Here is a 144,179-nt window from a genome sequence, read left to right as displayed (position 1 = left end):
CCTTATGCGCTCCTTTTATAATGCACTAAAAATACTCCACACATGCGATCCACGTTTTTCCAGAAACATTTAAGATCTATATGATAGCAATAATCAGATGTTTCTTAAGCATGGAAATCCCATAATATTAGGAGAATGATTTCTGAAGGATTGCGTGGCGCTGAGAACTAGATATGATATTGTTAAAAATTCAGCTTTTGATCCATAGCGAGATAAAATACATTTTACAATACACATTCAAATAGAAAACAGTTATTTTAAATTGCAATAATATTACAGTTTTTCTTGCATTTTTGATCAAATAAATGTAGACTTGGCGACTCTATAGGCCGATGATGCTCCGTTGTATTGACAGATCACGAAGCGGTCTGAAACATTGACATATTGCATATTATGGTGTTCCAAAGGGTTACCAGACAAACAGTTACACAGGTCAGAGCATTGTGTGCTTTCTAAGCTCAGGATGTAATTAAGCTGATGTGTTTAAGGACACTTGAGCTCCCACAGCAGGAAGTTCTTTCCTTCCCTCTCACCCTGTTGCTGAAAGCCACCTAGTTACTAGTTGCTAGTAGCACGCCCATTAGAAAGCGTATGTAGTAGAGTGCAGCTGAAACTTTCTTTTACACAGTCACTTTAATGATAAATAGCAGGTGGTACCTGAAAACCGCGTGGCTTGTTGAGCAGAGATGTGCTGTTACATTTGCAGTATAACTTCTGACTGGTAGGGAGAAAAATTCACATTTTAGGCGCAGAATATTACCAAACTGTTCATTGCACACAGATGTTCAATTATTCAATTATTCAGTAAATCACAAAGGATTACTTTATAGGAGGAAGGAAGTAGCAAAAAAAAAAAAAAAAAAAAAAATATATATATATATATATATAATTATAAAAATAATTATAATTTATTTTTCCATACTTCTTTCCCTTTAGATACTTCCTTTGAAAAAAATTTAGCGGAGTAAAGTGGTTTCTCCAAAATTGGTAAAAAAAAATTTTATTTTAAATAATTAGAAAGAAACATCAAATATCATTGGATATCATGACATTTTGGAAGTAGAGGGTACAAATCCATATACATTTTAGTATATAGTAAAAACTATTTATTTATTTTAAGTTAGATACTGTAATAATTATAACCAGGAATTTTTGTTTCCTGTCTGAACAAACATTAATAAAGTAGCCAGTAACTTTAGAAAATTTCTATAATATCTCTGCAAGCCTTAGTAATGCTGTTCACACCATCATTGGTGTAGAATTTTCCTCAGGAATTAATAGTAGCCTAAATTTAAGCAATTACAGAAATAGCAACACCTAGTTTGAACATGAATTTTTAAATGAATTAGTAAAATGAATCAAATTATTGAAACTAATTTTTTGACCGATAATTAAAAAAAGTGTATCACTTATTTAATGCATTTCATGTTTATTTCAGGAAGCTCTATCTGAAAGCTATTTTGGAAACCTCAGTAATGAATTTTGCAGGTAGTCTGAGTTTCAGGCTATTCAGCCCAATCGGTGGAGTCTGTGCTGTTATGTGCGAGAAGCACCTTTACCTGATCCAACCACGCTCCAGGATGAACCATCTCCTGGGTTGTAATTTGGCTCTGCTCCTTGGCTTCTTGTCGCGGTGGGTAACTGCAGCTCCGAGCGCGTGGCAGATTGGTTGAGCTTCAAGCCCGCTGTAGTGTACAGAAAGCACACTGCAAGTTTCATCTCATTTTCCTTCTTCTATAATTGAGTCTGACTGACAGCAGGCTGCTGCTCTCTGTTCCCAAGGCAAACTTTTAATTAGTGCTTTGAAACACCTTATATTATTCATTGATGGAACACCTCCCAGTTGAACTCTTTCTTACCTCATTAGAATAGACAGCTGTTACAAACTGGTAGCTAGCATGCAATACAAATGGCTAAGATCTTAGAAGTGACCCATCAAAGTGTTTTACATTCATTATATTAGTATTATTTGGGATAAGCAGTTTAGATCCAATGAAACACTTTTTCCTGAGAGATGTTTGAATTCTAAATTACATTTATGTTTCAAAGTCCATTAAACTCTTTTTAAATCTCAGCAGATCAAGAAGGTTGATTCAGCGTGATATGACCGCTAAGACATTCCTGTGCACTGGGACATTAGAGAGAGAATGTGCCAGACTTTCCACACTGTTTCTGCGTTGATTTTGGAGAGCCTGTGGGATGGATCCACTGACCCAGAGAGGTTTTTTTTCCCGGAAAGGCTAGATTAATCACACTGGACTGCTGCTTTTACGGCATAGGGCGCCAGAACTTCCTGCAAAAAGTGATGTTTTTATTTTGAACCTTTTTCCATGACGATCACATTGTGGTGTTTGGCAACGGCCGAACTACAAATGATTGCTTATGAGACGTTGTTACCAAATGTTGCATTTGATTTTGTCAAGCGTCTTTCAATAAGATAGCCTCACTGATCTGAGCTTATGCTTAGTTTTGGGTGAACATGGCCAAAAATTTTTTTAGAGCCAATATGTTATGACTGGAAACTCTTATTTGGGTAAAGTTTTTAATTACAACAAGTCAAACATTAATTTCTGATTAAGCTTTAAATGGTTAAAAAATGTTGAATATTTGGAATAAAAAAAAAAAAAAACAAGGTTAAATAAGCATCCCAACAATTAAATGCCATCATCAGTTGATAAACATACAATATACAAATATAAAAAATGGTTATGATATTTCTATGTACACCGCATCTAAATTCGAACTGAAACAAAAAAGGTTAAAGCCGTCACAGTAATACCATTTCAAGAAAGTATTTGAAATTACCTGTTTGCCTGATTAGCGGGTAAATAAGGCACAAATGTGCCATTTTTCCCCTGAAAGTGTAGTGGAGCATTATTGCCTTACCCAATGCCCTCATCAACCGTACACCTTGTGAAACATCACAGAGCCTTCCTCAGCGTGGAGCTGCATTCCAATGCTACAGTCAATGGGGCTTCTATGCGCGTTCAGGGCTTATAAATCTCCGCTGGTGAGACAATGAGACCAGAGTGGCGACACCTGCAGTGGAAAAGCACAATCCGTCGTCCCACATGCCACATCACAGTGTAGATCTGAGAGTTCCTCATTTAGGATCATTTGGGATTTGGACCTGACTCCTGCTCTTGCGGGAGTGGAACCGTCGACACATCTGCAGCGGAGCTGTGTGAGATGATTTTACTTGAAGCAAAATGAAGATGCCGATGAAAAGCGCTCGCGTGTGTCCCCTCTTTCAAACTGATTTGTGTTCCGTGAAGCCTATCAGCCCTGCCAAATTCTTTGGCGTCTGGTGTGGCTGCAGCAACGTATCTTTTATCTTGTGGGCGGGCTCGATCTAGGATTCCACGATTCCACTCGTCTTCCTTTCAACTCACAGACAACGCAGAGATACTTTATTGAAGTTTACTGAGTGTTTACCGACAGTACATTAAATACACAGTGGAGCAGTCGTACGGCTTTGCAAAATTTACACAACTGTGAAAACCCAGGGCGTTAAGCAGAAGCTTACAGTAAAATGCTGCCATTGTCTAAAACTATGTTTATGCTGGATCGTAAAGATAGACGCAAAATGCCAAAGTCATGAGTTCAATTCGGAAGCACATTTTACAGATAAAATATGTATGCATGTGCAATAAAAACAAATGCATAAATTTAAATAGAAAGTGCAGTCACACAGTCTCACAAACGGTGAAGTGATTTGCCATGAAGGATTTCAGTTGAATTTCAGATTAGTTTACATTTTAACTTTATTTTGGGAGACCTATTTCAGCCTAGAACTGACTAAGACCTGAAAAAGTGACTATATATGCCTGTATATATAAAAATATAAAACATGTATTTTACATTATTAATTCTTGGTAGAGCTGATAATTGCTGTTACACTTATCAGGACAATCTTTGTTTTATCAGTAACATTTAATTTCAATATCTTCTTTTGGTCCTTTTTGCAGCCTAAATGCTGGCCATTTTAATTTCTTTACATTTGGACATCAACACTTCCAAATTGACATGTTTATCATGGTAAAACGCTTAAAATCAATCATAATATATTAATAAAGCATAGTCATAAAAATTTTGTCTGAACTAGCTGTAATGAATAGATTTTTATATACACAGCGTATCAAGCATCAGCTAAATGAATAAAATGTTAAAATACAGACACTTTTATTCAAGCTCTTGCATGCTTTGTTTTTGAAGCATCAAAAAAAAAAGTAAATAAACTGAAAAGGAAAATTCATTAAATATATTTTAACTTAGTCTAAAGCATATAAACTCAAAACTATTAAAAATACACATGATTTAATAATTAGATTTAGATATTAGATTAGTACATATCTAAAGCATATAAACTTGAAAATACAAATTTATAAATAAATATATTTTTATAATTACAGTCATAATCATACAGTATTTTCACACTCTTGCAGTTCAGTAATCAACCCTTGACCTTGGCAGAGCTAGGGTGTGCTACTAGTTAGCTGCAGGAACACCACTAGAAGTCCAGTAGAGCCATTAAACCTGGGATTACGGATCAGCTAAATTTCACATGTCCCTTGATGTGGTTTCAGTGACGTGACAGGATGTTTTCATTTGAACTGGAAAAGCATCTGAAGAGTCTCAAGACCAGGATCTTGCTGCATCTCTGTAGCGAGTTCTTGCTTGAGATTTACAGCTGCTCTCACACTCTTGGCACTGAACATGTGAAAAAATGAAAGCGCTGCCAAATTAATCACTGTAAGTTTACTCAATGGGTGTGTTACGTTTGAGGAAAACAAACGAGCAAGCTCAGAGATAAATCAAATGACTAACAAAACCGCGCGGTGATTGTGATGCAATAAGTCAGCGGTCGCGATGAGTTTCATCCTGGCACGTCTCTGCCGCGATTATATTCGAGAAGAGCATGCGCTCCTAACAGAACACGCCCAGACATCCATCTATTTTGTTTGTTTTCATAAATTGCTCAAGCCCTGAAATATTGAACCAGGACAAATGTGTCAGCCAGTGATTTAATTGGAAGTGCACATGGAGCCAATTTTTTCCAGCGTGTGCCCAAGCAAGACAAATCACGCTTGCTGTAAGGACATTATACGCGCTGCCATTTTGATTCGAGGAAAGCCTCCTGGAAGTTTAATAAGGCGAGCGCAGGGGTTCTACGAGTCAATAAGTGTGACATGAAAATGCAGGCATGAAGAGAACAGTTACGTTTCTGAAGAGGCTGGATTGCTTTGCCCTCCGGCGAGGCGATAATGTAATTCCAACGGGTTCATATGGAATAACCTGGGCCCAATCCAGCTCTAAGCGGGAGAAATGGCCAGTGAGATATTCTGGCTATTATGTATTATTATCTAATACATGTTGTTATCATTGGCATGGTGTGCTAGTGATATTTATTCATAAGAGAAATGGAGACCTCGACATTAATTATAATTATACAATTTTACAGTCCCTTTGGAGTCAAATAATTTATTTGCATTTGAGTGTTTGAGAGATGTCCTTGCAAGATTCACAATACCTTTATGAGGCCCACTTAGCAATCTAATAAGTGTAAAATGCAAGTTTTAGTGTGTGAGAAATTACATTATATAATGCGATTAATATAAAAACAATATAAAGTGTACATATATACATATATGCATGTGTCATTTGTTAACATTAGTTGATATATTAAATAACAATAACAAACAAAGACAATGACAAAGACAAATATTTATTATATCAGAACAATGAACTAATTATGTTAGTTAATAAAAAAACAGTTGTTCATTGTTTGTTCACAAGTTAGTTTACAATTTAATAATTAATATTAATAAACACAACTTCTTATTTTAATAATGCATTCGTGATATGCTGAAATATCAACTAAGATCGATAAATGCTGTAGATCTTAACTAAGGAACCTTTTTTGTAAAGTGTTACCCATTTGTGTTTGTACTCATATTAATTATATGTAATTAACATTTCTCCTTTATTATGCATTGCACACACACACATACATACACACACACACACACACACACACACACATAGACATACTGACTTTTCACATCACTAAACATCACATTAAATGAAGCGAGTAAGCTGTTTAACTGTGCATTTATAATCCTGTAATCCAACAATACTTCAACGGGCTTAATGATGATGCCGCCTTCAAAGGTCACAAGAACGTCTGCCCCAAATGTGCAACGTTATGCCGATTTGTGATGAATGCAATAGCAATTTCACAGCCAGTTAGTGGAAGAAAAAAGCTCTTTGCTGTCTTTAGCTAGTAAAGGCACACTGCGGTTTTATTTGGTCTGATCGCATTTGTTGAGACGCTGTATATCACTTTCTCTAGGCAACAGTGGCAAGCAGTTACACAAACAAAAAGCAGGAGGTCCGATTGCCCTGCTAATTGGTGCTGGCAAACGATTACAGAGCAGGGCCCATAACGGAAACGCCCCACTTAATTCTCACCACATTACATCACAGCACTCTCAGGCGAACACACAGGCCTTTCCAGATGGCCACGCGGGAGAGAAAGATTTTAAAATGAGAAGAAGCAAACGCGGTTTAAATAGAGAGCGCTTTCTGAAACTGTAATGCAGTGCTGTTAAAATGAAATAATTTAAAGTGGTTTTAACTTTTTCATTCCGTGTCATAGAAAAAGAGTTCCTTAAGGAATTAGGATATTAAGAAACTAATCAATGATTTGACAATTTAATCAGAGCTGGTTTTTGAACCATTTAAGTCAATTAGGTTACGGTTGAATAGGTCGCTGAATAGGCAAATTTATATTAAAACAATAAATGCGCCATGATTTACAAAAACATAGTAATAATTTTACATAAGATTTTCATCTGAATAAAATGCAATAAAATTTCAGTGCTTTCTATGCAAGAAAGAGGGATTGTTTCACTGATTCACTGGAATGACAAACTATGAGAGGAAGATTTGTTCAGGTGAATCGATGGACTAGAATGATCCAAACACTCCAGCACTACATACGAGAGTGAAAGAGACGGGACTCGTGAGGTAAACATTTGATTCATCTCAGACATCAAAAAACATTAATATATCTTACCTGTTACCTGCTGTCACTCAAATGTACATAGTATGCGTTTTCTCTTTGGCTGAACAAGCCTATACTTTGACCTTAAAAGCTGAAAATCGAATCACATAGCTGGTAGCGACTCAAATTATGTTTTCATACAGTTCTGTTAGCTATTATTCCTGACAGAATGACTAAAGCAAGAGACTAAAGTACAGCTTATACCATAGCTCCACTCCTTTCCACTTACATATTTATTCTCAACTCACAAATGACAATTTATCATATCGATGAGCGTATTCGCCACCTCACTTAGATTACAAAGTGACTCATGAATGAGTCTTCTTTTCCTATAAGCTTGCATTTATCTAAGGCCATCAGAAGCACTGCAGATAGATAACTGAGATTAATTATTACACAGTCACTCTCCTGGAAGATTTGTTACTTTCCATTACATGGAAAAACACGCTGTGGAAATGACCAGTAGTGCAAGCTCTGAAAGCAGTCTGTATACTGTTATGTATATGTAATATACGTGTGTGTGTGTGTGTGTGTGTATTCTGGACACCTGTTAAAAGTATGTGGCCCGATGGCCCATCTTTTTTACAGATTTATCCGCCCTCTTTGGTCCACATGCCCCATTTGGAAGCACTCAGCGTTGACGTTAATGGCAGGATTCAGTTCATTTAACCATGTTTACGCCATCTCAGTTTAGCCTGATAATTCGCCCATTTCTACACCTCTTCCTTCTCTGAGGATTACCAGTCACTCACCCAAAAACCCTGCAAGGCTTCCGTGTGAGAGGAGCGATCTGAATAATGGAGCCATGCTTGGCTGGATGTCTTTCACATGCAAAAGTAGCTTGGTGCGCTTTCCACGACGAGCCTGGATGAATGACAATATTCACCAGACTTTTTTTACGCTCCGACTAGTTTAGGCAACCGATAATGAATCATCGAATCGACTTTGGCGTTAATGATATTGTGATACTATCAGAAGAGAGCGGTAAGAGCCAAAGGGACGCTTTTTAACTTTACACTAATGCAGAGCTGCTGAGTGAGAGGGCAGAATTGCGGACGATAAAATAAAAAAATTTAATCGTGAATGAATTAGGATAATATTATGGAAAAACATGCTTGTTCTTTTTAGAGGACTGAGGAAAGAATAAAAAAAGCGGGTGCATTTCGATTCTAGAGTGTTATTATAATATTCAGTTGTTTTGTGTAACTGTACTTTATCACTTAACTCAAAACCGAACGCATTGTTGCTTTCAGAAAGTCAAAGTTGTGTGTCTGTCAGAAGTAGCGTGGAAGATAGTGTGTAGAAGACTGAGAGATTATCGTGGCCTGGTGTGTTATCATCACTGCGCCAAGTGGTTGAAGTGTTGTAGGTGTCTGCAGAATAAAACAGCTGCTTAACACTTCCTTCCTGTGTATGTGTGAGTGACAGTCCGTGTCCCTATTTAGTCACTAACATCTAGACTCCTCAGCCGGTGCGAGAGTGGTTGAAGGATTTGTGTAGAAGAAGAAATGCTGTTTCTCTTTTGTGATTTGTTCTCTTTTATTGTTAAGGTTGTTACGGTTATTGTATGGTTAGATATCAGGCATGGAGTGAACAATGAACGATATAACGGGTAAAGGCTGGAATATGCTATAATCTGAACAGATTTCTAAAACGTATCATCTGACTCTGTAAACAGTGACCGAGGAAAACTACACGGCCGAGGATCATACGCTTACCAGACTTTAAAGTTGTTCTGATCGAAACGTGCATCTTGTTGCTAGGAGAGTTTAAATACGTTTGATAACCTCTCGACTGGATAGAAATCAAAGTCTGTGGATAAATATGTCAGCTTTCGTCTGCAGACTTTCCTGAACTGGAAGAAACTTATTCAGACTGTAAAACTGGGGACAATTGGGGCAAAAATCACGCGGTGTATTCCAGGACAGATGGATGGAACTATAGAGCGATATAACAAGACAGACAGACAGATAGATGGATGATCGGGCCAGGAGAGGTCAGAGGTCAGAGGTCAAAGCCATGAGCAGGTGTGTGTGAGAGAGCTCGGGATCTGGAGCGAGTCGTTGTCTTTTAATGAAATGCTGTAAATGGATGGGAGCCCAGAGATGCAGTGATGTCATTAAAATAATAAAGCTCTCTCAGGATGCTAGTCAAACGTCTCAATGATTCTGGCTTCTCCTCTGTGATCACCAGGGACAGAAAACACCACTAAATCAGTTCACATCGCATCAGATTTAGTTTTTACATTGCCTGGAGCGACCGGCCCAAAAGAATACTATACTGCGGCAATAAAGCAATTGTATGGTTGTTCACTGAAATATATGATACTCTGCGAGGGTGAATATGTAAGCGTCGTGGGTATTTTACAGATAAGCACTTGTAAAAAGGTGGGAATGTGATCTCTTAGTCGTTTGCCCTTTACTGGGACAGTTTTCTGACAATTAAAGGAGTAGTTCACCCTCAGTCCATACAGGGTATAGCTGTTTAACATTGCACCGCTTGCTCACCAGTGGATGCTCTGCAGTGAATGGGTGCCGTCAGAATGAGAGTCTAAACAGCTGATAACAATAATGCACATGGACTCATTCCATCAATGAACATCTTGCAAAGCCAGAAACTTAAAGTTTGTAAGAAACACATCCATCACTAAGGCACCGTTTTGGCTTGTAAACAAAGTTCGCTGTATGCATATTTCTCTTCTTATTCAAACAAGACGACTTTTTCACTGAAGAAGCAATATCACGGACTCATATTTTAGTTGGAAGTAATGGTTTTAAGTTAAAAACATCCTATAGATGGATTTATTACAAACTCACAGCTTTTTACGTCACAAAAAGTTAATTTATGGAGAGAATTAGTTATGGAAAACTAATATTTTTGTCAGCTGAGTGTAGTTCAGCACCTTTTTATTTTTTATGTATTATATCTTTAAAGCTCTCAAATGGAATATGTAAAAATGAATATAGACAGACATGATCATGTGTTTCTGAGTATTCAGCAGCTGGTGCTAAACAGCTCTCTCATTTTGTCTTCCCTATGTCCGTCTCTCCCAAAGCCTGTCACTGTAACCTACATGCCCGCCGCTGCCGCTTTAACATGGAGCTGTATAAGCTGTCGGGCCGCAGGAGCGGAGGAGTCTGTCTCAACTGCAGACACAACACAGCCGGACGGCACTGCCACTACTGTAAAGAGGGCTACTACAGAGACATGACCAAGGCCATCTCGCACAGACGCGCCTGCAAAGGTGAGCAAACAAAATATCAACTACTGCAGAAAAAAAATACACGTTAGATGAACAATATCGCCCAAAATGTTGTCCCAACTCACCTAAAATAACTAAAAGAGAAAATCTCAGCGCTGCAGATTGAGAGTTTCAGTCTTTGAACAGCATGAATAAATGATGTGGTAATTACGGGCTGTTGCGTAGTTTGTTAATGGTTGTGGTTATTAAGGTCTGTGTGTATTTATGAAAACATACATTTGCATTTGATCAATTAGCAGATGCTTTTATCCAGTGTGACTAACAACATCGCACACAAATGATCACAGGGAATCAATATTTCCAAGTTACAAGAGCAGGAACTAGGAACTGTAAATATTAGCTTTGCTTTGATTTGTAGGATGTTTCTCTTCCCGAGAGACAGTTTGCTGACTTTGTCTTATTGAGAATCTACAGGCAAACTATTTTAGGGTTCAATTCTTGCTATTAACAAAACATTAACTACGACTTTGCCTCAATAAACTCCTAATATGGTAGTATATTTGACTTAGAAATACTAGCAAACAGCCAATATGTTAATAATAGGCATGCTGATAAGCAACTTAATAGTGATGTTTGGTCCCTAAGTGATACCAAGAATCCATATTGTAAACGAACCATATGTAACAATTAACTTGAACAAGATATTTTATAACTACTGGACAAGCAAAATTGGGCAAACCAACTGAGAGCAATTATTAAGTCAGTGTGAGATCTTTGATGCAAAAGAAATGATGTAATTTATGACTATAAATCATTTTGAAATATGTAAAACATAACATAATAAATGCTTAAACATGGTAGGTTTGGGTTTGCATTAAAAATGTCCTTCAAATCCACAAAATGCTTTGAAATATGTCCCAGGTTCTTTTATATTGGATGTTTTTTCAATTGCTTCATTAAGATAAATCTAATGGGTTTGAGCTGAAGGAGATTAGAATAAGATAGTATTTATACAAAGGGTTTTCCTGGAAAATGAATACAGGACAAGTAGGATTGCCTTGGAATTTGGGACAACAGAGAATATTAACAATAATAGTGAAACAAGCCAATTATTCACTCACCCGCGAAAGAAAAATAAATGTAAAGGCACCCAAGATTATGCACATGTTCCAGACCTGAGAGACCTCGCGTCACACTTAGAGGTCAGACGGTCTGTAAGGCCCTGCTCAAAAACTTTGTGAGCTGGCTATGTAGGCAGCATTTTAAAAGCACTGTAAAGAACACTCCTGATGTGAAGAAATTGCATTTTCACTAGCGAACATAAAAATTCATTCCTCTTCTGGATAAAAAAATAAAAAGGTAATTGGTTTTTATCTCACAGTTATGCCTTTCCCCCTTTCAATTCAGAGTTTATATCTCACAGTTGTGAGAAAAACAAAAGAATTATGAGATGTAAACTCAATCGCACAAAGGTATCTCAATTGCTCAGTCTAGCTTGTTCAAAAAAACAAGACATAAAAAAAGAGATATATACAAATATATACAAATTGTGAGATATATACATTCGAATTACAAAATAAACTCAATGTTCTGAGAACCAAAGTCTGATAAAAGTAAGATGAAAAAGTATTTAAGTACTGTTTTAGTTTTTATTCTGTGGCAGAAAAAAACAGAAATGTGGGTAACACTTTAGAATAGGTAACGCTTGTTAACTATTAACCACAACTTTTCCCTTAATAAATTCTTAATTTGCCTGATTAGCACAAATAAATGGGTTACATTAGTAACATTCATGTTAATAAGCGACTAATAGGTATAACCGGAATTGGGTTATAATCTCAGAATTTCCAAAATGACATTAGTCTATAAAAATAATTTTATTGTTGCAATATCGGTTTGAATGAATTGTGAGTCAAATCTCGCATGCACTTCGCTAGAACGTTTCAAATAAGTCTCTTGCCACTCACTGTGTTTTCTAACAGAGCCTGATTGTGGGCATGAAGGGAGAAACATTTCTTAAAGATTAGCGTACAGCTGAAAGAAGTTTGCCGTTAAATGCATATATAATGCTTTTCTTAGAAAACATGAAACATTATGTCTTACACAGCCATCTGAAATAACACCTACTGAGACGGCTCTCAAGTTTTAAACGCATGAATTTTATCCACTGTTGGTTCGCAGATGAATTTCACAATGTCATTCCCCCGTGTTCCCATACTCCATTCACTCACAAAACATTCTGTGCAATTGCATACTTCCCACCTTCAAGCCAAGATAACTTGTATTCTCATCTGACTCTCGCAGACCCGGAGGTTTGACGGACTGAAAGCTACAACAAACCGCAGCATAATTGATATGAGAGGCTGCTAACCCAATCACCGGGGCAGCTTCATTTTTTGCGCACTGTCATGTTCCAAAGCGCAGATGTGATGGATGGCAAACACTGCCCAAGTTTCATTGACATTGCTGTGTATTATCGCATGAGGAATGCATCTGATTCAGGGGAGGGTTTCAACAGCTTTCCTCTGCCAGCCAAAACATTTACTCAGGCTATATATGGGATGCTGGGAGGCCAAGCATTTCTAGTTTTACAAAAGTAGCCTTAACATACAGTTAATGGCCGGTACAGTCGAAGCTTGTTTGGGAAATGCTGAGGAATTCCAGTCACCTTTGTCAAGATGATTGCTTCACTCGTCTCAGGTGACGAACTCCTCAACATTGCGACGTCATCTAGCCGACTGCCGTATTTATTGTTCATGTCAGCCAACCATCTCATTGCGCTTGCTTTGGACAGGAAACGCAACACTGTGCCAGCTTTTGAAAATACTACAGGGGGTCGTTTGGAAAAGAAACGAATATCACTTGTAAATAAGGTGACAGAGCACCTACTAAGACAAATCAGACCCCAAACCAGATCCGTTGTCAGTGGCAGTCTGGAACACCTCATGCTATATATTGTAGATTAACAACTTCATGCCTCATTGATTGTAGTGTAAATACCACGTCACCCACAAGAACGGTGCAATTTCTTTCTCTCACCTTTGCACTTAAAGTAATAGTTCCTCTAAAAATATAAAAATCCTCTCATTATTTATTCACCCATATATCATTGTTTGATTAATCCAAATAAACCCAATATCGCTGTACGACTTAGTGTGATTATCAGATTGCAAAGGCTGCAATTTAATTAAATACATTTCTATTGTGATAAGTTTTGGAGGGGTTAGCATGTTAATGCGTTAGGTCTTGGCAAACATGCTGCTGAGAGTAAGAAAACTGCTGCACACATATAACACATGTGCATTAAACCAATAGTATTCATGATCACCCCAGAGCGGATCTATACAGGTGGAGCTAGGGAAGGTGGAGGGCTTTGGAAGCCCACTACAACCTCTACAGCAAGCTTTAGTCATATATTTGAATGTTGAGCAGGAAGCACATTAGCTGCTATGTAGCATAATGGCTTGTTTGCTGTATTTTTATTATTCTAAAAATATGTCATTAAAAGTTAACTTAATAGAAGTAAAAATCCAATCTAAGGCAACTTTTTTAAAGAAAGTAGCAGACTGTCTTATCTGATTTATAAACAAATCATTTATATGAGTCTGATCTTTTCAATGAACCATTTGATTTCACAAAACAGGTCTAAATGTATAGCTCACGAATCAGACTAATCTTTTTTGATCCAATTTTACTGATTTCCCTCTGCAGGGTTATTATTATTATTATGACTGCATATATAGAATATAGTTTATGTAATTTGGACTCCTATTATTGTGCTTTTGCATCCTTTTTAAAGCCTAAAAAGCTTAGTCCTTATTCACTGTAATTGCATGGAAATGTGTGGTCTGGAAAAAAAAACTAAACTGAAGAAAAAGTCATATTTGGAACGGCATAAGTGTGAACAAATGATGACAGAATTTACATTTTTGGGTGAACTGTTCCTTTAAACATGGAGAGGGGTTTTCAACAGCCATGAGAACTTACAGTCCATGCCGCATTGCTCCACACTCATTTCCCCAGCATCTCTTCTTACTACTGCTGAATTATTAGTAGCTCTGGTTTAGATTATGTGCTGTAGAGTTGTAGGGTCGTCTGTGAAGGCGTAAGAGTGGTGTCGTAATTCAGCAGGCAGTGGGCTGGTTGGTGGGTGGCTCAAGTGCAGAACTGTAGCTGCTTTTTACCGAATGTTAAGTGGGCATTGAAATTCAAAGCATCCCACCACTTTGTGTAGCATTTTTTTAACATCAGCTAAATCATCATAAGAGGAAATAGCAAACCAATCCAATTAAAACATCTGTTATCAAAATAGTTTTCTGTTCTCAAAGCATCATATCTACAAACCTTCTGCCGTGTATTAGCCAGCTGAAGTATCAGTGCAAATGATTTACTGATATGCTATATATATATTTTACCTGCCTTTGCATTCCAAAATGTTTTTCGAAATGCCTTCTACGGCCAGTTTTCTGACGTCAAATAGTCTCTGAAGTTGAAATGTTAGCTAGATCTGAATTTGTTAGAAATAAAAAAAAGGTTTACAGGCCTTACAAACAGATAGGTGAATAGGTAGACAGAAACATAGATGAATGGATAAACAGACAGACAATTACATACATAAATGGATAGATGGAGCCCAGACAAAAAAATAGATGGACAGAAAAACAGAAAGACGGATGGACAGACAGACAGACAGACAGACAGACGGACAGACAGATAAACAAACAGAGAGATGGACAGACAGACAGACAGACAGATGAACAAATGGATAGATGGACAGATAGACAAACAGATAGACAGACGGAGAGACAGACAGATGAACAAACGGACAGACAGACAGACAAATGAACAAACGGACAGACAGACAGATGGACAGACAGACAGACGGACAGACAGATGAATAAACGGACAGACAGACAGATGGACAGACAGATAAACAAACAGACATACAGACAGATGGACAGACTGGCAGACAGACAGATGGACAGACAGACAGATGGACAAACAGATGGACAGACAGACAGACGTACGGATGGACAGACGGACAGATGAACGGGCAGACAGACAGATGAACAAATGGACAGACGGACAGATGGGTTGATAGTCAGACAGACAAATAAATGGACAAGCAGACAGACAGCTATTTGTGTGGTACACTATGAAAAGTTAATACCTACAGTATGTTACTAATCAGTTACTTATGAGGCTACATAAAACTTGCAGACAGAAACGAAAAATGGCAAATGATTAACGGAGCAATGACTAGTCTCTTCAGAACAACCATTTCTGTTCTGGCCCTATTATAACTGTGTTCAGCTTCTCCAGGGGAAAAAATAAATCTGAGACAAACAATTGCCTTTGTTATTAATTCAAGAAGTGACTTCTAATATTCATCAACTTTTTTTAGTCCCAAGAGCTTTGAGCTCTTACTGCGGCTAGACCACATATTCATATAATTTCCAAATGAATCCCTGGCATCATAAAAAAATGGCTGAAGGGAAGAGTTGAGTTGAGACTTCAAACAAGCAGCTTTATGGTAAACGTTTGGCAGCGCGAGCGCACAAAGAAGTTCTCACATTTTAACGTGTGATCGTCCCGACTAACAGCTCAGCCAGAGCACCTTTGAAGTACGCGCCGTTCCGTCATTAAGAGGAACGTTATTCAGCCTTTTTTTGCAAGGGTTACGCTTGGCCAAATGACTTTACGTTTGAAACTTGATCAGACGGTGCGTGGCCTCCACATATGACAGCGCTATGTCGGATGACGAGAAGAATTAACACACGCAGACACACGCCAGGTATCTGTTGCTTCCATACAGCGGGAATCCTTTATTTCCATATAGACTTACACCCTCACGTGGAAGTAGTCTGGACAGGACCCAGGCACTGTTTGCACTCACACACACACACACACACACACACACACACACACACAGGTGTGGGCAATAACTATTCTTGAAACTCCACAAACTAATTTCAAACAGAAGTTTCCAGTTTGTGATATGACAAAGTAAAGTTCCAGACTTAAAGAGTTAGTTCACCCCAAAATGAAAATTCTGTCATTAATTACTCACCCTCAAGTTGGCTGTACGACCTTTGTTGATCTTCAGAAGACAAATTAAGACATTTTTTGATGAAATCTAAGAGCTATCTTAGATTCCCCCCATATATAAAAACACAACTAGAAATGATCCAGGTCTAGAAAAGTAGTGAACAGGGTCAGATGGCTCTCAGAATTCACCAAAAATATCTTCATTTGTGTTCTGAAGTTGAATGAAGGTTAGTAATTAATGATAGAATTTTCATTCTGGATTGAACTAACCCTTTAATATCACTTTAAGGTGCATAACTTTGCACTAACCTGCTGCGAAATCTTCACCGCCACAGCAAAAGAAATGATATTTGATCAGTTTGTAGTCTGCATTGTGCATGCGACGTAATAAAGTCAGTGATCTGTGAAACCTCCTATTAGCTGGTTCGCTGTAAATCAAAACAATCTGGTTATTGAATCAACAACATACATGTCGACTTGTGTAGTCTGATTCTCGAACGCATGCCATTTGTTTTAAACTTAAAAGCCGAATCTGATTTAAACAGAGCAGCAACTGAATCGGTATCCAGTATACTTGCTCAGTAACTAGATCTAGGGATTACAGCACTGAAGTAGTAACCTTTGGTTTTGTGTTTTCTCTTCAGCCTGTGATTGTCATCCGGTTGGTGCAGCTGGTAAGACCTGTAACCAGACGACCGGACAGTGCCCGTGTAAAGATGGCGTGACTGGCATCACCTGCAACCGCTGCGCTAAAGGATACCAGCAAAGCAGATCACCCATCGCCCCCTGCATCAGTAAGACTCACCTGGCTTCTTTTTCTCTTTATTAAGGATTGTGTGTAAATTCTTGGTGTTTTAAAATTAGTAATTTAATTGCACTTCTGATTGGGGTCAGTGAGATTTATTTATTTTAATCAATACTTTTGTTTAGCGGGATGCATTATATTCGATAAAAGTCACAATAAAGACATTCATGATGTTACAAATTATACATATTTCAATGTTGTCTGAAAAATTCTGAAAAAATATCATGCTTTTCACAAAAATATTAATAATGATTTCTGAAGATCATGTCACATTAAATAGTGCTGAAAATACAGCTTTGCATCACAGTACCAAATTGCATTTTAAACAGTTTGAATCGGAAAAAATTGTTCATAATATTATACTGTTTTATTTTTGATCAAATAAATGCATCCTGGGTGAGCATAAGAGAATAAAAGAAAAGGGGAAAAAATTACAAATCTTACTAACTCCGAACTTTTTGGACAGGTGTGTATGTTAAATTATAATCAACAAGAAATAAGAAAGCCCGCATAAATATACAATAGTCCAATAGACATATACAATACACAATATACAACTGCCTGATGAAACTTATAAAAAAATATAAGCCACTGCTGGTGAATAATTATTAGCCAAATCAATATTTTCTGTCCTAATTTGTGCAATCCTTAATTCTTAAAACCTTAATTCCTCATTCTAAGTAAAACACCTTTGTATTTCTTGGTTGTGGTTAAAAAATAATAAGTGTATTTTTGTCTAAAATATTTATTCATATCTATCAGAGTACCACAGAATAAATGCTACACCTCCTACTATACAATCAAACATGAAAATACTAATAAAAACACTTACCACAACTAAACAAAAAGCCATTTTCAGACACATTAGTCCGAAAACGGTACTGACGCACACTGAATACCCTCCTCTGCCTCTTGAAAAATGAGGGTGACCTCTAAATAAATAACACAGCGACACAAAATGGTTGATACAAAAGCGCAAATAATAATCTGTTATTCAAAAATCATTCTTGAGCTAAATGAGGTGGTCCAGCATGACTCGTTGACCCATTACCACCCACAGAGACATCAATAATAACACTCCCAAGAAATTCTGCATAAACACCTATTATTATTCATGATTTCATGGCCCCGCCCATTTAATTTCCGTATCGGTCCCTGTTCCATTATTTCCTTGGATGGACATTTGCTGATTGCCTCTCCGCTAAGTCAAACAGACCATAAAGCCCTGGCTGACATGACCTAGTCTGCCCTGAACCTCGCTGACGGCCTTTCAACTCATAAATCTCGCAGCCTGCTCCAGGGGCATGATGGGTGATATGTTTATTGGCAGTATCAACAAGGCAGCAGACGTCTCTGTGGCGATTAAGGACAGGCCCACACGGCAGCTGGCATTTCTCGATAAGATACTGGCTGGGAGCGCAATACAATGCTCGCCTATTAATGTGAACCGCTTCTATTATGCAGTAACCGATGACATGGAAATAAAGATTTATCTGGAGCGCTGACAAAAGCGACTGTACACACGAAGCCATTCAGATTCGCTTGGCAAGAATTCGCGTAGACAAACGAAACCCCCGATCCCCGAGAAACCAGATTTCCCTTAATTTCTCAGGGTAGGTAACAAATGTGCTGTTAAACCTGGAGAGAATGAATGAGCCCCGGCAATTGAGTGGAAAATATTCGGTTTCTCGTATATTTCGTGATACGACGTGCTTTTGTTTTAATAGCCTGATATTAAATTTTTTGCGACATCACACTTTTTGCCAACCGCGCATTTTAACAAGCCCCCGTCCCCCATCGGCGTATATCTGACAGCAGAGCGCCTAAAAGAAGGGCGCAGGCGAAAGCCATTAAAACCGACACTGCCACATCTTCGCGTAATAAACCTGATGTAAATGCAGATGTGTTCGTTGAAAGCAGTTCGTCCGTGAGGTTTTGATCGTTTGTTCTTGACTGTTTGTTGCAGAGATTCCTGTTGCTGCACCCACAGCCACCTACAGCAGTTCAGAAGAGCCCACAGGTGAGAAGAAAAGAAAACCTTTCAGGAGCTTCACATTCGCTCAGTGAGGCGTATGTGCAGCTCTATATGGGGAGATATTGCAAAGACAAATTAGCATTTTGCTTGTGATTTTTTGCGATGTGATTCAAACATTCGGTTACACTTTATTACGATAGTCCACTTACATGTCTGCTAACTCTCAGAGTAGACCGTAAGGGTAGGTTTAGGGTTAGCAGAATAACACATACTCGACATATGCTTGAAAAGTTTCCGATAGTCAGTATGTGGTATGTCATGGACCCATCAAAATAAAGATATTAAGCAGACGGCCCTTAATGCTGCTAGTTCACGTGCAAAAAATCACATTTTGTGTCCTCATGAAAACCAACACAAAACAATGTTAGTACAAAAAAAAAAGCAAATGCACTAATTCAACGTTTCATAATTAATAGTATAAATTCTAAAATTCACAGGGTCTAAATATCTACCAAAAAATATCTGTCAAAAGTGGAAAGTGGAAAAAGAAAACAATAAATAAATACATGTTTAATACCTAAAGAAAAGAAACAAACTGGAATTTAAATGTAAAATATTATTAAATAGGAATATAGTAATTGGACTTCCAGTTGTTAGTATAATGTCACAGGAAACAAAGTCTCTGTGTTAGTTTGTCTCTCATGTCATGCCAAAACAAATCTAATCAATCTTTCATGCACATTTATGTATTTATTTGCCACCTGTGTCAATATCACACGATAAACCCCACCAGCACGCCGATTTTACAGCATTGCCAAAACAGAGCCATAAAAATGCAGCGGTGGATCAGCGTGAGGTTTTCTTAATCAGGAGGATATCAACATGAGCCATGGCTTTCCTTCTCCGCTCGCTCTGTCTCAGTCAGCATCGAAACTGGCTGGGACCCTAATCTGATTACATGCTTCATTTGAATGCGTTTGCTTTCCCGTCACACTCTCGCAGTGCTGTGCCGTGAGGGAGAACACACCCTTGTACTTTCATTCATACTCAATTACCCAGACTGCCCGATCACTGTCTGCGCTGTGGGAGTAACGCCTGTGACGTGCAGCCGTCCCATGGAGCCAAACTCAGCTGCTGAACGCTTTCTGGCTTCTATCAGCGCTCGGATCTTTCGCTAAGAGCAATTACATTTCCCCCGGTTAGCGCAGTTGTGGTGGCCATTGTGACATGCACGTTCTAATATGGTCTGCGGCAATCCGGTCCCAATTTTGTTTGAGCAATAATTATTATTAAACAATAATTTCATATGTACATCTGTGGCAGTTATTCTGCATCTGGGAGACATGATTTTGGGTCTGGCTTGTGTCGAGTCAGTTGTTTTTCCCACATTAACTTTTTAAAATGTTACATACAAATTTAAATATTATATATATATATATATATATATATATATATATATATATATATATATATTATACTAAATTTATAAATAAATTAAAATAAATAAATTATATAAATTAAAATTGTCTAAAAATATATTTTTAAAAAATTTCAATGTATTTTCTGTTTCAAAAAATGCTATTTTAAACTTTATAGTCATCAAAAACCCTTAAGCAACTGTTTTCGACATTTGCCATCACAGTGTGACCAAAAAAATGCAGGCTTGAGACTTTCAAAACATTCTGGCTGCAAACTTTGGAAAAGAATAAGTTTCACGTAGAATATGTTAAAAATTTGAATTATTAATATTAAAATGATATATTTTATCATAAAAAGGCGCCAAAGCCTATTTCACAGTAAGTAGTGCTGTCAAACGATTAATCACGAATAATCACATCCGAAGTAAACTGTCCTATTTACATAATATATGAGTGTTGAAAATTTGCGATGAATCTTTTGACGGCACTAAGTTTAACCCCCTGCTGTAGTTTACTGTGAGGACAGTCCGGTGTTAGAGGAGCAGCACAGTTGTGCTTCAGGGACTCTATTAAGCAGACATTTGTCCCTCTGCAGGGGACGTCCATTATGGAGGGGACGTGGGTGTAAGGGGCAGCGTCAGGCATTGTGCCGCTTGCCTAGTGTCCGCCCAGCCTTATCAAAGAGAGGCAGGATGAGGCGGACAAGGGCCGTCGCCACACAAAAGCCGTCCCGTCCTCCGTTCATGCATTTACATGGAAATCAGGCGTGGCTGATATGGACTCGCCAGAATCATTTACTTTTTTTGGGACGCCACTTTTTCTCACTCCTTGCCTCCAGCTCTCCCCCCAACGGTCCTTCACATCCTAATTCTGCGCACCACCTTTTTGTGTTACCACCACCCCCCCCCAAAGCTGCCAGACATCTCGCTCTTCTAGCCCTCAACCCCCCTTTTTTCTTTCCCCCTTCAAACTTTTTTTTTTTTTTTTTTTCATTCGGGTTGGTGGTTCTCTTCTGCTTCGCCGTTGCCCAGGTAACCGCATTCAGACGGAATATAAAGGGACATGAAAAGGGTGGATTGGACAGAGGGCCGGAGAAAATAATGAAGTTTGTCCATATTCAGGCGAAAGCTGAAAGGTCTTCTCGCTCCCATCTCTTCCAGCGGGCCAGAAATCGCGCGGTTATTGCGTTAAAGTAGCTGCGAGCTACGAGGGGCTCTCGGGTTTCGGTTTGCGTCGGGAGAGCCGAGACAGCGCTCTGGTTTGGGTCCAGAAGGTGGCTGGCGTTGAAGGGGCTCCCCGGGCTAACTTGAAATCTCCACGGCGGTGTCGAATAGATCCGCTGAGCGCTAGAGCTATAAATCATGGTTTATACGTGGAAAGCAGCGGTTAAATGAGGGTTGGCTATTGTGGGCATTGTGACGGGGGTGTTCTGCGTCTGAATGAAGTTTGAATGACCTGTGAACCCCCCCTGCCCTGACATCGCTGAGTAAGTGGGGGGATATGGGGAGGCGCTGATAATTAGGGTGAGAAAATGACTGGGTGAAGTGAAGAAAAGATTAAATGATTAAATAGCCATTAAGTCTTAATTAGGTCTAACGTGACTCTCTTTAAACGTGCGAATGAAGCAGCGGCCTCAAAACCATCTGGACACTTGAGTCACACCTAAAAGTGAGTCAGTGTTATTGCATTAGACAATATAATGCCAAACAAGTGGAATCCGCAAAGAAATTATGCTTTTTGCTGTTATTTTGAATTAGTCCCAGAGTTTGCTTTGCGAACGGGACATTGATTGTTGCATAAACCTCTTTTAAATGTCACGTGGTTTGATATTTTGTGATATATGTTGTCCACTTTGTATGTCGTCCATTTTTGATTACCCTAAATCCTATGATATGCACATTTCTAAGGCCTCTCAGTTATCAGTGTGAGCAAAAATTGGGCTCAAAACCTATTGTTCATGGGTTACCAGAAGTGTAAAAAGTACCCAAACATTTTACTTAAGTGAAAGCGAAGAAACTCAGTAAAAGTCAATTAAACGTATCTGGACAAAATCATACTTGCGTAAAAGTACAACTTTAAATTCATGCTCAGGTATTAAAAATATCAAATTATTTCTGACAGACATACAGAAGTTTGGTTAAAGGGAGAAAGCAAACAAACACATATCAAGTGCAGCTATAACAATCAAAGGACTTTCATTTATCTGATAAACACAAACTAAGGTCTAAACCATCTCTCTTTGTATGACGTAAGTTTGGGAAGGTATCCAAAAGTGACACTTAAAACTACAGTGAAAATGTGAATACAACCTCTGTTAAGAAACAGAGGCATATGTAAGAAGATCAGAAATACTACTATATTAAACTTGACTGTCGTGTTCACTTCGTGTGGTTTCTGTAGAGGTCCTGCATTATACAGACTCAAAATCTTTGCTTGTGTTCATCTAAAGAAAAAAATCAGGCACTCAATAAGTGAACCATCACCGTCATGTTTCTCATGTCTTTTAAATCTTCATGCTTTTAATAACTTTTATATTGTTTGTAATATTTTAAAACAAACGGCTGCTGGACAAAAGCAACATTGGTTTATTGATTATATTTTTTGTTGAAAAATCACCATGAGTTTATGATACAAATATGATATAACAGGCATTTGAGAAATGTTGTTAACGTTATTTTAAGGTGTACTTGCTATTATAATAATAATAAATCATGCACTATTACAAGCAAGTAACCCTAAACAAAGTGTAACCGAAATGTTTATTTGTTAACCTCTCATTGTATATTTTGCCTTACGATAAAAACTACAGTGCTTTGATCATAAAACATTTAAATATCGTCTCACTAAAACATATTTTTGGGAAATATAGAGTGACAGCTGACATGTCTATGCATTTTAAGTAGTCTCCTTTGATCTCAGAGGTTTGAGGTTTGATAAATGTTCCAATGCAAAAAATGCATGTTCCAATGCAAATATATTTTAAAAAATGCCATTTTTTGCCACCTCAGGTTTTCCTCCTCCACATCTGCCAAACTGCTTTTGTAATTTCACGCAGATTTCACAAGCTGTCTGTCTGTTATCTTCCTCAGACTGCGACTCCCACTGTAAGACCCCCAAGGGCAAGATGAAGGTCACCATGAAAAAATACTGCAAAAAAGATTTCGGTAAGTAGCTCCTATTGAGAAACGCCTGCTTCCTTTTCACTTCACGTCACTAGACGTCTTCCTCTCCTACGTCTTTTCTATCTCTCTCTTTATGTGTGCCCCTCTCTCGTAGTGCTGACAGCTTATTCAGAGGCTAAAGGTTTATGTTATAGCATCAAAGCGTGTGAACCCAGCAGGTTTCTCCAGATGGACACGCTCAAAGTGCCTCGCAGCATCTAGAGGACAAAGGGGACAGCTGGTTCCTGTTGAAAGAGAGATTTCACAGGTTTAAATACTAATATAGTTAATATAATAACGGACTTCAAGAATGCAGTTATGGGTTTTAAGGTTAGAAGTGGGACAGCAGATAGCCGGATTCTTAAAAATGTGCTCCACGCAGGTTTTTATCGTCTTCTTTGAGAAATGAATACCACATATGAGAAACATATTAGAAAATTATTATAAAAAAAAAAAATCTTTGCAGTTTCATGAATTTAACTAAATAACCGAATAATGCTCACCAATTAAAATTAAAAATCAAAACAGTAATATTGTGAAATATTATTACAATTTAAAAGAACTAAGTTAAAATTTAATTTTATGCAAAGCTGAATTTTCGGTATCATTACTTCATTGTCCTGTATCACATAATCCTTCAGAAGTCATTGTTATATTTGCTGCTCAAGAAACATTTATTATTATTATTATTATTAATTAGGAAAGCACTTGTGCCGCTTCATATTTTTGGAGGAATCCGTGGCATTTTTTTCATCATTCTATGATAAATAGGCTTTTAAATGTAATTAATTCTTTGATAACTGTATTTATGAAATGAAAGTGCACATGTAAAGTACACGTGTTGTAGTTCTTTACTGTCAGGGTGCAGTATAAATGCAAATGCGCGTCAGAAGCAGAATCTGTGTTCGACTGCGCGCAGGTCCTCTGGCTGTCTGCAGAGTGGAGAGAAAGATGTTTGATTTCACAGTGTGATATCATAAACTCATCCCTGACTGGCCTCAAGTCTGGAAACACATCTGAGATGTGCGGCGTCCAAGAGCGAGAACCCAACCGACTCTGCTCGAAAACACCGCCAGAGAGAAAGAACAAAAAGACAATGAAGTTTCTAACATAAGCAATGTTTCTAAACAGGAAAAAATATAACTGAACATAGTGTGTAAAAATACAGGTTCTGTATTGGCATCTGTTATGTATTTATCTGTTACTCAAAAGCTTGTTTAGATGTTCTTCGCTCTAAGAACATTTGTTCTTTTAAGAACTGTTCACTGAAAGGTTCTTCTGGAAACCAAAAATTAGGTTTTAAATTACATCGCTGCCTGTTTTTGGCTCAATTCCAGATTAATATGGAAAATATTGCTTGCCTGTTGCTTAAAGTACATTACAATGAGCTCTAAAAGTCTTCAGACCACGAGAAATACATATATATTTTTTAAATTGAGTACCATTTCCCCCATTTATTTCAATAACGTTCCGTATGATTAGCATAACAATTAAAATGAGCAGTTTAAAGTGAAATTAAAAAATGAACATGATTTTCCAGCCCGATCTCTTTACGAGCTCACTCATACAAACTCCTACAGTTTTTGCTAAATCGTAGGTGTTTTACGATTTGTCGATTCGTATGAATTGGTACAAATGATCAACAAAGCCTGCGAGCAAAAATGATTTGAAAAATGATCCAAAGAGCATCTTGATCTTCGCTGGATTGAAGCAAAAAACATCTGTGCAAAGTTTTTAACGTGCTCGTTTGCCCATTTAACCTAAAAATGGTGAGAGGCAACTTTATTTATTTCGAGGCTTCGATAAAACTTTCCAGATTTTCAGACACGGGCGTATAGGGTGCATTTAGCGCACGCCGAAATGTGACTTTGCGAAGAAAACCGCTGCAAAGAGAATTAAAGTTCTAGATGCACAGGTGTCCAATTTATCCCACGCACGCAGGCCATCTGAAGTGCAATTTCCTCATTAATCAGTAGCACCTTATCTATATTAACATCTCTTGCTGCTCATTACTTGAGATGACTCATTTACAATCCCTCTCTGCTTTCCAAAACATTTTTTAGGCATGCCCCGGGGCGAAGCTGATAATATTAATACAGATAATATCCACGATCGATTCGAAACCGCTCAGACTAGCAGAACAATAAAATCTAGCAGAGAAAGCGGGAGAAGGAGCTATTAATGACATTGCTGGTCATCTGTAGCCGCTATCGTTCAGGCCGTGATATTAAGTTTCATTCGTTTTTCACTCTTAGCCACAAGTGTTCATACTCGGAGGTTGTTCTCGTAGGGAAGTCGTTCATCATGTTGGGGTTATGTAGGACGGGTAACACTGACTGAGCCGACTGCAGTATAAATCTGGTCGGGTGGGGAGTATGAAAGGGCTAATGGCCCCTACGTGTCAGAGAGACCCCATGGTTTTTATTTTTCTGCGCATTTAAATCGGAGCTTAAAACGACAGTAAAAATACTTTTTTTTTAATTTTAATTATTCCGGCATCATCTTCTGTGTCACATTATCCATCCGGAAAAATATTTATATGATTATTCCATGCTGTAAAAAAAAAAGCTGCCTGAAATAAATAAGTAAAATTAATAAATAAAAAAATTTGTGCAGAGTTAGCGACCTCGGAAATATGTACTGTAACTGCTGCAAGATAGGGCTAAAAATACAATCTTATTAATTAATTTTGGCGTTAATAAAATCAATAGTTGTATCTAAACAGCTGTATTTAATGGACCCCAGCTAACAACGGGTAACAAAGAATAAACAGCCTACCGTAGAAAACTGCGCAATGTTAGTTAATGTTAATGCGGTTAAATACGGTTAACAAACTGAACCCTATTTTAAAGTGTTACGTTCTGATGTGTTCTAAGGAACTGATCCAAAAGTTACCCTATATTTTTGCATCACAGTTTCCACAAAAATGTATATTAGGAAAACACAATACGACTTATATAACAAAGATGCCGGACAAAGGTTATTGCAATGGCAGCGAATGCTCATATCAAAACCCACAGGACATTAACGGGTAGAGCTGTGGCATCCAGCTCTCCGTCGCTTAAAAGTTTAAATCTGCCCAGCGCTGGATGGATGAGACAGACACAGAGGCGAGGCGAGAAAGAAATACTCCCCATTGATCCGCTTTTGTTTGCCGTCACTACGGAGACAGCGGCCTGAAAGGGGCGCATTCTCCTACTCTTGGGTGGGGGGAGAATGACAATGAATCAAAGAACCGTGTGTGTGTGTGTGTGTGTGTGTGTGTGCGTGCGGAGCTCCTTAGCATTGCCCCACACACACACACACGCACGGAGCAAGCAGCAGTCAGTGCCCCGGCGTAAGCGTCTGGGCGTAGGGCGTCCCAGCGGGGAGCTCGCAGGAGCTTCAGTGTGCTAATCAGGCGCACTAATTAGATTAGAGGCCTGCTTGTGTACCGCGTGCGGCTCGTGTTCCAGCACACTGGCCCCGGACACTGAAAACCAGCGGGACACCTGGCAAATCTGTGGGCCTCTTCCTCTTTTTAAATTCATTTCTCTTCCCACTCTCAATCAGGAGAGAAATCCCTCACCTTCTAGCTCTTTCTCTTCACATTGTCATGACGGGAGAAGAAAAGTGGTCTCATCCCATTCAGCCGATCTAATGGAGTTTTGGAGACGGATGGCTTTGCTGGCCTGTGCCGTGTGGCCTCATGCAAAAGAGGGTTTAACTCGGCAGATTAAACAGGCGCTTTAACGTAGTCTCATTGTACTGTGCATAGCTATTTATTCTATGTTATTATCACCATGATATAGCAGGTTTTTATGTCGCGTAGTACAAAAGTGGAAACTGTTGCAATCTAACGTTTAGACATCTGTTTGTGTATTTTAGGAACGTTTCGGAGAGTTTATTTACATTATTTTTTATCAGTTTGTTGTCTTCACTTGTGCATCTCAACTCCCCTGCTGTGTGAAATATATTTTTTTTTAAATGCAAATGTTCATACGCAGCATTCATACAAATTTTAAACGTTTAACAACAGTGTTTTAAACTAATGTCGGATGGATGGCATGTCAGACCACAGCAGATTAAAGTTTTTTGTCATTTGAGTACAATATGAGTACAATAATTCATGCTAAGACATGAAAATTCAATCCAAATTTGCTCACGTTGCTCACTGACTCTCTTCAGACTTACTGGAGTCTCGTTCATTTTCATTTGTTTAAACACGTTTAATTGAGTTTATATCAACTTTTGTTAACTTAAATATGTTTAGAGAAATAAATGACAGAACTGCTGAAATGCTCTAAGAGTAAATAGCTATAAAAGTATTTAAAAATAATAATAATAATAAAAACACAAAAAGATATAAGCAGATACGATAGACATACAAAGACATACAAACATTATGTAAGCACAAAAAATTATTTGTAAAAAATCATAGCAGCTTTATTATTTTGATTATTTTGTTTATTTTGTTTTTGAAGGTGACTCGAGGAATGATATGACAATTTTTTGAGCTGATATTGAATAATTAGTTGTTGTTGATTAAATTACTCATCTTTAAAAACGGATGAAAATTCAATGAGGCTTAAATGAAAACTGGAAAAAGAAATTCAAAATAGTGCTGTTTCATAAAGAAACTTTTTTAATCACAATTGCAATGACTGATCTTAAAACTGTCACTTTGTTTTGTCTTAAGATGCACACCAGCATGTTTATAAAATAACTTTAACTATAACTAATGTCCTAATTGAACTATGGCATAATCCTATCTTAACCTAAGCCCTGTCTGTGAAACCAGGCCATAATTTAAATCAACTTAAAACAATCTTCATAAGCCCTTTAGCAAGTATAAGCATACACAAATTGAATGAAGTTATCAAGAGTGTATAGTTACTTCCCACAAATATTAACTGAGTTAGTAACTGATTTACAACATTATAAAAGTAACTAATTAACTCATTAAATTAGCTTAGTGTTTAGGGTTAAAATAGAAGAAAATTTTTCTTTAGTGCAAATTAGAGATGTTTGGTATGCCATGGTTTAACACACTACATGGTTGTTAAATAAATATAACTTACATAAAGCGGTCATAATAGCTTATTTATTTATTTATGTTTTGCCTGAAAACCTTATCAAACGCTTAATGTTTAGCTGCTGAGTTTAAAAAGTATCATTTTACTCGCATCTCAGTTTTATTTTATGACATTTATGTATCAAGTGAATGTTAAAATAGCTGAACAAATATGTCATTTAACCCAATAAAAATTGTAATTAACATTCAATAAACACAAGGGCACCGACTGCATTCAGGGAAACTCTTTCTTTTATTCCTTTAAACGGCAGTCTTCAATGAAACTCAAAAAACGTACAAATATGACGAGGTATATCGAGGTGTTTCTCTTCTCATTAACTGTAACACACGTCACATTGAATACAACTAGTGGCCAGATTTCCGGGAGGCAAACTAATTCATTAAAATGCCAAAAAGTGCTGTAATTTCTTCAACATCCTGGCGAGCATGCGTGAATGGTCCTCGGTGCTGGAACTATTGGTCGTTTGGATCTATTGGCCGCTCCAAGACACGCATTCCTCGGTTCCTATGGAAGCCTGTGGGAGAGTCGCAGCTCTGTTTCTAAACGGCTCTGGTTAGTGCATTAGTTCCGCCCATTACCAGAGAAAGTTCTTAAAAGCTGGAGAATTCCAAAGGAACTCCAAAGGAAAATACAACAAAGAATATCGTTTACGCACGCGTCAGTTGAGACCCTCTCACTCTGTCTCTCTTTGTCTGTGTCAAAGTAGAGCTTCGCGCTAGAGTTGATGGTACGTCAAATATAGGTACGTGACACTGCGCGTCCATTAAGACGAACTGAGCCTGTGGTAAAGTACGATAACGCCGCATGCTGTTGTCAGTAACGGTAACGCCATTGTAACGGGGGAACAGTAATTTGTTTGATTACACGTTTACTTGAAAAAAATATAACGCCGTTATTCCCATCACTGAATTCTACGTAAAACATATTAGTCCTTAAAGCTACAAAAGTGATAGATTTTGAGTTTTTTCCTTTGATTAACAGACATCACAGCAGCAGGGTTACGATGCTATTTGGCTGCTATTACTTTAAGAGCTGCTGCTGCTGAATCTGACGTGGATCTGTCGTTTTCATTTTGCGTGATTACTTCTCATCCGGTATCTTTGTAAACCTCTCTGTCTGAGGCTCCAAAGAGACCCTCACCTTGAGTTTACCAGGGTCTTTTTTTTTTTTTTTAAAAATCAGCAGATTCTCCATTTAAAGTCATTGCGTACTAGGAGAAACTGTCTGTTAAAGAAGTCGCCTTTCTCTGTCCAGTTTCCTCTCTACAGCTGTAACGTGGGCAGAGACGAAGTTAACCCGCTAGCATGTACGAACAAAACATTTTCAGAGGAAAAAAAAAACTCGCCGGGAGTCTTTCTCAATACCTGGACGAAGTCTGGAAAGTGTTTGCCACCCGCACGGCGTGTATCTGTGGCTCAGGGCTGCATTCAGACAGGAATTGTGCCCGTTTGGCAGGGTTTAATGAAAGCGATGCCAGAGATCACAGCATTAAAGCATCACACAGAGAGAGGGGAAAGATTTGAAATATTACAGTAACACATTCTCAATATACCACACTTCATACGTGCAAAACAAACAGTGGTGACATCACTTTTAATATATTTTCAGCTCTAAGCGTGCAGGTTGGTTTTCCTTGTGTTCGTTCAAAGGTTATACAACGTATGCAATATACACGATGCATTGTGGTTCCTAATGTATTGTGTGCAGTTGTTGCTATGTAGTTGCTACCGTACAGCAGTTGCCAGTATTCTGCTATGTGGTTGCTAACATATTCTTTGTGGTTGCCGGGGCATTGCAGTGCTCTGGGTGTTTGACAAGCAGTGCTGGGTAGATTACTTAGAAATTGCAGTCTGCTGCTGATTACAAATTACAGTACAGGATGAAAACTGTAGTTAGCAAAATACAGTAGCCTGGAATAGCCATATTAGCTAATCTGACTCGTTTTGGATTACTTTTAGATTACTTTTGACCTAATTCATCACATGAAGTTGAGTGTGATTATCTAGGATGGTGAACATGAAGCAAATATGTCTAAGCATAAACAACGCTTATTACGTCAAATACGTTCTAAAGTACTCCCCAAAATGGCGGACGACGTAAATCAGGGAAGAAGAATGGTTGAGTAAATTATGTTATTTTAAAATAGTTAATCCAGGTTAACGTTTTCTGAGTGGTTGCCAGATTGTGGCTAGGTGGTTGTAAAACGGTTGCTCAGGTGTTCTGGGTGGTTTGCTTTCTGAATCATGAACAAAACTTATTTCTATCCCGGGACGAGCTATGCGGCGGCACACACACACATGAGCACCAATCCGCAAACCACGGCTAACAAGTCAAAGCGGTTGTTTTCAACTGCTTCAAAGGAGCCCAACGGCACATTTTGAGTCCGTTTTTCTCGCTCGCTGCCGTCTCCGCCGTGGAGGAGCGAGAGCAGGTCAAGAGCGAGACCCGGAGCAGGATTCTCACGCCGGCCGGGCTCAGATAGCTCATGAGCTCCAAACACATCCGCCATTCTTCTGCCACCTTCTCTGTGGCTGGGATGATAAACAGCGGCCCCCCTCCTCACTGGGCCGCGCTACCCTCCGCACACCCTTCTTTTCTTTTTATCTCTTGTTATTTGGATGGCGAAGCGGGCTCCGGCCCAGAGAAACACAGGCGATGAATGGCGGGCCTGTGGGAGTGCGTTCTCTCAAATTGGGTGCAATTTGCTCACAGCCTCCCCCCCTGCTGCTCAATTGGGACATTCCTTTCAGCGATCGGGGCGATCCTTGCCTCCCTCTCTAAAGAGAGTGTTCACATTCAAGAGCGAAAAAGAAAGAGCTCTAGGAAAGAAAGAGCACTTCCTGTGTCATTTTCACACAATGCTGTAATGGCATATTTCTTAAACATGACGTGCCACTGGTTCATGGGTTACTGGCCGCAGGACGTGTGTTTGTGTGTGTGTGTGTGTGTGTGTGTGAGTGTGTGTGAGCGAGGGTTTCAGGGCGGCACAGCCATGCCTCGCCGTTACGCACCGGCTCTGCGCTAAATGTGTAATAGAGCAGTTTTTTTTCTCCCTCTGGGCGTCCTCCCCGTGTGAAACCACTTCACGTCAAGTACAGATTAGCTCGAAATCTGCGAGTCTGATGATAGTTAAAATGGTGTGACCCGCAGGGATCTCTGCGTTTGTTAGCGGTTACCACATGGACCTTAACATCTGATTTCAGACCTTTAACATTTGCATCGTTGTTACTGAACTGTGTCAGGAAGACTGAGAAAAATCAGATTTTTTTTTTTATGTAAACCTTTCAAAGTTTTAGGATTTTGAAGGATTATTCAGATTGTTATTACAAATTTTTATGCTTATATGATATCCAATAGGATGTTTTAGTATATGATCTCAATTATACGTTTACACTTTTTTTCATATTAAGGTTAATTAAAACAACGTTTACATAAAAACGAAGAATGAAATGAAATTAATAAAATTAATATAAAGTAAAATTACTTTTTTTGACCTATAAAATAGTTTTAAAAGAGATAAATCGCTTGCATTGCTGACTAGGAGAAACAGGTTACTAAAGAGATTTCAGTTGTGCTTTTTTTTTCTTTTCTATGGGTGGTGCTCAGATAAACGTCTTAAAGTTACAAAAGTTTCACACAAAAGATAATGAAGAGAACGGAATGGGTTGGTCTCTGATTTTCCGTTTTATCAGGAGATGGAAGGAAGGAGTTTCTATGGAAACTTACACTGTGGTTATTTTAATGGAAAAAAAGAGAAGTCATTTAATAATTCAATAATAGTGTCAATTTAGAAAAACAACAATAACAATAATATTCATTATATATAAATATAAATATATATATATATACATACGTACATACAGTCACATGCACGTATATATTTAAATACAAATAAAAATAAATGTATAAATGAAAATATTTTCTAAATATATACTGTATTTGTCTATTTATATACTTATAATAAATATACACAGTACTCGTGAATATATAATATAAACAAAAACTATAATTTTGGATGTGATTAATCATTTTAAATCACTAATATATATATATATATATATATATATATATATATATATATATATATAAACACATTCGCACACACTATCATCTATCTATCCATCTTTCCTGCTCTAACGTTTTTTAATCTGTTTTCTCCGCAGCTGTCCAGGTTCACGTGCTAAAAGGAGATAAGGCGGGTGAATGGTGGAAATTCACCATCAATATCATCTCGGTCTATAAGCAGGGCGGACATCGCATCCGCAGAGGAGACCAGCTCCTGTGGGTGCGCGCTAAAGACGTGGCCTGCAAATGCCCCAAAATCAAAGCGGGCCGGAAGTATCTGCTGATGGGCTCCGACGTTGAGGACTCCCGCGGTCAGAACGGGGTGGTGGCGGACAAGGGCAGCCTGCTCATCCCGTGGAAGGACCTGTGGGCCCGTCGGCTCAGGAAATTCCAGCAGCGTGACAAGAGGGGCAAGTGCTAGAGAAACATAGAGATCAGCAGAGAAGAAAAGAAAAATAATGTCCCGAGCAGCTTCGAGCAGATTGATTGACGATTGATCAGAACTGTGGTGAAGGACAACCAGTTGTGCAGTTTTGCCTTCCGTTGTTTAGCGTTTTTTTTTTTTTGTTTGTTTTTTTCCCATCAAGATTTTATTTTTTCATATCTTCAATTTTGCAGAATTTGCACCTACTATTAAGTATACGTATATGTAAAGTCGTTTATGTGTGAACCTTTCTGGTGTCTCTATGATTTCTGTCTTTTTCCACAAAAGATAAAAAAAAAAAAAGAAACAAGCTACTGAGTCAGTTTATCTAAGTGAAGAAGTTTGCTGGCGGTCGACATGTCAAAGTACAATCAGTGGGGTCCAAAACTCTGGGGGGCACACTAGCTGTGTTTCCGTCCAACAATTTTTATGCGCATTTTGGAATATTGCATAAAAAAAAACCGCTGGATGGAAACACTAAGACGCACATTAAAAAAAAGCAGGATAAACTTTATATCCAATAAGAAAAGATGCACATAAGCTATGAAGGAAACACATTAACGGAATAATTTCCACCATGCTCATTGAAAAAGTCGAATAACTTTTGTTGGTGTCGTCATTCTGAAATGTCTGTCCAAGTATTTCTGTATAACTGTCATATAAAATGACTTTGTTTTCTTGGGCTCATTGGATGCTCGATGCGATATTCTCGTTTTGCGCATAAGTTAAATTTGCGGTTTTGGATGGAAGCATAGCTACTGATAATATGGATTTAAAACAGAACGTTATAGTGTTTTAACAATGTAAAACAAAGATGCATTCCAAGGACAAAATATTTATCATTCTTCAAATGTAACTAAAAATGGTCTCAAAAACCATTGCCCCGCCTTCTGAGTAGAAATTTCCAAGAATCAAGTCAATAAAATACAAATTTCCAACTCAAAATATTATCACTATCATAAAAAAGCTAAATAAAAGCATTTTGGGCCCCACGGTACTGTACTTCGATTTCAAAAGGTAGCGGTTGCGTGATTATGATAGAATCATAAAAAAGTAAAAAATAAAAATAAGATCTGATACTTGCCAAAATGACACATAGCATCCTTTACGTTACTTTCTTCTCAGTATCTTTTGACAATACCTCACTGTTGCTGTTCAGAAGAATCGTGATTGGTTCAAAATGGCATGACATCATAATGAGATCATAATGTTTATTTGCTATGCCGACAGTTTTGGCCTTTGATATTAACTGTGGTGATCTTTAAAGTGTGAACTCTACTTTCCGTTCCATAACTAGCTGTAGTTTGAGTTTAGTTATAAAAATAGAGTATTATTTTTAACCAATTTATGATTTAAATTTTTTTTTTTTTTTTTTTTTTTTACTTTATTGATCAAGTTCTATTTTCACTGTTAAAAATGAAGGTCACAATTATAATAAGCATAATCTTACAATATTTACAAAGACTTCCACAGATGTAGAAGTCAAAACATCACGAAGAGTGACAAAAATCAAAGCCATTAAGACTTTTGTGAAATTATAATGTTCTAGATACTAAATTTGAGATATTATGTACGTCATTGCTGAAGTGATAAAGTGATGGAGGATATAAGATAAAAAACAGGCCTGAATGGTCTGTATTTTCCAGTGTATGCTAGCGCAATGTTTCACAGCCAAAATAAATCAGATAAAAATGGCTCTTACTATCTAAAGAAACAACGTTCTGTGTTATCACTTACGTGGGACCTTTCTTTGTTCTGGTACTTTACTAAGGTGATATGCTCTACTGTTTTTGTATAGTTGTATAGTTTTGGTTTTTTTTGTACAATATTTAGTAGATTATATTCTCATGCAATTAACCATTTTTTATGCCACGAACTTGATATTCTGAAAATAAGAAAATTATTATTTTGTTTTTAGATTTTCTTTGTTTACATGAGTCGATAGTGTAGTGAGGTTGTTGTACCATGTCTGTGTGACAGGAAAATGCACATGCGCGCACACACACACACACACACACACACACACACACACACACACACACATTTTAACATTCAGTCACTGTCCAGCTCTGAAACAGTCCTCATGAACTGAAAGTCAGTGGCTATGGTTTATTAAAACTCACAGATGGTCTGGTTCTTTGGAGGAACCTTGACCTCACAAGTAGACTTTGACCAGTTTTCCAGACGTTTTTTGGAAAATGACTCTGAACAGTTTTTATTTTTTTGGAGACATTTACAATGTTCATGTTCCTCCTGTATATGATGTTTTACTGTGTACTTTGCAAAAGCTGTGTATTGTCCCGTAATGCATACTAATATATTATGATTCTCATAAATGAACATATTTAATGATACGTGAACTCACATGGCTGTGTGTTTATTTTTGGTCATAAATACGATCTTCTAAATATTATTACATATTATTACATTTACATTATTAAATATTTTTAGGAGAAAAAACTACTAAATGTATACTAATAATTGCATTTCTATCAACTGTATTGTGGCACAATCGTACAAATGTCCATAAATAGTATCTAAGATGCATTTTTTTATTGTATATATATATATATATATATATATATATATATATATATATATATATATATTAACAAATCCTTTAAATAAAGTAACTTTTATTATACAATATATATTATTATTAGTAGTAGTAGTATTAAATTGATATTATGTGTAGTAGTAAAATTTAAAATGGCCTAATTTAACCTTGTGGCCATACACACACACACACACACACATATAATCAAACTGACCAATTTCAAAAGCCAGAAAAAGCCAAGTTAAACAACTGAATAACGCCAACTGCCGCATGAATGGGCCTGTTAAATGTGAAGCAAAGAGTTAGTGTGAACAATAAATGTCACACGCAGGTAAAATACAGTCCTGTTTTTGTCACGAAACCCAGCAGCAGACGCGATAAGCTGCATCATCATTTACTTTGGCTCTCTGGACCTCAATAAAGAGAAGGGTTTTGAAGAATTACGTCTTCAACGTAAATGTCAAGGTGTGTGTATTTTAAGATTATAACTAACCTACCAAACAGGCAAAGCACAGCACTCACGTGAAAAGCACCATTTTTAAGTTCACTTCCATCAGAAATCTTCTACGCGGAGGAACCGAAACGCTAGGCCTAAGCTGCCTCTCGTCCATCCGTATGAGAAGTACCGCAGGTGTATTAAAACGCGATAGCGTAAAGAAGCAAAATGGCAAAAAAAAACTAAAATATGAGAACAGACCACTGAAGCAACGAAAGAGGAGACAATGACGTATGCCTAAATGGAAAATGTAAATGTCTAATAATTGAGGGTGATATTTTAAGGGAAGAACCGGCTACATGCAAACTCCCCGGCCTGCTTTCAAAACATTTATCTTAGACACACTCCCACCATTGTGTCTCTGTTAACGGCCATCAGGCACCTCCTAAAACAACAGCTTCCTGAATGTCTGTAAGTGTGTGGAGGGCTGGAAAGGTCAAGTTCAGATCACCCCAAGACAGGACGACTACCAAAAGGCCGTATTCTGCTCTCAGAGCATCAGATGGGTAGTGTGACGGGAAGGATGGATTAACACCGCTCTTCAGGGTTTCTCAGCCTCAGCTTCAGAGGGAAATGACTCCACGGGAATCTCATTTAACTCCTAGAGATCAGTCAACATTGCTTTTGTATATCGCTCTCATTCCTGTAAGGCTGAAGGAGAAATGTTTAATGCAGTGTTTGCCGTCTCACAAGTTCTTTTCTGCAGTAACTATCGCTTTCTCTACCACAATCCACAATCGGCATCTCTTTCATTTCCGAGGGGCTCATTTTTTAAGGATCTCATGAACTGAGGTCTTTGTGCAAAAAGGTTTGTGAGTAAGCGTCTTTGTGCAAAAAAAGTGCCTGTAAGTTTCCTCGAAACTTAGTCTGAAAACAGTCTGCCAAAAAGACAGCTTGAGAAATGTTCGACTCTGTGATGTAAGAGTTTGGATAAGCACCGCCTCCACAGAAGATGATCAGGGCCTGCTTCTACACCGCTGCATGCTTAGCCCCGCCCCAGAAATAATTCAGTGCAAATGCACAGTCCGCAGAAGTTTTATCAAAGAAAAGCAATGCTTTTCTTTTTGTTATTTCATTCATTTTTTATGACAGACAGGAGCAGTATTAGACTGATATTACTTCAAGACCTAATACTATTGAATTATCTGATTTCTGTCTTATCTTTTTAAATGGCTGAGTTCACTGAATCAATAACTGATCAAATCAGTCTGATTCCCGAACAAATCGTTCGATTAAGTGCGAAAAAGTTCAGATATTTTAATAAAAATGTAAATATAAGGTTTTAGAATGCGTCGAAGTGTAAGTAAAAGGTTTCTAAAAGGAAATTATGGTCACGCATACTTGAAAATGTGCTTATAATTACAGTAAAAACGGATGTATTTTTTAAAACTCTTGCCTCAGAATAAAGCATTCGACATAAAATGAACCCCTTTCATGCTAATGATCTCTTTTTTTTTTTTTTTTTTTTACAAAAGATTTGAATGCAAAGATACAAAATGGAATTGAAAGTCATCTTTGATTATTCTATTATTATTTGTATTATTTATTTATATATATGCTTAATTATTATTTATTCAGTACCGTCCCAGATTACCCTAATTTGCCCCAACCCACAGACAGAAGGCGGCCACCGAGCCTGATTAAACCCCATACATGCACGAGGTCGCATGCGGCCGCGCTCCTGTTTAAAAACCAAACCAATCAGGCGCGATGCTTCTCTGGTGTCTTGTCTCGTGAGCATCAGGGTTCAGCGTCTTCTTGTTGCCAGTTTGGAAACAAAGCGAATACACATTGAGCATGTGCACTTCCCAGTTCTCCTTCTCCCACCCCTCTAATTCTCCCCGTCTCTCGCCCTCTCTGCTCCCACATGGTTTTCACAGAATGGCCCAAAGCCCTTGAGAACTGCTCCATGAGAAACAAATGCCCAGGCGCCTTAATGGAGTCCAAATCAGAGCAGGATTCAAAGAGGTGCTCAATATCAAGCGCTTCACCCGGTCACACACACACCTACACACAAAATGGGGGCCCAAGTGTTTGACACCTACGCCCTTGGCATTTCTCTCTGTCCTTTTCCCTTATTCCTTTCACTCATTCTCTCCATTTCCCCCTCTCTTTCAGCGCTAATTTCTGGCTTACGAGACACGGGCACAAAGCTGCCACTTATGTGCATAAGAGCGGCTGGGATTCCTCACGGAGCACAGGAATGTGAGGTTGGGTTGCTTTTATCTCATTAACATTTCCATACAGGATTAAGGCACTTGGCCCTCAGGACCTGCATGTTATATATGTCAGCCTTTCTCTGGGATATATAGGTATACTCTCGCCGGCTGCAAGTAAACAACCAAAAAGACAATTCGCTAATGCTCAAGCGCTCTTAATTTTCATTCACACGCTTTCAAGAAAGGGCAAAGGCAGGTGTGAACACGACGGGATGACAACTAAGATGGACTCTTCACATTCCGGGGCAAAAAACTTTAGAAACACTATGTATACTTAATTAGGAATTAAAACTTAGGGAGGACGCTTTTTACGTCAGTGTAAAATAATAATAATAGCGACTTCGCATTGAGTTTTTCAGTTTATCGTTTCTAAATTATTATGTTGTTGACAAACCAATTATTTAGTTGTCGGTTGTTCATAAGGTCATAAGATCATTTCCAAAAAAGCTGTTAAAATGTATATTTATAAATCTCATTATTTGTGCACATAATAGATGCATAGCGCTTTAACACATATCCCTACTGTAATTAATGATAAAGTCAAGTTGTAAAACATTCAGTAGTTGCCAGCCACCTGATTTTTGAGGAATATTTATACCTTGTAAAAAGCAAGGTAGATTTGAAGATTTATTAACTGAAAAGTTATCCAAATACAACACCGAGGGATACAGAACACAGAAATATTTTTCAAGATGCAAAAAAAGGAAACTGCACAACTGAACACTTGATTAAAAAAGAAAAGAAAAATAATTTCATAGGGGAAAGAAATTCAAGTTTACAGTTGTGCAGTTAAACTTTTTTACATCTTGAAAAAAAAATATGTCTGAGTTCTGTATCTCTCTGTTTTTTCTGTTAGGTAAAGAAAACTCCTTTGTAATAGATATGCTTATGAATCGGGAACGAGTGATTTAGCTGCATTTATAAACTGCTTACTAATGACTATTAAAGTTGGGATGATGCTTTATAATAGACAAAACTGTAAAGTGTTATACCAAAGTTATAACAATTTAGAAATAAAAATGCTAAAAAATAAAGCAGCATTTGCACACTGAAAACAGAATTGGTGCAGAAACTATTTTATTAACTTATTCGTTATGAAAAATGACAACTAACACTGAATTGAATGTGAAACCTTTTTTTGCAAAGCATATTCTAATCTTTGTAGAAAACATGCAGCCGACTGTGCTGCAAAATTTGCTAAATATGTATTTTTGTCTTGTTTTTCATCAAAATAAAACATCCTCAAAGCGTCATAACTCCAGTGTCACATGACCCTTCAGAAATCGCTCTAATATGATGATTTATAATCACCGTTGGAAACATTTGCGCTGCTTTTTCTGCAACCTGTGATACTTTTTCAAAGGATCCTTTCAAAAGTTTGGGGTCAGTCATTTTTTTCTTCGTACAGTAAATCTAACGTCTTTTATCTAGTGTGTTGTTACATGCGATGACTGGAGTGTGTTCTGGCTGGTTGCTAGGACGTTGCTTAGCCCTCCTCTCCAGTGCTGTTTGTGTTCGTCCTTCGGTGTAAGTCTATAAGATTCTTCACCTGATTTATCATCCACTTCAATCTCCTTCCACAAAAGCATCCCTGAGCGTTTAAGTGTCATTCATGACTACAACACAATAGTGCTAGTGAGAGATCTTCACTAAGAGAGCTTCAAAACATATAACCACTGACAAAAGCTAATCATTCATTAACAAAGTGCAGCGCAGATCCCCAGAAGATAAAAACATTCACGCACTGATTCATCGCGCATTAAAGAACATCAGATCGGAATATTTCAAGAGTGATTTCTGTGAAAAAGAGAGTCCACTGTCAAGAGCCGTTGGATTAACAGCCCAGTGGGAATACGGGGAGAAAGAGAAGGCCAAAAAAGCGCGGACAGAAATACAACAGCACGGTGAGAGCATGGAATTTTCCATCCTTCACAAGCAATCCCTATTGACCCCCATTTCATCAGAATACATTAATATTCGGGAGTATTGGCACAGGCCCGCGGCACTCACCAGCCGAACAAAGTACTCGCTGACTTTGACGTCTGGGATCTTCAAATAAACCCCAGCTGGGAGCCATGGGGACAGGGAAGTGGAATTAACTGCTATATTAGCTGACCTTCATCCTGTTGTTTCTCCAAACTTGCCTGGTGGGGGCCCCTCGCTCCACCGTAACCAGGGTCTCCCAACTCAACAATGTGGGCATTTCCCTTTCGCGGCGGTACACAGGACTGTGAGGTTTACTGTGCAAACAAGACCCAGTTCTGCCAAAGGATTTCTCTCCGACATTCCTACATCATTCTTTCGGCTTTTCTCGCTCGGCTTTCTTCACCTCTGCCAGCGCTTCTGGATGATGGAGGGAGTGCAACTGGAGACCAGGCCTGGCTTGTTGCTGGCGGACTCGTTTCGGTCAGCTCTCAGGGTGAGTCATATAGCATCATGCTTCTTTTCACCTGATGTTGGCCATCACATCAAAACTCACGCTGTTCTCTCAGCAGGACTGACGTCTAAAACTATGAATACTAAATCAGCACCAGACGCAGAGAGTCGGCCGCACGCAGACGTGAGAAGCTCGGTTACAGATGAATTCAGAATGAAATCCTCCTCATGTATTTATCACGATCGACCTCCTTCGGTCTCACTAGCGTTTACTGGAACATACGAACCTGGTAGCATTTACACAAACCTAGAATGCGCATGAACTTCTTTACAGCAAAAGCCAATGAAAAATAATTGTAACACCGTTCAGTCAGCCATCAAAATAAATAAAAAAATTAATTTATAGAAAACAGTGATGTAATCAACTTTTGAAAACTTAAAAAATGTGCAAATGTGCCATATATCATCATCAAATATCATTTTTAAGTTGTTATTATAATAGATTAACAGTGCGTTCCAATGCTATATACAGGGAAAAATTGTAAAACATCTAACCAGACAGTAAATGTGATTTTACAGTAAAATGCTGTTAATTGTACAGATTTTTGAAGTGACTAGAACAAATTAATGTGTAATTTATTGTCAAAATGTCAAAAGTACGAAACAGATTTTAATAGCAGTGTGAAGTGTTGAATTTATTGGTTTACATTAAAATGTATAACGTGTTTATAAACTACAGTTTCATGCTGTAAAATGTACAGTTTTTGGCCATAAATGTGATTACATTTTTTTTTTTCTGGCAAACACAATTGCCAATTACAGATTTTTTTTAGACTGTCCATTTTTCTATATATTATTATATCAATATTTTATAATATACAAGTATTTCCTCTATTATGCAATAAAAATATATTCAATTATATGATATTCATTTATTCAAATGTCAGTGAAGCAGGTTTGTAGTGTTAAAAGAACAATGACAAACTATTTCTTTAAGAATAGTTCAGCCAAGAATTATTTGAAAAAATACTTACTCTTAAGCCACCGAAGATGATCTTTGCATAAATTTAGCATGGATAGAGTCAGTATGGATAGAACTTAGGGCTTGTGATTTAAGGTCTTAATAATAGAAACACATCTTAATGTTCTCAAACGTTCTCCTCACAACACGTTACGGACGGACAGATGTTTTTAACAGCTGTTTTGACTCTCATTTCGACGGCACCCATTCACAGCAGAGGATCCACTGGTGAGAACGAGACTCCAAAATCTGTTCAAGTTCTCATCCTGGACGTCCATTTTTGAGCAGACTCCTAGTTCAGATAGCGCCTAAACGATTTGACATGTTTCTGAATGTACTGTAAACAACTCTTCTGACTTCATATTGTAACCTCAGTTTACTAATATTGTTTTCTTGCTATGTTTAGAGTTTACGTTTTCTATTGTCTTCAGCTAAGCCACAATTGCATTAGCGCTACACAAATGTAGCGTAACTTGTCATGCCAATAAAGTACGCTGAAACTCTGAGAGGGGTAGTAATAGTTCCCATCTGGCCTTGTGTCCGTTTTTCCTCTGTCAGCGTGACGGAGGATAGACTCTGATAAACACGTGCTGGAGGCGAAGTCCTCGCTTGCTGACAGTGAACAGATAGAGCTCTCAAATCCCTTGTCATCTACACTCATTTACCGACAAATATCACGAAGATACAATTCCACACACATGCCTCCTAGATAAAGAGTTATTAATCAAGGTTTTACTGAACGCTTCCTAAACACGTTGACTGCTAGATGATCCATGAACGTACTGATTGGAATAAGTCCCTAATGCCAAGTCTAACTCCTTCCCTATCCCTAAAATCTGATTGGTTGATCAGGATTTTTGTTACAGGTCCAGGACATTGATCCAGGAACACGTCCTACTTGCTGAAATCGCTCTGAGAGCCAGGATGCATGAAGAACAAAATCACATGACACCTGTTTGAAATGTGTCAGAGTTTCTCTCTCCGTCTTTGCCAGAATTCGTCCAGCTCTTATGATGATCATCGGGGATTCGTTTAAAAGTGTTTTTTTTTTCGACCTGAAAACGCTAAAAGATGTTTATAATTTGCTTTGGATAACATCACCAGCAAAATGCCTTAAATGTCAATGTAAAACTATGTTACTAGCTACTACACGGTGCTTTTAAAAAAAGATTCGCCTCCAAAATTTCTGCCTGTTTTGCCAAAGCCTGCACTTGTAAATTGTTACAAGTCAGGCATTGATCACTGCAAGCCAGAAAGCAGAAACCTTTTGATTGATCCCAATTCTGCTTAAAAGCTCCCAGACTTTCAGGATTTGATGTCAAGCCTGAACTATGATCTAAAACAAAGTGTTAAGACAAGCTTGATGGGGAAATGATGACCGCATTGAAAAGCATAAAAATCAGATGGATTCTGTTCAAGTACCTTACAGAAAAAGTACATGTGGCAGTGGCACAAGGTACATTCATTCCTGCCAAATGAATTATATATATATATTGATATTCATATAATGATCCATGAACACTGTTATATAATTAAAGATGGAAATTAAAAACACTAATCACTAATAGTTATCATCTTTTCCTCAGGAAGATACTGCCTTCTAGTCATTCAAGCCGCACATTCAAGACGCTCCAGCAGATGTTAAATTACTAACGTTAAATCTGTTGGCCTGCACTTAAAAAATACATCATTTTTATTATTTTTTTTTTATTCTAGTCTATTAAGTCAGAAATCATTATCGGGACCTACTTTTCAGAGGGAGAGAAAGGTGAGAGAGATTAATCCAAGTGAAAGAAGAAGCCTTCAGCCAAGAAACAGTACCTCCCAGTCCTCGTCCCAGCCAAGACCTGACTCATCCACACGATCAGACACAATATACAAAACATCATCTGTTACAAATCAATATTGTAGTGTACTTCATGTTATATATATATATATAAATATGTATAGATACACACACACACACACACACATTAATTACAGTAATTTAAATGTCAATTATTCAGTATTTATAAACCGCCAGAAGCCATTGACTTCCCTGGGTTTTTTTTTATGTTCATTACAATGGAAGTCAATGGTAAAAACTTTTATCTCACAATTCAGACTTTTTCTTAGAATTGAATTCTTTATAACTCTAAACGATAATTTATAACTAAGAATTGCAACTTCATATCTGACTGCTTTTATAGCTCGTAATTGCACATTTATATCTCACAAAGTTGCAAGAACCTTTTTTTTTTTTTTTTTTATTCAGTGGCAGAAACGGCTCCCATAGGGTTAAGTTAAACCGAGCAAAAGTGATAATAAGGACATCAACAGTGCTGCAAAATCCATAACTCATTCTGTTTGTTTATGTCTCTGTAAGCTGCTTTCACAAACTGCATTGTAAAAGACAATATAGAAATAAATGTAAAATTAAAAATTCTTTTTAACTCTTTATTTATCTCTGCTCTGCATCAAACACTACAGTGTCAGTACACTTCAGAAGCATGTGTGCAGCATTAAACCTAGTTTTGCTCGCCCTCTGGCTTCCTGTCTGTATTGAAGGACAGTGGTGTGAGAGAAGGAGACCCCCGCTCCCCTCAGCATCTGGTCTTCAGAAGTATCTGTGCACACATGGGCCCATTAGTTCCACTCCCGGCTGGACCTGAACCTAATCCTGTCCCGCTTGCTCCCTCTCTCCGAAATCTTCAAGGGCCCGTGAGGGCCACCCAAGAGACCCATAACCGCAGCAGCACCAGAACAAATACCTCAGACCTTACGTACGACTTCACAGCTCCAGGTGAGTCCGTCGCTGGAACCTCTGCGTTACTGCCCTGCCGTCTCCGCTGACCTCGAGAGGGGCACGAGAGACGCTCAGAGGGGGAAAATGAGCAGTGACAAGTGAAGGAATGAGGACTGAGTCAGTGAGGTGTTAGAGCAGGAAACTGGATGTTAGCGAGGGGAAAGTTGGACGCGAGGGTGTGACCGGGAACGAGTCCAGGATCTGCTGACCTTACCGTAAGCACTTCATCCATCAATCACTTCATGGACAAATACCTCAATTTACACCAGCAGATCACACTACTCCTTGAGCTGAAGAGAGTTCAGGGAAGGGGAACCATCTTGAACGTTTGTCTTGACTAAAATCAGAAATAGCTTCTAATGTTTGTTGTTTTGTTGGATTGACAGACTGTGGGTTGCAGATCTATCCTGAAAATAATCAGAAAATCACACTAAAGGTAAATAATAGATCTGCTAAAACAGAGGAGGATAAACATTTCATATATATATATACTGTATGTATATATATATATATATATATATATATATATATATATATATATATATATATATATATATATATATATATAAGTGTGTGTGTGTGTGTGTGTGTGTGTATTTGTAATTAATTAATTGTCATAGTCAAAGTATATATTATTAATTAATTGTTAACTCCAAATTTTAAATAACTTCATCTATAGAAAAAAAAGCCTAAATGCTGTCAGCATGAAGAAGACTGAACAATAATTACATTAAACATACTTGCCTACGAAGATAAATGGCGATTTTGTCGATAACGGCGTGTTTTGAATACGAATACAGCAGTCATGAGGTATTATAAATCAATTAAATACTTTAATTATCAATAAATCACATTTACGAATTGGCCGCTTGGTGTCCGCTGCAGTATTTCAGCCTCAATTCTCAAAAAACTGTTACAGTAGAAAAACAGTTCTTATAAAATTGTCATAACATTTCACAGTTATAATCTGTTCTTCCTGTATTATCATAAAACGAATGCAGCCTTGGTGTGACTTAATTATAAATAAACTATTCCAAATTTATATCTGGCAATCTAGTTTATATAAAACACCACACTTCTAGAGCGCATATGTGTGACATTTAACTTTCAACAGCGTTATTATAATCAAAAATAAAATACACATTCTTTGTTTTTAATAATCCTCTCATTCATTTTCTATCAATTAATCTTGATCTAAATAGCTTGGTTTAGACAAGCTTGGCGCGTTTTGTTCAAAATGTCGTGCTTTTCACAGAAAGCCCTGTTTCGTCCATCTTCCTGCCCTCGTAGTTCTCCACACGACTCTCAACGAGAGCTTTTAAAAATCTTTGCCACTTCCACAACTTAAGCGTTTCCCCCAGGCAGCAACATCTCATTCTGAATCCACACTCCCGTGCCCCGCTTCGTATCCCTAAAGCCAAATGTAAATTTATCCTCCTCCCACAGTTCAAAACCTTTCTCAGAGCTAAAGCTCATGCTCGAGAATATACGAGAGCGTTTAAGCTAAAACCACCGAGTGTTACGAGTAGTTCGCTTCGGTTTAACAATTCGTTTGCTTTGCGCATCTGAGTTTTACACGGATTCCACCCCCTGGAAAAAAAAAGAGCGGAATTGTGAGGAAATTTTGTTCTCATAACTTCTGTTAAAACAATATTAAGAGGACATACTGTCAAGCGTCATAAAGCGCTTTCATGGTGATACTCTTTGAAGAAGTCATGGGAAATTCAAAACTCTCTTTCAACAATATCATAACAACATAAAGCAGCTGACCTAACACCTGTAAATTTCCAAACGTGGAGAAAGGCAAGGAGGAAGGGCTGGGAGACGTGTGCAGCTGGAAAGCTGCGGTACAGATGTGCACTTCCCCACTATGAGAGAGGTTAAGTGCTTGTGACCTCAACCTTTTCTATAAACTTTGATATAAAGCCAGACTTTCCTCAGCTTTCAGACTCTTAGTTGTTCGTGTGATTTATACCGATCAACCCTTACTCAAAAGTAAAGTCTCACAAGTCTGTATTTATTGCGACTATAAATAAGCAGCAGAAATCATCAGCGTCCGAGTAGAAGGGTCAAGAGGAGAAATAACTGACGGATTGAGATATAAAGATACTATAGATAAACACTGTTGATAACATTTATTTATTAATAATTATTGATTCATTTATTTTTACATTGGCACATTACAACATCTTTAATCGTGTGTTTAATTGTGTCTGTGAAATACATTTTTTTTTTTTCAAGGAAAGTGTTTAAAATGAAACAAATTCCATGCAAATCAGATGAACCCCTTTAGTTGGATTTGTAAAAGTAATTTTTTTCTTGCAAATTCAAAAAGTACAACCACAGCAATCGGTGTTACTTTTATTTATAGAATATTATAGCTTTCATTATTATATTTTTACGTTACTGAAATAAAATTTGACTTAAGCTAAAATTAAAATGAAAACTGAAATTAAATATATTAATTAGTCCTTTTTATTTTTAAATTAATTACTCCTTTTTTTGTTTTAAAAAAACGTTATATTTAGCTTCATTTTTATTTAAATCTAAGTTCTTATTTTGAGTTAAATGTTAAGTTCAGTTTAAAAAAAAATCTTTATGGTTTTCATTTAACATTCGTATTTCAGTTCATATACAAACCCAGTTAATAGCAAATCTAACAATAAGCAATAACAATAAATCTAAAAGACAAACATGGTCATACAACATTTAGTTGATTATAAGCAGATTTGTCGTCTACGGCTTTAAATGCTCTTTAAAGTGGTCTATATTCTGATTGGCTGCCAATGCGTTTATCGTTCATAAATTGGAAAAATAAAATCATCTTAAACCGATTTATATTTCATCCGTCTGCGTCCTCGTTTTACGTAACCCGCAAACCAATCACTGCTTTGAGACGAATCAGTCAAACTGTTTTACAAAGTAATCATGAATTTGACACTTTGAAATCCCTAATCACTCATTCATTTACTGTTCAAGCAGGTACCCATCGTAAGTAAATCGTAAGTAATTCTGCAGCATGTCCAAATGAAGATTATAACCGTCTACGCTGAGTGATTCTGTAATTTGGCACCCCAAAAAGTCATTTGGCTCCTAAACTCCTCAATTTTAGGAGCCAGTGGCCCACTGGTCGTTTTTATTTTTAGCTTGGATCCCTGGACCGCATTACTCAGGCATTATAAGCATAAAGTTTCCTGTAAGAATCAAGCCTTCGACCAAATCGGTCTCAGACACGCAAGAGTAGCACACGCAGACGCCGTATTTTTACAGCAGAGAGAAAGCCATTTTGCGAGAATTATGAAGACAGAAATGTGCGTTTTACCGAACGATCAAGGGAAAAGAACAGAGAGGGAGAGCGAGAGATTCTTTATAATAGACGAGAGTTAATAGAGGTTATCCCCCAGCTGAGGAAACACAAAGGTTGGCAATGAGAGCCTGTTTGTGGTGGATCTGAAATCAGGGGCCAAAGAAAATGTTTGGGTACAATAGCTCTGCAATAAAGCCCTCAGTCAACACAGGAAACCAAGGTCTTACCGCAAGACACACCAACCTACACGCAAGCGCACTGACGCTGACCCTATCGCACACGGCCACCCACAAATACATCTGCGTGTTTACAGGAAGCCAGTTCTTACTAATGTCCGCGGTCAAAATCATCGCCATCGTTTAATAGTTCATTAAATTCGCAGGGCGGATCTGCGTGGGACGTTCAGTTATGAACTGGGCATAAAGATGGCGGGGAGAAGGAAATCTGATCTCGCTCGTTGATTGCGGTTGTTGGGGTCAACTGATTGATCGTTTCTGATCTTATGAGCACAGTGTCTGTCAGAACATTATAAACTCTGCTCATTCGTTACGACTCTCTTCACACACGTTGCGTTTCCATGTGTCATTTTGTTGGGGCATTTGGTCTCCATGATAGCAGGTACACACACACACACACACACACACACACATATACTTAACTATCTTTTACTCAAAATTGTAAATGACATACACAAGCAGGTAATTTTTTACAATTGATGATAAAGGCGTTGAATAAACTAGTTACATACAAAAAAATTCAGTCTTCCACCAGTATAAAATACAAATGGTATAAATTAGTGCTGGGCAATGATCAAAATTAATTGCATTAATTGCACAGTTAATTAATTGCATCCAAAAAAAAAAAAAAAAAGTAAACATACTATATGTGTGTGTACTGTGTAATTAATATTGTTCTGAAGTAATTGTCTGAAAATCAGGCTTTTTTAATGCATAGATGACCTTATTTGTCCTGACCCTAACATAACCCTACCCCTTACCCTAATCCATAACAAAGACATCTCGAATAATGTTTTAATCTCTGCATTAAAATGACATAACTGAGCCAACGACACATAATGACAGTTGTCATAAACATGCATAAAACCTATATTCATGAACTGTATTATGGCATAATTATGAAGGTGTCATGTCAGCATTATGCACACACACCCCTTCAAGTAAAGCGTAGCCAAATACTTTCAAAATATACACGTCATGAGTGTGTATTTGTATATAGAAAGTAAATATACACATTACACAACTTTTATTTTGGAATGCAATTAATCACGATTAATGGTTTAATCACGATTAAACGTCTGTAAATACATTTTTAAATAAAATAAATGCATTCATTTATCGACGCAATTTATTTTATTTTGTCATAAAATCGGTTGCATCAGATATTTTGGTTGCTAGAGGCTGGCCGATGCTGTTTTTCCTTATTTGAAACCTTGCATACTACAGACATGAAGCAAACAGAGACAGAGAACCATGCACCACCATATGACATGGCAAACCACAATATGTTTTGGCAGTTTCTGGTTTGTGGGTACACCGAGTGACCGAACAGCAAACATCATCTCCCTGGGAGAACATTATACATCCAATGATGAAAGCATAGGAACAACTAAGGTAATCCTCAACTTAATTTGTCTTCAGTCCTGGGAATGCCTGTTTGTAGCGTCGTTCACCGTTGCCAGGTCGCAATACACTTCTGCTTCTGGATTACAATAAATGCATGTCAGCCTGTGAATCATATATTACAAACTTTAACATCGTTGCGTTAACATGGTGTTCTTGAGAGTTGGAACCGTGCAGCGTTGCTTAACGATTCTTAAAGGGACGGTTCACCTCAACAGAGAAACAGCTGGCGTTATTTACACGTCTTCTTCACTGAACGAAAAAGGAGATATTCTGAAAAAAGTTCACACCCATATCGTTTGCATAAAAGTGTTTTTGTTAGAAAAAAAAGAAATAGCACATCCAAAAAAGGAGATTCGATTGAATTCAGTATGTGTCTCACACATAGATATAGCAAGTCATATGAACTTACAGTGAATCGTCATATTAAAGGAGGACCGTACACGTTTTTAAAATGTTTTAGAAAAACCTATTTTAAAATGATTGGGAATGGCCATGAACTCCCGCTGTTACTTTATTTATAAGTGTAGCGCAAGTCACAAAACCATCTGCTAAACTACTGCTCACTAAAACGACTACTGACTCATTCAGCGTTAACTGTCTTGCCGAACATTAAGCTTGGACCGGCGTGTCCCTGCAGACGGGCGGCCATTGATTTGCCGGCCTCGCGGGTGCAAAAACAACAGCCGTGGATCACCCAGGTGGAGTGCGTTGTTTCCACGTTCCCGCTGTGCCTCGACACCCAAGAGGAGACGTGTGGAGGTGACGGACCACGACTTATGAAGAAACAGAATGGAATATGCATGAGCATGGTGCGCAGAGACTCGCTCCTCCTGGAGCCGATCGCCGCTTGGGTTTGTACTCCCGCCAGGAGCTGACGTACTGAATCATTTTCACACATAGCCATTTCTTTTCCCCCGTCACCTCTTTTCTGGCCTTTCTTTTGCTCGACTCTTTGTTCTTACTTCTCATCCGTTCTCGAAATAACGTGAATACGGGGGTAAAGCGCAACATTAAGCATCATCTAGGCACTAGCGAGAGGCCTCGCGCAACCGTAACCGCAGTCGTGTATTACAGTGAACACAGCATCGACGTTATGTACGAGAATAGTATGGTGTTTGTCTATGTATCTATCTATCTAGAGCACCCTCGCAATGCCTGGTAAAATATATTTATCATCTAGCATATCATAGTCTTTCTGGCTAATTTCGACTATGTAAAACCTTCCAAATTAAATCGTTTAAAACTGTTTATCGCAAATTACTTTGTTTTAAATTCTAAGCATAACAATCCCATAATATAGATATTTGCAGATACGAAGTTCGCTTAATTGTTTTACTACATCCAGATATTCAAATTATGTGCGTTTCTGTGTTCAGATGTCTTTTCTTGTTTCGGTATGATTCGGCCCACTACCCATTTTTCCAAAGTTATTAAAAAAAAAAAACCCAGGTTGCCAGCTGGTGGAAAACAGGGCACGGCACAGCCATGAAAGCTAGCAAACGAGCTTAGATCTCAAATTCTACTCACCTTTTTTATCTGTATCATTAATATTAAAATGCGGATAAAAGCAACCCATCAACTTAAGGCAAGTTGACTTACATGTCATGTGCGCTCGTTCTTTGTTGCATCTGGCAACCCACATGAGAGTGGAATCTGAGGGGATGTGAAAAACAATGTGTCGCTCTCAGTTTTTTCAATATGGACTACAACAGTCTATCCATTTCAACCACGGGCTTTCAATATTAGATATTTCAGTATACACCTAAAAGTAAAAACAAGAGTACAACAAAAGTCATTTATTAGAGAGATTAGGCTAATTTTCATATCATGCCGACTTTAACAGTCAAAAGTGAACGGTACCTGGTGTCTGGCTCCTAATAAATGGAATTTTCCTGCATGACATGCATTTGTATTTTACTTGCATGCAAATCCGATCGTGTGTATTTCTTTCAGCAACTATTTAATAATAGCAGTATTTTTTGTGTGGTTAGTCTTGAGAAGAATCTGCTGATTTTTTCCACAGCACTGGATTTCTGCAGAAAACCCTGGCAACTTAAGTTAAATTGATTGTATCGACTAGGATCTGATTATATGATAAAACATATCGAACCATTCAAAGCGTGTTAGAAGCACGCAGCGTGTAAAACTTTGTGAAAAACAACATTCAGTTTCTGTTAAGTTTTTCTGTTCACAATCCAAACCATTTAGCGAAAAAAAGCAAAGGAAACAGATTCCAACCGCAACTTTTGGCGCTCTCGACTACCATTAATGCATCATTCTTAAAGCGTTCATTCTTTTATAAGATTTAGAGATTTTTTGAACTCCGTAACTGATGTCCTTATTATCAAGCCTGTTGATTTTCATTAAGTGGCACTCCGAATCAAAATAATCTACTTATCTACAAGAAGTGTGAGCTGTGATTGGGCCACCATCACCTTGCAAACTATTTATCCTCTCTCCACCAGAATGGCTACTACATGAAGACCTTGAAGCACTTGAAGTCCAGCTTCAGGTCTGGAGTGAGTGTGACTGATTATAACCAGGCTCGTGATAGACATCCTCCGTTACATCACTCCATAATTGGACTCCACGAGCAGCCGAAGAGATCTCGGTGTATTCTGGGATACCTCAGGACTTTGAGACCTGTCTCAGAAGAACATAAGAGCTCATTGGCATTGCTGAAGTGTCTTTTTTAAGGTCAAGAGTAAGGCAAAGCTGGCCGGTCCCTGCGTTGCGAAATGCTTCGGGCAGAGGATGCCACAGCATGAATACAAGAAGGTCCTATGAAGTTTCTACTCAACAGGAATGCATTGCTTCAGGCTCAGTGGTGTGAAAATAGCATTACAAAATACACTGAGGTGGAATATCAAGCTTCAGGGGGCATTTATGTCCAGATGCATGCTGTTGGCAGCAAATCTGATTTAATTTCAACCCATTTGATGCCACACTGTTCTGACCAGGGCAGATCAATACCACCAAACACCTGTAGTGTGTCAAAGAAACTCTAAAAGATGAAGAAGAGGCCGTCCTGAATCTACAATAACGCAGCTCACATAACACATATATATATATATATACTAGTGACCCTATAAAAGACCCTATAGCAATGCTTTAGAAAATTTTTTTTTTTTTATAATTGCCTTATATGAAAGTACCTCTTTAATAGTGATGGTTTGTAACATAAAATCTTTGTAATGCAAATCACATGGCACTGATGGTGACAGAGAGAGTATGAAGGTACTTTATTAACCTTCGGATGCAATGATACACCTGCTGGATAGATTATATTACTTGCAAATCAGTTGCTGACTATAGTAATGAAAACTGTATTTATTAACATAGTTACTAATTTTATACTGACTATATTTTCTTTTTTATTTTTAACTTTACTATTAACTATTTACTATTAAACGTAGCATATTAACATAAAAAAGCAAATATAAAATAAAAGAAATAAAAACATTTTATATCAATATTTAATATAATTTAGGAACTGCAGAGCATTTGTGAATTTATTAAAAAACATTTGGTATTATGTGGCCATTAACCGACATCAGAAAAATTGAATTTCTGAATCAATTAATATGAAAACAGTAATAACATTGCATGCCCAATGTTGTCCACGTCACTTTTTTCTCAGACGTCCAGCAATTATTAGTCAGCCAGACCCTCTTGCTTGCCCTGGGAGCGTGTCTTGCAAGCCGGGACTATTCCACAGGCGCTGCGTGATATAATAAATGCGCCTGCTGCAGCCATGGTATAGCAGCAAAGTTCCTTGATTATTGCACCATAATGAGAGCATAGCTTCTAGCCATATCAGCCTAGAAAATCACAACTTTTCATTTTCCACCGGTCTTAGTACATGGCGTAACTACAGAAGAGTCAAGTTTTAAATAGGAAAAATATCAAAACTCTATGGTCATTTTTGAACGCAATGCTACTGGTCTAATTGGATTTAATGATCTATGCTAAGCTATGCTAAAAAAGTGCTATCGCCAGACCCGGAGATCGACTGAATAGATTCAAAAACTGTAAAACTCAACTTATTAACTCTGGGGGAGTTGGAGAATGAGCCTATTTCAAAAAAAGCGGAGTGTTTCATTAGGTACCTAATAATTAATGTAACCTAATATAAAGCGGCAGGCTATTTTTATCAGTTTTTTAATGTATTTCTGTCATTAGGATTCATAAATGTCCTCTTTTTCCAACACAGACGAACCAAGAGTTCATTTTAAAATGCTGCATGTACACAAACAAAAAAAAGTGAACGTTTACAGTGTTAGGATTATCTTTTAAGGTCACCAGACATGTAGCAATTAAACCTGGTTTGAAAAACCACAACTTAGAAACAGAAAAATGTAGGAAATGTAATCAGTCATAGAGCGTAATTAGAAAAGTGCAGTGAGGTCAGGGTAATTTGGCTAAAATAAGCTGACAGTGATACGACCAGACTACTGCGAGTATAATTTTCAACACATTTCTTCACCCTTCACCCTGCAGAACACTTTAAGAAAGAGGTTTTGTAATGCGCGAGAGTCTTTGCAGATGATGGGCGCTTTGAACTGAGGCAGCGGGCTTTTTTTGAAAGGAAGCGAAAATCATGATTCACGTAGGACACACAGACACATTATATTATGGAAATATGTTTTATTGTTCTTTGGTACCTCGTTTCGTTAATGTGTTTGGAACAACGCATTATCTGCTAATTTGAAACTCATTTAGAGCAAATAATGGAGGGCACCACTTAGGCCCATCTGAGCAAAACATAATATTCTCAAGAGGACTAATGCAAACACAGTCCAAAATATACAGAGTGATTTAGTTAGCTTAAATCGATGTGTGTTACTGCAGTACAGCTAAATGAGAACTAACCATTAAGGCTGTATTTCAACGTGTACTATAGTCTAAAATGCTCATAAAACACATTGTTCTTGGCATTTCATCTGGCTGGAAATGAGAAATGCATGAAGTTCGAAACACTTTCACCAATGTGATACGACAGAGATGAATGTCTTCAGGCCATGCGTGGGATCGGTGCTTAAAGCGTCTTTATTATGCATTTTTGAAAATGATCTTTCATGCAGTGTGTCTCACTTGCTCTGAATGAATGAAAACATCCTGCAAAGTTTTAAACCTGAAAGTGCACCGTGCGTAAAGTTGTTGTGTCTCGGAAGAAAGAGTTTATCAGGGGTCATCGAAACGAGTCGATGTGGACATTGGCGACGCCCGCCCACTTGTCGGTCTTTTTCGCGTTGGTCTGAACGAAAATGCAAATTCATTCTTCACCACTAGGTGCCGCTTTTGAAGCGATAAAATAGCGGTTTCCCGGGTAAACCGTTGGACCAATCACAGCAGGTTACCGTCAGCAAAGGAGGGGTTTGTAAAAAAGAATCTGAAAAAAAATGCATATTGTAAGATAATGAAAAGCATGCATAACGATCTGTTGTTGGGGACTCCCCAAACCAAAATATAAACCCCTTATTACACATTATAAGGGAAATTTAATGGTTTGGAATTACACAATGCATTTTATTATTAATAACAACTTGCATTCACTTTGCATCAATTTAATGCACCCTTGCTGAATAAAGTGAGATACGAACGACAAATATTTGTGGAAAGCGTATTCGCTGAACACTAAAGCATGACATAAATCTGCACAGGCGAATTTCCACTACTGCCAGAGCGCTGGCCGGACAGCAAGCATGCATGCTCTGTCTCCTCGTAGGAGAGCTTGAAGGCCGACTCCGAACATCTGGGCAAACTTTAAGAACGATGTTACGATGACCTAATGCAAAAATGATGGAATGATTGGGACTGTTAATTTGCTGCATTAACATTTGTCACTGCGTCGCGGCTCATTTTCACATGTGCTGCACTCATGTGTCTTTGAAGACTGGTGGTACTCGCGTACACCCTTGACGAAAAAACCCGAGCACTGACGTCTTTAGCGGAAAGAGCTCGTGTGGGCGTCAAAATGACCAATGATTACAGTCTAAACCCAAAGACATGTCTTATACAATAGGAGAATTACACCCATGCGCCAACAACTGTACCTTTTCGGCAGTTAGTATAGATGCTTTTGACTTCACATTGACCCTCTGTTCCCATGTTATATAAACCGAATGCTAATTTAAAAGAGTACCTGCGGATATTCACTGAACCAATCGAGTGCATCTAAGCCTTCGCTAACACCAGAGTCTAGCTGATTAGAGGCGGCTTACTTTGGTCTTTTACAATAGAGTTGCATGCAGGAAAGGAGCCGGTGGGGAAGTCCAGTTCAATATGCTTTTATCTTCTGGCTTGTCTTAAATAAATGCGAGTGCAAACAGTTCTGCTCTTTGATTATTTGCCCGTGAATAGCGATGGCGGCCACACACGGGTCTTTCTCATGGAGCAAATGCAACATGAACCACTGGATCAAATCAATAAGTTGCATGATGTGCGTATGCATAAAGAGATGATATGGATTAGATAAGGGTTTAAATTAAATGTAAAAAAAAAAACACTTAATAATAGATGGTTTCGGAAATGCACAGGATAGAGGCCGCAATGAATGACCAATTGGATCGATTGGCGTCGGAATATACATGTTTATTTTCTTTTATGCGTGTGAAGTGTTGAAACAATAGACATAATTTCACTTCTATTGATTTGTGTTTAGTCACATACAATATAAAGTGTTCCAGTACAGGAAAAAACAAGGTTATCAGAGCAAGGATACTGACCAAGACGATAAAAGTGAATTGTGATTACCTAAATAAAACCTGTGTTGTTGTTAAATGAAAACAATAGACATCTGTGAATAAACTTAAAGCAAACTCAGATGTGTTTCAGCAAAGTTTACTTTAAATTACTAAAGAGAGAAAAACCTAAAAACATAAGAGCCCCAAAAAGCTAATAAAAATGAAAAAGGCTTATAATCAAATGATGATATCATGAACTAATAACACAGCTAAAATAAAACTTTGAAAATAAAAGTGGAAAATGTAATTGAAGCAATATATAAAAAAGGCAAAAGCACTAAATGTTAATAGACATACAGAAAAATGAAAACTGAAAAAAAAGAATCAAAGCTAATAAATTCTATAATGGTATAATAATCAAAAAAATAAAAACCCTGAATGTCACAGCCATTTCTTTCAGAACAGTGCCCTCTCTTGGTGAAATATAATTTGCTAATTATTTAAATCACTATAATCATATCTTTGGTTGGATCTGATTTGATCCGAATGCGAGTCAATCTCTTTAGAAATATATGTATGAGAAGAACAAATATTTCCAGATGATTTATTGGGGTCAAGGCATTCTAGTCTGAAGAGAGATCTGTCAGAAGAAGTCCTTTGCTCTCCCACACACAGGGGAATCTTCTCTCAGCTCAAAGTCATTCTTTGTGCACCAGAGCCGTTTACTGGTAAAATGATTCCTACGCTGGAAACAGAAATCCTTCTTTCTACAGGACAGCAAAGCGCTCCCTTTGTTTGAGTCTGCTTTATGACTCTTTTTATGGCCATTTATCGCTCATGCTTATTGGGGTCTTCTTTTAAACATATGTTGACTTGAATGGATTCTGTGCGTACGGATGGGTGGTCCATGAAGGATATGACCCCAGCTTGACCCCTGAATTGCCCGTTTCTAAGCAATATGAACTGGACAGAGGTGTCAGGGGTCAGTTCACATTATGAGTAACTGTCCATCGCATATACATTTCTCTACAACACCCATGCTATTTAGAATCAACGTTCTGTGCTTCTGCTTTAATATTTCTTTACATTTTTGTTTAGTTTTAATTCAATGAACATTAGGTAATTATGATTTTAAAGCCAGCGGCACGATCTACTGGCATGCTTAGTTTTTAATGAAGTTATTATTTTAAATTCTGAATATTTTCTATTGCAAAAGATTATTTGCTGTCCCAGTTTACCTGAAAAAAATGGGTGCTTCTTAAATGTTTTAATCACTGTATGTTTAAAACAGAATTTGATCATTTTTTTCTAAGCAGAATAGTAGAATAGATTTATTTCTAATTGATACACAGTTTACCAAAAAAAAGTGTCCCAATTTAGCTGGTTTCATCCTACTTTAATTCAGCTCGTTCCTGAGGTCAATATATTAACTTGATGTAATAAAATAAAAGCTAATTGAAATAAAGTGAACCGAAATAAAACCTAAAATACAAATGTTGCTTATTTTAATTCAGCTAATTCCTGACACAACATTTCTCATTTAGATTAACATGATTTACTAAAATGACTAAAACTAAAATAGGAACGATAATAGTAATAATAAAATACAAAAATGCATATTAAAAAAGGACAAAGCAAGCAAAAATTACACTAAAGACTTTTGAAAGAAAAAAACAAACATAAAAAAGTGAGTCAAACTAATAATAAAAACTAAAAGTACCGGTGTTAATAGATTTGAGTCTGTAAAAGACAATGCTATTTTAGTATAATACAGACACTAATGCATTTAGATCTTAAATTTGACTAATTTTGCTGTGCTTTTGTCATTTTAATATCTTTTATTTGTTACGCTATAAATGTACTTTCAGTCATTTTAGTATTTCAGCTTCAGTTAGTGTTCAAAGCAACATTTAACATCTTTATTTAGGTTTTCACTCTAATATTCAGGCTATATTTTATTTAACTTTATCTTATTATCAATGAGCACGTTAATTTGAATAGTTTTAGTTAAAAAAAAACAACAACGGTTAACAAAATAAACAAAAATAGACCGAATTAAGCATCACATTGCTCTAAACAGCAAATATATTTGTCGGCCTATGTGCAGTTCGGTCTACAATTTTACAACTGACTTACTTTTTACTTCAGGTGCACTCCATCAGCGTTAGCCACAAAAGAGCAGCCATTCAATTCAACAACAACAAAAAAATACATAAAAGCTCTCTCCTCTCTTTCTCGCGCGCGTTGTCTTGATTTACCACCAGAGGGCGCGCTGAGACAAATCATACTGACGCGCGCCTCTCTTCCCGCCTGCACGCTTAACAAACTTTAAAAATAACGACTGTATATAAACTGATCTCTGAAGCGCTTTCGTCGTCTGCCATTGCCCAGCCAAACAGGCAGATGTGAGCTTTCGCTCTGCACTGACACAGGATTCAGCAGCGTACCGCACATACAGAGAGAGCAGGCCTCAATCAGCTAAGAAGGTTCAACGAGGTTTGGGTGTCACGACAGAAAAACCCGTGCCACTTCAGAAGTGTTCAGATCTTTCAGCCCGAAAAAGAAAGAGATTAGATCGCAGCCTGGCATATCGCAGCAGTGAAATACGCCGATGCTGACAGTAAACGTTCACAGCATGGGGCGACAGGCATCTTTCCCGGAAACCGATGAATGCATAACCACGATAGAGTCCAAAGCTTCAGAAATATTCATACCTACAGTGTAAATCTATTTGGTCTATCTTAGACTTTTATTCACCGCGCTTGTCTTAACATCACGGCTGTCCAGGGATAATGGTTGTTTTCAGATTCCTCAGAGGCCTCTCTTGATCCTTTCAAAACAGCTGAGGTTAATGTTAGACATTTAATAAAAAATTTTTAGAAAGCCACGACGCTGTGGCTCGGCAAACCAGTGAATTACTCTGTTAAACGAAAACCAGATTTATAACTTTCTCTTCTCGGTCCGGTTCAGGCCGCGCATCGTTCTGCGTCTTCGATTCCGGCGGAAGCGGCTGAAAGGGAGGCTGGAAGTAAATGCACCTCAGGAGATAAAAATATCTTCGAGGGCGCTCTTTTGCGAAGGGACGGCGCGCTGAAAAGAGATAGCTGCCAACCTGGAGACACGCTCGGCGCTTTGAACTCATCTCGAACGGAAGATCTCGGCAGAATAAAGCGCAAGGAAGTGGGAAGCTAAAAATAAGATCAATTTGGCCGTCATCCTAGACGTCCGTCTCCTCTGATTGTTCGAATGTAAAGAGGACAGAATGAGTTTGAAGCCACGTCGGTGCTCCTGAGCGCTGGAGAAATGGGCCTGGTTTTGCGACAGGATTCTGTCGGCAGCGAAGAGGTAACGGAGCAGATGGGACCAAGCGCAGGAGGTGATGATGGAGCGGTGAAGGTGTGGGGTCACTCAGAGGTCAACGTCGTGGAGGCGCCGGAGAGATGTTAAATGATCAGAGGTGTTAACGGCGTCAGGTCAGCGTGAGGAAAGCAGTTAGCGGCCTATGTTGGCCCTCGTACGGGGTTTTCGCTTTTTATCGAAAGAAAAATGACTATCAATTAGAACACATTTTCATAAAAAAACGGAAGCTAACTGCAAATTTTGACCACGGGTGACGTTTATGTCGCTTACGATTGGGATGAACGAACGCCTGTTGAGTATTTTAACGTATAACGTTTGGTTGCGCTGAATTAAAAACCCCGACCCACCAGACCCGTGTACACAGAACGAGAGACTTTTTTTTTGGTCTTGGTGGAGCTCCAGTGGAGGACCTACTTGAGACCACCCATAGTTAAACAGCAGGGGGCTCTAGGCTGATCATCTCCATGCAAGAACCCTAATCAGATAGATGATTGGCAAACAATAGGCCTGTTTTGCATCACTTAATCATAAAAATAAAATGAAAATGAATTTTTCTGGTTTGTTAAGCTTAGTTAGTGGTGCAGTTCTACCCTTACAAATACCATAACCATGGTTTAATCATCAATTTATTTTTTTATTTGTCTATTAATTACCCTTTGTACAACCTCAGTTTTACTTTAAATATCAATGTTGGATTATGTTTAGCGTCGCAAAACCTTGGATAATTTAGTAAGTAAACCGCACAGATTTTTCGTAGAGGTATATTCATTGCTCGTTCATTGACCTGTGTTGACAGTAAACATTAAAATCGTTCTAAAAAAAACCAAAACTGAAATTAGTTTTAAGCAGTCGACCCCCCCCCCGAAAGCCACCGTTCAATTTCTACACTGACCACTAGGCTCCCCGTGCTGACAGCGCCGCCTGTCAATCACTCCATCGCTCGCTGCTTCCCGCCAGCACGAAGTTCCAGGAGCGCTCGCGCTGACCGCCAGCCGTTCGTTCGTTCGTTCGACCGTTCTAAACCGTTATGACGTCACGGGAGTCGCGGTTCTGACCGCGCCGCCTGTCAATCAAATCACTCCTTCACGGCGAGCGCGAGGGGAGTCTCTGCGCGTGAACACGATGCTGGACACCGACGCAGCGTCAGGTGAGGATAACGGCCCTCCGCGTGCGTGAACGGTTCGGCGATCCCCGAGGCGGGGGGGTTGGGGTGGGGGATACAAGCGAGAAGTATGGATAAACGCGACAAGAAAGCGAAAAAGGATTCGGGGAAGTCTGCGAAACGCACGGGCAAGCTGTTCCGGAGGAAATCGTTCAAATCCGTGGAAAGTTTGGTGAGTAAGATCCTGAAAAGTTTGGGGAGCTTGGCCAACGGCGGAGAAGCGACCGAACGCTCGGGTGCCGAGGACGATGACGGTGGCTTCGGGGAAAGCGCACCTTGCGCGGGAAACTCGGGACGTGACAGGAAAGAGGACGGCGGCCAGGTGAGGAAAAGTTGCTCTCTTCCCTGCCGTTCCTCCGCGAAAGAGCGACTGTTCACGCTGTACGGGGATAAAACGCCCGGAGTGCTGGGTCTGAAGAACCACGGGAACACCTGCTTCATGAACGCCGTCGTGCAGTGCTTGAGCAACACGGACCTGCTCGCCGAGTATCTGTGTCTGGAGCGATATAAACTGGATCTGTGTCGCAGGGGAGTGAACGGGTTTATAAAGAATGAGAACGGTCAGCAGGAGAAGGGAGAGGTCACGGAACGCCTCGCGACTTTGGTCCGAGCGCTTTGGACTTTGCAATACACCCCTCAACTCTCGGCTGAGTTTAAGGTAGACTCAAGTAAACTAACTTTACTATTTTGATGCTTTGATGCACTGATGCTTTTATCTACTTATGCTCAACTAGGCGTCCTGTGAAAGTTCCTGAAGTATCCCATATTGTTTAAGGAACTTCTACATTTCATGCTGCTCAAATGCTCTTATGACAAAACGCAGCGTTTATTGAGAACGTGCGCTTTTAACGACTGATGTCATGACAGATAGTCAACTGATATGGTGAAAAACTTGGAAATGGTACTGTGTAGGCTCCTCAGATGTACTATTTCAAGCTGCTCAAATGCTCTTTAAAATTATTACGATAATGAAGGAATCTATGAGGATCTAGCGGGAACTTTTATGGTATAACTTTTTATGAGCTTTTAAGATTTTATGGTTTTAAAAGCGCGTGCAAAATTCTTCATAATTATTATGACCAAAGAAAATTATATGTGTATATATATATATATATATATATATATATATATATATATATATATATATATATATATGTATATATATGTGTGTATATATATATATATATATATATATATATATATATATATATATATGTATATGTGTATATATATATATATATGTATATATATATGTATAGATGTGTATATATATGTCTGTATATATATGTGTGTGTATATATATATATATATATATATATATATATATATATATATATATATATATATATATATATCATGGACATATGTGATGACAACTACATATAAAACTAAAAATGAGCTTAAAATGGAGCTTTCTTTGGCCAGTTTGAGCAAATACATTCCCACAGGATGATCGCTTCTCAGCAAAAAATAGATCAGGATGAGAAACTTTCCACAGATGACATTATCAACAGAGAGTAAACTTAACAACTAAAGTGCACTCTCAGATAAGGCATCACCACTCTGGATGCCGACCACAAAGACGAGCGCGATCTGGAACGCAAGTCTTATGTAACACTCAGCTTTCTCAGAAATCTACTCCTAGCGTAATACATTTACTAGAAGAATGGCGACAAAAAAGCTCGCCGCTACATTCTTTAAGAGCGCAGATGGCAAAGAGCTGAAGGTTTACTATGCTAGTACATGAATGTTTCACATTATTCGTTCATTCGTTATTTTTTCATGTACATAGAAGTCATAGTCCATTATTGCAGAGAAATTCCTTCAGCGACGCTCTTAAAGGCATGTACGGATCCATAAAGGACCTTTAGAATCTTTCCATTCCGCAAAGGATTCCAAATAGGTTCTTAAGATCACCAAAGCTTTCTTCGCGCTAAGAAAAAAAAAATTCTGTTCCGATATCATCCGCTTCTTTAAGCTCCTTCGCAGTGTTGAGCCATTTCTCGTGAAGCAGGAGCAGCTAAAGTAAAACTAGGGGGGGTGGGAGAAATGCGGAAAAGATTTGAGTGGAGAAGAGGTGGGAGTGTAGACGGGAAACAGAGGCCCAGTTCTATTCACACCCTGCCATCAAAAGTTTGAAATGATTACCTGGAAGGCCGCCGTCCCGGTCGACTGTTAGACGAATGGAGAATTGCAAGAGCGGTCGAGGCAAAATATAAAGCCGTGCCCGCTCGAAAACGCATTTACGCATGAATCTCAACCCAAGATCACCTACCGTATACTGCATTTTGGGTGTCTGCGCGAGACAACATTAGCAGCCTCGTCTGAATCTGCGCCTAATGACTTGCGTGTCGTAAATTTACATTAGGCCGTCTGAGGCATGATTTGCTTTTTCCTGTTGACAGAGCCCAGAGTAACTTGTCTAGAGACGACGCAAATAAACTCTCTCTGCTTCTCAGAGAGTTAATGAGAACCTAACACGCAGATACGGGAGCCATCTATAAACAATCAAGAGCTCTACCCTGTAATTTATGCCTCCCACTGCGTTTAACTTCATTTGCTTAATATCGGCTTCAGTAAAGTGTAATCTATTTCTAATTAGACTTAAATGGGCCCAAGCGTTACAAGTGGTGGCTGGTTCGGTAGTGGCATTTCTAATGCAGCCGAAATCTCGTGTAACTTGCTGGCTGGAGCTCAAATCAGTGAGCTGTTAAAGGGGGAAGGAGCTGGTATGCGGGTGATGGATGTCAGGCTGGTGTTGTGTATAGTTCCTGAATGATGTCTAGATCAACTCGAAGAGGAACGTAGCAGAGTTAATGGTCGAACTGGGTTTATATTAAGTCGTCAAGTCTGCCGTGTCAGTATTGGGGGTGAAGACAACCGGAATTCACCATTTTGTAGACCACTGTGCACTTCTAAACATTAATTAAAGGAGAAGATGCATGCATTTAAATACATACATTCTTTCTTTTACAAAAAACAAAAATCGATGGCTTGTGTTGTAAGGAAGGGCGTAAAAATCTGTATAATAAAAAACGCGTAGTAATACAATATGATGTAATGACAGTACGTTTTATTTATTGCTCGTTGGGCATGCGGTGCCTTTGAGATGACTTTTAAAAATCTTCATCCGATCCTTAACTCTCATGGAAATTTTTGTTTTAATATGAAATTGACAGAAAATTGCATTGCCAAATAATTTCGTGAGGTCTAACACAATTAATTATTTTATCCTTATATTTGGGTTCACTGACGAGAGGCTGAGCAAAAAAAAGGCCTTTGAAGATCAAAGCTTTGATATTTTAAGTGTCCGACTTCTTTAATAATGTTTTTTACATTTTAATTATTTAATGAATGATGGTACTTTTCCTTCTTATAACTTTTGTCCTGATTTTATATATATATATATATATATATATATATGTATTTTATATATATATATAAGCACTAGGATATTTCTCTATATATGCAATACAAAGCATTTTATATAATATGGCTGGGAGGAAATCAAAAGTGTCTAATAATCAAAAAAACAATAAAGACAAATAAAAACGAATGGTTAGTCTTTTCTCAAAGGACCTGCTTCCATACTAATACTAGTTCATCCGTTTCTGCACAAAACTACCATTCAAGTCACCTCTTCAGGCCGAGGACTCATCGATGAAAAGGAGGCCTTTCTTTTAAATATAAAACTGACAGATAAGTCCTTCATACACAAATAAGAGGCCTTCATTTCTCAAAGCTTTCACACACGCCAAAGACATTTCACAAGACAGGAATTCAAATATTCTCCAGTGACCGCTGACTATACGTTATAAATTAAACATTGGCCTATATTTTCTTTCTTACAACACAAGTCTCGTGACCTTTGACCCCTTTGAGGAGTATGTGGCTGTTTCTCTGTCGTATGCGTTTAATTAGAAGGCGTTTTGTAATAAATCGTTGTTCCTCTGAATAACTCCTTTGAGGGCGAGGCATTTAACGGAGGAAACTATTCCAAAAACTAGGCTTTCATTCTTTTGAAGATGGGTTTATACTCTGTGACCACATGACCCACTTTCTCACTATATGACTAATGTTAAGATTATTAAGTTATCTCAGTCTGTAGGCCTACGGCTTCATATTATTATCTGCAATTTGCTCCCAGCTGCTAGATTGAGTTCGTACGGTTAATGCTCCTGTAATTAATCTTTACGTCACTCAGCATTAAAGTTATGATTTTAAATTCACCTGACATTCAAGACGTCTTTAAATGATGTGGCCTTCAAGTCTCGTCGTAATCAAATACGTCTCGTTTATTTGATCAAAAACAACAATATTGTAAAATATTATTCAAATTCAAAATATCTATTTCTACTTTAGCATATTGTAAAAAGTCATTTCTACAGATATATTTTGATTTTGTGTGAAAACAATAATTCAAATAATTCAAAAGAGGGGCTTTACACCACGTATAGGGTATTGATACAAATATTTCAGCTAAAGTAATGTTTTTTTGTTTGTTTTAAATAAAACAACCACTTTAGCAAAGTTTTTACCTTTTGCTTATTGAAAAAAGTTCAATAGATATTCATTAACATATGTTAATATAACTATATATTTTAAAATATAGAAACAAAATCCCTTTAATGAGTACAGATTCTGAAAGAACTGAAATAGATCCCATACTGAATATATATTTACAACAAATGATATTTTATTATATGAAATGAATAATATGTTTTTAAATATGATGGTTTCATTCTAAACATGGCGATTGTCTCTAATAAGGACACTCAAAATAATATATGATACAAACCATCTGAATCTAACCGTGGCATGTCAACAAATAAAAAGAATTGAATTATAATCCCCAAATACCATACTTTTACATAATTTGTAATTATTTAAAAACTTCCTTTCATCACGCTACCCAAAACTGAAACTTATAAAGACCTTTGTCCCGAAACTTTTTTAAGCGCTTCTGATTTGTTTCATCTACTCAGTTGTTGTCATGATCAGCAGTGAGGAACGTCATTTGGTGTATAGTCGAATGTAATTTACATCCTCCATCTGCTCTCTATTGCTTCTCCGTATCTAACGAACTGTCTGTTGTGAGTCACATCCACTGCGGTTATTGTTCAGCCGCTCCTGGATTGATTTTTCTAGAGTTTCACTAGATAACTCAGCAACGTATGCGCGAAGTGTATCTACAGGATCATGCTTAACTCTTTGTGCCGTCTATATTAATGGACAATCTGATACTACTACTACTTGTGTGTCCTTTATCTTGTTTCTTGTCCAGATGACGGTATCTAAATACGGTGCTCAGTTCCGTGGGAATTCCCAGCATGACGCTCTTGAATTCCTGCTCTGGCTTCTGGACCGCCTCCATGAGGACGTCAACTCATCTTCAGCCCTCCCCAATGGGAATAACAGAAGCAAATCAAGTGGCAAGGTAAGAACAAGCGTGTCTGAGAACCCACCATGGGCTTAAAAACAGAAATGATGCAACATTCAATCTCAAAAATTGGCTCAAAATTGGATTTTTTTCCCTCTCGTGATATAATAATAAACCCCAAACCACAAATCATCACCTGAAATATCTGCAATATGAGGACTCACAATTATTTTGCGGAATAGTGAGATGGTATGAGTTACCGATGGCTCTTCTAGACCCCCATATGGCCCAACAGCTGTTACCTTCGCCTTTACGGTGACTTGGCAAGGTCAGAGAGCCTCGACTCCGCACCCGCGCCACCCGTAAACAACACATCTGTTTATGAAATATGGAGATTCGTGCCGAGCGCCATAGCGTGCATTGAGCTACAGTGTTTTCTTCTTGTACGTAACCTTGGAATGGCCCGGATGAATAGCTTTTCACAGTGGCTGTGATCTTCACAAGGCGAGATTCATGGGGATTGGGGCCGGAATTGATTCGAAGCCCATAGCGTTTCGCGGGTCCGCATGCGTGCAAAGGTTTCTTGGGCCTCAGATGGAGCCGCATCACCATGGCAGCAAGTTGCCGAAGCCTCCGCAATTATTGCCAGTCCAGGAGAAACATCCACTTGTTGTTGATTACGTTAACCGCACTGCATACAAACGAAATCAAATTTCGTAACACTAAATTGTTCAAAAAAGCGTCTATTTACTCTTTGAAATTAGGGTAAGAAGAGCTTCATACATTATCCCTTATTACTGCACCTTATCTACAATGTTAGTGTTCAGACACGGCAGAGCCCCAATAACGGAGAACACAATTTTCTTTAATAAAGCCACTGCTTTGTTTTAGAAACCTTTGTCAGGCAGTTTCAAACGACTGGAGGACAAAGATTTTTTTCTCCACGCGCTGCGCTAAGGCTGAACGTTTTTAAAAATCAGCCTTCATGCCAGCCGTCAGAGCTCTTCTCGTCTGAAGAAACGTTTTAAATCACAAACGTACGCAGCTGAAATTTACTAAACATTACAGGAGCTGTGATTGGTGATGGCTTCTGAGGTCCGATGAGGTCTTTTGGCAACAAACAGCGGAGATTGAAAATAAGCTAATCACCACTACAAAGAATAGAGTTGTTGGTCTACAAAAGCAAATAAATAATAAACTAAAAAGCACGATACAAAAGATCCAAACATGTATACAGTTTGTAATTTATATGGTACATGCATGAAACTAAAACAAAACATACAAGGTTAATAATTATCTCCTAGTTTAACAGACATGGCTTAAGCCTAGTCCTAGACTAAAATGTAAATTTGAGCCGTTTCAATCAAAAGAAGCTTGTACTGGCTGATCCTAAAACATGCCACTGCCTTTGTTTTGTCTTAAGATGTGTTGGGTTTGTAAAAGTTCCATAAATGTCCTAATTGAACTATGGCCTAATCCTGATGTAACCAATATATACATTTTATATTAATTAAGTTTATTACATATTTGAGCCAGTAGGTAGCGACAAGCGACTGTATCCATGAGTGAATCGTTTAAACGAATCACTCAATCGATTTATTAAATTTGAGTGAATCATTCACTTAAACACCTGATTCAACACTTTGACGTTCAGGAACCAACCAAGTTACAGTTTTTGTGGGTGAATCACTTGTGTTGAAAATCTTCACAGCTGTACAAAACACCACTGTATGTTGCTTGTGGATGTGTAATAGTGCCACCTCTTTTTTCACAAAAACATCAGACATTCATTATCATTATTATTCACTTCATAGGTCCCTACTATTAGTTATTTTAATTCTTAAATTGTTGATGTTTAATGAAATCTGATTATTATTAGATCTAAACATTAGATATTAGATCCGATTATTACAATTGAATTATACCAATAAAGGAAAATAAAATAAAAATGATATAGAAAACAGAAATAAAAAAAGTAAAACTTAATTCACAAGGCCAGATAGCGCTCTAATTTCATCAAAAATATTTTTATTTGTGTTCTGAAGATGAACAAAGCTTGGGAACAACACGAGTGTGAGTAATTCATGACAGAACTTTCATTTTTAATAGTGAAAATTGTAATAGTAATGATAAAGTATTACCGAAAATGTAATAAATTATTGATACGGTATTGTTAATTACGGTTAAGTCATACGTGCTATGTTTTTAGACGTGCTTAATTTAATTTAACCGTTAAAACTAAAGCTAAAACTAAAAATATATGGATTTTATAGTACCCTAAAACTGTCATAAAACGTTACAAACCAAGTCATTTTGAAAAATGACAAAGGAAAAAGTTTTAGAGAATTGATATTAAAATGCTTGTGATGCGTATTGCGTGCACACTGACTTAACACTTAGAAGTGTGACATCCCATTAGCTTTTACTAGTTAAATGGCTTTTAGCACACAAACGTTTCCGCCGCTGGCACCACGCTGATTGTCTCCTTTTGAACTCAACAGCTCTTGAATGGTTATCAGATGTGGTTTGATGTCATTGGTTTTGTTCGCTAATGAATAATTTGGTTAGTGACACAAATTTGAATCACCGCTAAGCGCAGAGACTTTGATTTTCTGTAAAACAACGCGCGTAATCAACAGTCTGGTTGCGCAGTGCTGTTCTGTCTCTAATTGATGATCTTTGTGTGCATGTGTGTGTTTGTGTCACGAAGCGGTTCAGCTCCTCTGGCTACGCCTGTGGCTACAGCCTGGCTTATTATCTCTGAGCAGTACTTTCATCTACTCTCTGTTGGTGCCCTTTTTGACTGAACTCGATCCATTATTAAAAGCCAGTTCTTTTTTATTTTAAGATATGCTCCTATGCAAGCACGCAGCTAAAGCGTCGTGGTATAATGCTGAAAGAACATGGGATATACATGTCTCAAAATCTGTTACAAGGTCGGTAGAAGAACAAACTGTATTCAGATTGACCGTCAGGGTTGACACACACGTGTCAGGCTACTAGAGATCAGTTTTCACCTGCAGGCAAACATCTATGAACAACAACGACACTAGCCTTTACAAAACATACAGGGTTTTTTTTTTGTTAGGAAAGGAACCTCTGTAACCACTTTCTATCCAAGTACAAATACCTCAAAAATCTGAGCAAACCAGACTGTGTTTACTTCCTCTCAAACCTCTCGCTAACCCATTTTATTAGTTATTTTGACCAATCAACAATTAATTTAAAATTGTAAATAAGTTACATATATCAAATGTAATTAAATAAACCAATAAACACCTAAATTCAACTTTTAATTCACAATTAAAAAAAGTGCACTTAAAAATATTTACAATTATGTCATTATTAATGACATACAATTTAATGCTTCCAAAAGAATTTTTTTTTTTACTGTGCCTCTGTAAGTGTTTACAGTATAACAGTTCAGTGTAGCTGAAATATAACACGAATGCATTTACATTTGCATGCAAACTTAACAACATAATTCATTGAGTCATTAAAGCCTTCAAACGATTCGTTCAGATGGCTGATTCATTAAAGAATGAAGCAAGTGCCTGTTCTTATGAACGTCCCACTGAATCATTGACTCAAATCATTCAAAATTCAAAAAACATGAATCATTCATTAACAAAACATCGCTGCTCTGTGTGTTGCATATGCTCGACTTTTCTGCTGTGATCTTTGTTTGGAGCTATTTTCATCAACCAGTCAAAAATATATTCTTCCAATAAAATCTAATTCAAATGCTGAAGTAAATTGCATATTAACTAATCATTTTAACTGTTGTATGTAACTCTTGTGTATAATGTCAAATGTGCAGTCATGGTTTTCAGGGAACTTCCCTCTCCCGGTCGTGTCACATTGCCTAACTAGGCTGTATGAAAACAAACGTACATTTTTATTTTTGTTCTGCGTGCTGTTGCGTTCATTTGTTTCGATTTCTCCACAAGACTCACTCACAAAGACAAGCTGCATGAGCCTCATTGGCGTTACGTTGTTGTTACTCATTATCTTATTAACTGCCGTTTACACGCACTGAATGTAATATAATCATAACATTCTCACCAAAATTTTGGTGCAGTTAGATGTTTTAATCAGATGAGTTGTCTAGTCAGGCAAGTCAAATTTTCTTCTTTATCGTGCTCTTTTAAAAAAAATCTGCTTGTCTCAGACAAGCATTAATGTCGAGCTCTATTACTGTATATTAAATTCAATGTGCTATTACTGGATATAAAATTCAGTGACTGCAACACAGCTGAAATTCACCCGCATATGGCAGATGTTAACGCCAAGCCCTGTATACATAGATAAATAGATTTACTATAAAAAAATAACAATTTTCTCAAATATATACATGCATGCGTGTGTATTTATAAATATACACAGCACACACACATGTGATCAAAAACACACATGTGTGTTCATAATGTGATTTATCACAATTAACCCTTTGAATGCACTTACATATATATACACAATGAATTTCAGGAATTAAAAATGTTTATTTTGAAATGTAATACAATTAGCTGGGAGAGCAAAGGAAAGTCCTGGGAAGTGAGAGGAAGTTGTTTTTTTGCAGAATTTCTATGAAAATGCACGCACATACAGACAAGGTGCCAAAATGAGATGAAAAAAAAAGCATCCTAATTCTCTACTTTGGCCACCCACCCAGAGTTCTCCGTTTCCGTCTCGTATTCAATGTATTTGGAGTCAGGCTCAGGTCACAGAGATGGTGGGTGCCTCAAAATGTCTCATTTATAAGTCAGTACACATCCTAGAATGAGCGTGACCATGCCAAAAACTCCTCCATACCAGCGAGTGTGAAGACACAGCCAGAGCCCAGCGGACATTTTCAGACTCACTTTTAAAGACATACATTATACATGTTCTAATGGAGGTTGACAAGTGCATGCCTGTAAACAAACAGTTAGATCTATTTGTTTCACTTTCTCTCTTTCCCTCTCTCTCTCTGACCCCTAAGCCACTGCTTTTTGGCATTCCCTTCACTCTGTTTACTGGATATCACTCTGGAAACAGAGCTGGTGTGAAGCCATCTCTCAACGGAATGAAAGGAAGCTTTTGTGAACAAGTGGATGAAAGAGGCGCTTGTTCTGGACATATGGACTGAAGGAGAACGATAGAGAGAGGAGCAAACCCCCCCCTTACAGCCCTCATACTGGGTACAAAATTGTATTCATTTACACTCGTGTTATCATGATTGGGTCCAAAATTCTTGCAGTGTTACACAATGTTCACAGTAACTGGTGATAGTACCATCACAACTGAATTGTTGATAGACCACACACGGCTTCACTAGGCTTAAATGCAGGTTGAAAGTGAACTGTAGGGCACACCTGCTAATGGCCAGTGAAGTAGCAGAACAGTCTTGCGATACTGCAAACTTGTAAATAAATGCCTGAAGAAGTTTGTTTCGAATGAAGCTTTTGAAGGCAAGACCGAGTTTTTGAGTCTTTTTTTTCAGCCTCAGTCTAGCAGTGTAACACTAGGTCAAGCCACCTGCAGATGTTTTCTGTGGACTTGTTATTGAAGTGTACACATCAGTAATGGAGATGAGTCAGAGTAGAGGAAGCTGCTGGAGGACTTCTGGTGTGTGGAAAACCACCTGCTGCTAAACATCTGCAAGACAAAAGGGTTGGTGTTGGCTGTCCGGCATATCAGGGAATTTCTGAAACTGCCCAGGGAGAGAGTATGGAAGTAATGCAAGCCAAACTACCTGAGTGAAGAAACGGCATAGAGGGTTGTGCAGGCTTCTTTATTGCCATTGGTGATACCTGTAATATCCACTGAGTCTTTACATTTCGCAATTAATTATAATGGAAAAATGCCCTTTTGATAAGTTAAATGTTCTTCATAAAAAATAGTTTTTTTGTACATCTCAGCGCTTTACACTAAAAGGCCTTTTACATCAGCGTAGTCATTTTAAAGCCTGCACAAAACCTACCAAGGAGCCAGTGTAGAGATTCCATTAGGTGCGCTCTCTAGTTCTGCTCCCTGTCTGGATTCTAGCAGATATCATTGCATCTTTGCATGTTTTGCTGTGTGACAGCGGTATTTGTCCTGCATGAAAACGTCTGGCTGACTGGGACATGCTTGTAGGGAAGGAACCGCATGTTGCTGAAGGAGGTTGTCTGCCCCATGTTTCTTTACAAAGTCAGGCTCAATCTAAAGACTCTATACCAGATGTAGCCCTGATTTCGGCACGGATTATCTCGCAATGTGAGGCGTTCACTGATCGAATTTGCACCTCCCAATCTCAGCCCCGATCATATCACACATTTGATCACACGTTTGATATTTAGGATTCAGGTGGCGATGATGATGGTTATATGATATATATGAAATAACCAATGTACATCTGCAAAACAACCGCTGCACAGCTTCTTTTTTTATAGTAACACTATCTATATTGTGTCGAAAACGTAAGACAAGCATAAGGAAAAAGAGGAGCACTGGGGTGAAACCACAGGGTGAGTACAGAAAGCTGCTAGCATGCTAGCTAAAATGTAAACTTCACTGAAATATCAATGAGGATGTGCTGCGTGAGATTACATGAGGCGCTCCCTCTGGCATGATAATCTTAATAATATCTTGCACTACGATGCTTAAATCTTGTAGTTTGTGCACGTTTAAGATTTGAGGGAAGATAATCTGCGAAGATTCTCCATATGTGTGCGCTGCAACCAGATTTTAGAATCGGTTAGGTTTAAAACTCCCGTTTAAGAGGCCCAACTCCGTCAGCAGAAAACATCCTCCAAGTCTTCACACACTTTGGGTTCTATCTTTCCTCAGTTTGACAACGAACATAATGTTCTTCATTGGACCCAAATAAGTTAAACCTGCTCATGTAAACTTTGGATCAGTTGTCTTCACACAATATGCTCCTCAGCGAGTTTAGCCCTTTGATTTTTTTATGCTGATGAGAGCTTGTACTTACTTTCTGATGTCTCTTAAACATCAAGATGCTGTTTGCAGAGACATTATCCTCTTCAGCACTGAAGTGACAGGCTATTCCAGTTGCAGTATTGAACCAATTCTCTGCATTATCCTGTCCTTTCGTCTTTCTTGGATGACCAGCCTTTTAGCGGACCCAAATGAATTAGTGTCATTGTTAAGACGCAGTTTTCTAGAATGTTCACAGATTTGAAATGACCGACTTCTCTTGCTATGCCTGTTACTAATGGCAATGTGCCCCTTTAGCAAATTGTTTTTACGTGCCTGTCCTCTGTTGTTTTCAATTGTTTGTCTTAATTTAACAGTTTGTATGCATTAGTAAAAAAACAAAACATTTCATTAAATTTATACTTTCATTGGGGCTTAACCCCACCCCTTTGTTTAACCTACACTACTTCTGAACAACGTAAAACCTGTAACAGACAAGCGTAAGTGCAGTCACATGTTTTTATTGCAAAAACCGACCATAAACCAGCAAAAGGTTGTGTTTAAAAGTCATGTTTTTAATTGCTGAAAATGATCCCCCACAGGTCACAAGACACACAAGAGCCAATAGCGTTTCACAACCAAAGCTTATGTAGGGCTTCTTCTGGCTACATTTATTTTTATTTCAGCATAGACTGCAGCACACAGGAAGAGCTTTATGGCGGACGGAGTAACGATAGAGTCTGTTCCTCTCACAAATCATTCATTGTGCCTTGAAAAACTTGGAATACTAATACTTTTTTAATTAATTTTGGCGGTAGATGCATCTACCTGTTATATCTTGTGTTTTATTCACAAATGGTAGGTTTAGGGGGCAGAGGTTGGGTACGTGCTCATTCATTTTTCATTAATATAATATAGATAAAACAGTTGTGTCTGTTTACAACGTAAAAAAAAATCACACTTCAGCATATACGCAGTAATGGGAATATATATAATTCAATCATGATCAATATATAATTCAATCATGACAATAAAATATCAAAGTATCAAAAAAATGTGACTCCAAAGAGCTTCCATATGTGATGAGTTGGGAGTGAGATTTATGCTTTAAATTTCAATGTAAACTTTATAAAGTATTAGTTAGATATGTATACAGTATATATAAAACAAACTCCATTTGAATCAATTGCAGTATACAAGACTATTGAATAAAAATGAATTTAAAAATGCTCTAAGGGTCCCAATAAAATCTGTGATTTATGACAAGTGATACTGGGAAGCGAAACCATTGCCCTTCCTTTCATTAGAGCTCATTTCCCTTTCATTCTGTCACAGGTGCCTCACAGAGGTAAATACGCTTCATGAAGCGCCTCTCATTATTATTCATTTTGCATACTCTTGGTTCTCCCCGTCGATGTCTGAAAGGAAATAAACGCCGCTCTGCATCCAGTTCTGAAAGCTTGCCAAGAGCTCTTCTCCACGGAGGACTAGCTTTTCTTTTTCCCCTGCTCTCTTTATCTCCGTCTCTCTGTGTCTCTTTGTGTATTTGCCCACTGGCATCTCCATAGAAACCAGCGCAAGGTAGGAAGCCAGAGTCTCACAGCATTGCTGGATGAATTGTTGCCCACCTCTAGGGAAAGACACAGAAGGAGATAGGACTTTGAAAGAGACACTTTTTTTTGCGCACGTCCTTATTGGACTCTTTCTATTCTTAGCTCTCGCTTAGCGGAGGCTCACTTCCTCTTCCTAAACAGATGGGGAGATTGTCTGTTTGCACAATGTTATTGATCAGTCACACTAATGAGATTCCCCTGCATCTAAACACCTAAAATATTCATTTGAAGCATTTCATCTCGACACAAAGCAAACAAACAAGCGGGCACTGGATCCGCTACAGCATATGGGGCTCGTTTCTCGACAGAAATTATGATGTCAAAGTCCACGCTAGTTTCTCTGTCAGTGTTTTCTGTGTAGTCATATAGGACTAATACTGCTGAAGAATTACTTGAATGGGTTTTCCACTCCTTTTATTGCAGTATCAACGTTTCCCACACATATAAACTAAACAAAACTGTGTTGGTTAGTCTCTTTCTAACTTACAGATGAGATTGGTTTTTATGACCAGATTCTGCAAGCTTAGAATATCATGCATACACTTTTTGTTTTGGCAAGTCAAATCACAAATTACAAGTATAATTGGCAGCGATATTTAAAATGCAAAAATAAATGTGTAGGTTGCATCTGACTCCCAAGTGAATGAGTGTCAAATACAACTCACTTTATAGGACGCTGCTTTACACAAAAGTCTGGTTTCGTGAGACAGATTTAGCATAAAACTAGAATACTATTAAAGCTTGAAAACTGCATGTCACTGAGTGAATGAGTGTCGAACATGCACTGAAACTGCACTACAAACCACCAAAATAACTATACATTTTACTATAGGAGATATCTAAGATTCGTATTGTCCTGAAATATATCTGGTTGGCCGAGTAAGAAACGAGTAAAGAACAAGTATATTGGACAAACAGTATAAAATTCACATAGCATCTTTCAATCATCACTATAAAGACCCTTCTTTCTTTGAGCAAGTCTTAAACTACGTGTAGAGTGTCACTGCATCATCCTTCAAATGGACCTCTACCGGAGGAGGAAGGTGGAAATCGCCTATGCTTTAAATGTGTTTGGGTCTTGTAGTTACGCCGGACTGATGCACACGAAAACACAGTTGAATTAGTATAAACACCGTCTCTGCTCAGTCAGCACATCTTCTCTAACCGTAGTCTTTCCATCGCTCTCTTGCTTACATTGTGACCGAGCGACGCTAACATTAGCAAGGCAAACATCCACAGCTCCAGACGTATCATTTAACAACTGTCTCTGACGGACTGACTGGACATAATTATTTTTAATTAAACGCCTGGCCCGTTTTTACCACAGTATATTTACATGGTTAGCGCTCGGAAGGAATGCAAACAGAACCGTGCAGGCGACATGCACCTAGATGAACTCATTGGTTGTTCCGTTTCCTCACGCAAACAACTTTTGAAGAAATGCGGGAGTAATGCAAATAACAGTGAGAGGGCACGTATGTCACCCCCCCACTGGTTGGAGACTTGACAGGATCGCTCATCCAGAATTGAATATTACCCTGTGATTTATAATGTGATTTAGCCTGTGCTTTATAATGGAAGCGAATGGGGCTAGAAATTTCGAAGTCCAAAGAAGTACGTTTATCCATTATAAAAAGTACTCCACACGGCTCTGGTTGGTTAATAAAGGCCTTCTGAGGCGAAATATTCGTATAAACTTTGTAAACACAACGTCCAGCAGATGACCTAGCGTGAGCTCTGATGATAATATGCTGGTATTATAAGAAACACGTTTTGTTTACGGTACTTCAAAGGGAAACTAGCCTACTCTCGGCGTGTATCGAAATACATTTTTCTTTAGAAATCCACTTTTTGTCGTTTGTAGAGTTTTGTACAGTGTTTTGTTTTGCTCTCTCTCTCCTCTTCTCACCGGAGCTTACGCTTCATCCGCCGAACGCCAAAGCTGGAGATTATGCTTCATCACGTTTTAAATATGGATATTTTTCTTAAAACATTGCTTCTGAGCCACGTGATTCATGCACTTTTTTGGGGATTTCAAATCCGCATTTACTGCCATTACAAAGCTTGGAAGAGCCAGGATATTTTTAATATAAATCCAATTGAGTAAATCATGGCGTAATTTTCATTTTTTGGGTAAACTATCCCTTTAATGTCTGAATGTAATGCATTACGTAAGAAAAAATTAAATAAAAAAAAATGCTACAAGTGAATTTAATCAAATCACATAATTTTTTTAAATGATTTTTTTAATAAAAACAAAATAAAGCTTACCAAAAAAGTATACTGCTACATGAAAAAAGATATCATGCATTAATTAAAAACATTTTCTATTAAAAACAAGATTTATCCGTACAGTTCTGAGTTATACCAATGGCCAAAAACAATATTCAAATTCTATACTTATTTATCTAGTAAATAGTTAACATAAAAATTGTGTGAATCATAAAAAATGATTTATTTAGATTGGAAAGGATTGTTAATTATTATTAACTATTAAGATAACTTTAACAAAAACAAAACAATGTTATTAAATGTATTAAAAAAATGCATTAAAAATTAAATATCTTTATCATTATGCTAAGTAAAGAATGAATTTTAAAATTCCTAGTATAACCAATAAGTTATTTATTTATTTGTTTGGTAAATGTTTTACTGTTCAAAGTGTTTTAGGGACACCGCAGTACATTTACTCACCACTGCTCAGAGTGCTATCTTACAAGCTTTCTGTTGTAAGATCAGTGCGGCGATGAAGTCTGTGAGCAAGACCTCCTCGAGGCCGCGAGTAGAGGTGCAATTGTTCATCCCTATTTTTCTCCATCCCTTAAAAGGGTGGATATTTATAGTTTAGAGCCCAGCAGGTAGTCATTCTCTGCGGAGTGGGATGTCCATTATTCATTAATGCTTCCAGCGCACATGTGGACATGTGTGTGTTTTTTTTACATGTAAGTGTTTCTTTGCTTATCTGGGCCACGCTGTGTTTCGACCTGCTACAACAGGTGCAATGAATCGGTGGCTTCGCAAGGTACGCATCCATCTGTCTGATCGGGGTTGGGAATTATTCATCCTGTTCAAACACCATTGTTGTGAAAGCATGACTAGACTTAGATAGTTTTCGAACATATCTTCCCAGCTAAGTGCATTTTTTTTTTTCCTGCATATATTTGACGGTTATGCCTGCTGACACTCAAGACTGGATAAGGATGAAAGACTGGACATAAATACCCCTGAAAACGTCTCACACGGGCTGATTTAGGAAGCTCAGCCAGAATTACACTGGCAGAGGATAGAAAGTAACGACTGGGAGAACAAATGATCAGAGTAAAAACTGCCTGCTTCACCTATTTGCTAATTTAAAATATCATTTCTCCCATTCATTTTTAATGTCGCAGCGCTTTAATTAAAAGGAGATCTGTGCAAGCTTGCAGAAACCATGTACTGTATATGCTAATGATTGCAGAACAAATCTACATACTGGCCGTACTTCAGTTTCTTAGACCGGTTTTTCCCCCGTGAACTGAATCTCCTTTGCAACAGAACATTAAAGGAATGGCTGACCCAAAAATTCACATGTATGTTAACATTTTTCGTGAGGCAAAACACCATGAAAGCAGTCCGTATGATTTATTCCAATTCTTCTGAAGAGAATGCAATATTAAAAAACTCAAGAAACTGCTGTGACATTTTGTAGACAAATAGATCAATTAATAAAAATAATAAAACATTTTATTCGCAGTCGTCTTTCTAGTCACTCAAGCTCGCCGTACTTCTAATACTTTTGCCAATCACTATTGCCAATAAGGTATGATTTTTGCAATTATTAAATTATTATTTTTTTTTGTACATTCAATCAAATTTAAAGTATTGAGAATAAAATTAGGAATAAAAAAAATGGTTAAAAGTATGTTAAAATTGTTAAACAGTAAAAAATAAATAATTTGCCAAAAATAAAAGGTATAGTCAAATTTTCATTTGATTTCATTCTATAATATTAAAATGCATTGTTAATGTTTCATGGTTTTAATTTGATTGCGAATGTTTTTAAATAATACATTTGTATTAAATAACCCATAATTAGTTTTAAATGGATAGCACATTTCTGAATAAAATGAAATAAAATAAACAATTCATAGGGCCCTATTATTGTAAAATAAATAAATAAATAAAAATTGTTGCACTTATAAGTTTTATGAACCCCATGTAAAAATTTCTATCAAAATATATTCCCTGTTTCATTTTATTTTTATTTTTTATAAAACAGAGTGATGAGAAGTGAACAGTGGTACAATTTTATAGGGGACCATTGCCATTGTTGTTTTTATGCTTTCAGTTACTTGTATATTGATAGTTGCGTAGCAAAATCATTGCTCTTTTAATCGTGACAGTGTTTAGGTGTCAGGAGAAGTGAGAGCCCTCTTCCTGGTCAGGACACAGTTAAAGATGAAGCTGTCATTAAACAGACTCCCTTAAAGGCTTCAGATGCAGGACATCAAAGCGCTGCCATTTTCAGACGACACCTTTGGCACCGGGTACTTTTGGCTGTGTTTCAAGCTGCCTGAGCTCTCCTACTTTGACTGGACTAGTTCACTCATCCACAACCACCTCTATTCAAAACAAGGTTCACATTGTGGGTCCACCAAACGCTTTGATGTCAGTCTCATTCTTTCTGAAGTATGAACAATATACAGCACTGATCAAGATCAACCAGGCGTTTGCTTTATCCGTAACGTCCTTTAATTTAATCACAGTGTGTTTGTGTGTGCTGTCGAGACTATTATTATAGCAAGGTATGTTTATTAAACTCACAGAGCAACCTCGGTGGTACAGAAGGTTTGTTCAAATGCACTGTGATTCACACGTTATATCAGAGAAAGCAGTAGATCCACATGTTTTAAAGTTGCAAACATGCAAAAAAAAAAAAAAAAAAACAGATTATAGGAATATGTTAACCAAAAATGAAAAATGTTCTTAAAATGTACTCACCCTCGGGCCGTCCAGGATGTAGATGAGTTTATTCATCTGAAAAAAAATGTTAGCATTACCTCACTCGCTCGCCAATGTGAATCACTGTCAATGGGTGCCGTCAGAAGGAGAGTCCAGACAACTGATAAAAGTATCACAATAATCCACAAGACTCTTGTGAAGTGAACAGCTGTATGTTTGTAATAAAAAAAATTCTTTGTCCTCTATAATATTTCTTCAGTGAAAAAGTAATCATTTTGAACAGGTGATGATTTTTTCGCTGGAGGAAGAGTTATAGATGTTGTAAATTTTGCCAATAAATAATGATTTAAAGGTAAAGTATCTTATTGATGGGTTTGTTTTTATAAACACATGGCTTTTCACTTCACGAGATATTAACCGATGGACTGGAGAAGTGTGGATTACTTGTGCACTACTGCAGTGTTTTTAATGGGCTCTCATTGTGACGGCACCCATTCACTGCGCAATATCCATTGGTGAGCAAAGTGTGCAATGATACATTTTTGAATCTGTTCAGATGAAAAACAAACAAAAAACAAAACTCACCTCAATCTTACATAACCCAAGAGTGCATTTAAAGCAAAATCGTCAACATTTTAAGTGAACTATTCCTTTAACAGTGTCATGTCACATTTACAATCTGCAAAAGATCTGTAAATATTTAGTAATTTCTTGCGATGAATTTGATCACGTAATTGTTATAATTCAGTTAAAACAATCCACCCATGCGTCTTTGGACAGTATGTTCTGTCTTTCCAGCAGAAGTTGAGTTACTTTTAAAAGACACATTCCCTACTAAGGGTATGGGAGCATTTATCTTCTGAGACCTTGCCACTCATTAACCAGGCTGGGGCAGGCAGAAGAATTTAGTGAAGTGATAAGCCCACTTGTTGAATAACGGCCTGAAGTCTTTTCCTCCTTTTTGCCCTACACAGATAGCAATGGAATGCGTATCCGTATACAACACTGCATTTCATGGAGCTGCCTTTGGGACTTACTAACTTAGTGCTGGGCTCTCAGTGGAGGGGGCTACTAGAGGGAGAAAAGCTTCACTTCTTAGACAGCGGCTATAAATTTGATTCTGCAAAATTCCCAACGCGCTACTAATTTATTATTTGCTAAATCAAGATAATTAAAATTCCATTAGAGACCCTCTGCTGTACATCCTGCAGTAAAATGATAATGATTTCGCTTCTCAGTTATTACGAGTAGCTTGTGGCTTGAGTAGCTACTGCTTTAGAGTCGCTAAACTACAGTCAAACGACTAATGCAAGATATAAACAACAAAACACTTTATTTCGATAGTCTGTCTGTTTAACACTTTTATTTTGGTCCGCAACAAACAGCATACTGACTATCAGAAACTTTGCAAGTATACGTCAACTTATTCTACTAACCCTAAACCTACCCTTACAGTCTACACTGAGAGTTAGTAGACGTAGTTGTGAATTAATGAGAATTAGTTGACATGTATTTGTCGTTATGCATGTCGTTATAAAGCAGAATGTCTAAAGTGGACTCAAAATAAAGTGTGACTCAAAATAGCTACCATTTTTTGGCACTGATTTTTGAACTGATTCACCAGAACACATCTGATTTTTCAATGCTGCATATGAAAGACTGGAATGAATCAGATCATTGGATGACACAATTCACTACAATTGATCAGAACACAATGAATCTTAATCTCAAATAAAACTTAAACTCAAATAAAAACTAATGTGATACCTTACTAGTTGAAAAAAAGAAATCTAATTACATAACATTACATTACATGATAAAAATGTGTGCCCCTTGAAAAGGTAGAACTCCAGTGGCAGCTTTTGTACCTTTTTTATGTAGCAGCAGTACATTACTCTTTTTTTTAAATCTAAAAACTACTGGGCTCAGAGTTCTGCAATTACTCCAATGACGCAACTAAATCTCAAGCCTTTATAAAGAGAAAAGAGGATTTGTTCCTCTTTGTGCTCTGGAGTACCATTCTGCTTAAAACTCAAGGCCCTAATTATTAGCTAAGGATAAGTAGACTAGAACATAAAAAGAGGGAAAGAGATAAACAGGTAGTGGTATTAAAAACAAGAGTGGCTATTTAAGAAACAGAAAAAGGAGAAAATAAAGGCAGCACGTTCTCGGGTCGAAGAAAGGAGGTGAATGAACTCTTGGGTGGTGTATATCAAAGGTAAAGTTTCCATTATACACTGGAAAAATGGACTTCATAGTCAGTAGTTTGCTGTGACTCTAGTGTTTGCATGTAAAACAACTTTCCAACTGCAAATTTCCAAAGCTTTCAGATTGTCAGTGAGGGGGCAGACGTGACTCAGCCGACTGCGAGGAATCGTGGGGAGTGTCTTTCTCAAGCACTTTGCTTTGCCAGACTCCTTTGAAAAGAGCCAACCGACTGAATTGAACTGCAAAGCTTTGATAAGGACAATACGCTTCAAAGTATTTTGTTAAGCTGCTAGTAAACGTCTGATTTGTGATCTGCTTTCAAGGGAATATTTACAGATTTAAGCTTGACAGAGTCTTGACCTACTTGTCTATAGTTAAATCATTAAATAGCTAATTCTATGGCCATCGAAAACAAGTCAGAAATGTTAATATAAAGTAATTAGATCTACGTAGGTGATCTTTCATTTCATTCGAGTTGACTGGTGGCAACAACTCGCTGTGACTTAACTAACTCCAATACCACTAATATTCAAGAGATTCGGGTAAAAACCCATTTTTGGCTCATATTTATGCCATATGAAATATTGTAGTAGGTACTGTACTGAGTGATTTTATGTAATGATTAAATAAAAAGTAATAATATTTTGTCATATTTTATACACAAGTTTAATGCATTGATGCAACCTCTGAGCTGCAATAAAAGGACTGTGAATATATCTAAATATGTCAGACATTACTGACAAAAATAGTTATCTTATAAACTACTTTTTTATAATATATTTTTAATGTGTGTATTAGCAATTAAATAGATTAATTAATGACCACATTGTGTAATTAATTGATTATATTATTATTGAAATATATGAATTGGTTACACTTCATGTTCATAGTCCACTTTAGTCATTCTACTAACTATAAGTCACTTTGTTACTACATGTCAGCTAATCCTCATTAATTCACAGCTACGTCTACTAACTCTCAGTGTAGACTGTTAGGGTAGGGTTAGGGTTAGTAGAATAAGTTGACATATACTTGCAAAGTTTCTGATAGTCAGTATGCTCTATGTTGTGGACCAAAATAAAGTGTTAGAAGATATTAAGCAGACAGTCTACAGTACTAATACCTTTAAACTACATATCAACTAGCTGTCATTACTTACAGTAGTAGAATGTTTAAAGTGGACTACTGAAATAAAGTGCTACCTATTAATTTATTAGATTGTCCATCATAGAAGAATTAAAGTTCAAATGAAGAATGCATTGTTTCTGTAGTCAGCATTGCAATATCAATAATGCATTCAAAGTGTTGCCTGACTGTGGTTGAAAGTCCTCAGGTCTTGCTTATATTAGATTATCATACTATAAAACAGATGATACAAGGTGTGTAGAATTGTTAATTCATTTAGGTCTCAGTGGCCACCACTCCGCTTTCATCTGATGATGAAACCGGTTGAAACTTTTCAATCGGTTGTAGTTTATACACCTTCCTCTTTCTCTCTTTGTCTGACATAAAATCCTAAGTAACAGTATATGAACCGTGCCATCTTGTTTTTGACCTTGAGAAGTGTGCATCGCCTTTCCCTGTGGGTTTTATCTTTTTCTTTTAGCTGTTGTCAGGTTCACCGCTGCCAGTGTAAAACTTAGAAACACTGTAAGAACGAGAGTGCAATATTAGCTAGCTGAGCGAGGCAGAAATCAAGTCGATATTCTCATTAACACCTGGAAAGCGCGTCCGGTAAGGCCTCACTATCTAAACGTCTAAACGACCTTTTTGTTTTTGTTTCAGGGTCAAGAAGGAGGTGATGAAAAGCCTGTCTCTGACACCCCGCCACAGACGCAGCCTGGTGTATGTCACAGCTTTGTACAAGAACACTTCCAGGCACAATATAAGTAAGTGTATTTTGAACACAATTGGGGTCTGTTTTGAAGGAAGTCTTTTATATGGAAGCCTTCCGTCACTGAAAATGAATTTATATCTCACAAATTGGACTTTTTATCTTGCAATTGCGAGTTTATATCTTACAATTCTAAGTAAAAAATGTTAGAATTGTATATGATAAATTGTACATTATGGTTGCACTAGTCCATCAGCTAGAGTTAATTTGCATAAACCAACATTGACTAGTGCTAAAAATCATTAGAAGCTGGTCTTTTTAGCATCGATAGAGAAACCGGTGAGAGAATAATGACTCACAACAAGCAATGGGGGTGGTAGGTGTATGTTTATGACTCTTCCCAGCACCAACTTTTCAAATCTGACACTCCACTTGCTATGACATGAGATGAATCAGTTTATGTTAACTCCTGGGATACGGTCCCCTCTTTTCACCCAGTCCAGCTAATCATCTGTGTTAACGAATATTGATAAAGCCAACAGATTTGGGAGGCAGCATATGTCCAACTGCAGCAAGCTGTTCTCAGTCAGAAGATCCAAACAAACCATCACCATCAAGCAACTCCAATCGGGCCAGATGGTTTGGTTGTCCACTAGGGATCTCCATTTGAAGTCTCCATCAAAGAAGCAAACTCTTTGATTTAGTGGTCCATTTAAAGTTCTAAGACGAATACCTCCAGTCAATTTCTACTAAAATATACCTCACCTTCAGATTGACTGTAAAGACTACTCAGGGCAAATTTTTGTATGTGGTAATAAACTTTATGTAACACTTTTATGTACTGTAGGCTCATATATTGAAGCAGAATTTTTAACTCAACATGTCACTAAACAATTCAGATTTAAAAATTGCCACTAAAATGGTTGTTTTACAATTATGCATTTGGCAGATGTTTTTTGTCCAAATCACATTGGTATACGGTTTATCAGTTATCAGTTGGACATCAAACCCATTGCATTTTTGCAATGTATGGGTTTGGGATGGGCAATATATCGCACAATATATGGCACAATTAACTCATGGTGCGGTTAAACGCTCACAAGACTTTACTGTGCTATGTGGTCATGAAAACTTTGCATGCGTTTTGAAGCATTGTGGTTTAATAATAGGTGATTGTAAGGCACTGAAACACAGTCAGCAACCAAAGAGAGCTCATTGCACTATAAGAATATAAATATAAATAAAACACAAAGGGATGGATTGGAAATCACTGTCCTAAGAGAACTTGATTTATCTTAAAAATGTCTTAAAATAATAATAATGTATAAACACCAGCTGTGCCACTGTTTTCGTGAGGTGCTGCTTAAATTGTTCTTCTTGAATACTCTGCCACTATTCGTATACTTTTTGCAATAGCCAACATTTCAGTCATGACTGTCGTACAGTCTGACATTAATAACAACTGAGATCCCACCGTGTGACATGATCAACATGTTCATACAGTCTAACAAGTACAATCTCACAAAAAACAACTGCACAGTGTGAGCCCTGCTTTACTTAAACTCAAATGGCCGTTTATCGATCTCCTCAAACCCAGCAGACTCTACTGACAAACAAAATAATTTTACCTCACACAGCATAGTAAAGCAAGCCTTGTTCAACTTCAAACTCAATAGAAAAAAATAAAACTTACAGTTTTTACGGAGTTTTAGACTAACGTTACAGCGTGAGGGAGGAGATTACAATGGTCTCTGGGTAAACTTGCAGTTTCTTTCCACTCTAATAACATGCACACTATAGCATAAATACTAAAATAACTTACTAAATCCACCATTCTTCTTTATCTGGTCAGCAATACTTGTGTTCTACTCTGTCTGTTTGATGATGCAGCACTTCTGTATTACTGGCAGGTTACAGCAACTGTAAAAAATTTCCCACACTGTCAAAATTACTCAGAATGCAATATAGATTATGGTAATATATTGTAATGCATGAATGCGGTACTGTAGGTTTTTACAGTAATGTGCTGCAAAATGTACAGCGATTTCTAACAGACAGTATTTTTATACATTTGATGACTTTATGCAATATATGTAGCATTTCTTATTTACGTTTTGTTTTTCACTTAAGCTAATATTGCAAATAATGTGTCTTCGCATCAACCTGTTATATAATCTAATTGATTTAATTAGTAAATTTGCTTTTGGTGTACACACACCAATTAAACAAAGGGTCAAAAATGCATTTTCTATGCCATTAGTGTCACCAAATTGACTTTTTTCACTTTTAACAAGTCAACATATCAGAATGTCCCACCCACACCATCGGTTGAGACATTGTTACTTGTTGAAATGCTGTAATATGCTTCTGCAAAAATGAAAGTTCTGTGATTATTTACTTGCCCTCAAGTTGTTTTAAACCTGTATGAGTTTCTTTCTTGTGCTGATCCCACAAGAAGATGCTTTCAAGAACGTTGGTAACCAAGCAGTTGATGGTACCCATTGACATCCATAGTATTTTTTTCCTTACTATGCAAGTTAATAGCTACCGTCAACTGTTTGGTTACCAACATCAGTTTCTTCAAAGCATCTCCTGTTCTCTTCGAGAGAAGAAAGAAACAACTTAAGAGCAAGTTAATGATGACAAAATTTGAAGTTTGGATGAACTATGCCTTTCAACAATTAAAAAAGGCCGACCACCTTATCCTAACACACATATTGCCTCTAAATCTTCTCACTCCAGTAAGTAAAACATTTTTTAGCAGATGCAGTTTTGCCCACTGCTTTCTCTGCAGTTCTGGACTGACATGCATCTGAACAGTTTGTCACTCATCTTGCCTCTCTTAAGCTGTTACCTGTGTTCTCACTGTCATTCTGAGACATCATTACAGTACTTCTTCCTTCTCTTTTGGCATCCACATGTCAGTTTTTCCCACCATCCATCTGCTGCTAGCTGGTTAATTTGTTCATTTTACGTACATTTTATGATGAATCACTGACAACAGTCGAAAATTACTGTTTATCACCCAAATGCTGACAAAAAAAAGTTCTACGCAAACACCTGGCCTGCAGTCCAGACATCAGCAAGCCTGAACAAGTGATGTTGACGTGAAACGCTGATTAAATGTGTGACGCAGGCTCAACCTCGCATTCGTGAGAACTGTAATTAGTAGCTTTGAAAATTTCAGCGTACTAGCCATATGCTCATAAAAGAAGTAACTCATGTTTCTTCTGTACTTTCAATAAATATCTGTCATTTCATCACAGTGTTAGTAGATAGATAGATAGATAGATAGATAGATAGATAGATAGATAGATAGATAGATAGATAGATAGATAGATAGATCTCTCACACTGATGCTAGTTAGGTAGCACAGTATCATCCCATATAGTCACTTTTATCCCGAAGCCCAGAGGTGCGCATTGGTTCTGAGAGTTTGTGGAAGAAATTATTGAAAGCTCTTCAGCTGCAGAATAGGAGGAGAGAAGCTTTAAAAGCTACAGATTCATTGCGTTGTATACAGCGACGGCTCTGTGTGGAATTTAAATGACTCCCACTCAAGTGGCCTTCATACTGATGCAGATCATGGCGCAAATGTAATTTACGTCAGCGTCTTCCAAATATTTAACTGGATCCTTCTGTTGTCAGGATGACAGGATAAATATTGAGCTATATGAGGGAGACTGGTTATTTCAGAAAGGTGTATTTGCTTGTTTGTTTGCATTAGTACTGTGAGATTAATTTGTCAATACTGTATAGAAGAGAACCAAAAGTAACAAAGCAATTCTTTCAGAGCCCTGACTATATTTGCAGGCTATTCCAGGCTATGACAGCATTCAGCATGCAACCCTTAACCCTTAACGGAGCTGCCCAGTATCACGTGATTTCAAAGTCTGATGTATTTAATTCATCAAAGTAACCAAAAAAAAAAATAGCTTGTATTGTTGTGTTACTTTTCACCCACCTGTGTGATACTTTCATCCCTACTTATGGGGTCGAAAGTAACAATGTACAGTTTATGTTATTATTACTATGCACTACTATTTTTTACTTTTACAAAAACATCTGTACTTTTTACTTCATACATTTTCACACAAGACTTAATCTGCATTACTGTAAGTGACTCGACAATGTAGTGGATCAGAGAGGCGAAACTACTTTTGGTTTCATTTGTAAATAAGCTACTGTAGTTTTGTATTTGTTTTCTTACAGTAGTTAAGCATTACAGTAGATATCTGCAGTATGTCAGTATGACTTGAGGTCCAGTTACCAGTGTGACACTTAAACAGGTAGGACTAATGTCATAGCCACACTTCTTTACCTCAGTTTGAGTAAAAAAAATTGGTCTGCACTCATTTTTAAAGTCAAAGTGATTCAAACGTTACAAATTGTTCCCATTTTCTCAGTGTGATAATGGTGCACTTGGGAAATTCCCTTCGTTTGTTTATATGTGTTGACTGTGTCTCGAGATAAATAATCCATTTGATGACCTCTTTTGTCTGGGAAGTTTATTATCATAGGCCACTTTGTATTAATTAAACAGATTTGCATATTCTTCGTGTTTAATGAAGCACTCAGTTATTTTGAGACATCCCTGCGGTTCAAGGAAAAGTGTGTTGTGAACTGATATGTTCAATTTCTGCTTCGAAGTTTGGCAAATAGCAAGTTTGAGAATCAAAAACAGGTTCTTATTCAGCCCCGTTAACAAATACAGAAGAAACAATGACATTCGAACAGATGCGAACGGTACAATTAGCGGAATATTTTTAATGAATCAAACATACGTTGTCATTTTGGAAATGCATGTAAACTATTTCTACTATTTCAGACATAGAAATTAAAAAGCAGTAAGAGTCGCGTGCTAATATGACCCTTTTGTGAGCTTGATCTTTTTAGATTGAATCAGAAACGTACAGAGCAACCAATAGTTCAATATCCACGCAAGCGAATTATATCCTCATTAGTTCCCATTAATTGCCAAAAAAAAGAATGACGCTACAGTTTAGGATTGTCATTATCAGATAGCTTGAAGCCATTTATAAAGTCTGTGCATGCTCACCCCTTGTTAAAATTGCTTAAATGTGTTTATTATACAACTGATCTCCTCATTGTTGACAACAACAACGCAAGATTTGAAATTACAGTGATTGAGATCATTTGGATCCTTCCACCTGTATAATTGACTATCCGCACAAACTTGGATCAGGCTCTCTTATTGTGTAAGTAGAGTGCTGCTGCTGCATTGTTTGTCTTCTGCAGTAAGACATATGTGGGCGAACTGCAGCCGAAGAGCTCAGAGTTAAAATACCGAAGTCTTCACAGAACACTCTGACAGCTGCCGGAGATGAACAGGGCTTTCCTTAATACTCTAAAAATATCTCAAGCCACCTCTCTTTATTTGTTTCTCCTGACAACGCTGACCTGACAAGTGCTAGTAGCGAGAGGATATATTGTTTGAAATAAAAAGGCATTAGAATTCAAGAGCGTTTGAGATGCTCTAGGAAGGATAGATAGATAGGTCGATACATACATAGATGCATAGATAGATCATCAAAGCCGTTCTGAACACATCTGTGTAGTGAGTTTGAAATCATTCTGTAAATGAGTGGCAAGGATGATGCAAAAAACTGCAATTGTAATTTTGTGAGCATCAGTTTCCTTAGCTACAACAATAATTCTTCCCAAGAGTCGTTCTGTGCTTCCTCTTCCCTGTGAGGTCACTTCCTCTTTCACCGAACGTCCCTTGAGGCTCATTCATACAATACAATGGCTTATAGCTGGTTTGTTTGTGTGCGTTGGTTATGTAATAGTTGTATATATTTGTGCGCCTGCTACTCTTTTGTTGGTGGTTAAACATTTTTTCCCGTTCTGTTTTTCCAGGTCATCTCTGACATGCCCACATTGTCTTAAGCAGAGCAACACGTTTGATCCTTTTCTGTGTATTTCCCTCCCTATTCCTCTAAGACAGACGAGGTGAGTACAATTGTACCAAACTGAAGCCTTTTAAAGCCGAAAATGTAGTTGTTTGTCTTGCTGTGGTTGTATTCTAACATTTTTGCCTCTTGGTACACAAAAACAATGAAGCATTCAAACCAACAGCGGCAGATGGATTGCCAGGGAAATCCTTTTTTTGGAGGAAATGAAAACCCTCACAAATGCACAACTATTGTCCCACACACGATATAATGTATAATGTTTCTGTATGTACTTGTTTATATAACCCAGCTTTGCAGCGATATATGGTAATACCAGTTATACTGGTTGTGGGGGGTGAAACCGGTATGAAATTTTATGCTGGTTTAAAGGAAGTTTGAAACTTGTTTGAGAAAAACAGTTTTTATATCAGCGTCCTAATGATAATACAATACGATATAAACCGAAACAATTACCAAAAATCAGAATATATAACCAAAAATGTGATTTTGTCATGATTTGCTTGTTTTTCTAATGACACCAATGATTTTGCAGAATCAAAATCATTGCTCTCTTCCTTAAAGTAGAACTAGATGCAAACCAGGGTCTGTCAAGCTCCAAAAAACACTGTAAATCGTCTTTAAATAGTTAATAAGTATTACGCACTACAGTCCAAATGCTAACGTTGTGTGAGGAACAGACTGAACTGACTTGTTCTTTAATGGATATTAGTTTAATTTTCAGCATTCTGATATATTTTTTGCGTTCCAAGAAGAAAAGGGAGTCTCATACAGGTTTCATGATGATACAATCTTCATTTTTGGTTGAGCTATTCCTTTAGGGCAGAACACATGAGCAGTTAAAAGAGAAGTAAACAGTTTGAGGTGTGGCACTTTTTACTTGACCGATTGCCTTATTTCTTCCGGCAATTCATTCAGCGTTTACCCCCACACCACCCTTATTCACAGTAGTTTATGTCTGAGAAGGGCGTTTTCAGTCTGTAGGTCATATATCAGCAGTTGTAATAGTTCAGGAAAACTATATGACAGTATAATAATGGTACAGTAGTGGATGATGTCGCTTCGGAGGAGATGACATCACTTTAGAAAGAGCCCAAGAGTTTAAACGTTTGGGGTCAGTAGTATTTTTTTTAAGACATTAGTACTTTTACATGGCAATTTCTGTGTTATAAAAAAAGACAATGTTTTCAACAATTACAAAGCAGCAAATCAGCAAAATGGTTTCTGAAGGATCACGTGACTCTGAAGACTGGAGTAATGATGCTGAAAATTCAGCTTTGCATCAAAGCAACGAACTTTGTACAAAAACAATTAGACTTTTGAATGGTAGTGTATATCGTATGGTGAGAATACACAGATACGTCACCAATCAGAGTCGTTATTTAGCCACGCCCACCTGCTTAAGCCACACCCACTCACATTTGTAGCCCTATACAGAGATTTCAAAATGAGATTTCAAGACGCCATTTAATGTTATCGGTAACATTTTAAACATTAAAAGCTGCTTTTAGATCATAAGGGATGTTCTTTCGTCTCTCTCTGCAGACCAGTGTGTGTGACTTTGGTGTTTAGCAGTAAAGGGCAGCGGTATCTGAGAGTGGGGCTCGCTGTGCCTCTCTTCGGCTCTTTGGCTTGTCTGCGCCGGATGGTGGCAGATGAGGGCAAGATCTCTCCTGATCAGGTGACAGGTGCACACAGCATCACACAGACAGACCTCATGCCTGCACGCAATATATCACCTGACCAAATCTCCCTCACTGCTAGGGCGGTCATGTCCGATGGTGATACTGTGGGACTTTGATATATTCCACGGTCCCGAAAGATTATCATTATCATTTTCTGTGATATTTGCATGCTATGAGGAAGAATCAGAGGATTATTTTATAGTGAGTTTTTATTTGAATGCCTAAAATGTATGGATCAATAAGCTTGATAAATCAAATGTGAGATAGATGTGTTTCAAATATAAAAACGCGATTTGATGTCTATCCCTGCTCTCTGTTCTTCTAGGTAATATTGACAGAGATCTACACAACAGGTTTCCAGCGCTCCTTCTTTGATGACGATGACTTGACCAGCATAGCAGAGAGTGACATCATCTATGCCTTCCAAGCTCCGCCCCTTTACATCAGGGGTGGATCTGCTCGAATCTCAGGTAAATGTAATGTAAACTGTTGAGGATGTTTTCCAGTATTACAGGCACCTTTTAGAGGGGGTTTCGTTTCAACCCGATAATATAAGAGTTGTGTTTCTGACTGAATTTGGCAGTATAGATTTACAATACATTAAATGACTGTAAACAGTTCCGGTCCAGTATGCCCCGATTGTCAGCTTGAACTTTTTGATGTAAAATGTCATTGTAATGTCCTGCTCAAGACATTATTAGCATTGTTGAAAACAGCTGCCTAACACTGCTGTAGCATCACAAGATAGGAAGAATAATCTTATATATCGTAACAAAATTCAACGTATATGTAACATAATTCAACACAGTCATGCGAATGTTTTGCAACGTGGTATAGCTATTTAAATATATAGTTATGACTAATGATACGTTTTTAGGGCTATATTTACTCACAGCTTGCGCCAGAACAGTCCAACCATTATCATTAAAATTTAATAAAAATGCTATCAGGTTTTACTAAAGATGCACAGTGAAGAATTAGTGCTGAAAAGGTAAGGACGCAGTTGTTTTTGTTGCCTGACCTTATTAAATATGCATTTCTGGGAGCTTTCCTTTCAGACAGTTATGGGAGGAGAGTATTACAGAGTCCCTCAACGTGGTTTACTAATGTATGCGCTCATCAAATGACTGGTATTTACGTCATTATTTAAAGCTCAAAGAAATATGTCTTAAACTATTTTGCGATTGAAATGGCTACAATTTGTTGCTAGAGGATTTTTTTTCCACACGTCATTTATTTGGAATGCAAGAAAAACAAGCCATGTTATTTTTCATTTGCTTCAGTAAGTAAAAGACGACCTGGAGCCCTCAACAAGGAGTCAGGCAATACCAGGTCCCTCAAAACTTCTTGCAACTTCTGGCATTTTTTGGTCTTCAGTTCTTTTCAACAGACCACTGCTTCTTTGTTTCTTTATTCTTTACGTGCAACAGCTCTAATTCTAAAATTAATATTTTTTTTATTGTAATATATTTCTGATTACACATATTCTGATCAAACTGTTGATGCAGTCAGTGTAGCCATTGACTTCCACACATTTCTTTTCCATTATATGAAAGCCAATAGCTACCATCAACTGTTTGCTAATATTCTTGTCAAACAATGGTTTCCAACATTTTTGTGTAAACTCACGCTTTAATTCTGGATGAAGCACAACAACCCCAAAGTTCGCAATATGATCAGCACTACAGCTCTGATAACACACTCTTTAAAGGAAGCAGTATTTTAACGGGGCATATCCATTATAAATGAATGTAGGCCTGCAACAAATTATTATTTGATAACCGGTTTATGTAACAATTATTACAATGATTAACTGACTATTAATTGACCATTATGACTAATCGTCAATTATGGTAAGTTAATCATGAATTATTCGCTTTACAGTCCAACATGCTCGCATAAGTGTCTTCTTCCATTGGACCGCATACAGGAGGGCTGAGTTACAGTCTCCGCAGTGGAGAGGTGTTTAATTAACAGTCTCACAGTGTTACTTTTGAGTGATAACCTCAAATAGATTCAGTGGGGATCATCGAGTGACAGGAAAGAAGAGAGACTGCGTGAGCATAGCCACTTAAAGTCAGCTCGGGTCACACCTTCCCATTCTTCATTTTGAAAACCGGATATGAAAAGACCTTGAAACGGAATGCTGGAAAGCACAGCTGTCCTGATGTTCAGCTATAAAAACGTCCCTTCTTGATTAAAAAGCCAGCCAGCCCTCCATCTGTCCCTGATAGCACATGTGACCTTCCAGTTGTAATGTGTTCATAACGTGTAACGGTCTTGCTGATCGTCATCGTCAAGCTGATTTGCCATTAAACGTGAAGTCATAGGAACGTGTTTATGCAAATGAGAATAAGTGATTGAAAGGGGCAGACCGTGACGTTCAGATCCGGAGAGAATGCTTATTTTCCTCATTACTAACAAGTGGACCAGTTTTCAAAGTGCATTTTATTTACGTGTCTGTTTGCTATTTTATAAGCTCATTGACATGAATATACACTACTGTTTTTAAAGTTTGCTGCTGGAGTATGATTATTAAATGTTAAAAAAAAACAAAAAAACATTTTTTAATTGAAAAGATGTTACACAGTCTCTCTTGGAAATGGAAAAAATGCACAATACATTCAGCAAACATTGGTGCATGGTTACTTTTTATGTCATAAATTGAACAAAGATAAAAAATAAAAACATTATTGTGGCACTGTGCACCCTACATAATCAGTACTTAGTAACACCTCCTCGGACAGATATCACAGCCTGCAAACGCTTTTTATAGCCAGCTAAAAGTCTTTCTTTTATTTAAGATTTTCTCCCATTTTTCTTTGCAAAAGTCTTCTAGTTCTATAATATTCTTTTTTCGTCTTGCATGCACAGCTCTTTTAAGATCTACCCACAAATTTTTAATGACGTTTAAATGAGTGGACTGTGATGGCCATGGAGGTATGTTTAGGATCATTGTGGCCAAAGTAATAGGTACAAAAGAGTGCCTTTTGAAAAGGTACCGCTCCAATGACAGCTTTTGTGCCTTTATTTCTTAGTCACTTTTGATAAATTTAATGCATTCTGGCTAATTGATTTAATTCAAAATGTAAAAAATAAATAAAATATGCCCAAATTTTGATCAGCAGTGTATATTATATGATGGTACTGACATGGTATTTGTCCAACAATACGGTACCCAAACACATAGTAGTTTTGGGTACTTTTTGTTAGTAGATGTTTCGATTTAGTAGTGCCTTTAAATTCAAATGATTAAAGCTGTTGGCTCAATCAATAGCAATAGAGTATGAGGCGGAAGTATTAGTTTATTAGTTATAGTGTAGTATTAGGAGCATCTTCTAAATCATTTCAAAGTCATTTCAAAGTTCCAGCTGTGTGTCTCTTGATGTTCAAGGTGCGGAAATAACATGTTGTCACCTTGAAGATACGAGGTTCTTCTGTCCCTGATAAATTCAACTGGGTGACTTTCGGAAAAGAAATTATATACCAGTCTTCTGCCTTTTTTGGGGGGGTAGTTTGTTCCGGGTACTTAATTAATGGCTGCTGCCTAGTCATACTTTATTTGGAAGAAAGTGTCTGAAAGCTTGACGTCCATTTAGTATGTATGTGTATGTGTGTGAAGGCTGGCGTCAGATCATACACCCCACTGTGTTCAGTCTGCTGTCTGCTGTGCTCTATTTGCATGTCTCCATCTGTCTCTCTCTCTCTCTCTCTCTCTCTCTCTCTCTCTGTTTCTCTCTCTCTCTGTAACTCTCTTCTTCTCTTTATCTGGGTGTATTATGTCACCTTGTTTTGTCATACAATAAAATGTGACATTATTCGACTATATAGAGGCACAGGCCATAAATCTGTCCACCGATAATGCACGTTCGGAGGTGACCTGTACCTCTCCTTGGTTCTCTCTCTCGTCCCAGGGTTGCACCACAGTCTTCCGTCCTCTCCGTACACTTCGTCTGGGCCGGAGGGGCACAGACTGGCTGCGTCCGGAGCGCTGTCCTCCGAGTTCCTGAACCAGGCCGAGGGGATGGCGAAGATCCTGCTGCTGGTGTGTAATGCAGCCAGATCAGGACAGCAGGCAGTGAGGTACCCCTAAAAATTATGACTTTTTGACTGGTAACCAAACAGCTGTAGGTTCACTCCAGCTTGTAACTTCATTTAGGGGTCTTTAGAGTTAAGAGTTTAGTATTCAGCAGTCTTAGTGGTGGGAAAAAAATAAAGGTAAATTTAATTTGGACGACGTTTTGCCATGTCAGGTTTATTCATATTTGCCAAGTTTATCCTGACTAAAACCACAACAGATGTATCATCTCTGGAAATAAAATTATAGTGACACTATTTAGTTATATGTTGTTTCAGAAAAAGCATATCCACAATTCATTCTGACTAGGATGTAATTTAGTTGAAGTTCACTTTTTTTTTTTATTTTGTGCCGATGTAAGACGTATTACGTTTATTTTATGTATAAAGTTAATTTCACGGGTTTAAGCAAGTTTGTTGCTGACTTTATTAACTCTGATTGGGGTCATTTTAATTTTGTAAAAAAAAAAATTAAGAATTACATTTTATTTTATTAATATTAATAAATAATAATATTAGTTTTATTATACATATTAATCAAATAAAATATATTGCACAGTATATTGATATTTTATGTAAATACAATATATTTGTAATATATTATAAAATACAAGGCATTATTACAAAAATATATATTTATACCCTACTGTTCAAAAGTCTAGGGAAAGCAAGGTTTTTGAACGTTTGTGTCTCACCAAGGCTGCATTTATTAGATCAAAAATATTGTGTTCTATTTGAATGTATATACAGACGTGGACAAAATTGTTGGTACCCTTTGGTCAATGAAAGAAAAACTCACAATGGTCACAGAAATAACTTTAATCTGACAAAAGTAATAATAAATAAAATTCTATAAATGTTAACCAATGAAAGTCAGACATTGTTTTTCAACCATGCTTCAACAGAATTATTAAAAAAAAATAAACTCATGAAACAGACCTGGACAAAAATGATGGTACCCCTAACTTAATATTTTGTTGCGCAACCTTTTGAGGCAATCACTGCAATCAAACGCTTCCTGTAACTGTCAATGAGACTTCTGCACCTCTCAGCAGGTATTTTGGCCCACTCCTCATGAGCAAACTGCTCCAGTTGTGTCCGGTTTGAAGGGTGCCTTTTCCAGACTGCATGTTTCAGCTCCTTCCAAAGATGCTCAATAGGATTGAGGTCAGGGCTCATAGAAGGCCACTTTACAATAGTCCAATTTTTTCCTCTTAGCCATTCTTGGGTGTTTTTAGCGGTGTGTTTTGGGTCATTGTCCTGTTGCAAGACCCATGACCTGCGACTGAGACCAAGCTTTCTGACACTGGCTAGTACATTTCTCTCTAGAATTCCTTGATAGTCTTGAGATTTCATTGTACCCTGCACAGATTCAAGACACCCTGTGCCAGACGCAGCAAAGCAGCCCCAGAACATAACAGAGCCTCCTCCATGTTTCACAGTAGGGACAGTGTTCTTTTCTTGATATGCTTCATTTTTTCGTCTGTGAACATACAGCTGATGTGCCTTGGCAAAAACTTCGATTTTTGTCTCATCTGTCCACAGGACATTCTCCCAGAAGCTTTGTGGCTTGTCAACATGTAGTTTGGCATATTCCAGTCTTGCTTTTTATGATTCGTTTTCAACAATGCTGTCCTCCTTGGTCGCCTCCCATGTAGTCCACTTTGGCTCAAACAACGACGGATGGTGCGATCTGACACTGATGTTCCTTGAGCATGAAGTTCACCTTGAATCTCTTTAGAAGTCTTTCTAGGCTCTTTTGTTACCATTCGGATTATCCGTCTCTTAGATTTGTCATCAATTTTCCTCCTGCGGCCACGTCCAGGAGGTTGGCTACAGTCCCATGGATCTTAAACTTCTGAATAATATGTGCAACTGTAGTCACAGGAACATCTAGTTGCTTGGAGATGGTCTTATAGCCTTTACCTTTAACATGCTTGTCTATAATTTTCTTTCTGATCTCTTGAGACAACTCTTTCCTTTGCTTCCTCTGGTCCATGTCAGTGTGGTACACACCATATCACAAACAACACAGTGATTACCTGGAGCCATATATATAGGCCCAATGGCTGATTACAAGGTTGTAGACACCTGTGATGCTAATTAGTGGACACACCTTGAATTAACATGTCCCTTTGGTCACATTATTTTCAGTGTTTTCTAGGGGTACCATCATTTTTGTCCATGCCTGTTTCGTGAGTTTATTTTTTTAAATAATTCTGTTGAAGCATGGTTGAAAAACAATGTCTGACTTTCATTGGTTAACATTTATAGAATTTTTATTTATTATTACTTTTGTCAGATAACAGTTATTTCTGTGACCATTGTGACTTTTTCTTTCATTGACCAAAGGGTACCAACAATTTTGTCCACGTCTGTAAATGCGATTTATTCCTGTGATCATCAATCCAGTCTTGAGTGTCACATGATCCTTCAGAAATCATTCAGTCATGCTGATTTGAAGTTTAAGAACATTTATTATTATTGTCAATGTGGACACCATAATGCATTTTAATCAAAATATTTGGAACAGAAAAAAAACAGGATTTGTTTAAAATAAATGTTTATAACATCAAGATCTGTACTCTTACTTTTGATCCCTTTTAATGCGTCCTTGGTGAAAAACCGGGGGTGGGGGGGATCTTGACTAGATTTTGGTTTATTTAAAAAAGCCTTAAAAGTTTAATTCTGAGGGTCACAGAGGGTAACATGGTCTGAACTGGACTTCAGAGGACAAAACATGCCTCTTGACGCCTTGTAAAGCTGGCAAATATCAATCGGGACAACTTTCCCTCACCTTTTCACTTTTGCTCTGAAAGCTTCTCAAAGGTTCTTTGACGTTTGTCACGTCAGAGCGATCCTGCAGACGCACAGTGACAGTCGCTCACAGATCAATACTCTCTTAAGTGTGAATGCCTCCAGAAATCTAATTTTGTTCCGTGGCCTTTGGTAATGTGAGTTTCTCCCACACTTTAATGGAAGTGATAGAGAGAAGGAGAGAGAGTGTGGCTCAAAACATGCGTTCATCTCTCACAGATGAGCTAGAGCGAGTACATGTCATTTTGAAAGCAGTGATGTTTTGATTGATTTTCTCCAGATAATGATAAAAGCGATATTCTCATGGCAGTCAGATTTGACGTACAGCTGTAGTCACGAGTTCATTAACTGGGAAGATACTTACACTGAAACTAGGCAGGTGTCATAATAAGAGAGTAACCAAAGGAGATTTCAGGGGATAACTGAATTAAATACAATTCAAATTAATTAAATAACTGCAATTTATTATAATGCGTTTGAGCTATTTGGAAATAATAATCGAATTTGAAAACATGCATGCACATATTCACTCTTGATCGTATGCCGGAAATATGTTTTTTTGTCTCGCCACATTCACAAAATGAAGTTACCAAAAACATGACATGAATCAGGTAAATGATAAGGGGTATATTCAGTTGGCAATTAGCTAAATACAAATAAAAAATGACAAAAGCACATCTACAAACGTTACTACAGCTAAAATGAAAATGAAAACGTAATAAAAGTAATAAGATCATTTAGATGAATAAACTATTTTCTTTTCAATGCAATTTACAGCTGGGCATTTGTATAGACAGGAAGCGCTGTAGAGAACCCATAAAAAAGAATAGCAGGTTTCCTATAGAGTTTTCTACCCCAAAGGACTTTGCTGTCATTTTAGGATCATCACAGGAGCAGGTATATCGCAGGAGAACATCTTTTGATGATCAGAGCGCACAACATCAAACATAGTGGAAAAGTTCAGAAAGTCAGCGAAGTGTTTCTCAATTGTGTCCACTCTGATTTAGTTTGCTGCTAGTTCCTGCTTTTAGGCTTATAGCAATTACAGCATGTCCATCTTTAAGGTCAACATCAAATCAAAATGTGTCCTATTAAATTAATTTAACACATTTTCCTGGTTTTATTCGTGTTGATAAAGTATAATATGGTAAATCCTGTACAGTGATTTATTCTATAGAGTGCTTGAATAAAGCAAGAATTGCATACACTTGTAGCTGTTAAGCATCTTTGTAAGTCATCGTAAGTCCCCTTTTGAGACACGCGGAAGCGTTATAAAAAAAGGGTTCCCCAAAGACCACGATATAGTTCAAACACTTCTAAATAATGTTCACCAAGAGCAAATAGCTATTTCGGGGCTAAATCTTGCCTATATGTAATGCAGTTATCATAACACAGTTATAGTGATAGATTAGAAAAAGAACTGTTCATTTTAGCCCAGATGCTCTCAAGACACCACCTTACTGAAGTGAAATAGTTTTATGATCATTCATACTATCTATTTTTGATGTCCAGGATGCGTTTAAACTGTGCGGCATCAAGCATAGCGCACGGATAGTTAGACAGACGAACACACGGACACTTAATAGCTGTATAATTTGGTGAAAAGCTCCCGTGTTGTTACCCGGGGCGAGCTGTGACGTTAACAGCATCAAAGCATGTTTGTTCAGATCTCAGTTCTGTCTCGGCCTCCTGTCAGGGAAAACTCCAGCGTTGTTTTTGGCTGAAGCCAAACCCCAACACAATTACTTTTCCTCAGCTCACTTTTGTTTGTTTTGTCTCCTGTATTCATGCTGTACGGGTCCCGTAGCAAAAATCTGGCTAGAAACTTAATCACTACCCTAAAACACGCACACACGCACTACACTAAGAAGGGTGGGGTGGATTTCAAGGGCACTGCAGAGGACACTGGAACATAGTGTCCAAACACAGGCAGTAATTTATCTGACAAACATGCACGTAGAAATCTCATGTGATTCCAGGTACAGTGACTAAGATCTCTGCAGTAGTGTATCTTTAACCTCGCCGGGCCAAGGAAAATAGAGATTGTGCAAGAGCCCCTGTTACATATTATATAAAACTGACTGGCTGTTGATTTAATCCTGACTGATAATAACATGAGTTCCAGAGCATGTATCTCCATCCAAAAAAAAGAAAAGAAACTTTTAAACTACGGTACTGAACATTTGAAGTGGATCAAAAAATGAATCAAAGATTTTTTTGAAAGGTTTGGATCCACTTAAAATTAGTACAACTTTAACCATTTAAATGTAAAAATAATATAATAAAAACTTACAAATATGAAATGAAATTTTAATAGAATCACAATTATACAAAAATAATTTATATGAATTTGTATTTAAATTTTAGGTCAAATGTGTTTAATGAACAGTACAGTCTGTTCCTAGGAAATAACAGAAATGTATAGTTTTTTCATCCAAATTGTGTTTATATGACTACAAAAAAAATTATAATAAAAAAAAAATGTTTAGTTAGACTGTTAGACTGTTATATTTAAAATGAGCATCTTAACTAAAATATTGTCTTTCATATCCTGTGAAGATGATGAATGTGTTAATTTCAGCTAAGCAATTGCTTCTGTTTGACCGCATAAACACTAATCTGCGTTTCCTTGCAGATTCGGTCCTCCATTTCTGATGAGAGAGGACAGGTCCGTGTCGTGGGAGCAGCTACAGCAGAGCATCCTCAGCAAACTCTACTACCTAATGATCAATGGCTCACAGGCACACGTAAGATCCACCGCTTGCACTCATTTAGCCTATCTGAGCCGTAGATACAAGCTAGCGATGCAAAAAAAATGCAAGCTTTCGACAGCCAGCCCCGCTAAAACCATCTCAGTTCAAGACCTTAAGTGTCTCATGAGATTCCATCGCTTCCTCTAAACCATCTTCCTTCTTCCTCCTGCGTTCTTGTGGTCGTTCCTGTTGCTTTTCCGCGGTTGATTGGTTCCCCCTGCTGGGTGTTTTCAGACACACCAGCCAGAATCAAACAGTGTCGGTGCACATCCAGGGCCTTTCAGTAGGTGTCTGTGGACCCCTGTGGGTCCGTGAAGGTACTACAGGAGGTCGGCGGACAGAGAGAAGATCTCAACATCTGAACCTCTTATTCGTCAGAGTTTCATGATTTCCACAGAAACGTTAAACAGCACGACTGTTTTCAACACCGACCATTATTAAATGCTGTCTGTTATTTCTGAAGGGTCATGTGACGCTGAAGACTGGAGCAATGATTTAATATTTAATAAATATCACCGGAAAAAATATATTTGAACATACATTCAAATGGAAGAATGAATTTGAAATGGATTTACTGCGTTATTTGCAGCAAAACTCTCAGTAAGCAAAAGAGACTTACTTCAGAACAATAAAAAAAGGCAAAACAAAAGTATACACACAAACACACTTTTATATAAAGCCATTATTTATATTTATTAGTAGTGTTTGATAAGTTAAGCATTACTATTACTATTCTATTGATGCTTAATTGTTAAATCTCGATGTTTTTAACTATTTCACAATATCACGATACCAGTAGTGAAGTATTATTGTAATTGAGCCTTTACGGCGTGAATCAAAAGCAGCTGCTCGTTGTTTCATGCCTCTTTGGCCTTTTCTACTGATGTCTCTGTGTATTTTTCATTAGAATTTCAGGGTGTTATTCAAGATTCGTGTTGTTGGGGGATCTGCAGCTTATAGCTATTTAAATCCCCAAGACGGACGGCCGCTTTATCACCCTGCTGTGGACAGGTAATATTGTGTGTGTGTGTGTGTGTGTGTGTGTTCAAGTAGACATCGATCAGGACAGAATATAAATGGCATCTTTCTCAGAGGTGCCAGTAACATCAGTCCAATTCAGATGATGTTTGCTAACAAAAGACACTCTAAAATAAACAGTGCATATTTTGATATCACATTAAACAAACATTTCATTTAAGTTCATTCATTATTCATAGCACCGCTTAATAATGCATACTGTATTTACAGATAGAGGCATCGGGGAACTCAATTTATGATCATTTTTTCTATTATAAACATCAAAAGAAACCTCTGAGCTGCCGTCAACGTTTATCACAATCACAATTTTCATGGAACGTTCAAAACCAAATCTTTAAATATTGTTCACTTCATTATTCTCTGCAGTCACAGGTTGTTCGGGATTATCCTTAAGCTTTAATATGTGATATTGTACATTTCAGTAGCAACAGTAGTAGGTTTTTTACTTAGGAATCCCACAATAGCGGCGTCATTACGTGGCTCTCTGGAATACTCGATTCTGATTGGTCAGTCGCAACATTTTACGACGTGTTGTGTTAGTATACGTGTTATTAAAGGGTTGCTCCACGCCAATATGAACATTTTGTCATTAATCACTCACCCCCATGTCATTTTAAACATAGCTTTGTTTATCTTAAGAAACCAATTTAAGATATTTTGATGAAAACCAGGAGGCTCGTTGACTGCCAAGTAATAAACACCGTCGAGATCTAAGTGTGAAAAACATTGTAAGAATACAATGCCATTAGTAATTCAGCTAGCATTAGCAGATTATGTCCCATCTGTGTCTCTCTGCGTCATTTATTTTCTACAGAAGATAGCTTTATAACATTCATATTGAACCACCGATGGCAGATGGACTATTCTGATGCAGAACGTTAATTTCTTTAGGCGTAAGGTTGGTGTAGCACATACATAATAACTGTGGAGAGTCCCTGTAAAGCACAAAAACCATGTGTGTGCGTATCTGTGCATGTACTGTATGAGAAGCTCTTTTAACACGGTCCCTGTGGCTTGCTCTTGATCTTTTCAGAGCTCTAAAGCTGTGCGGCTCAGGTGGACCGCCGCATGTGAAGCTCATTGTCGAGTGGGAGAACAGAATCAAAGACTGGTAATGCAATCTTTCACTTCCCTTTGAGTACAGAACATTGGTTTTCAAGCGCATCCAGCCTGATGGTCCGGTGACCGCGTGTCTGTGTGCAGCCTGTTTGGTAACATCCAAGAGGAGGTGGTGAAGGACTCGGAAAGTGTTCGTGCTCAACAACAACACCACGTTCAACAGCACAGCTGCACCCTGGATGAGTGCTTTGAGCTCTACACCAAAGAAGAACAAGTAACTCACACAAAAACACATATCTGCTGAATATTAGCAGCTGAATGCCACAGGAAATCACAACCCAGCTTAAAGGCAGCGTGAGTGCGAGGGCCATATTGCTTTTGTGTAGTGGTATTCAATAAAAATCCCAATGAATACTGAAACATTCCAGGTGCTGCCAGTTATAATACATTTGTCCAAATATATATATATATTTTTTATATTAAGTTTTACAGTTTGAAATGTTTGTTAATGAATGATCATATTTATTATTTTCGTAAATCACAATAGTATTTTTTACATTTAGTTTATTATAATTGATATATTATTGTAAGGTTTTATTGTTAAAAACATTATAATTTGTACTCTTGTAATAATTAACAATTTATTAACAATCACTAATGATTGACAATTAATGTTTATATATTGTTTCAAATAATAATAAAAAAAAAAATCTTGGCCATTAGCATATTTGTAGTTTATTTAAAAAAACATTTTGCTTTATTTTTACTATTATTTTTTTATATAAAATAATATTATGCTTTGGAGATTGCTTTAACATTAATAAACATTTTACAAACATTTCTGTGACATTTCTCAGAAATCAATCATTGTCCTCCGCGACTTTGTTTATAAACATAACCTTGTAAAGTTTTTCAACCAGTTTTCATTATGACAGATAAACATGTATAACAGCTGAGACCTGGCAATTTTTTGAAATGATGACATTGCCCTCTCATTCTGCGACAGTCGCTCTAGTGCAGCTGGTGTTTCTGTTTGAAAGAAGACAAATACAGAAAGTTATTATTATTGTAAGAAAAAATGTGCTGTTTGTAGTAGAACAGAATGGAATCGACATGCAAGGATTACGTGCAAATGACTTGAGGATTTTTAATCAGTATAACTTGCTTTTTTTTCTGTGGAACACAAGAGGAAGTGGTGTGTCCTGTTCTCTTCATTAAAAACATAATGTGACCACTGAAGCACAAAAACACTCTTCAACGCACCATAAAAGAGGAGCTTAGAGATGGTGTAGTGTATTTTAAGCATTGCTGTCTTACAATAGCTTTGTGTGAAAAACAGACAAAACGATTTCGACATTTTTCTCTAAAATATTGCTTTCGAATTTGCTTCAAACTCATTTATTCTGCAAGTTATTACTATCAAACCTGTCACATGGATAATCTAAATATGCATATACTACTGAAAAATGTAGGGTCAGTAGGATTTTTTTTATGTTCCACAAAAAATATTAAGCAGCACGTCTGTTTTAAATACCTGATAATACTTAAAAAAAAAAAAGAGCAGCAAATCAGTACATCATAATGATTTCTGATGCTGAAAATTCAGGAAAAAATTACATTTTAACACTTATTCAAATAGTAAATAGTTATTAACAACAATAAACAACAGTATTTTTGACTAATTGCAACCTCGGTGAGAATTCTTTTGAATTCTAGCTTAAATCAAAATGTAATTTATTATAGCTTTTATTTTATTGAAATTTATGAAGCTCTTTTCTGTTTATTTCCTTTCATTTAAACAATGCAAGATACTCAAAAAGTGCTATGTGATGAATTCTAGTTTGTCCGAACCGTTTATTCAGACCGTTTCCTTGAAGTGATATGCTGATTTTCCGCCCGCGTTTACGTAGCTGGCCCCTGACGACGCGTGGAAGTGTCCTCACTGTAAGCAGCTGCAGCAGGGCACTGTGCAGATGAGCCTGTGGACGCTCCCAGACATCCTCATCCTTCACCTCAAGCGCTTCAGACAGGTGGGAGAGCGCCGTAACAAGCTCTCCACGCTGGTGCACTTCCCCCTCACTGGCCTCGATATGGGACGCCACATGGTCAAGAGGAGCAACTGTGCCCGACCGCCGCCAGGCTGGAAACAACAGGCCCATCAGCGGCCCGACGCCGGCCGACACACTCCGACCTTCCTGTACGACCTGTACGCGGTGTGTAACCATCACGGAGGCATGCATGGAGGCCATTACACAGGTGTGTGAGCAAAGGAGAAACTGTGAGCAGTTGTGATATGTATGCACTGTAAAAAAAAACGTTGAGCAAACTTAAAATGATAAGGCAACCAGATTCAGCAGATTTTTGAGTTCTCTCAACTTAGAAAACTCCTGCAAATATAAGTTGAGAAAACTTAAAAATCAGTTTGCCTTAAAACTTTTTTTTTGACAATGTGTGTTTTGTGTGTATTTATTATGTTTATATAAATATACACACATACAAGATATATATTTAAAAGAATTACATGTATTCGCATGTCTATGATTATATTCATATAATTTGTATTATAAATTCATATTTAAGCATAACCTATTTTTTAAGTATATACATTTATGTGTTGGTATTTATATACACATAATAAATGTATATTAATACACAGTATGCACACATATATTATTATGTTATTATTATGTAAACAAAATTTTAATCATTTGACAACATTAGTACAGCCTTATTGTGGCTTAAAGGGATAGCAGGGTCTTGGTCATTTATAAGATGCAAGGCAATGGCTACCAGCGCTTTGAGAATCCAAAAAAAAAACATACAGGCAAAATAAAATGTTAACAGTCATCCAATCTGTGCCTTTTAGAAATAACAGATAAGGAAAGATACAAGATATAAGAAAAGCGATACAAATTATGGATGATAAATTTAATTTAATAAAAAAAAAAAACAGTGCATAACAAAATAATAAATTATTCTAACATTGCAAGGCATGATAAATACTTTTAAAATCATAATTAAAAAAAAAAAATCATAGCCATCACAGATAAAGTTTGGAGAACCCTGGTCTATACTACTCAAAATAAATTACAGACGAATAATTTATTAAAAATTAAAATATATATTTGATTTATATAAATGATATAACTTAAATTAGGCATATAATGTACAATATGAACAATGCTATTAATTTTTGAAATATGCTAAAGACTATGTTTAACAATGCTATTAAAATATGAATGTTTTTAATTAAATTTAAGCAAGCATTAGAGGATTGTTGCAGAATTAGTCTAAATGTAAAAACGATATCAGCTGATGTTTACAAAATGTATATGACTAATATCACTGATATCTAAAATAGTACTGATAATCGCATCCTTTTAAAAAAATCCATTTGAACCTTTCCACAGATCTCGTGTGTCCTATATGCTGAGCACACATGCTGAGATTTATGGGATTATAATGAGGAAATAACACTTCAAAATCCTTCTGAAATACATCATCCCTTCTAGATCCAGGGTGGATTCACATTTCAGTGAAATAATGACCCCATATATTTGTCAGAGTTCTGCAACAGCTATTTCAAGCAAGAAGCTTGCATCAGTTCGTGTAAGGCGATGCTTTGGTCACTGCTGGCAATGAAGCACAAAGTTAAAAGGCGAGGGAGAAAAGGGGCGGCCAAGTGACATGAGGCAGATGATGATGGAGAAGAGAGCAAAATATTCCAACCTCGTTTCTGCACAAGCTAAAGGACAGAAAGACCAGATTGTACCAAATATAGCAGATGTCACAAAAGGAAACCTCGATGAAACCGAATTAACATCACGCTTCAAAGTACAAGCCGAAATACATAACTATTTCTTGTGGCCATTACCTGCTAAATAATTACACCGCAAACCCTTTTTCTTAATTATTAATATCGCTATGAAAAAACATCATAGGATGTTTTTCTTGCCTCAGTGACACACCGTCTATTCTAGTTTTTAAGCATTATAATCATGCTTATGCAATTATATTTTTTAGTATTTTTTAATATTGAAGTTTTTATTTTATATTTAATTAATATATATGAAATATGCATGTGTGTGTTTGTGTGTGTGTTCTGTCACCAACAACAAAAAATAATGGTGTTGTCCTAATATGTAAGTACTGTATGTAGTACGGCCTGAAGTGAAGATAATGAGTGTGTGTTTGTTTTGAGCAGCGTACTGCAGGAACTCGGTGGACGGTCAGTGGTATGCGTACGATGACAGCAGTGTTGAGCCGGTGTGTGAGGCAGAAGTGTGCACACGCGGTGCTTATATCCTCTTCTATCAGAGACGAGATGCCATCCCACCCTGGTCAGCTAGCTGCTCGCTGCAAGGTAAACACTCTTCTCTGCATCTCTGCCTTTACTCTACACCCACACTATCAAGGGCAAACAAGCAGAAAGCAATTATCAAGAGAACACAACAATATGTCATTTCAGCCTGTCAGGTGTGCCTTAGTTTTTTAGTTTTTTTTCACTTTACAGTAAAATATTTTAAACTAAATATATATTTTAATATTTTTTAATTATTTTAAATATTTTATCATTTATATTTATATACTTTATAAAAAATACCATACTAAAATACTAAAATAATTTATACCAAATTTATATATTTGCATTTGTATTTTTTTACTTTTAGTTTTTATATTTTATAAATAATAATAATAAAATTAAGTTTGACTTCCATTATTAGAACTACTTATTATTAAATACTTTTACATTTTTACATTGACGTTAAAGTGAATTTATATATTGACTTTATATTTATCTACAACAAATTTTGAAAAAATCATTTATTAACTTTGCTAGAATTTTTGTGTTTATTTAGGCGCAGAACATCTTTATGACCTTTACGAGCTTAATTAGTTGGGGTTTTTATTGATTGACAGCACAGTTTTTTCTGTATGGTAGTTATACAATTTTTTGTACATGTGCGTATATATATATATATATATATATATATATATATATCTTACACAAAGACATTTAGGATTACATTTCGATTACAAATCTGCTAGTTAGTTTTTTAGAATGAGTTTGTCAAAATGCTTTAGTCAAAATGCATTCACTGCTTTTGTTTTTAATTAACTATTATTTTATTTTATTTAAACAAATTGGGCATTCAAAACTTGCTCTTGGCATAAATATTTAGAGCTAATATTTCACCACATTACTATATTATGACTATATGGCATAATAAACTTCCAAAACATTTTTAAAAATATGTCCAAACCCATACCTTTGAGCAATAGTGCATATGCAGCAATGTCAAAAGGCAAAGTCACATTCAACCTCTGGGTGGCTCCAAGAGCTTTTCTATCTCTCTTCACCTTCTCTGTGAGAACCGCGTCTTCAGAATACAAATATAAACATAGAAATGGCACAAATGAAATGATATGTATTCAGCACTAGTCCAAAGTCACTGCATAGTCACAACATAACCTTGCTGCTGGTACAAGAACAAAACATTTCTAGAAAAGACAAGGTCTTGATTAGGCACAGACATGGCTTTGAGCTGCCTGTCACAAGGGTCTGAAGACACGAAAGTTCACACGTACAATCACTCAAAAGTTTTCTCACTTTCCCTTTGTGCTCCTCCTGCTGTTCGTCTTCTGGCTCGACCCTACTGCCCCTCCACATCCATGAACTTATATGACACTTCAGTAAATCACGTCCACACAATCACATCCCAAGAAAAAAGATTAAAGGTGCATAGCCTAAAGAAATGATTCTGATGGCTGTGTGTGTCCTCTGAAGCAAGCTGGACTTTTCAATTGATTCTCAACATGACGTGAGATGAGCGGCAGGCTCACACATCAAAAAGTCCAGCAATTTTCGACTCTATGCAAATAATAGGTAAAAGCTCTGCATGCCCGTGAATAGATGTAAGATGAATGCAATGACGTCTAAAATCTGCCTGTAGTGCTGGTGCATTCTGTGCTAAAAGGTCATTCTTCCGTATTGCTAGATAAAATCAGATTTCAATGCATACATTTTGTGCATGTCTTACAATGATTCAAGTTTCTTTGAGACCAGCAGACACAAAAACTACCATTCAGAAATTTAAGACCAGTCGGAAATCATTGATTATAAAAAATAATTGTATTATAATGTCGAATTTTTTTTTTACTGCTTTATCTTTTGTGTGAAAATATAATATTGTGTGGCATATAATGTGACACGTGACTTAGGATTCTTTGATGAATAGAGAGGCAAAAAGAACGGCATTCATTTGAAATATATTTTGTGACATTATCAATGTCTTCATGTTTTTTTTCTTACTGGCCCTAAATATTAACAGTAGCTTTGGTTGCAGAAAAAGTTTTTCATATTAAAGATTCATATGATGTGGCTAAAATAGAACATTATTTTGTGCATTTGATGTAATGCAACGTGTTTATGCTGTTTAGCTTTCAAAAAACACATTATTTTGTACATTCTGTACATTTTTGGTCAATTTGAACAAAGGTCATCGTTCTAAAAAGAGAGGTGTGCTCTGATTGTTTTTTACGCGTCGCATTGCATCGCACCATGACCATGTCTGCATTCGCGATCAGAGAAACAATAATCAGTAGCAGGTTTAATAAGGAAGCACAGCTTACTTTAAGGTTGTGAGTCAGAAGCACCAGACTGTCCTTGCAGAATCGCCTCACTTTATAGTCTCCACTCACAGCCAGCATAGGCCGCTCTGTCAGGGTCAGGAATCAGGCCTCTGTAAATGCACTGAACACGCTCTAATATTTTTTCTGAACTGTTCTGGGATGGTGTTGTGAATACAACTTAACCACTGATTTCTAGCCGTGTCCTCTTTTAGAAACACAAAGAAAGTAGTTTCTCTTTCAAAAAGAAACACAGCGTCTCCAGAACATGGCGCCTGCAGCAACACTACAGTAAAAATAATAGTTCTGCCGCCTTTCTTTGTGTAAACATTTGGGCGGTGTTATTAAAATAAACCCACTCTGTGATGTAGAAAAGTGGGGGCGTGTTTAAACAGGCCTTTTTAATATATATATATATATATAGTTGTGCACATAAGTTGACATAAAATGTGCAAAATGTTAATTCAAACAAAATAAGAGAGCTCATGAAAATTGCATATTATTTTTTATTTTTATTAGTACTGTCTTGAATAGGCTATTTCACATAACAAATGTTTACATATACTCCACAATGATAACTAAATTTATAAAAAAATCACCCCATTCAAGTTTACATACCCTTGAATCTTAATACTATGTGTCTTTTCCTGGATGATCCACGGCTATGATAGTTATAATAGTTGTTCATGAGTGCCTTGTTAACCCTGAGCAGTTCAACCACCTGCTGTTCTTCAGAAAAATCCTCCAGCTCCTGCACAGTCTTTGGTTTTTCAGCATCTTCTGCACATTTGAACCCTTTCCAACAGTGACTGTATGATTTGATGAATCGAGGCACTCGTGCATAACTATTACAAAAGGTAAAAACATGATGCTTAAGATGTATGTTTGAAGCCGGTTATGTGCTTTGACACATTGTTCCTTTCACTGTGATTTCTGAATCCTTTGCAAATCGTTGTGTATATATATATATATATATATATATATATATATATATATATATATAATATTAAGCTTCTCCGCTTAACCCACATATATTTATATGTGAGAGCTGTATGTCTGAGATTGATCCAGTGAACATGCTGTTCCCTTTTCCACGGCTAACTTTAGGGGGTACGTTTGCCCAAGAAAACAAAACTTACTGATGTCATTTCAAAACATATTTCTGCAGGACACAAAACGATATATTTTGAAGAAGGTTGGGGGGAGAAAAACATTTGGACCCCTCTGACCTTGTTTACACGGATTAATACAGAGACATTTCAGCATATAATTGTATGTGTCTGTTCCACAGAAGAAAGAAAGTCTTTCAGAGGTTTGAATGACATGAGGGTGATTAAATGATGACAGAAATGTCCTTTTGGGCGTTGTTTTTTCAGTAACAAGTAATCAAGCAAATTACGGTTTCCCCGTTACAATACCGTTACTGATAATAAAATGCGGCGTTACAATAAATTGTAAGCTATAGGCATATTTTCGGCCTATAATTGTATTTTTCAGTTCATCTGTATAGATGCGCAGTGTAACATGTATTTGACATACCATAGTGTGAAGGGTCACAGGGTCACTGTATCTTTGTTTTAAAAACACAAAGAAAGCGAGAGAGTCTTAGATACCAAGCAGAATGGATACACTTCATGTACACGGAGTTCCTTTGGAATTCTCCAGCTTTTAAGAACTGAATGTTTGTTCATTTTCATCCTAGTGTAATGCAATAGGCGAGAACTAACGACTGAAGGGCGTTGTTATTACCACACAATAAAAAAATATTGAAACTAAAAATGCTGATATTCACCTATTGTTAAATAAAAACAGAATAGCTTATCATCCGCTGCATCATTTGTTTTGTAATTTGTAGATTGCTCAAGCATGTCATTTTTTAAAAACAGACTTAAAGCTGATGGATCATATATATATATATATATATATATATATATATATATATATATATATATATATATATATATATATATATATAAACACACCTGAAAGAGAAAACTAGTAGATACAGTAAGATTCACTCATCACGGCGCACACATCAATTTTCGAATGAGAAAGGTTTATTAGACGGGGAAGGGCGTGGTCTCAAAATTAAAGATGAAAGATGCAACATAACGCCAGCAGAGGTCACTCATACTTCATTAATTAATTTTGCGGAAATACATAATACATGGAACAGATTTGTGCTGTATTATTGATTGTTTATGTTGCTAACGGTTGCTAAGGGTGCTGCTCAGTGATACACATAACCCTTGGTGAAGCGGTCATGGCTGTGCTGTATGGTGAATAAAACCCAGCGGCTGACCAATCAGAATCGAGGAATGGAACAAACCGTTTTATACATTGTTATCGTAGTAATTCATAGGTGTTATCGTAATTCATAGTATTTTTAGCACTTTTTTTTTCTGCCTTTTAATAGAAACACTAAATGACAAACTATCTTAAGGACAATCACCAGTTAGCTCAGTCTTATAGTCTTATAATGCTAAATTAAAAACATAGTAATTTTATAACGTTATAAATAATTACTAAGATGATTTCATTGCCAAGGCGTCCACAGAGGGTTGATAATATTTACATATTCTCTCACGTTGTCCCACAAAAACAAAAATAGTGAAGGTTAATGTACAATGTTTCATAATAATAATAATTAATTCTCATTTCATTCGTGATTAAAAATGAATGAGCAGCACTCTTCTTCCACCTCAAAACATGTGCCAATCAAACATGAGTGTTAGAATAAAAGATGCATCTCTGAAAGGACATGTCTTAATGCATCCCTTCTTCTTTCAACCCTTCTGAGACGTTTCCATATGCTGCAATTTTCTCAAGGTCTGTAACTCAGGTCTGTTTATAAGGTTGTTGCTCCAGCTGCGTGCCTGTATCTTGCAATCATTTGTATGCACACCGTAATACTTGTTTGGATCCCTTCCATCTCATCTTCGTGAGTGTTTAATAGAGACCAGCCTCCAGATACAAAGGCCAGGGCAAAGTGAAAAAAGGTCTCTGGAATTTTCATGCACTTTAGTGCAAAATGCTTCACGGTAAAGCCCAAAATAAGTCTGTTTACTTACTTCCAAATAACTATCATTTAGCGACATGTGCCTTTCGGTCTGTTATCAGAAAAAAAACTAACAGTGTTTTGACTTGCATGAGTGGGGCAAAACTGACTAAAACCACTTTTTGATTTGATTGCCAGGCTCCTCTACCTCAGACCACTGGCTCATCCGGCTAAACACAGACAAGCCAATTTCTAATTCAAGCAGCAAGCTGTCCAATTCATCTTCAGCACCAGAGCCCCAAACACCACACCTTCCTATCGTCCGTGAGCCTCAAAATGAAGACAATGGTCAGTGCGTTCTTGCTTCATATCTGCTACTTCTGCGTCTTCCATCAGTTGTAAAACAGAAACTAACTATTGTTTCGAGTGCCTCTGCTGTAACATCAAAACCCACAAAACAAATTAGTCTTGGGTTGCCTTAAGATTGCCTTCAGAAAAATATCCAAGTGTCATCAATTAATTTTTAATGCAGACCTTGCTTTACTCATTAATTGAAAAACCTATTTAAAAAAATCATCTCACAGTAACATTACCAATTAGACGAATGCTGAAAGTTAAGTTAAGTTAAATTAGCACCAGGGGCTAGATTAGCTTTTTTTTTCAAACATCTCATTAAATACTGTTAACCATTACAATCAGTTTATGTAACATGCTTAAAAACTGCCCTTCTACTCGTTTTAAAATAACTTCAAATAGAACTAAGCAATGACCTTAAAATGTAGGAGGTTGTAGGTTGTTCTGTAATTTAGATCTCCACTGTATTTTGTCAAATATATGTATTATATTATACATTTTCTGGTAATACTTGCACAGTAAGGTCCTGTTAGTTAACTTCAGATGATCACATACCCTCATGTCGTTCCAAACCCGTAAAAGCTGTATTCGTCTTCATAACACAATTTAAGATATTTGGATGAAAACCAGGAGGCTTGAGTGAGTGTCCCATTGACTGCCAAGTAATAAACACTGTCAAGTTCCAGAAAAGTATCATCAGAATAGTCCATCTGCGATCGCTGGTCCACCCGTAACATTATGAAGCTACGAGAATACTTTTGCGCCATTTTGGAGAATATCCACTGGATGCAAATACCGTATTCATCTCGGTCTCAACCACAACTTAAGGATGCGCCGTTTTCATTTAAATGAAAGCTCAGAGACTCCTGACCCTTTAACTAACCTTAAATTACGACGAACAATACATCTGTAACTGAATTTCTTAATCTTTAAGTCATCCATTTTCTGCTTTTAGATGTAGTTGAGCCAGCGCCGTTTGTACGAAGCGTCCGGGGCCACAGTATGAGTATGCGCTACCAGTCCAAATCCAAGACGGGCCCAAGCAAAGTTCTTCCACTGCGCTGGTCATTTGCTTCCAAGGACCGCAGAAAGCCCTCCAGCGTCGCTCCACAAAGCGGAAACGACGAGTTGGTGGAGTACCTCGAGTCCGGCCGGCGGCCACGATGCACCAAGGAGCCCATAGTAAGCATCGTGGCTAGTCCTTCACAGGTCAAAGCCCACCCTCGCGAGGACGATTCTCTGAGTTCCCCGAGCTGCAGCAGTAGCGTGGAGCGATGTAGCTATCAAGGTCCGGATTCCCCCAGACTGCCCGAAGGCCAGAGCAGACCAACCTCGGATCTCAACGGCATTACATCCGACAACTCGTTGGCCAAAAACAGTTCAAAAACCAGGCAGGAGCACGAAAGGACTCAAGCCAGCAAGTCTCTTCAAGGTTCTCCTAGTGCGCTCTCCAATGGTACCGGCAACAGTGCATCTTATTCCAGAGACTCCACGTTAAAACGGCTACGTAACCAGCCGGCTGCGACTAGCAGGACTCATCCCAGCCAGACGCAGGCAGCCACGGGGGAAAGCAGGAGTAAAGACGGCGTCGTCATCAGCACCGTCCAACTGCAGGATAAGGAGGTAGTTCCCAGGAAAACGCTTTCCAGCAAGAGCTTGACCAAACTGTCACTATCCAACGGGACTCTAAATGGAAAGGGAATTGAGGTGAGGAAATCCGGCACCGCTCACAAGAGCGCCAGTAAAGCGGTTAACGGCAGAGAAAGTCAGGTTTGTTCGAACACAGCTGATATAAAACGCGCCCACAGCTCATCTAATATTCAGAGCAGGCTAGATATGACTTTGAAAAGGACGTTGTCTCTCCAAAGAAACGGTCCGTTGGTGCCGGCTCCCAATAAAGGACCAGATAAATCCTCCTATGCAACGCTTCAGAAAATCAGATACAGCAGCACTTCGCTCGGCAGACAGAGACCCGTACCCGAGTCCTGCTTCTGATGGCTTTCATGTTCACTGTGGGAAATGGTGTTTGTATATACAGTATGTTTGGTCATGCATTTGACGACATTTAAATATTGCATTCTGTTGCTCTTTTCCAAAACCTAGTGAGCACTGAAAAGCATTTTATGCATATTTCCAACACAAACCCTGGTTGAAAAGGTTCAAAATGCCTTGTTTTCAGCAAAGGCAGCAGGTAGTCTTTTAAGAGATTGCAGTTCTATAATGCTTTGCGGGAAAAAAAAAACTAAACAAGTGAAATAAACCTGTTATGTATTTCATCAAATCAGTGATCCTTGAGAAATCATTCTAATGTGCTGATTTGTTGCTATTCTTTTCAATGTTGATCCATTTAATGCATCTCTGATGAACAAAAGCATTCATTTAATTCAATAGCATTTAATAATCTTAATCACCACAAATATTCAAACAGTATTGAGTGTTTCTTTAACTGTGCACTTAATTAGTCCATTTAAAAAATCAATGCGTTCTCAAATACATCTCAAATTATGTATTATGTATAATGACATTCTGGAAGAGGAAAAACAACATACTCCTGTTTTTCTGAGCCTAAATTTGTAGCCAGCATTTTACGTATCAGAGATAAACACAACACATTAAAAAAAAATTTGTAATAAAATTTAAAGGCAAAATTGATGCAGTGAGAATGAGGGACATTTGTACCTACTGAAAAACTTGTTTACGCCGTAACTATAGATAAACTGTACAAGATATTTGAACAGTTGGGGGAAAAGGAAAAAACATGCATCCAAGTCATGTAACAAAACAAATCAAAGAGCTATTAGTTAAAAATCAAGAGATATGTGCTGAATTTGAAGAAACACTTAAAATATATTATTGAAGTTCTTTGTGTCATATTAAAAATGATTATATTTCCTATTTGTTGATGATTTTGGATTTTCCTTTTCGTTTGACAGCTATATATTTTATCTATATATTTTAATGACATTCTAATTGACAGAAGCTACCTATGTAGGGTGTAGGCACTAAGACCGCTCACTAGGTTCTGTATCAGAGCTTGTATTTCCCCTTTCAAATATGACTTTCTGTATCATAACTTTCTATTGTTGGTATAAACAATATTTAACTTGAATATGTCAAAGCCTGTTCTTAAATCTCAATTCACACCTGCAGATATGTAGCACCGCAAGCCTGCTGAAACGTCAGAATTGAGCTCTGCTTCACGCGTTTAGTGAACCTTCATGTACATTTATGCAAGTGCCTTTTTGTAATGATCTCAGGAGAGCGGCGGCCGTTAGAACAGTTTTTTTTTTGTTTTTTTTTTACTTATGAATATACATGTGCACACCTCACCACAGATTAAATAAATCCACAGACGGCACAAACATCTATTCATCTCACTTCCACAACATCCCAAATGACTTTAAATGTCTCCCTACAACCCGTACCTTGTTCACTGCCGGATCGACTCGTTGGTTTTCTGACATGAACGGACTGTGCGAGTACAATCAGACAAAGCCGAGTTTTATGAGCGCGTTTCAGACGCCTGGAAATGAGTGTATCATGGCAAAACGTATCAAGGCACTAAGGCTTAAAATAGCAATATCTTCAAGATGGATCTTCAAGGATCATGCAGACAGCAATATCTATCTATATATATATATATATATATATATATATATATATATATATATATATATATATATATATATTTTTTTTTTTTTTTTTTTTTTCAAATTGTAAAGTGAAGGTAAACTAGTTTTAAAAATGATTTTGACGCATCTGGCGTAAGGCATTAAAAGGAGCAGTAAATTCAAGCTAAATCAAAGAAATTATAAAAATATTAAATAAAATGATAAAATATTCATATACGCAGTTGTTTAGGGGGGTTTGATAATATGAAGCATATTATCATATCATATATCATATATTCTTGTGTTAGGATATTTGAATCTGGACATAGTTTTTTCTGAAACGAATGATACCTCAGATTGTTGAGCTGGGCTGTGTTTACTGATTAACTAACATATACGATCACTGCAGGAGCCAGCTAGCCTCGACTGTACCCTCTGTTGTCTGAACCGCATTCATTTCTGATGATTAATGATGCAAATCTCTGACTTGTATCATGTGACCGCTTAACTAACGCAGGCGTTCTGTTTAAGCATTAGTTGTCAGCAGCAGATGTCGTCATGGTTGGGTAAACTTTGAGAGCAGCGAATGGGGCCACAAATACATTTTTTGCATTGACTTTGAATCAAAGGGAAAAAAGGTGATAACTGTAGTCAGAAGAGAGAACAATGTCAAATTTACCATCCCTCCCATAGATGCTGCTTTATAAACACACCGTGAGTGTCTCAACTAGTTTTTTTTTTCTGTAACTTGAGGTGATATATTATAAAGTATAGCTCCTGAAGATTTTATGATGATGCTTAATGATTAATTAATGTTTATTTCAAGCTATGTCTAGTAAAGAGGAAGAGATGATCGTGAAGTGCCGCTTGAACTCAGGAGTCTTTTCTGTTGACTTGTTGTCAGTTTGCTCTTTCCTCCGCAATGTATTTTTCACCGTGTGAGTCAATGAGCGTGCCATGGGTTGTCAGACATAGCAACGGTAATTAAGGGGGTGGGTCTTTGCAAAGGGTCGATCCCAGGACAGAAGCAATGTACAGCATGCTTAGTATGATGCACTAACAAGGAACTACGCTTCTGATCAGCTAACAGGGAACGTCCTTAAAAGTTATGAGCAAATATTCTTCAAACATTAACCATGTTCATTCAACGTTATCCGGTCCTTAACAGTGTTCTCAAAACATTAGTTTAAAAACATTATGTAGGGTTGTAATGATTATGAATATCCACTGAAGGCGAGCGTAGAAGAACCCAAGTTCAGTTTATCAAGAGTGCAATCCAAAAATACGCAACGAGGCAAGCAGCAAAACCCCAAATGTTTTTTTCTGAAACATTTTAGTTCTACGATGGTCCTATAATACTTGCATAATAAAAAAATGGAGTATTCTTCTTAAAGAAACATTTCAACCAAAAATGAAAATGACCCCATGATGTCCTCACCCTCAAGCCATCCTAGGTGTATGTGACTTTTGTTTTTCAGATGAATACAATTAGAGTTGTATTAAAAAACGTCATGGCTCTTCCTAGCTTTTTAATGGCGGTGAATGGAGGTTTAGATTTTGAAGCCCCTAAAAGTGCATCCATCTATGATTAAAAAGTGTTCCACACATCTCCGGGGGGTTAAAAAAAGACCATTTGAAGCAAAAAATATCCACAGTTAAAATTTATAAACTATAATCTCTATCTTCCCTATCTTTTTTTGTCATTAGTTTAAATAAATCACTGTATCAGAAGTCACTGCCACGTGACAGATAGCCTAATTAATAAGCAAGACACGTAATATTACTTAAATCTGTTATGCCACTTAAACAATTCATTAAATTATAATCCAAGTGCACTTTACTGATCTCTGGAGTAGTTTGCGCTCATATCACTGCGCAATCTGAATATGATAATGCTTTGTGTGAACCGTTCACCTGAAATTAGACTCCCCGTGTTATCTCCGATGCGCACTAAACCTGAAGAGACGTGCTTGTGTAATACTTAAAAAGCAATGTATTAAGATTAATGTTGTTGGATGTAATGATTACTGAGGACATTTATTCTCATCTGCTCCTGAGAGATACTTTTTTTTTTTTTAATGCCAAGTTCTTGTACCGCATATTTTTAACTGGATGTATTATGCGTGATTAAATGTATGCTGTGATGCTCGTTAGGTAGCAAGCGAGTTTATTCCTAGGCTTTTCGACGCAACTTTTGTAAAAACGTTGTTGCTTTAAGACACATTTGCACCTCTATCAATAAATCTTTACACCGCCTCTGAGCTCGTCTTTTCTAACATGTCATGGCTTTGATGTGACACAATATAGTCTAAATATCAATACCGCATGGATTGATCCTCGTTGTTACAAAGATGGCAGCTATATTGCATATGCAAATAAAGCATTGTGGCCTATGTAGGTGCTATTGTGAGCTGCATTATTGTGCTTGCAATAATAACTCCGAAAGGCAACATTGTCTAGTTATGCTTCTTTTTGTCACATGTGTGCTACCGAGAAACACTTAGATGAGTCATACTTCAATTCTTTTTTTACGTTTCACTAAAAGGTTTCATGTGTTCATTTTAGTTAAAGGTATAGTTGAAAGGAAGAAGAAGTGATCATGTAACAGTTAATGTATAACATATTATATGAAACGTTTTATTTATCCACCGTGAGAATATTTAATGCATAATATACATAACAATGTGCTAATCATAAATGTTTCACCCTCCTTTCCACAAAATGACAAGCAAACACTTACGTGATGATAGGACGAGACCTGTTTCAGAATTTAAAGAGCAGACGGCGTGATTTGGTTTGATTTTTCACTATTGTTCTGCAGTGCCAGAGATATTGAATTGCATGAACGAGCAGAATAAATGACCCTAATCTCTTTAAATCCCTCTTCTCCAATCATGAAAATTAACATAGTCCTACTTATTTTTCCTTTTTTGTATTTTCTTTTTTCATGATTGCATTCGTCTCGGTGGTTCTGAGATTTTTCTCACGGGTAGTTTAAAGGTGAGTTCTCAGAAACACGTGTTCACATAACCATTTGTTTTTTGGGTTTTCATAGTAAGATCCTCCTCCTCTCATTATGAATCATATAGACCTGAGATTAGGATTAACACCAAGCTTGTGGGCTGTTTTATTTCAATGTGTCCCATTTAATTCCTCCTCCCTGTAATTTGATAGCTGATACGAGCTTGCTTGAGATGTTTCATTGAGATGTTTTCTTGGTATTGCATATGATTATACAGCACCCAGCCATATGTATCCTATTCCCTCCGAACTAAATAGGGTGCTGTTATATGCAGCATCAGATAGGAGGTCATGGACTTTTTCCCACACGTGAACAAATGATGATGTTTGATGTCACTGGTGTCCTGCAGTCGCCAGTGCATAATTTGCGAAAATAACATAATGGTAGATTAAGCGTTTAGGAAAGACCAGAGTGCTGCAGGGATGGTGTATTTTTGTTGAACAATCCCCAGACCTTATTTCAGGTGTTTGAACAAAAAGTCATTAAAAAAAGGGTTCTTTAATGTTTTTTTTAAATGGGTTTTTCTTTAAAGGGGTCATAGGATGCTAAAAAGAACACTGTTTTGTGTAATTGGTTTAATGCAATGTGTTTATGTGATTTAAAGGCTTGTACACACTGGAAAGACTATATAGTGTGCGAATATCATCAGCGTTTTTCACTGTTTATACCCAAGCGGTTTTCACTGATGGTGAACCGAGGGCGCTTAATGAAAAAAAGAAATACGCCAGTACACAAGGTGGCGCTGTGCGTCTTTTCATGCTTCTACCACTCGCTTGTCACACAGAAGAAGACGTGAATCCTATTTGATCTGCAATTCCTCTCCATAACAAATCTCTTATATCGAGATTTTGTAATCGCTTTCCAATTTATCATACTCTTTAATCAACTCTTTATTTTCAGAAACCAAAGCGACCAGCAGCTCTACATTCACCTTGCTTCGGTGCGTCTTCTTCATCTATTTACTTCTGTGTGCTCACCAAGCCGTGTAGTTACTGATAATAATGACTTAGTGCCGTAATTACTGATTATCATGACTTAGTACTGTCTTTTTATGCATCGCGCCTCTGCATTGTGTCTGCATTCGTGACAGGAGAAACAACAAGCACTAACGCTACCCTTCACTGCTTAAAACTCATGTTTAAGTAGTAAGTAGGAGGTTCTTTTAATAAGAAAGTGTAACTTACTTAAAAGTTGTGAGTCAGAAGCACCAGACCGTCCTTGCGGAGTTAGAATCGCCTCACTTTATAGACTCCGCTCACAGAAAGCATAGGCCGCTCTGTCAGGTTCAGAAATCAGTCCTCCGTAAAGGAGCGTTGAACTGTTCTTGAACAGTGTTGTAAATACAAATTAACCACTGATTTCTAATTGTGTCCTATTTTGGAAATATTTTCACGTCCTTCTTAATCCCTCCCTAACTTTTTTTTTTGGTCTTGTAAGGCATCGAAAAGCAAGGCAGTGGCTTATGTCAGCATAAACTTTTTTTGTTTTTGGAAAGGGAAGGAAGGCGATGCAAATTTCCTACAAAAATATTACTGAGACACTCAATTCCTTGATGTGATCAGCTCAAAGCACTGTTGGGGTCTCATTCCCACACCGTTGATTTCATGCTGTTGTTTATGATTCTATGGAACTACGTCTGGCGGATTAATAATGCATGACATTTATCTTGAAGGGTTAGTAAACAGAGCAACATAAGACCACATCATCTTCCTTCAGTGTCAGGTATGATTTCACTCTTGAGTCAGGAGAGTCAGAATCACATCCGACGTATCCCAGCAGCTCATCAGCTTCTCCACACTGGAAGCAGCCGAATGTTGTTCTGTTCAATAGACCTCCTGCGTACAGATTAGTCTCGCTTTTGTAAAAGCACAACTAATGACATGTGGTTACCCAACAGTTTCAGTTTTAAACTATATTTATATCTAGCCTTTTCCTTATGGCACGGCTCAGCATGCACATTGTGAACAGCCTCTAGTTAACGAGTGGTGTTTGATTAAGCCAGAAATGTGCTTAAAAGTTCCATTTGAAATAAACATATGTAGTAATGTTCCTCTTCAGGAACTCGAGCTGCGTCACAAACGCTTTGGGAACGCCTTCAGCGTGCGCCGTTCTGAACCACGTGTAAAGTCTGTCCAATGGAGGGGAGCGACGTCATGGACGAGATGACGTCGCCGACCAGGAAGTATAAAGTGACGCCTGCGATGCCGCACCAGCTTTCGCGCTCAGTAAGCGCTTACGTGTTATTGTTTGTCTATTTGCTGTCTGTTTGTCTAGCTTAAAAGAAATATTATGGCTGATGATCAGAGTGTAAAGAGGAAATCTAAGGCGAAACACGCTGGTGTTCCGTCGCGTTTCAAGCGGTGTGCTGATCCCTGCCCTCGTTATATCACGGGTGGGGACACACACAGCTTGTGCGTGGCGTGCCTGGGAGCGAGCAGCACGCGGCGCAGCCCTCGAGGGGACTGATTGTCCGCATTGTTTGCAGCTACCGCTGCGAACACTCCGCCCCCGGAGGTCTCTCTTTCACGAGGAGACTTCACCAGCGCCCCCCAGGGTGCGGGACCCGCTTCGCCGAGGCGGAGCGAAGATTTAACGCACGCCTGGGGATCGCAACTCGATCTGGCGGAGGAGATGGAGACGGGCTCGTCCCTTTCTCCATCGGAGTCCGCCAGATCGGGCGCCAATCCCGTGGGTCCGGCCCGTGACCGGCTTCTTCGCCACGGGGAGACGCCCACTGCGCTCACTCTTCCTCCGAGGAGGTTGATGTTGACGTGGTGGACGATGCGCCATTGCACACGCCACAATATGAGGAGCTCTTAGAGGTGGTAACTCGTGCGGTTGCCAAATTAAACATCGATTGGCCCGCCGAGCGATACGCTGAGCCTCAGAAATCTAAATTGGATGAAAGGTTTCTGAGAGCGAAGCAGCCACCTCTGAGACGGAGCCTTCCATTTTTCCCAGACCTCCACAGTGAGCTGTCGAGGTCTGGGAAGGCCGTACTCGCTCGTGTTTTCTCCCCACCGCTGCTAGTCATTACGGTAATGTGGCGGAGTCGCGAGTGCGGCTATAAGGCGATGCCCGGGTAGAGTCTCTGGCTACCTATCTGTCCCCGGTGCGCGCATCGCCTTTGAAGGCTCCGACCTTACCATCAAGGCCGCTGAGAACAACGCCGGCTTTGATGGCTATAGATGCGCGGCAGCAGGATTGGCTGGGGCTTGCATGCACACTATGGCGGTGTTGCAGGCATACCAAGCCGACCTGCTGAAAGAGATTGATGAGGGAGAGGGGTCAGGTCCGATGACATCGCAGAACTGCGCCGGACGGCTGACCTCTGCCTCCGCGTCACTAAGGAGACCGCCCGTGCTGTAGGGGCGGTCTATGTCATCCCTTGTGGCCGCGGAGAGGCATCTCTGGCTGACCCTGTCCGACATGAAAGAGCGGGACAGGGTCTGCCTATTGACGCCCCAGCCTTCTTCTGGCCTATTCGACTCCGTTAATGAGGTCGTCGATAGGTACCAGGAGGCCCGTAAACAGGCGGCGGCGTTCAAGAGTTTCCTCCCACGCCGATCTCAGGGGCATCGGGACGAGAGATGCCCCACCGCGTGCCAGCTCCTCATATAGGCATGTGCAAAAACAGAGCGACGCCTCTCGTTCCCCCTAAAAAGCAGCAGGCGAAGCGGCGGCGCTCTGGGCCGGGGCTTCGGTCCTAAAGACCTGAGGGCCTTTTGGACAGGAAGTCCACGCCAAGAAGCCCTGATATGAGTGGCTCAGGGCTTCTGAGGGCTGCCTCCTGGGAGGATCAGTTTATGCCGGGTCAGACGGCACCCGTTCCTCCTCAGGGCCTCTCAGGGAGTAACTCCGCTATCTCTGCCTCGTGCCAGAGTGCGGAGGCTTCAGCACGCTTCCCCAGCCGATTCACCCGAGGGTGCGCCACGGCCGGGAACGCGCTTCTGCGCGGGTCCCGCGACAGCTAGCCCGTTGTCTGCCTGCCGGTCAACCGCTTCAGGCCACCGGGTTACCTGTATCTCACACACCAGAGGTCAGCCTCGAGAGGCTGATTCCTTAGTAGATTATTTAGCAGCGTGGAAACTTCTGCCAAATGTATCTCAATGGGTCATACTAACGATAGAGAAAGGCTATCGAATTCAGTTCGGTTTTCCACCACCGACATTCAGGGGAGTCACACCGACAGTAGTCGGCCCCAGCAGGCTCTGGGTGATGGAACAGGAAGTAAGATCCCTGCTCAGGAAGGAGGCCATCGAGGTGGTCCCTCCTCATGCTGTGGAATCTGGGTTTTACAGCCGCTACTTCATTGTTCCAAAGAAGGACGGGGGTTGCGCCCCTATCCTAGATCTGAGGGTCTTGAACCGCTCAGTCAGCAGACTGAAGTTCAAAATGCTTACCATCAAGCATGTGGTGACTCAAATCAGATCCGAGGACTGGTTTGTCAACATAGATCTGAAAGACGCATACTTCCATATATCCATCCTTCCTCAACACAGGAAGTTTCTGAGGTTCGCTTTCGGGCGTAGCATACCAATATCGAGTACTTCCGCTCGCCTAGCACTCTCACCCCGCACATTTACGAAGTGTATGGATGCAGCTCTGGCTCCACTGAGACTCCAGGGCATCCGCATATACTCAATTATATCGACGATTGGTTGATATTAGCTCAATCAGAGCAGATGGCAGTTCAACATCGAGATGTTGTTCTGTCTCACATGGGGGAGCTGGGTTTGAGACTGAACGCCAAGAAGAGTGTATTGCGTCCCGCTCAGAGGACCACATACCTAGGCGTGGTGTGGGATTCGACCACAATGTGGGCACGCTTGTCTCCTGCCCGTGTGCAGTCAATCCTCATGTCAGTCGAGAGAGTCAGGGAAGGCCAGTCATTCACTGTCAAGCAGTATCAGAGACTGTTGGGCCTGATGGCAGCTGCGTCCAACGTGATACCCTTTGGCCTGCTGTACATGAGACCCTACAGTGGTGGCTCAGGACCAAGGGGTTCTCCCGAGGGGAAACCCACTCCGCAAAATCAAAGTGTCACGCCGCAGTTCGGGCCTTAGACTTGTGGAGGAAGCCTTGGTTCCTGAATCAGGGCCAAGGTTAGAGCTCTATGTCGCCGACCTCCTTGCGACAGATGCATCCCTAACCGGTTGGGGCGCAGTATTGAACGGGCGCCCGCCCACGGTCTGTGGAGCGATCACCACCAGGGGTGGCATATCAATCTGCTAGAGATGTTAGCGGTATTTCGTGCTTTGAAGCACTTTCTCCCAGACCTGAGAGGTCACCATGTGTTGGTGCACACCGACAACACAGCGGTGGTCTCTTACATCAACCACCAGGGAGGTCTCATTCGCGCTTTTGAACAAGCTGGCGCACCAGATCCTTGTGTGGTCCCAGGACAAAATCTGCTCGCTGAGAGCGATCTACATCCCTGGGCATCTCAATACGGAGCCGACACCCTGTCGAGACAGGGGTTGAGGCCGGGAATGGATGCTTCACCCCGACGTGGTGAAGCAGATCTGGTCGAGATTTTACCAGGCAGAGGTGGACCTCTTTGCTTCTCGAGGGAATGCACAATGTCCCCTCTGGTTCTCTCTAGTTCATCCAGCTCCTGGGACTGGATGCCATGTCACAGGCGTGGCCAAGGCGTCGCCTGCACGCATTTCCCGATTGCCCTGCTCCCGGGGTTCTGGCGAGAGTGCGCCAGGACGGAGTCAGACTACTTTTGGTAGCCCCGCTCTGGCCGGGCCGAGTATGGTTTGCGGACCTCATCGGCCTAGTAGACGGTCATCCGTGGGAGATCCCCTGAGGCCGGATCTACTTCTCTCAGGCGGGGGAACAATAGTTCACCCTCGCCCGGAGTTGTTGAAGCTGTGGGTGTGGCCCTGAGGGGCTCAACTCATAGCCTCTGGTCTTTCAGCTGAGGTTGTTGAGACCATCCTCCAATCCAGAGCTCCCTCTACGAGGAGCGTGTATACCAGGAGGTGGGAAATGTTCACTTCCTGGTGTGGAGATCGCCACTTAAACCCAGTTAACTGCCCAGTAGGTTCAGTGCTGGAGTTCCTTCAGGCGAGATTCTCCACCGGGTTATCCCACTCCACCCTAAAGGTCTACGTGGCAGCTATATCTGCATATCATGACCCTATTGGTGGCCACTCAGTGGGTAAACACCCATTAGTTACACGATTCCTCCACGGTGTGCTGAGGCTGAGACCTCCAGTGCGGACCAGAATTCCCCCCTGGGATTTGGTTGTGGTGTTAGAGGCTCTGTGTAAGGCACCCTTCGAGCCCTCAAGAGGTTCCCTTACCGGTCTTATCTTTTAAGACAGCATTTCTCCTCGCCATCACCTCTCTGCGGAGGGTGGGAGATCTGCAGGCCCTCTCAGTGGCCCCCTACTCACCTGGACTTTGCCCCAGGCATGTCCAAGGCTTTTTATACCCACGAGTGGGTTATACACCTAAAGTGCCCTCTGTTACACCACAGCCGATCAGTATTGCAGGCCTTCTGTCCTCCCCCTTCCAGGATCTAGACCAGCGGAAGTTCAACTGCATGTGTCCAGTGCGAGCACTGGACACTTATGTGCGCAGGACTGCGTCTCTGCGGAGGTCGGACCAATTACTTATTTGTTTTGGTCCGACGAATAGGGGTGGCGCTGCCGCTAAGCGGACTGTTAGCAGGTGGATAGTTGAGGCTATCCACCTGGCCTATGAAGCCTCTGCACTCCCATGCCCTCTCGGGTCAGAGCGCACTCTACAAGGGGTATGGCGGCCTCTAAGGCTTATCTTAGCGGTGTCCCCTCGGGGACATCTGCAACGCTGCGGGTGGTCCACGCCCTCCACTTTGCCCGGTTTTACAACTTGGACATGAGGGCTGCTCCTGGCTCCTCTGTCCTTTCCTGATGGGTGGTCTGAGGACCCCTTTTCAGGCAGGGCCTTGGAATTATGGCGGCGTGGGCATCTCGCTCCCCCAAGCGTTTGTGGCGCAGCTCGAGTTCCTGAAGAGGAACGTCCCAGGTTACGAATGTAACCATGGTTCCTCTAGGGAACGAGACGCCGCGCCCCGATGCCATACTTCCCGCACCCCTGCCGCGCTTACTTCACTAGCTACGAGGCTGGTGCCGGCATCGCAGAGCGCCACTTTATACTTCCTGGTCGGCGACGCCATCTCGTCCATGACGCCGCTCCCTCCATTGGACAGACTTTACACGTGGTTCAGAACGGCGCACGCTGAAGGCGTTCCCAAAGCGTTTGTGACGCAGCGTCTCGTTCCCTAGAGGAACCATGGTTACATTCGTAACCTGAGACGTTATGTTACATTTCCTACTAAAGCGCTGTATCAGAGCGCCTTCGTTCACCTTCAAACCACGTGGCTTTTTCTTATTCCAAAGCATTACATAGACAGGTTTTATTTCATTCGTGTCAGAGTACTGGTGCAAAAATAAATCGCTTTGACAATGTCAGTTCTTTCTCTTCACAAATAAGATCCCCGTAGTCACCACATAGTCCCTCGCTATTGATGGCAGTTAAAGACACAAGCAAAGAATAATCACGTAAGCATTTGTAGTCATGTAAGCATATTTCTTATTCAAGGCACGACAAGATTTTAGGAGTCAAAGTTGTGTCGTAACCAGAATGTATGTAATCTGAATGAACACCCCACTTTTTTGGAAATAGGCTCATTCTCCAACTAATAAGTTGAGTTTTACGGGAATCTATTCAGCCAATCTCCAGGTCTGAGCTAAGAACTTTTAGCATAGCTTAAAATATATCATTGAATCCAATTAGACCAGTAGCGCTGCGTTCAAAAATGACCAAAAAGTTTTGATACGTTTCCTTTTTAAAACTTGACTCTTCTGTAGTTATATTGGGTACTAAGACTGGCGGAAAATGAAAAGCTGCGATTTTCTCGGCCATTCTGATTAGGACCTATACTCCCATTTCAACAAACTCCTTGGTCATTTTAGAACGCAACGCTACTGGTCTAATTGGATTCAATGATCTATGCTAAGCTATGCTAAAAGTGCTGTCGACCAGAGATCACACGGGCATAGAATTTACTTAGGAAATGTATTGGTCCGCTTGAACTAGTCAAGCAAGATGTAAAATTCAATTAAAACAACAAGAGATGGAAACAGTAAAAATGGACATATGCGGCAGCTCTCCAGGTATCTGCATTTTTACATGGGGGATAAAAAAGGTGTGCCGAGTGCTTTCATGGTAAGTGGCTGTTTAGAAAGATGACGCATGAACGTGCTTGAACCAGACACTTAAGTTGTAAATCTAATACAACTTTTAAGTGTTGCTCATTATTTCACGAGTGGCTGCATCATTCACAGTAACTATAAAATCCATCTTGATAATGGCTAAACTGGCACTTCTTTTCATTACTTCCCTCATGTTCTCAAGGTTTCTCCATTAACTCCATTATCACTGATACATAGACGTTCATAAATATTCATTTTTTCTGTACCTAAGCTAAGTACACTGTGTGACTATTAGGACGTCAGAGGAATCGGTTGGTTAAATTGATCATTGTTGGTGCTGAACTTGTACGGTCTATATTCAATAGCTATAGCACCATGCAACAGTATAAAACAAAAACTTTTCCAGGTATACGAATCCTTTCAGTTGGTCATTGGTTAATTAAACTTATTGCAGAGATAAATGCGTTCTTGTTTCACCTTAAGCCTCTCTTGCTCCAGAGCTCCAAAACTAGATTGAAAAACTGCCTACTGGCTTTTTTGGGACTTTTGTTTTTTGGCCTTATGAATTCTTCAGATGAAATAAGTGTTTGGTAGGCTATTCCTCCATAAATGTTGGCAAAACTGAGCGGTACAGACCCCTCTGTGACTATAACCATTCATTTGCAAATCAAAGTGCAAATTTTGAGCAATTAAAGTGGCCTAATGGTAGAACAGCACAAGGGACCTTTCAATATCAACACTGTATGCCGTTGTCATTTTTCTCTTGCGCAATTTAAGAGCATAATACGCTCAGTGTGACCCTACATAAGTATAGGTTGAGATTTGTTTTCGAGCTATTTTTCCAACCGCTGAAGTCTGCTGAAAATGTTATGAAATCATCTGCAGCTCTTTTTGAAAGCAGGAACTATTCCACAAAAGATTATTATAATCCTCCTGTTTTCTTGTAAAACCCGGCGGTAGAGTTTTTCTTGCGCCCAGGTTTACAGAGCAACGTCTCCGTGGAAAGACGAACGCTTATTACACAAAGCGCGAGGAAAACAATGGATGGAAGTGATGGCAGAGGGCACACAGTTAGTGTTTGGAACCAAATATCTATGTGAGATTGGATTGTGCATATATGAGAACATGAAATTGTTGTGTTGTTTTATAATATAGTGGGAAATATTTCCAGCGCCCAGGGCATTTGTTCCAGGGAATTGAGTTCATCCGTGACAGGCCAGAGAACTGTTCCAATTACTGTCTTTCTCCCTTACGTACTTATACACACTAAACATAAAGTATTTGGACGCGCTAATATATCTGAATTATATTGCTGTTTATTTCATCAGATCGCAAAATATGTTTTAAAAAGTGGTATCTGCAAACAGCTGCGCTAACTTTACTTTTGTTTAGCTGTTTTTGCAATAACTTTTAACTAATAATAATGCACAGGGTTTTTTTTAGGAATATGCATTAAACTGATTGTACATGGCATTAAAATGTATAAAGATATTAAAGATAATGAAAAATGCTGTTCTCTTGAACTATCATTAAAGAATCCTGGGAAAAAGGTATTTTCCACAAGAAATTGATAATAGGCAGATGTTTCTTGAGCAGCAAATCAGCATATTAGACAGTTTTTGGAGGATCATGTGAGACTGAAGACTGGAATAATGGTGCTGAAAATTCAGCTTTGTATCATAGGAATAAATTACATTTTATAATATATTTAAATAGAAAATTGTAATAATATTTTACAATATTACTGTTATTTTTTTAGGAATTTTCTGTCAGCACACTCTTACCAGTAAATGATTTCATTTTTAAAATGTTGTTTTGCAGTGTGTACTTAGATCTTATCACCTTAAAGGAATAGTTCACCCAAAAATGAAAATTCTGAAAAAAAATATATATACTAAGGAAGTCATGTGAATAAAAACAGTCGGGTTATAAACCTTTCCCAAAATATCTTCCTTTGCATTCAGAAGAACAAAGAAAATCATACAGCTCTGGAACTACTCAAGGGTGAGTAAATGATGAGAGAATTTTATTTTTTTAACTATTCCTTTAAACCATAATATTTCTTATTCTCAGATTAGGTCTAGTAAGTCTTTAATAATTAACATATTAAATTACTTACAACTTGCTCAGAGGACTTCTTTGCGGTTGTGCTCTTAGTCTTAACACGCTTTAAATCAAAACCTTGGTTGGCTGTTTTTGTAGCTACACTTTTTTACAATAAATAAGACAAATAATGATAAATTAATAAATTATGTTATAATTGTTGTCCTGTATATATAGAGAGAGACAGAGAGAGAGCATTTACTAATGCATTTTTTTAAATGACAAGGTGGTGCTTATTAACATTAGTAAACGTAAAGTATTTGTTTATTGTAAAGTGTTAACGTAACATATTTTAAATGCATTTGCATGTACGCGGGTTTTCAGACGTTGGTTATTGTCAAATAATTTGATTCGCCGGTGTTTTCTGAAATTGCAGTGCGTTGAGCTGTAATGTAGTTTTGATTCATTTTTAAATAGTGTTGATTGAACATTTTTATGATTTGCTTTTCAAAAGCAAACAAAGACTTGCTGACAATTGCACCGCTTCACTTATTTTACTACAAAACGAATTGTGTAACTCAGTGGCTTGCGCAGGTCTACAGTTGCATGCATCTAATTACGTGATGTGATGTGACGACTACTCGCAGTCCGTTAATTACCACACACATCAATAATTTATCACCTTCCACATGAATAAATCATTTCACCCACACTCATGTCACAACGGGTTATGCCCATCAGTGGATAAAATTGATTTTGTAATTCTAAAAAAACCTTTTTAAAGAGCCCATTAACAAAAGTACGATCTCAGTGCCTGCTATAGATCTCGACGACAATTGAGATGCTTCACTTTCGTGCCGTCTGAATGCCATCACGTAAAATGAAGATGGAATCGTTTCCGTATGGCTTTCGATGCGTCTTTATTGATTACACGCCACAAACCGAGCCTGGAAAAATAATGACTTTTAACCTCCGCGCTTTGGAAGGAAACCCACCCTAGGAGGCAAAGGGTGCCAAGGGCAAATCTCATGGGATGCTCTTGCTGATTTTTTTTTTTGCCAGAGCCGCCGCACCTGCCTTTCTTCCTTTCTTCAAATCATGAGCTCAATACCCAGGAGAAGCACTGACTTTCTTATTGAATCACGATTGCAAGCAGTTTCCAGTCGGTTGTCTTGGAGATTTATAGATGCTCATTCCCACCAAAACAACGCTCTGAAGTGCTTCGCCGAACTGACTACTACAAGCTGGAGGATTTTTCATTTCAGGTCCGGGGATGGCAGACCGTCTTTAAACAGACGGGTGCATAACAATGGAAACGGGGCCATGGAGACGGAGGAGGTCTATAAATCACACAGGCAGAGAGAAAACGAAACGATTAAATCAGATGTGAGAATATTAAAGCACTGAGTAATTGGAAACCCGCGTCATCTTCGTTGACTCAGGCTAAAAAGTTTAATTAAGTATAGGCCTGACGAATTCACATTCACGCGCTCTTTTAGGGTTTCTTTAGAAGTAAATGGAAGAAGAAGAAAAAAAACATGATGACTTATTCTACATCTTAAAAAAGTAACCTGAGATACCCGACGTGATTACTACCTTTTCTTTTTTTTAACACGTGCATAATTATGTAAATAAAAAAATTTAAATGTCCTAAAAACGTGCTAATATCATCCAATCGCATTGCAGCTTTTTCTCCAGCAGCAGGAATAACTGTGAGAAAAATACGACCAGATGATGAACAGTTTTGATAAACTCAGCAAATGTCTAATATCTTACGGTACCTTTTTAAAACGGTTTTTATTACAAGCACAAGATTAGCAATGGTGTTGTATTATGTGAAAATATATTTTACTGGTGAAGCCGCTGATGTTGTTTGGTCATGTTTGTATGAGCTAAATGGCTTACAGATGAGGACAATAGAAGCAATCAAGTCCAACGAGAGAGCAATAATATGTAAGTGATGTGTTGGGTAGCCAGTGCAGTACAGTGTGTGGAGGGGACTCTGTACTGCATGCATAAAAAAAAATGTGGATAGGATTGAAAAAGAATAGAGAACGCTTGTGTTAGAGGGTCATTTTTCATAATAAATAAATGTAATACTTCTTTGCTGAGATCTTCAAAGGTTAAATGTCTTTGTCAGTTGACTTTTTATTATTTTGCATTGTTTTTTTTTGTTCCAAAGAGATTGATTCGAGTTCAGATTAATCGAAAATAGCACATAACACGTATCTGACACATTGCACACAAGTTGTAGCTATGACACATTAGTGTTTAAAGGTCTCGTAATGCGCCAAAAGGAATAACACGTCAGTTTTTGTATAAACACAGATACGTGTTAAGAAACAGCACGGGTTGTGTCGATTTCAACGCAGTATTTTTTTTACGGGTGCATCGACCCTCGCCATCTGCATGCATCGTTTGCCATGTATCAGATGTTAACTATTCGCGAACTTCTCTCAAAAGCGGTATTGTTAATTAGGGGCATCTCAAGCGTGGATAATGTACGGTACACTGAGCGTTCAGTCGCTGAGCAGGTTTGAGGCACTTTCTTGCTCTTGCATTTTGCCACAGTTTATCAAGATCAGTTAAATGCAGGGCTAATATAGTATTTAATCACCTGACGCGATTTGTGTTAACATGACTTGAGTTAAAGCGTGTCGTTTTCAACACGCTTTAATGTCTGGTCGTGGAGACGCTACACCTGAACAGCGTAAAAACATCGCTATGAAATATTGTATAATTCTGTGATGTTTTTACTTGTTAAAAATGCTACCATAAAGTTGGGATCACAAATTTTTACTCAAATAAATGCAGCTTAGGCTAAGATACCATCATGAATCCAAGCAGGATATAAATGTCCACAGAATGCAGAGGTCAAATTTGTTTTCCTATTACGGTTATGAAAGAAAGTGCAATATACAGCGCACAGTTATTTTTGATCTATAAGCACAGTGTTTGTATTTTGGTCACAGTTTGGTAATGAGTTTCCACAATCCCCGGTGGACTAAACACGGCAGCTTGGTGCACAGAAGCGATGGTTCAATCTTCAAAATGTTCCGCAAGATTTGCCCTCGACGGCTTTGAGTTGCATAATTCATTTCTTTCATTGTACTTTCTACCACGGGGAGCTTAATATAATCTGATTTTAAACTATTTTGAGTCTCCTGTGGAATAAAGCAGGAGCAGAGGAACAGTTTGAAGCACTGAAGGGAACTTTGAAAAATGATGATTGTCCTCGGGACAGAAGTGATAGAAATTTCATAAAGAGGCATGTTATAAAGATTACTACAAACCAAAAGGACAGAGTCATTCCGTGAAAAAACTACGGTCTGCATTGATCACATTTCCTTGAGTACAATAAGCACAAAGCCTTTGAAAGCGTATTAAAATGATTCAGATCTCACACTGTCTTTCACCGGAGCTGTATTCCGGCAAAACCTCATTAAATACAGGCATAAGACTCATGTCTGCGAGCCCCTGTAGACTTTCTTTCGGCTTGACCGCTTCTCTTCCCCCGAAAGAATCGATAAGTGTTTTTCACGTCGAGTCGCACTCGATCATGGATCTTCAGGATCGATAGCGTTTCGGCTCGTCCTCGTTCCACGAGCTGCAGATCTTGAATAGAGTCAGCGTTAGCGATTTAGTGACCATGCTTAAGGGAGCCTTGCTGTTTTCTTAGGGCCGTCCTCATCGCAGCAGATGGGCTTGAACGAGGAGAGGCAGAAATCTGCAACGCCATACGTTGTCAGCTCGCCCGACAACAATAGGATGAAAAAAGTTCTTTCTGACAGGTTTCTGATTTGCAGACAGGTTCGGCTAATGCATTCAGGGTTGGAAAACAACAGATCTTTAACAGCGAAGCAGCTGTCTTCTCTGAAAAGTATAACTTGACTGAATGGAAACACATCTGTTGATCAGTGTATTCTGTCCTTGCTGAATAAAACTGTCAATTTCTTCAGCAATTTAGCAAATCGTTCTCCAGTTTAGATTCAGGTCTTTTGATTTGTTGTGGTTTGTTTATAAGTTGGCCGCAGACCACATATAATCAAAACGCGCCTACGCTATTTTTTACTTTGAGGTTAACTGATTCCAATTTAATGTCTCTTTAAAGTAGTAGATCCTTAATTATTTAGCTAAACTGTCAAAACTGTTTTAAATAGCAGCTGACGCAGTTTTTTCATTAATGACACTTTTTAAAAAGTATAAATATTAATAAGAACCGTATAAAAAGTCATTTATACATTCTTTTGAAGTTCGGCCAGGGGAGATGGCTTCTGAATCATTTCTACAGCAATTCTGGCTCCAATTTCCAATTTTTTTTGATTTCAATCCATATGAAAATATCATCCTCCACTGGAACCGAACTTTCATCCTTCAATGCTACAAGCCAGAATGATATATGAATAGGAGATCACAATCTGCTTTAGTAATGACGCAGTCTGCGATGATAGAGAAGGCCTGGACTGATTACTTCATTCGCAAAAGCAATTTATTTAAAGAGTTTTAGCCTCCAGATGATACTAAACAGCCAGCAAGGTCATATTCTCTATTCTGTTCCCATACTGCCCTTCAGCGATGTGCTGAGCTCCAGCACACTCCTCCTGGAACCACGTGTAGGTTTTATCCACTGAGGAATTGGAAAAATCAGCTCATTAAACAACACCTAGAAGCAGCAGGTCGACTGAGAGTTAATAAGAGATGGAGAACGTTTTATAATATTTTTAGAAATGTCTCTGTGGGTCCCGCTGTGCTCACCAGCTGTCTTGTGCTGTTTTCTGCGTCCTGTTTGACAGAGTTTGTCCTGACCTCTTTACGACTCTTGTCGATCACCCACACGTCTTTTTCAAGAATATTGCAGCTCATTTACAGCAGAAGAACTGCACAGAACCTGCAGCGTGTTGAATCCTCTTTGAGTCATGTTTAATTCATTCATCTCCAAAGTGTGCTTATTTATTCATATAGCAGCACTAAAATGACTTATAGGTCACGCTTAAAAATGTTTGTTGATCAATACCCAATAGAAAATGAAATCGTGTGCATACATAATTAAACCGTTTATTCTCAAAACATACATTGAACTACCAAATGTTTGGGGATAGTGAGTTTTTTATGTCTTTGTGACTCACCAAGGCTGCATGTATTTGATTTAACATTAATGAAATAAATAAATAAGCCTGTTTATGCAGGATGCGGATAATAAATGTGATATCTCTTACTTACTTACATGTTCTCTTAAACTAACAACAGAAAAAAGTCATGGAAGATAAAAGCATAAAAAATGTAGGCTATAAACATTGTATAATATCAAAGAAATGCAATTAATCTGTCTGTATGGTTATTTATTTAATCTTTGGAAAATGTCCAAAAAAAATGACTTGTAATGTGTGGACAGAGGTGTGCAATAACTGAAAGTTGTGTATGTGTGTGCTTTAGGAAGGAGGGGAGAGCGACTAGTAGACACAGGTATGTGTGATTACATGTACTTGTTCGGATGCTAGAAACTTAAAAGGATTTTGTCCATCTTGATTGAGTTTACTGGAGTTCAAGGACATGATGAGGCTATGCTTGCAACTGAGTGGATCTCGGAAATGTTGGAGAAATTGTCATTTATAGTTGCATCTAAAAATGTGAATATCGTGAAAAAGTTTTTTAAGGGTTAACTTATTTTTGTTATTATTATAACTTTGATATATTTTAGATTTAATACATGTAAAGTAAAACATTTCAAAGGGTTTTTTTTTTTCGTTATTTTTGAGTTTACAGCTCATGAAAGTCAAAAATCCAGGATTTTTTACTTTTTATGAGCTGTAAGCTCAAAATTAATGAAAAAAAAACTTTATTAAAATAGTTCAAAAATATCGGCACCCTTGGTAAATATGATAAAAATATCAAATGTATGATTACATTGCATTGTTAATAATTTTATTTATTTATTTATTTATTTATTTTTCATTAAAAAAATTAAATAAGATTATGAGGAAATATCACTATGAAGTAAATATTTTTCTCTAATACACGTTGGCCACAATTAACCATTTCATTCAGTACTTCCAGCTATTTTTAGCTGTACAACACAGTTTGTTTGTCAGCTTAGAGTTTGTTTTTGAATGAGCGAAGATCATTTTTCTTGAAACCCTCCTGAACAACATGTGGTGATATTGGTGCTGATTGACAATTTCTTTAAGGTTTTTTGACCCCAAGACTCAACTTCTTTCTGAAATTATTCAGCCGTGGTCCTTGGAGAGTCTTTGGCCACTGAAACTCTCCTGCTCAACATGAATTAAGACAATTTAACATGTCCTCTTCAAGGAAGTTTCAAAACATTTTCTGTTGATTCGATATTCTTAATTCCCTTATAGTGGGAATCAAAAATATATTGTTCAAAACTATTTTTTCTCGTTGCGATGGATGGGGCTCTGTTTTCCCTCTTATTTATATTTCTTTGATTTAAAATTTCTATACTTTCATGTTCATCATCTCATAACCTCCCTGGAGTGCTCCAAAATTCTGTCCAACATGTGTTAGAGAAAAACAATAATTTTATTATAAGGAAATTCTCCCCCCTTTTTAATTTTTTTTTTCTAAATAAAAGATCAAAAGGATTAATAATGAAGCTTTATTTCCATAGCCTTCTTGGATTATATACCAAGGGTGCCAATATTTTTGTCCATGAATTTATTTCTTAAGAAATAACTTTTTCTCATCATTCTCTTGACAATATTCCATATATTCCACATGGGCTTCACCTCAGGCATGTTGTCTGGCTAATGAAGCACAGTAATATCATTGTTTATGTCACTTTGGCCAGGTGCTAAAGCCTTGCTGGAAAAGGAAGCCAGCATCCCACAAAGCTTGTCAACAGATCATAGCATAAAATGCACCATAAAATCTTCTGGAAGACAGCTGCATTGACTTTGGACTTGATAAAACACAATGAACCAACACCAGCAGACACCACAGCACCACAAATCATCAATAACATCACTGGGCTTCAAGCAGCTTGGATTCTGCACCTCTGAGCTGTAAGCTCTTATCATCAAAATTGAAACAAAAAACGTATGATGAACGTTTCACTTTTTGAAACAAGTTATAAGTAAAAAAAAAACCCTAAGAGGTACATTTTTGAGATGCACTTGTATATATGTAAAGTAACTGGTAATCTGAATCATGTAATCAGATTATATGCAAGGAATAATTAATTGGTATGTCCCGTAGAATCTTAAAATGCTCATAATCAAATTATAGTTTATACAGTAGTTTGTACTTCCATTTAACTTAATAATTTGGTAGAATGCACTTATTGTGTAAATGCTTATTGTGCTTACATTTATAATTACACTACCATTACATCCATTACACCTTAGCCCACCCTTAACCTACCCATACCAACAAACATGTCCCTAATCTTTTTAATAGATTGTACAGCTTTTATAAATTTGAATAAGCTTCAGCTTTTCATCAACTCACAATGTGTGACAGAGAGCGCCTCTGCCACTCACTCTTCAGGCCATCCGAGGAAACTTTCAACCTGAATTCTAGTCTGACCAATTTCTTTGTGAAGTCTTGTTTTGCCCTGTTGACAGTCAGATCTGCCTGCATCTTTACGAAACTGGACTTGCATTGTGCCTTCAACCTCCTTCGCATAAGGCAAGAAGATGTACATTTACATTTAGTCATTTAGCAGACGCTTTTATCCAAAGCGACGTACAAATGAGGTAGACAATAGAAGCAATTTATATCAACAAAAGGGCAGCAGTGCATAAGTGCTCTGAGTCGGGTCTTGGCTTACCTAACGCAGACACGAGGCTTTTTTTTTTTTTTTTTTTTTTTTTTTAGAAAAGGATAGGACAGAACAAGATAGGAAAGAGCAGGAGAAGAAGAAGAAAGTGCTAGCAATGCTGGGTCAAGTGTAAATGAAAAAGATGACTTTTAAGTTGGTTTTTGAAGATTGCTAGTGACTCTGCTGCCCTAGTGGCAACGGGCAGATCGTTCCACCAGCGAGGAACAGACCAGGTGAAGGTGCGCTAGACTGATTTTGCACCTCTTTGCGATGGCACTGCAAGACGCCTTTCATTTGCAGAGCGTAGGCACCTGGAGGGAACATATGGTTTAATTAGTGAGTGTAAGTACAAGGGAATGGAGTCATCAAGAAGATGAATGGAAGACCGTCAACCACCAGACACTATGAGTATGGGTTATGCCCCATCAACAGTCCTTCCGTTTTCCAATCTTTTATTAATGACGGATTTAAGGACATGCTCGACAGATATGTTATTGCCTGCACTGCTGATATCCTCATCTGTTCAGAGAATCTCAAAGATCATATCCAGCATGTCAGATTGGTACTTCATTGACTAATCCAACATGATGGTCGCTGTTCTTCTCCGGATTCAACTCCAGATTGTGGCCCCAATCCACCCAGAAACGTAATTTTACCAGCCCTTATTGTCTCTCCTATCCAATGGGATATTATTACTGAGACTGAATGAGCCAACGCTGAGAGTGAGAAGCCTCCTACATGCCCCCAAGATAAACCGTTCATACCTGAAAACCTTCGCGAACAAACCATCAACCAAGTTCACACAGCGCTCAGCTCTGGCCATCCTGGGATCAATGCCACCATTCATCTCCTGCAAAACTGTTTCTCCCTCTTCAGGCCATCTGAAGGAACTTTACCCCGAATTCTAGTCTCACTACATTTCCCATAAGCCCCTTACTGATAGGTACTGATCACATGTCGCACCTGCAGCTCATTATCTGGGCTACTTAAGCGGCTCTCAGAAGCTAGCTCTTGTTTTGCCCTGGTGAACATTTCTGAGCGTTGTTCCCTGTTTCTGGACTGCCTATTGTTGTTGATTATGCTTGCCCCTCATTCTAGTGCTGTGTGCTGCCTGTTTTACTGACCTGTGCTCGTTTACCGACTTTTGCTTCTGGATTGCCTAATGCCTTGACCCTCGCAAGTATCTGCTCATGTCTGTTTACTGCCAGCCCTGATCTCTGCTGTTTACCATTTAGCAACACTGACTGTCCCTATTATTTTCATGTTTTGTGAACAGACTGATCTACCGCTAATAAAGCTGCAAACGGATCCCAGTCTCAGTAACACATTTTGTTACACAATGTAATGTTTCATCATGTTAATAACAAAGAGCAGGATATATCTTAGGGCATATAAATGCACACTCTTATTAAATGCCTGATTTTTCATGAATAACACAGTCCTTTCTTACATTTAAAAAATCTTTTCTGGTACGATACAGCATGTGGAGGATGTAGAGAACTGACCTCAGTAAAACGTTTTTTTCACACATCCATAAATATATATGTACATATATGTATATATATGTATGTGTGTGTGTGTGTTTGTATAAATGAGGAATTGTTTAAATGTGCCAAGAAGGAACACTAATAATGAACTGGCTATGTTGAAGACAGAGAATAGTTTATACAGTTTATTTTGGTATTTTCTTATTATATTTGGTATTTACTGTCCACTATATTATTATATTTTTCGGTGTGTTTTATTATCAGTTGTTTAGTACACTGTAGGATTGTTTTAGTGAGATTTAAATGAAACATTCACCATGTTGTAGCTTGGAATTCATTAACTGTTAATTAATTTCTTTTCAGTGCTGCAGTTTTGCCTCAAGGCCACAAGCCAAAGGAAAATGTGTTTTTATTATACTAATTAGGTCTGCTTTATGCAGAAACATTAAATCAATCATTGACAAGTAAACATGCATTTAATCTGTACAACAGATGGTCTATTTAACATTTGCATGATGCTCATTTTAAGGTTAACATATACATTTTTACCGTGAAGCTATTTATGATGCATCGTTTGCATGGATTTATGTTTGTATTGTGCATTTATGCTCATTGTAACAATAAACATGCGTTCCCTACATCCCATGGAAGTGAAAGTGTCTATTATAGAAGACCAGGAAGATATTTGCCTGTTTCTTTCTTTCTTTAGAAATCAAAGTAAGGATTTGGTTCAACATGAATAAGCTCAATCAATGACAACCTGTTAAGAAAAGATACAGAAAAAAAGCTGTTATGATAAATGGTGGCTGTTGTTCCATTACCTGATAAACTGCTCTATTTAGCCCAAGGCTACATCCATTGGGTGCTCTTAGAAACCACTTTTAATGCACTACTGAGAAAACCAGACCATTGTTATGTATTGTTGAAGAAGCAGAACACAGCGGTCTCTGCCATTGAAGCTGTCAGAAACAGCGAGACTGTATGTCTTATAGTCTAGTTTGTGAAATGCATTGCAGTATTTAATATATATTTAGGGCCGAGTCTACTGCGGTTTCACTCATCACGAACAAGAACACAGCTTTTACTTGCATAAAACTTGAATTTGTTACTCGTACCATTTTTAGTGTTCAGTGTTCACAAAGTTTTCCATTTTCTGACTCGCACCATGTTCTCCTCCGTTTCTTTTTCTAAATATAGCTCTTGGTAAAGGATATATACCCCAAAACACAATTTGCATGACTCACGTGCATGTGGCTACATCACATATGTTCCTGCCCTCATCGTCACAACAGGAAAATGTTAGTAAAATATTTTCTATTACAAAGCTTTAAAATATTTGGCTTTCTACTGATGCAATGCAATGACAGCTGTCTCCCAGCGGCTTACGTTATTGACGGTTTAGAATTCCGTAACGAGTACCCTGAGGCTGTGTGAAGTTTATTAAAGACAATCAACAAAGACAGATTAGAATAATCAGGCAGTGAGTCAAAACCGGGGAGGCAGTCCAATCTGTCGACATACACAAAGGGAATCCGAATGGCAAAGTGATAAGGCAAGCAATGAGTCCAAAGACAAACATCAGTTTAATCAAGTTACCAGAATCAGAGGGAGAAGCAAACAGAAAATACACAGAAGTCAGGCAGAATAATGCTTGTTAAGGCAGGTAAACTGGCAGTGCTTCACAGGAGAACACGTGACTGGGCTATAGGAGATACAGGAATTAGCAGGAAGCTACAATTGGTAAGTGACCTTATTAAATCTTTTTTAGAATTTTAAAAGGACCAACATACTTCGGGCTAAGCTTCCTGCTGGGCAGCCGCGACTTCTTGTCCCTCGTTGAGAGCCAGAGCGAGCCAATTCTGAGCATACTCTGACCGTCTGTGTTGCTCTCTGGTGCAATGTGTTTGTAGATAACGACCAATCTTCTGCTGTTACCTCTCTGGACAGAGATGGCAACCAGAATGAGTTTTGTAGCAGACGGAGAGTGCAAGAAATACCAGGGTGTCCTGCACTGAGAGACATATGTTTGTTAGGTGGGCACTGAGCAGGATGGGGATCATTTTGTCGTTCCCTTTGTAATTCCTCCTTGATATCCCATGAGACTGGAGCAAGGATTACAGTTTGTAGGAGAACTGAATCAGGGGTTTCTTTCTCAGTTGGGAGATTGTGCCTTCTGGAGAGAGCATCTGCCTTGTGATTCTTACTGCCTGGTCGATAAGTGACTGGAAATTGGAAACTGGTGAAAAATGGCCCACCGAGCCACTTGAGGTGGATTTAAACGTTTAGCTCTTTCTTATTATCAGTAATGACTTTAATCAAATTCATTTCTCCCTCTAACAAGTGTCGCCACTCCATAATGGCTGCTTTCATGGATAGCAGTTCCTTATTTCCCACATCGTTAACTTCCTGTAGAAGAAAGCACAGGGGTATAATTTTCCAGGTTGGCCATGTCTTTGGGTGAGGATGGCACCAATTCCACAATCCGAGACATCTACCTCCATAATGAAAGGCAGGTTGGGGTCAGGATGCTTTAGAATGGGAGCAGACATGAATCTTTCTTTCAGAGCAACGAAAGCTTTGTGGGTCTCTTCGGTCCATTTTAACTTGGCTGGTTGACCTTTCAAAAAGGATGTCAATGGAGATTGTTCTGTAGTGGTTCTGTAGTTATGAATGAAATGAATGAAAATTCCAGAAATCTCTGTTGAATCCCAGAAACTTCTTGACAGATGTAGCTTGAGGTCATTCAGTGACTGCTTGCACTTTTGTCTCATCCGTCTTAACTCTGTTGTGACTGATATGATAGCCTAGGAAGGAGGTTTTGATAACATGAAACTCACACTTTTCTGCCTTGACACAGAGTTGATTATCAAGTATGCGGGAGAGGACTGTCTTGACATGTTCAATATGAATGTACCCTTCTTTTAAGACCGCTGTTACATCGAAAATTATCTTTCCTTCCTCCTCCCACCTCCACTACTGATCAGATTACTAAAGAACTGAGCAGACTTTAATTAGGCTGCTGGACCATGAAAATGTGCCAGAAAATGTTAAAGCCTGTTCAGCTGAATTGGCAGTGCCCCATGGGCATGTTTTTAGCCTTGGCCTGCAGTCAGGAAAAGTCTCATCACCGTGGAAGTTCCTGAAAATGCACACTTCAGAGAGTTACAAGATGGCAGGCCAGTTGCGTTGACATTGCGCATAAAGAAGACAAGAACAGCCTCAGAACAGCCTTTGTTACAGGTTCGACATTTTCTAAACCACATACAGCTTGCTTTTCAGAAAATAGGAGTTTAGAGCGTGCCGTTCTTTATCTGCTACGTACAGCAGATCTTATCTGGAAGTGCTGCAAGAGGGTTCTTTAGTGCATTAAACACTATACAGCCCCTACTTCTGCGTGAAAAGCAGGCAGATTTTGAGATGGAACATCATGTGGTGAAATGAATGAGAGATTTCTTCCCTGGGAGTATAATACTGACTGTTCCTCTGATATGTTGATCAACAGCACTGTTGCACAACAGGGGACTGTGTTATCCCTTTTTTTTGTTCACCCTCTACACCTTGGAGGACTTCAAATACACTACTAAGACCTTTCAATCTTTTTTTTTTCTTTCCATAAAAACGTATGCGGCCGTTTATAAATTCTGTGTGCCTAGCTTCTGGTTTCATCGTATCCTCTGGTGCAATATGTTTTTTGTGCATTTTTACTTTTGTTTGTAGTTTCACGGTAACGTCAGGGGCATTACTTCACTACATTTTTGAATGAGTATGCGTACTCTTTACTCCTCTACTAAAATGAGTAAAATTGCATTCTGCACGGCACCTAGATTTTCTGCAGCACTTTATTTCTGCTACAAAAGATGTGATATCGCCCATTTTAAGGTTACTTTAAGCCCAAAGAGCTTGATTAGCTGGTTCAGGTGTGTTTCATTAGGGTTAGAGCCAAACTCTCCAGGGACTCCGGCCCTCCAGGACATCAAAATGAAGTAAACTGTGACAAAAGTCTTCATACACTTTGACCTGACCACTTTGCTAACATGTTTTTTTTTTCTTTAATTGCTAATGCAACCTTTTTACACCACAGACTGAACAAAATGAAGCATTGCTTGTAATATTAACGGTTGTCTGAAGTTTTGGTTGATTGCAATCTATTGCAAACTTTTCTATCAAACTTATCTCACATTATCAATGAATTTGTTCTCACACAATTTAACTATGAGCTCTTGTGATATTTTATAACCTATATCAAATACATTAATAATGTGAGAAATGGTGAAATACTCTTTATACCTGCATATCCAAAACAGTTTTGAGAATGAGTATTAAACTATAGAGACACTGATGAGGGCCTGTGCCGCAGCATTGATGAAAAGCTTGAAACTCTACAGGCACAATCGTGAAAGTTCGACTCATTTCTATAACATCATCACTAGCACTCAGTATTATTGCATCATGTATTCACTCACGTGCATGCTCCAATTAATAAAACAAAAGGCCACTTCATGCATGACAGACCAAACATTCTCCGCAATCTCTGAGCGCACTGTGAAAGATAAGCAACACAAGTTGACAGCGTTTCTAGACAAAACCGAACCCGGGCTCAGGCTTGTTTCCTGACACAATTTACACATTCGTTATGATTCTTGAGATGGGCTCTTTTATTTACTTCACATTCAGATAATTACATCCTCTCAGTGGAGGCACCATACAGCCAGAGGAAGTTTATTGTATATAGGTGTTGCCTTTATAACGAGCTTTATAATTAATAAGGCGACAAACTTGTTTCATCCTGTTTTTCCGCTGCAATATTGTAAGGCAATGGAGCGCTGGGAGATGCTTTGATTAGAATATATTTTATACATTCATTTCAATTTCAAAATATGCTCGTATAAAGGAGAAAAACAATTTTCCATCCAAATTACATTCTCTTTTGAGAAGAACAAAGGCTGGCATTGTGA

The 144,179-nt window shown here is 38.2% G+C and overlaps 2 protein-coding genes across 4 annotated transcripts in view; both read left to right on the top strand.

Annotated features, from left to right (window-relative positions):
• ntn1b (netrin 1b) overlaps window positions 1-33,536 on the top strand; it is a 46,090-nt gene extending 12,554 nt beyond the window's left edge. The window contains 5 exon segments of the mRNA XM_043235830.1: window positions 10,122-10,310; window positions 16,961-17,110; window positions 19,088-19,141; window positions 23,604-23,678; window positions 32,914-33,536. Coding sequence (XP_043091765.1) covers window positions 10,122-10,310; window positions 16,961-17,110; window positions 19,088-19,141; window positions 23,604-23,678; window positions 32,914-33,236 — 791 coding nt within the window. The 3' untranslated portion in view covers window positions 33,237-33,536.
• Window positions 33,537-60,361: 26,825 nt separating this feature from the next.
• On the top strand, window positions 60,362-116,180 carry usp43b (ubiquitin specific peptidase 43b). Of its 3 annotated transcripts, none has more exons than XM_043234021.1 (15): window positions 60,362-60,836; window positions 66,136-66,288; window positions 83,679-83,782; window positions 89,608-89,700; window positions 91,206-91,341; window positions 91,671-91,815; window positions 95,260-95,428; window positions 100,875-100,986; window positions 101,900-102,003; window positions 103,064-103,141; window positions 103,234-103,363; window positions 105,000-105,345; window positions 107,294-107,452; window positions 112,916-113,065; window positions 114,027-116,180. In XM_043234021.1, the coding sequence occupies exons 2-15, from the start codon at window positions 66,136-66,138 to the stop codon at window positions 115,064-115,066; spliced, it is 2,919 nt and encodes a 972-aa protein (XP_043089956.1). In that variant the 5' UTR covers window positions 60,362-60,836; the 3' UTR covers window positions 115,067-116,180. The 3 variants fall into 3 exon arrangements, with proteins under 3 accessions (XP_043089956.1, XP_043089955.1, XP_043089954.1); XM_043234019.1 differs by lacking the exon at window positions 60,362-60,836 and adding an exon at window positions 60,857-61,509; XM_043234020.1 differs by lacking the exons at window positions 60,362-60,836; window positions 112,916-113,065 and adding an exon at window positions 60,856-61,509.
• Window positions 116,181-144,179: the final 27,999 nt, after the last annotated feature.

This window comes from Puntigrus tetrazona, chromosome 3 (assembly GCF_018831695.1).
Source record: "Puntigrus tetrazona isolate hp1 chromosome 3, ASM1883169v1, whole genome shotgun sequence".
NCBI lineage: Eukaryota > Metazoa > Chordata > Actinopteri > Cypriniformes > Cyprinidae > Puntigrus > Puntigrus tetrazona.
The sequence above is the reverse complement of the archived record's forward strand: the minus strand, read 5'-3'. Positions and strand labels throughout refer to the sequence as shown.

Coding starts and splice junctions, on each gene's coding strand:
- usp43b (XM_043234019.1), top strand. CDS start 60,922: ATGGATAAACGCGACAAGAAAGCGAAAAAGGATTCGGGGAAGTCTGCG. Junction 61,510..66,135: donor AACTCTCGGCTGAGTTTAAG/GTAGACTCAAGT, acceptor TTTCTTGTCCAG/ATGACGGTATCTAAATACGG. Junction 113,066..114,026: donor GCCTCAAAATGAAGACAATG/GTCAGTGCGTTC, acceptor TTCTGCTTTTAG/ATGTAGTTGAGCCAGCGCCG.